General features: G+C 35.7%; 2 protein-coding genes and 1 long non-coding RNA gene across 6 annotated transcripts; 2 read left to right on the top strand and 1 right to left on the bottom strand.

The window, feature by feature from the left end:
* Positions 1–10,911: 10,911 nt before the first annotated feature.
* LOC123527587 (myeloid leukemia factor 1-like) lies at positions 10,912–29,009 on the top strand. Its single transcript, XM_045307156.2, has 6 exons — positions 10,912–11,093; positions 15,173–15,398; positions 15,623–15,751; positions 19,958–20,117; positions 23,687–23,952; positions 24,441–29,009. Exons 1-5 carry the CDS (start codon positions 11,044–11,046, stop codon positions 23,947–23,949), a joined length of 828 nt encoding a protein of 275 aa, XP_045163091.2. The 5' UTR covers positions 10,912–11,043; the 3' UTR covers positions 23,950–23,952; positions 24,441–29,009.
* Positions 29,010–56,854: 27,845 nt separating this feature from the next.
* Positions 56,855–60,911, top strand: LOC123526500 (uncharacterized). Its single transcript, XR_006681600.2, has 3 exons — positions 56,855–56,999; positions 58,678–58,900; positions 60,394–60,911. It is a non-coding gene; the product is annotated as an uncharacterized LOC123526500 (long non-coding RNA).
* A 4,101-nt stretch (positions 60,912–65,012) lies between these two features.
* Positions 65,013–126,816, bottom strand: LOC123527588 (uncharacterized). Of its 4 annotated transcripts, XM_045307157.2 has the most exons (8): positions 126,608–126,816; positions 113,709–113,945; positions 86,911–87,442; positions 85,573–85,813; positions 84,835–84,997; positions 78,620–78,757; positions 72,324–72,492; positions 65,013–71,379 (listed from the first exon to the last, which is right to left on the bottom strand). In XM_045307157.2, the coding sequence occupies exons 3-8, from the start codon at positions 87,328–87,330 to the stop codon at positions 69,523–69,525; spliced, it is 2,988 nt and encodes a 995-aa protein (XP_045163092.2). In that variant the 5' UTR covers positions 87,331–87,442; positions 113,709–113,945; positions 126,608–126,816; the 3' UTR covers positions 65,013–69,522. The 4 variants fall into 4 exon arrangements, with proteins under 4 accessions (XP_045163092.2, XP_045163093.2, XP_045163094.2 ...); XM_045307158.2 differs by lacking the exons at positions 113,709–113,945; positions 126,608–126,816 and adding an exon at positions 107,438–107,591; XM_045307159.2 differs by lacking the exons at positions 113,709–113,945; positions 126,608–126,816 and adding an exon at positions 97,601–97,712.
* Positions 126,817–144,179: the final 17,363 nt, after the last annotated feature.

The raw sequence follows: 144,179 nt of genomic DNA, 5'->3' as shown, positions 1-144,179 counted from the left end.
GGAAGCAAGGATACCATGCTTTATAGGCCCGTTTACACTATGTTGTTAACCACAACTTTTTGACACAAATGCTGTTCAAATGTACTGACAGCGAGGAAAAGGATAAAAACCCAACTTTGATTTGATAAAACCGAACTCAGTTTACATGAGGAATAGATAAAAAACTAACTTAACGAAATTGTGTGACGGATAAACACCTAACTGACTAGTATACATAGAAATGAATGAGTTGACATGTCATTGTTGATTTGTAAACATTACTTTATAAGCGGTATTGTCTTCAAACTTTGTCATTAATTTACAAGATGTTATATGTATGCCCCCTACAGTCAAATATTTTTATAATTTTAATATTATGCAAATAGCAATGTTTGGAAAAATCTGGATAAACCCTCAAACTTAGTATAAAAGTCAAAATTATTATGTTATTATATAAGAAATTATTTAATACCACCGATGTTCGAAGTTCTGTAATCCCCAACCCCCACCCCCCACTCTCTCTCTCTCTCTCTCTCACACACACACACACACACACACACACACACACTGTTTCAGAAGAATTGTGTTTGTTTCAAATCTTGTATATCGTATAGTGTAAGAGATTTTTATAGAGGTGCTAATGAAATATTTTTGATATTGTTTAAATGGGATTAGATTTATAATTAATTATTAAATATGATATTTTTCAGACGGAAAATAGGGAAGAAAAGTGTGTGTGTGTTTGGTGTGGTGGGAGGGGAGTGATGCATGGACTGACGAGACAGGGGTGTGGGTATCCTTACATTTTTCACTTGTCCACGGACACTTAAAAATCCACTTGTCCATAGTCAAATTTCATTTGCTCTGATTTGTAATATTAAACCTTCATGAAAGCGCAAATAGATTGACGATCGAGTTCTTTATGTAGGACAATGAAAAGAAAAGCATATCACAGTAACTGTGATAAAAAAAATAAGCTGTTGAAATATTTGCCTTTTAACGTTTATAAAAGTCTGAAATCGCGTAAGCAGTGTTCTGAATCTTTTGAGGTCATGCCCGAAACACTGCCCACGCAATGGTACAAGCCAGATGAATTCAGAGAAAGACTGTTAAAACGTTCCAACTTGTTTTAGTCATACTTGCGATCTCTGTGTGCTTTTGATTTTAATTTGGCTGACTACTGACTCAAATATTTCCTTTGACAGTGACTTATTGTCTCAGCAGTTGGAATTCTACTTACAAACTTGTCATAATACTTTTTTTAAGTTGTTTACATTTCTGATGTCTTTAAATGTCCTTTTAGTAATGCGTGTGTAACCCTTGTTTTCCTTTTTTAGTTTTTGTTACAGAATGCTATATGCTGATGATGCAAATATTTTTCTTCAGCTGCTTTAAGTAGTTCTTATTCTCCCTTTAACATGTATATGATTTCTTCTTTAATGTGTGGGTTTTTTTAATGCATGTTGTAAAATGTGACTCTTATTTTTGTGTAGTGTCAGCTAATCTTTTTTTTATGTTGCTTTAAATGCGCTAAATCTGTATGTGGTAAATTACTTTTTCCATTTATTTGCTAGTACCTATGTGCTATTTTGTTTTAATGCGCTGTAACATGTATGTAATAATTTGTGATTTGTTTCTTATCTACTTACAGCCAGATGCATTATTTGCTTTAATGTGCTTTAACATATTTGCATTGGGAAGGGCTGACTTCTAATGTTGCAATAACTTGTAGCTCAACCCATTTGCTTTTGTTACTTATTATGTATATGTGCTATGTATTATGTGTTCAGAAGCAATAAAATATGATTAAATCAAAAACATATTTGCATTTTATTACAGCTGTTTTACTTATGTTGAACTTATTTACATGTGTTTGTCGGAAAATAGCTGTAAGCTAGTGTTAAATCTTCTTGTATCTAAATCTTCTCTGATATTTTATCATAGTCACCGAGTTAGTGTGCGCAAGACCTAGTCAAAGAACCCGTTATCTTTATCACCTCCATACACTTGAAGCAACACACAATCTAAATGATATTTTATGTTTTCTCCTTTTATACCTGAAAAAGTATGCTTGTCCGCGGACACACAGACTGAAAAATGTACTTGTCCGCCGGCAAAAAATCACGAGTCGGATAAGTTGGACATAGGAATCCCATATCCCTGCAGGGGTGGGTAGGTGAAAGAACTTCGAGCATCAACAGTCCATAAAAAAGCACAGACGAACAGCCGTTTTCGTTTGGTTAGGTGTTTATCCATTCTAAGTTCGTATTTATCCAGCACTGTATCCTATACCAGTTAGGAATTATCCGCAAATTTAAACCCACCTCATAATCAATACAATTTTTAAGCCATAAAAATAAATTTCAAACTTTGATACTGTTAAACATTGTCAAAGAGATGTTTATGGAACTAGTACATTTAATAAGTAAGGTCTTACTGCAATTTCTGGTACTTTAAAACAGTTAGAAACATAAAACATGTTCATTTTGAAGACTTCTTTGAGTACATTTTAATGAATTCCAGCCACATAATGTGACATTTCGATTGAAATATTTAGTACACAAAACATGTTATCAATACATGATATTATGACTATCAAAAGTTTTACGATAACATTGCATACCAACATAAAAACATGAAAAAAGACAAGGAAATTAACTACATACATCGTCTTTCTGTCAGCCATGTTGGCACTGAGTTAGGGTCGCTGAACAGAGTTAGGATTATCCGGGTACATGGCGTGGGTAATCGGCTTCATCGTTAGATTTCGTTTCATTCCGTCGAATTCTCCGTAAATGGGAATAGATATGTTAAGGCAAAATATGGGTATTGATTTCATGACCGACCGGCTGGTGTATTGGTTAGGACAATTACCTCGAACTGAAAAGGACGCAGGTTCGATCCCGTGATAGGATTACTATTTTTTATGTTTCATTAAAATATATATCTTGATATAGCTCGAGTTATTTTTTTCTTTTTCGTTTAACCAAAACAAACTGGGTTTTTTTTTTCAAAATCCGCAACGGCTTAGATAACATATTAATTATCTGGTATCTTATGTACTTGCTTTTTCAATTCCTTTATTAATGATGTTCAAATAGTTTAAGGGTTGGTATTTAAACTATCCAGAAATGCACGATATTCACGAGCAAACTGAAAACTTTCCTTTATTATATATAAATGAATACACAGTGACGAAACCGATAGAGCTAGCGAGGGATAAGATTAGATTTTAAAGGTTCTATTGTCATTGTCATTGTAATTGTTGATATAAAGAAAAATAAAAAAAATATATATATATAAATTTAAAAGAAAAAAAACAAGACATAAAATATAAAGAGTATATAAAGAAATTGATACGGTAAGTATCGATTTCTTACGAATAAATCCGATATGCACCAAGTTACCTATTGATTTTAATGGTACAGCCTGTACTAAAAATATCTCAGCCAGGTCAGAAAATATGCACTATACATTAAATGATGGGACTCTACGGAACATACCTGCGTTTGATCCTTCCGTGTACCTTTTTTAAAGTGATAATTATAAGAGATTATTACTTTCGTACCTCTATGTGTGTCTTTATTTAAATGATTAATTACTACATAATTTCTCCGCCCTTTTGTTTATAAGTTAATAGGCTTGAATGGTTCCAACTGTTTGTTTGAACGTATAACCTTTTTATTCTAAGGCAGTGTATAATAGATGTGAAAGAAAATAAAATTTCAAAAGATTTACCCACAATTGACATCATCTATCAAATATGATTTTAAATATAACGAACTACAACAATTCATTAAAAATATATATTTTAAGAATTTATAAACATGCTGATCAATGACGATAACGACACTCTAATCATTTGTTATAACATAACAAATATCGGCCGATAAAATATGAGTGTGTGAATCACAAATAGCAATATAAAGAATGTAAAGAAAGTATATCACCAATTCTTACTACAATTTTTGATAAATCTCTTGCTGAAGGCAAAATCCCACTTGATTGGAAACCTGCAAATGTGTGCCCTGTTTTTAAAAAGGGAGATAAATATGATGCCATTAACTATAGACCAATTTCACTAACCTGTATCTGTTGTAAAATACTTGAACATGTTATCTCTAGCAATGTTATGTCTTTTTTTTTTTGGAAAGTAACAACATTTTATATGATTTGCAACACGGCTTCCGATCAGCACGTTCATGTGAAACTGAGCTCATTTCTTTCATCCAAAACATTAGTAAGTCTAATAACAACAATGTCCAAACAGATATTATTATAATGGATTTTGCCAAAGCATTTGACAAGGTGCCACATAAACATCTACTGTATAAATTAAAATACTATGGTATATCTTGCAATGCTTTCAACTGGATTTCTGATTTTTTGGGGGGATAGAACCCAGACAGTAGTCCTGGAAGGAGAAATGTCAAAGAAGGTGTCTGTAACCTCTGGTGTACCCCAGGGCACAGTTTTGGGTCCTATCCTCTTCTTAATCTATATCAATGATTTTGCTGATTACATAAAAACACAGTACATTAAGACATTTTGCAGATGATAGTATAATCTATAGAGAAATTAAAACCCTAAATGACTCTAAACTTCTTCAGTCAGACCTGGAAGCTGCTGGTAAATGGGAACAGGATTGGTTGATGCATTTCCATCCTGATAAATGTAACATCCTTAGTATCACACAGAAAAAGAGCCCCATCCAATTTAATTATAATTATATAGATTTGTAACAAATAGATATCACAATACTAGCTCAGTTTCTGATATGATAGAAAATTTGAATTGGCCATCATTAGAGATAAGAAGAACCAGAGCTCGTCTAGTAATGTTCTATAAAATTGTCCACCACGTTGTAGCTATTTATCCGGGAAAGAACTTACTAATACAAGCTGATTCAAGAACGCGGCATGGGCATGGTAACCTATACAGCTTTAGACATATTGGCACATCAAAAGACTCTTACAAGTACTCATTTTTCCCTAGGACAGTAGGCCAGTGGAACATGTTGCCGGCTGTCGCACACACAGCAGCTACAGTTGACTGCTTCAAAGCCCTTGTCACTGTGCCTGTCCTTATCTCTTCTCTCAATCTTTAAATACAGACCAATGAAAGTTTTATTATTGTAACATTTGAAAAGTTTTAATGTTTTGGCACATGTATAAATTTATTGTAAAAACACCATCAATTTTTAATCAGCGCCTACACATAATCTTCAGAGTTATGAAGGAGTGTAGTAATTTGAAGAAGAAGAAGAAAGAAGTATCTTGTTGTATGCGAATGCCTCCTCGACTTAATTAAGATCGATTTTTTTTATTGATTTTTTATGTATTTATTGTTCCTTCTCATGAGAAGGAACACTTATGGTGAACATGTCACACTTGACTGAGCAGGTAATGGATATAAGGGTATCATCAAAGGCATCCGAATTCCAGTAGGCGCCGCCATTTTGTACTCATGCATATTCATTACAAATATCCTCTATGCCAATGTGTATTTACGCATCTTTAAGTCATTCTTTAATTCTTTAGTGAAATACAACTACGTAAAAAACAGACCTACAAAAACTATAATTTAGTTTAAACTATCTAACTTGTAAATCTTACATGTCATATTGTAGAATCGAGATTAACTAAATGAATATTCATCATCTAAAAATAGATTCCCGCCCAAAAATATCGTCTACAATTATTCTTTTAATGATTTTTTTTTTTTTTTTTTTTTTTTTTTTTTTTTTTTTTTTTTTTTTTATTATTTTAACGTTTTAAGTATAACGATCAAAACATACTGTACTAATAAAGTTATTCGAGATTTTTTTACTTGTCTGTGAATGCTATTGACCTTACGCCAGTGTTGATTGACAGGTTCCAACTGACCAGTCAGATAACAGAACTGATAAGCCTTGTTGTTAGCCGCCATTTTGTCCGTCAAACTTAGTGCCGGACTCGCCAGTCAAAGAATATAAATACCAACGAAAAATCGTCCAAAATGGTAAAAAGGTGACGTTACGACACCTTTACATCAGACACAGGGAAGAGAGTGTAATACTAGAGCGCTTCCCTTTTCCAAATCCACTCTCAGATCTCGAATATTGTCAACGATGTATCAGGCTCTGTGGACGTCCTCAAGAATAGTTGATTTTAAAAATCTTATAAGAGTGTTTAAAAGCAAAGCAATTCGACTTAGCACTCATTGTGTTATAACGTTTTAATTATTTCATTTAAATCAGTGTAAAATTCTATGAAAATTAACTTTCTTATTTAACAAAAGTGCCTAGTATTCTTTATTCAATAGTAAAAATATTCCATCAGTCACCAGAGTAACTGGTATGTACTGATAAAACACAAGTATTTGATGTTCTATATTACTTGAATGGTAACGTGTAAATATTATGCCTTAATGTACCCGAAACATGATTTATGCATTTTTTAAGGTTTACATCAATCTCCCACTGGTGTATGTTAAGTCATACCTGGGTGATAATACAACAAATAATAAACATGATAAAAAAACTATGATTAATATAAGATTATTTTTAATGAGTCTAATCAACAATTTTCCAGGCGCTCAAAAGTTTTGACTTAGCACTCGGTGTGTGCTTTCGTTCTAAATTTCATTTTAATAGACAGCGTAAACTTCGTCTAATATTCCAGAAAAAAATAGCATATTTCGTATAAAGAAGATATGTTCTTAAACAAAAAATTATATATTCATTCTGTATACTTTATAAAGAAATTTGGTAGGCTCAAACATTGTTTTAAGCTGCGATGCGCCACCGGTATATGTCTTGAAATATGAGTATGGACTATATCATCGCCTTGGACTATATCTTATTTATTTATCATTTACACGTTTTAATTCTAATAAGAGAACTTTCTTTACTTATACTTAAAACACATCATGTCTAAGTATTAGACATTAAATGCTATGTATCTGAATAATGTTGAACAATGATATGAGCATCTTAAATTAGTTCCGGTATTTCGAAATCCGACGTTTCTTAAATGACACAAGTGACAATTTTTACATGTAAATTACCTTATTTAATTTATCTAATTATTTTGAAATAGGATTCAGAATCCACAGTCTGATTTCAACCTTAATTAATAAAAATCAATGTTCCAGTCTGCTTAATATAGTCATACCCTACATGATTTCCGGGAGATCGAAATTTGACGTTTCTATAATGAAAAAGACACGGACAATTAAAAAAAAACACCACAAAATCAACTATAATGGTTTCAGAGATTTCCGTCTTTTTTACGTGTTTTCCGCTCGCCCCCCTGTCTTGTTTAGTTTTCCTCATACTCGGGTGCAGTTCCCGGCTTTTAACAACAACGTATCGTTGTTTTTTTTGTAGAATTTATGTTTCGCTACAGAACATCCACTTATTAACGATTGTGTTTTGTCTTTTCACTTTAGAAATACGTGTGAATTGAGGTAGCGTACGCCGAAATCAACTAGAATGTCCGGCAAAATATTTCTGCCGTCGCCATTTGATTCCTTTGTTTGTCGGGCCTAGCATGAATTGTTCCCCCTGAAAACTGGTAGGCGTGGCTACAGGCTATCTGGCGTAAGGTCAATTGCACGATACGTACCGTCGCTGGATTACAACATTTCAATTACTTCCCTTGTTTTTATCTAGAACATACATGTATAATGCATTTCTTCACTTTACTGAGCTATAAATATTTCGAACTTTGTAATTTCATACCTTTTGATTAATTGTTTTGTAATTTTCAAGTTGTGAACTTTTTGTACGCACTTTTTTCAAATCCATCAGTTTGTTGGTGCAGACTTATATAAAAGCCATTTTTCTCTTGGTTTAGTCGTTCTGGAGCTGTAAGTATCCATTCATGCAATGCAATTACTGGCATATGGCAGAACTTGTTCCACTGTATTGCTAATTAAAATTTGGCAAACACACGACCAAATTCTGGCCCCGTGTTCACAAAATATTTTCCGTCTCAGCTGAGTTTGATAATGAAACTTTTTTTGTCATTTTTATCTAAAAAGCATGTTTAAAACTAAATTCTAAGTTAATAACAATTTTCAAGTGGCCATTCAGTATTGGTGGTCAGTCTCAGATGGAATTTAACCTTAAAATTTTAGTAAAATTGATACTAAAATTTCAAACTCAAACTCAGCTGAGACAGAAAAATGTTTTGTGAACACGGGGCCAGATCTGTGCCACTAGGACAGGTGTCGATATTGGTTCCCGAAATTTTGACAGAGTTATGGTATTTATTGTCCGCTGATAATGTTTAGGTAGGATCGCTCATCTAAAGATGTTTGTTTATTATTTTAAGTTAAATAAATGTTTGCGTGAAATAACTTAAAGTATTCTTAGGTGGCAGGGGAGCGGTTTCGTAGTTTGGCCCCGGTCGATTTTCTGTATAAACAGGACAGGGTAGATATAAAGGCATATCTATCTTACTGGTTATTTATCATTATTAATTCTTTAATATATCTGGGGAATGAGGAACGGTTAATGATTCTACATGGCGGGTGTTTTAAAATTCCTAGCTCCGTACTTCCGGTTGAGGCTAAAACATAAACATCAGAACAAAAAGTCGACCAGACGCTCGGCTGTTATCCATCCACTTTTTTTTCAAGTGAAAATTAGGGAAATAAAGTGGTGGTTGGGAGACACATTCCACGCCACCTGGGTATGCATCTATATTCGCACTATACATATATGCTACGAAATTGGATTTAAAAATACAAAATAGATGAATGGCAGAGTTCAAAGTGAGGCCAGGTTAGGCTAATTTTGGTCTATAAAATTTGGGTGATTTGGCCAATTTTCACTAAATCTGGCATGGAAAGCGACAGGTGCATAGGACCGGAGAGTCGTCTTTATGTAGTCTATAGTATCTGCAATAGTCCATAGTAGTTTCAAAGAAAAATAAGCAAAAACGAGATTTCTATGGATATTTCAACACTGGTACCCACACGTCAATGTGGAATTCGCAAATTTGCACTCCCCTGCCACCTTAAAGGAAAATAGACAAATTTTTAAACCACTCAAATATTGACTTTTTGCATGTATTTAAACCCATTACGGTATGAACTGTAACCTATAGTGGTTTTTATTCATTTCTGAGTACTAAATTCGGCCTAGCGAGTCCCAAAATGCCATATAATAATGAAGCTAAGGACCCCCAGCCAGTAGGATTCGTATCATAAAACGGCCAGAAGAAGAAATTAGTGCCTATATAATGACTATTCATGCCATTTTGTTTAAAAGCAACACATGTGTCTATATCTAGCAATGCCATTAAGCTATATAGTGACTGGGGTGGCCCCAAAGGCTGGATGGGTGGCCTTTAAAGGGTGTCCCGATAGGATAAGTACGGTAATCTGCATTTGTATACCAAAACTATGTTAAAAGTACATGGTTTTAACATTTGAAAGGCTTTAAAATGTAAATATCATGTGAAATTAACTTTAAAGGCAGTAAATAGTTTTTCGGGGTTACTTTGATTCAGAATGCAAATTTTGGCTGATTTTTGCGTGGAGGGGTGGGCACTTTTGTTGGCTTATTCACCGGCTATCTTGCAAGGTACGGCAACACTTTTTGTTCAGTTGATATCACTATAAGTGTCTTAGGATTCAGGACAGGTTATATTTTATTTTATTTAAACATCTTAAAAACTTAAGGTGGCAGGGGAGCGGTTTCGTAGTTTGGCCCGGTCGATTTTCTGTATAAACAGGACAGGGTAGATATAAAGGCATATCTATCTTACTGGTTATTTATCATTATTAATTCTTTAATATATCTGGGGAATGAGGAACGGTTAATGATTCTACATGGCGGGTGTTTTAAAATTCCTAGCTCCGTACTTCCGGTTGAGGCTAAAACATAAACATCAGAACAAAAAGTCGACCAGACGCTCGGCTGTTATCCATCCACTTTTTTTCAAGTGAAAATTAGGGAAATAAAGTGGTGGTTGGGAGACACATTCCACGCCACCTGGGTATGCATCTATATTCGCACTATACATATGAGCCGTGCCATGGGAAAACCAACATAGTGGGTGTGCGACCAGCATGGATCCAGACCAGCCTGCGCATCCGCGCAGTCTGGTCAGGATCCATGCTGTTCGCTAACAGTTTCTCCAATTCCAATAGGCTTTAAAAGCAAACAGCATGGAGCCTGACCAGACTGCGCGGATGCGCAGGCTGGTCTGGATCCATGCTAGTCGCACACCCACTATGTTGGTTTTCCCATGGCACGGCTCATATATGCTACGAAATTGGATTTAAAAATACAAAATAGATGAATGGCAGAGTTCAAAGTGAGGCCAGGTTAGGCTAATTTTGGTCTATAAAATTTGGGTGATTGGGCCAATTTTCACTAAATCTGGCATGGAAAGCGACAGGTGCATAGGACCGGAGAGTCGTCTTTATGTAGTCTATAGTATCTGCAATAGTCCATAGTAGTTTCAAAGAAAAATAAGCAAAAACGAGATTTCTATGGATATTTCAACACTGGTACCCACACGTCAATGTGGAATTCGCAAATTTGCACTCCCCTGCCACCTTTATAATAAATAGATAAGAATGCAGGTAAACTAGCAAAAAAACATAGTTCATAATTATTTTATTAAAGATCCCTAAAAAAGAATATTTAATATGCGCTAGACGGAACCTTTTGGTAAGCTAAATCTTGTTTTATTTCTTTATTTTCATTTTTTTTTTTATCATATTTATCTTGAAATGAAGCACAGTGTAGTTTCGTTAAAAAAAATTAAACCGTACTCCGAATACGGATTTTAAACAGTCTTTATGGATCCGCAGTCTATAATTAATGCCGTACATTAACAAAACTCCGAGCTAACTCTCGGGAGATTCCGGATGTGGTCGATTTCGTAAATTTGCCATTTCATTGGTCAGTTATGTATTCGTTTTTCTCCGTTAGTATTGACGTTTCCAGGATTTTGATTGTTTACATCTAGAATTTTCTCCAAAAGTTATAAGACAATCTTCGTCGTACTTTCTACTGACAGCATAATTTTTTATAGCAACATAGTACAACAGTAATTTTTAAAGATGTTTGGCAGGTCAATGTTTCGTGACATGGAACAGGATCCATTTTTTTCGTAAGCGTCATTGGGTGGCATTTATACCTATCTATAATGATTTATCTATATGCGCAATAAACAAATTTATGCTATCATTGCTTAACTTCTTAACGTTTTCAGTAATTTTATTTGATTCAGTATATTTACATAAAAAAAACAGAATCGATATAATTGATAATATGCTAACAGACACTGAGAACTAAATGGTAGTGTCTAATTTGACACCATCCAAGGAAATACTGAGATAATTTTTATGCCGCCGCCGCCCCCCGGCATCTACTGATCCGGTAGGTATATAGTGATCGTCCTGTCCATTCCGTAGGTTAACCAAATGGGACTGATTCGTTTCGTCTAGCACCAATTGTTGTTGTTTCAATACCCCTTACTAGAATGACTTGATACTTATGAAGATGTAACCTGTGACCATTCCTCGTCTTCAGACATCATCTGACCTCAGTTTGACATTGGTCTTGACCTCATTTTGGAATAAGGTTCCTTTATATGGGCCATCTATTGTTTATAACTTATCCGACGCATAGGTGTTTTTTATATTGTGACGATCAAACTGCGGTAGCTGCAAATGTCAGAAGTTAAAAAGCAGCCACTTGGCGAAAGTAAGTTTGTCTACCCCATTGACGTCAAACATTTGAAAGACTAAAGTACATGATGCAACTCTGATGATATTTTCATCCCTGCCGACGCTTTACATCCTATAGGTTAAATGCTGATTATGTCACGACCTGGCCATAAATTCAAATAAACGTTACTTGTATCAAAATTCCTCATTGATTTATGTAAAAAAACACCAAATAATATCCAAAATTACTTATTTTCTGGTGATTTAAACCTATGTATGTACTGTGCACAATTAACTTTTACCATGTACAGTAATTTGCCAATTAATATACAGTCAGGGGTGTAACTGTTTTAAGTTATCACATTTTATAACCCATTTGAGTTATTGCGTTCACTTTCATAACTTGTTTCAGTTATCATAAAATATTACAAAGCCCTCCTGTGCCAAATCCTTATTTTAAATGTGACTATATATATATATATATATATATAATACAATCATTTCCTGAATCCTTGGTCTTTTATCTTTCCAGCTATGCAGTAAATTTTTTTACGCAAGGCTGATAAAGTCTTACGCAAATGGTTTTAAAGCTATAAAACTCTTAACATCCCATTATGCTCATCAGGCCATGATCAAACTAAAAGAGAATTTGATTAACCACCATTTGCTACTAATTACACTTTAAAGGTCAATTTGTGAGAACAGCAAAAAGGCTCTTTTTTTAATAACTTACCTGGGTTATCCATATTTTATAACTAATACAGGTTATAAAATGCTTGAAAAAGTAACTGAAATAGGTTACATAACTTAAAACAGTTACACCCCTGACTGATATAAGTGCAAGCGATAAAACCAATAACTTTACATGACCGTGTACTGTGATTTATCCTTCATTATTTTGGTCAATGGTTTGACGTTTGGATTGCCCCGTCACAAATATAAACAGAGCAACAGATAAGCTGTGTATTTGCGTAATTACCCAATTAAAATTTGCAAAAATACCCAATGGATTTATTTTTAATGTGTATCAAAACTCAAACAAAAACCCTAAATACCCAATTCCCATCCCTATGCATGCGTATCTTTGAAATAATAAATGATTTCTCTGTGTATGACATGTTCGTATAATGTTACACTGTCTTGTCAGCTGACTAGCAGTCTCAGGCACACTTTAACAATGATGCAATCAGAGGCAATCCGACTTCTTTCATCTGTATCGATAATGTGCTCATAATAATTGTCTGTTAGCAAAATGGCGCGAAAACAGGGTAGAAAAAAATCCAGAGAAGTTAAAGCAGTCTAGAATAAATTGTAGTAACTAAGATTTTCCTTTCGGTCTGAGATGAGGAGAAGGATGTTATACGTATCTTGAATGATAATATTTCCAGTTGTGCAAGTTATTCACCTGTAAACGAAATATTGAGTGATCTACTGGACAATGTGTTATGGGCAGTAAACAAAAATTCCTATAAAACATTTAACATATTCTGGCAATTGTGTCGATAAAAAACTTTGAGTGAATGGACAATCAAGTATCCATGGCTGCTGATTAAGTGCGAGTCAGAGGGAATGAGAATGCATGGAAACCCAAAAAATGTGAACATCAGTTGGTAATATGTGTTAAAATACCCTATTGATTTTAGGCAATACCCAATTAAAACCACAATGATTGGGTAATACCCAATTCATTCTGAAAGCTTATCTGTTCAGGGCTTTTTTCCCCTATAAATCTACCTCCGGTAAAAGGAGGTAATACCAATTCAAAAAAGTATGTTTTTTTCCCAAAGTTGAATTTAAAATTCCCAGATGATTATACCTTTTAGGGTTTTGGCTGTTTTAAAATAGTTCTGCTAATTTGTAATATAATACTTTCGAACAATTACTGAAATGCAATTCATTAATATTTCACACAAAAACACATTATGGAGATTTTGGTAATTTGCAAATTGTCCCAATTAAGACAATTTCCGAGAGCATTTCCCCAATTCCACTGGTGTTGGTGGCATTCCAAATTGATGAAAAAAAGGCCTCCTGTTGCTCTGTATAAACATGCAATCTGAAAGTCAAATTATTTTGACTAAGCTGGCTGGTAACCTGATGCCTAGCCAGCTTTCTATCTGTCCAGTTACCGGACTGCTAGCAAATCCTCAGGGGATTTTCAAGCTGTCTAGTAATTGGCCAAAATCTTATTGCCTTTTTAAGCCTTTATAGTTTATTTTACAATTGATTGTATCTTGGAGTCTGAGTAGCACGGTGACAATGAAATCGGATCCAATCTTTAATTTTGTACTAAAATCAACAGAGAAAAGTTCTAAGAATTACATTAATTGCATGAGACTTGTAAACATAATTATACTGGTTCTTTGGAACAGCAGATTTTCTAGAGGTATATATGATTGTTCCTCTAATAAAAACACCTGCTTTCCTGATGATGAGTGAAATGTGTTACCCACTGATTTTAACTAAGAAGTTTGTGCCAAGTTTCAACTGTCATGACCCACAATGCATGATGTTTAGAAACTGGCAACAGTTCACAAAAAAGTCCAATGAGAGGACATAAAAGAGGACTTTTAGAATAGCTAGTGGTCTTGAAATGTACTAACTAATTTAGCTAGTAAAAAGGTTAATCATTTCATAAGTTTTGGCCAGTGAAATATTTATGAAATAGATATTATTGTTCAGCTTTACATGTAGTTATTACTTAATTTATTAATTAATATTAGTGTATCTTTCAACAAGTGAAAGTAACAACATTTCTTTCTGTATCTTATTATAAATTCTTGTAAATGGTTGAGAATCTCTCCGCCTCATTTCTATATATTATTAGTCTTGTTTTATTGTATTCCCTTTAGTTTTGAATTTTAAGTTACTGTCTGGACAAAAGAAAATGAAGCTCACAAAGGGAGTCAGTTGAAAAATAAATATTCAGGATAGAGCTATGGTTCTTTTGCTCTGCACTTCCTCTCATTGCCATCTATCACAACAATTTATTCAGTGTAGATAATTAACTTTCTGAGGCTACATGTAGATGTAATTTCTTGTCAAGACTTTCGACTCTTATCTTGGAGTCTTCCTTAGGACTAAGATGTCAAGTGATGATGGTGATGAACTAGAATAGAGGCCATAACCTCCCGCCAGTCTATCAGAAGGTTGTGTCAAGTGACCACCACCATCCCATGACATCAAAGTCCAGAGGAAGACTCAGAGATGGGAGTCGAAAGTCTCAACAAGAAATTACACCTGGTCTCAGAAAGGTAACTCTCTACACTGAATCAGCATGCCTAAGGCAGGAATCAACCTACATTTTATATTGCAATGTTTGTCAGTTGATACATTCTCTGCAGTGGTTTTAAAGTTATTATCTTGATAAAAAGTGTGACATCCTACTATTAAAGTTATTTTCTGGAGAGAAAAATGTGACAGACAGACTGCATTATTAATTATATCCCTCTTAGGGGCAAGGAATGAAAATAGTCCTGTGTTTCAGCAACATATTTTTTATGTCATTCTTTAATTTCAGTGGATTTAATGACCATATGAGACAGACTGATGAACTGTTCCGTGATCCTTTCCGTGGGATGGGGATGGGTATGTTAGAGGATGGACGAGGACAGGACAGAGGGAATAGGGGTGGGAGGAACAGGGAACCAGGAAATGAGCTCAGTCCATTTGGAGGTCCCGGGTTCAGCTTTGGAAATATGTTTGGAAATATGGACAGCATGATAAAGGACATGGATAGAGCTTTTGTACGTTTTATTCTAGTACCTGACGTGCGTTTTTTACACATGTAAATTCTAAAAGAATGTCCTTTTTGAAAATTTTCATTCTTTAATATGATAATCTTTAAATTTTATTTTGTAAAACTCTCAAACGAAATGCATTTTTTACAAGATTCAATATTTGTGGGTTTGAAAAGTTGTGAACTACAAGTACATGTATTACATTGATTCGAGAAAATATTTATTTTCAGGCTCATGCCAGTCAGAGTGGAAATGGTCAGTCTTTCCAGCAGTCCTCGTTTATGTCTTATCAGAAGTCTGGAGATGGTGCTCCAAAAGTTTACCAAGCTTCTACGGCTAACAGATCTGGACCTGGAGGGGTAAGAAGTCCTTACTTGCGGAATTTCTATAATGAACTTGTCCATCTTCCAATTTAGACAGTACTATTAACTGTTAAATTAAAAGAGGTGCTTACCAAAAAGATACTGACTGAATGGCGAACAGTGCAGACCATGATCAGACTGTACTGATGTGCAGGCTGATCTTGGTCTGCATTGATCGCAAAGGTAGAATCACTTGCCGCCACCAGACTAAGTGTCAAAGATTTTAATTTTGTTAATGGAATGAGTTGGAATGGGAAGTTTTTGTTGGGATGTAATTTTCTTGGATTGAGACAAACAGCAAATAATTGCTTCCCCATAAATACAAATGATCTTATCATGTAACAGTAATTTAGATTTTGCAAACTTGTGTGTGATGGATAAATGATTTTTAGCTCACCTGTCACAAAGTGACAAGGTGAGCTTTTGTGATTGCGCAGCGTCCGTCGTCCGTCGTCCGTCCGTCAGTCCGTGCGTGCGTGCGTGCGTAAACTTTTGCTTGTGACCACTCTAGAGGTCACATTTTTCATGGGATCTTTATGAAAGTTGGTCAGAATGTTCATCTTGATGATATCTAGGTCAAGTTCGAAACTGGGTCATGTGCGGTCAAAAACTAGGTCAGTAGGTCTAAAAATAGAAAAACCTTGTGACCTCTCTAGAGGCCATATATTTCACAAGATCTTCATGAAAATTGGTCAGAATGTTCACCTTGATGATGTCTAGGTCAAGTTTGAAACTGGGTCACGTGCCATCAAAAACTAGGTCAGTAGGTCAAATAATAGAAAAACCTTGTGACCTCTCTAAAGGCCATATTTTTCATGGGATCTTTATGAAAGTTGGTCAGAATGTTCACCTTGATGATATCTAGGTCAAGTTCGAAACTGGGTCACTTGCGATCAAAAACTAGGTCAGTAGGTCTAAAAATAGAAAAACCTTGTGACCTCTCTAGAGGCCATATATTTCACAAGATCTTCATGAAAATTAGTCAGAATGTTCAACTTGATGATATCTAGGTCAAGTTCGAAACTGGGTCATGTGCTATCAAAAACTAGGTCAGTAGGTCAAATAATAGAAAAACCTTGTGACCTCTCTAAAGGCCATATTTTTCATGGGATCTTTATGAAAGTTGGTCAGAATGTTCAACTTAATGATGTCTAGGTCAAGTTCGAAACTGGGTCATGTGCCATCAAAAACTAGGTCAGTAGGTCTAAAAATAGAAAAACCTTGTGACCTCTCTAGAGGCCATATATTTCACAAGATCTTCATGAAAATTAGTCAGAATGTTCAACTTGATGATATCTAGGTCAAGTTCGAAACTGGGTCATGTGCCTTCAAAAACTAGGTCAGTAGGTCAAATAATAGAAAAACCTTGTGACCTCTCTAAAGGCCATATTTTTCATGGGATCTGTATGAAAGTTGGTCTGAATGTTCATCTTGATGATTTCTAGGTCAGGTTCATAACTGGGTCACATGCGGTCAAAAACTAGGTCAGTAGGTCTAAAAATAGAAAAACCTTGTGACCTCTCTAGAGGCCATACTTGTGAAAGGATCTTCATAAAAATTGGTCAGAATGTTCATCTTGATGATATCTAGTTCAAGTTCGAAAGTGGGTCACATGTTGTCAAAAAGTAGGTCAGTCGGTCAAATAATGAGAAAAACCTTGTGACCTCTCTAGAGGTCATATTTTTTATGGGATCTGTATGAAAGTTGGTCTGAATGTTTATCTTGATGATATATAAGTCAGGTTTGAAACTGGGTCAACTGCGATCAAAAACTAGGTCAGTAGGTCTTAAAATAGAAAAACCTTGTGACCTCTCTAGAGGCCATACCCTTCAATGGATCTTCATGAAAATTAGTCAGAATGTTCACCTTGATGATATCTAGGTCAGTTTTGAAACTGGGTCACGTGCCTTCAAAAACTAGGTCAGTAGGTCAAATAATAAAAAAACGCTGTGACCTCTCTAGAGGCCATACTTTTCATGGGATCTGTATGAAAATTGGTCTGAATGTTCATCTTGATGATATCTAGGTCAAGTTTGAAACTGGGTCAACTGCGGTCAAAAACTAGGTCATTAGGTCTAAAATTTGAAAAATCTTTTGACCTCTCTAGAGGCCATATTTTTCAATGGATCTTCATGAAAATTGGTCAGAATTTTTATCTTGATGATATCTAGGTCAAGTTCAAAACTGGGTCACATGAGCTCAAAAACTAGGTCACTTTGTCAAATAATAGAAAAAAACGACGTCATACTCAAAACTGGGTCATGCGGGAACAGGTGAGCGATTCAGGACCATCATGGTCCTCTTGTTAAATATTTTAACTTTGAGGCTGTCTTGGTTACACAAGATTATGATGTAGGTTCATAGTAATCAAACCTGCTTATAGATTATTCTGGAAAATCAGTAGGTTGATTCTTGAAGGATACCTTCGAAAATTGACAGAAAAAAAACAAGTTACTCAAAACTTGAAATATCTATGTTATATTATTTTTAGCTCACCTGAGCCAAAGGCTCATGGTGAGCTTTTGTGAAAGCTCATTGTCCGCCGTCCGTCGTGCATCGTCCATCCTTCAACATTTCTTAAAAAAATCTTCTTGAAAACCACTAGGCAGAATTACACCAATCTTCACAGGAATGATCCTTGGGAGGCCCCCTTTCAAAACTGTTCAAAGAATTATATTCCATGCAAAACTCTGGTTGCCATGGTAACCGAAAGGAAAAACTTAACAAAAAATCTTCTTGTCCAAAACCACAGGACCTAGGGCTTTGATATCTGGTGTGTAGCATCATCTAGTGGTGTTCTACCAAAATTGTTCAAATTACCTCCCTAGGATCTAATATGGCCCCGCCCTGGGGGTCACATGGTTTATATAGACTTATTTAGGGAAAATTTTGAAAATCTTCTTGTACAAAACCAAATGGCATAGGACTTTGGTATTTGGTATGTAGCATCATCTTGTGGTCTTCTACCAAGATTATTCAAATTATCCCCCTAGGGTTAAATATGGCCCCGCCCCGGGGGTCACACTGTTTATATAGACATATATATGGAAAACCTTGAAAATCTTCTTGTACAAAAACACATGGCCTAGGGCTTTGATATTTGGTATGTGGCCTCATTTAGTGGTCCTCTACCAAGATTGTTCAAATTATCCCCCTAGGGTCAAATGTGGCCCCGCCCCAGGGGTCCCAAGTTTTACATAGACTTATATAGAAAAAAAGTTAAAAAATCTTCTTGTCTGAAACCACAACACTCAGACCCTTGATATTTGGTTTGTAGCATTGTCTTATGGCCCTCAACCAAAATTGTTCAAATTGTACCCCTTTGGTGAAGAGAGGCCCTGTCCTTGAGGTCCCAAGTTTCATGTAGACTTATATAGGAAAAAGCTTTAAAAGTCTTCTTGCCTGAAACCATACGACTTAGGCTTTTGATATTTGGTATGATGCATTGTCTAGTAGTCCTCTACCAAAATTGTTCAAATTATGCCCCTGGGGTTAAAAGAGGCCCCACCCTGTGGTCACTTAGTTATTATGCAAGTTATATAGGAAAAATACTTAAAAAATCATCTGATCCTATTTCCAAGACTGTTTAATTATAATTACCTGATGACCCCAAGTAATATGTCACTTGACTGTGACCTTGACCTACTGACCTACTTTCTTGTTTTTTAAGATACAGCCTTGAAATTTTGATGACATACACAGTTTTGCACACAAATCGTAAAACTGAATTTCATTGACCATAAATGTTTCATCAAGTGGTGATGATAGCTTGATGTGAATCTTGCCCACATTATGCTCAAATTCAAAGATGAACTATAACACATTAAGAATTGAAACTCAAAGAACTGTTACATATCGTTACAATGCATTTGCAATAATGTCTCAGCGTTGAAACAGGTAACTAGGTAGAATGTCATTTTCAACAATTGTTTATTTTCATTTCTTTACAAATAGCATTCATTTTCAAAGGGGGACAACTTTTTCAGAATATTTTAAGTATCCATTTTACGGGACAGTACGGCAGAACATGTAATGGTCAGATAGAATGATGGTACTGTAAAAATGATGTTCATTTATCAGATATTTCTGTGATTTGATTATATACTCCTAAAGCCTTAATGCCTGATATATCATTCTTTTAGATAACTGTTCATCTTTAAGTTACAAAAAAATATTCTTTAGAAATTATAACGTACTTTGTAGGTGCGTGAAACAAAGAAGGCGTTAAGAGACTCTGAGAGAGAGCTGGAGAAAATGTCCATTGGCCACCACATATATGACAAAGGACACGAAATTGAGAAAAATCGTAACACACGTTCAGGGCAGATTGAAGAAATGCAGAACTATCACAATATTGAGGAGAGTAAGTGTTATCATGCTGTTACGTAACTTGTCTGACCTCTTGATGCATTTTCACCAAACTGTTTGGGGGTTGTTGTTTTTAGCTCACCTGAGCACAAAGTGCTCACTCAGGGTGAGGTATTGTGATCGTTGTACGTCCGGCGTCTGTCCACACTTTCCTTTAAACAACATCTCCTCCTAAACCAACAGGCCAGTTTTGATGAAACTTCACAGGGATGTTCCTAGGATGGTGTTCTTTAAAAATTATTCAAAGAATTGAATTCCATGCAGAATTCTGGTTGCCATGGCAACCGAAAGGAAAAACTTTAAAAATCTTCTTCTCAAAAACCAGAAGCCCTAGAGCTTAGATATTTGGTGTGAAGCATTGCCTAGTGGACCTCTACCAAATTTATTCAAATCATGATTCCAGGGTCAAAATTGACCCCGCCCCAGGGGTCACTTGATTTTACATAGGAAAATCTTAAAAAATCTTCTTCTCAAAAACCAGAAGCCCTATAGCTTAGATATTTGACATGTAGCATTGCCTAATGGACCTCTACTAAAGTTGTTCAAATCATGACCCCGGGGTCAAAATTGACCCCTGCCCCAGGGGTCACTTGATTTTACATAGGAAAATCTTCAAAAAATTTCTTAAAATAAACCAGAAGGCCTAGAGCTTAGATATTTGACGTGTAGCATTGCCTAGTGGACCTCTACAAAATTTGTTCAAATCATGACCCCTGGGGTCAAAATTGACCCCGCCCCAGGTGTCACTTGATTTTACTTAGGAAAATCTTCAAAAATTTTCTAAAAATAAACCTGAAGGGTAGGGCTTAGATATTTCACGTGTAGCATTGCCTAGTGGACCTCTACAAAATTTGTTCAAATCATGACCCCGCCCCAGGGGTCACTTGATTTTACTTAGGAAAATCTTCAAAAATTTTCTAAAAATAAACCAGAAGGCCTAGGTCTAAAACTCTTAGATATTTGACATGTAGCATTGCCTAGTAGACTTCTACAAAATTTGTTAAAATCCTGACCCCCGGGGTCAAAACTGACCCCACCCCATGGTGTTTCTTGATTGTACAGAGAAAAATCTTCAAAATTTTCTTACAATAAACCAGAAGGCCTAGAGCTTAGATATTTGACATGTAGCATTGCCTAGTGGACCTCTACAAAATTTGTTCAAATCATGACCGCCAGGGTCAAAATTGACCCCGCCCAAGGGGTTACTTGATTATACATAGAAAAATCTTCAAAATTTTCTAAAAAAAAAAGCAGAAGGCCTAGAGCTTAGATATTTGACATGTAGCATTGCCTAGTGGACCTCTAAAAAGTTGTTAAAATCTTGCCCCCCCCCCCCCCCCAAGGGTCAAATTGACCCAGCCCCTGGGGTTACTTGATTGTACATAGGGAAATCTTCATAAATTTGCTAAAAATAAACCAGAAGGTCTAGATCAAATCATGACCCTCGGGGTAAGATTGGCCCCGCCCCAGGGGTTACTTGATTGTACATCGGAAAATCTTCCAAAAAATTTCTAAAAATCATCAGTTTGACATTTGAAACATGTAGCTCATATTACTCTGGTGAGCGATCCAGGGTCATTATGACCCTCTTGTTTAGCTCACCTGAGCACAAAGTGCTCAAGGTGAGCTTTTATGATCGCCCTGTGTCCGTTGTCAGTCGTCCATCGTCTGTCGTCAACAATATGACTTTTAGCACTCTAGAGGTCACAATTTTGGCCTAATCTTAATGAAACTTGGTCAGAATGTTACCCTCATAAAAATCTTGGACGGGTTTGATATTGGGTCATCTGGGGCCAAAAACTAGGTCATCAGGTCAAATTAAAGGAAAAGCTTGTTAACACTCTAGAGGTCACAATTTTGGCAAATCTTAATGAAACTTGGTCAGAATGTTACCCTCAATAAAATCTTGGACGAGTTCGATATTGGGTCATCTGGGGTCAAAAACTAGGTCACCAGTTCAAATCAAAGGAAAAGCTTGTTAACACTCTAGAGGTCACAATTTTGGCCCGATCTTAATGAAACTTGGCCAGAATGTTACCCTCAATATAATATTGGATGAGTTGGATATTGGGTCATCTGGGGTCAAAAACAAGGTCACCAGGTCAAATCAAAGGAAAAGCTTGTTAACACTGTAGAGGCCACATTTATAACTGTATCTTCATGAAACTTGGTCAGAATGTTACTCATGATGATCTCAAAGTCCAGTTTGAATCTAGGTCATGTAGAGTCAAAAACTAGGTCACCAGGTCAAATCAGAGGAAAAGCTAGTTAACACTCTAGAGGCCACATTCATGACCATATCTTAATGAAACTTGGTCAGAATGTTTATCTTGATTATCTATAGGTCGTGTTCAAATCTTGGTCATGTGGGGTCAGAAACTAGGTCACTGGGTCAAATCAAAGGAAAAGCTTGTTAACACTCTAGAGGCCACATTTATGACTGTATCTTTATGAAACTTATCAGAATGTTAATCTTGATGATCTTTAGGTTGTGTTCATATCTGGGTCATGTGGGGTCAAAAGCTAGGTCACTGGGTTAAATCAAAGGAAAAGCTTATTAACACTTTAGAGGCCACATTTATGACTATATCTTCATGAAACTTGGTCAGAATGTTACTCATGATGATCTTAAAGTCCATTTGAATCTGGGTCATGTAGGGTCAAAAACTAGGTCACCAGGTCAAATCAAAGGAAAAGCTAGTTAACACTCTAGAGGCCACATTTATGACCATATCTTAATGAAACTTGGTCAGAATGTTAATCTGATGATCTATAGGTCGTGTTCAAATCTGGGTCATGTGGAGTCAAAAACTAGGTCACCGGGTCAAATCAAAGGAAAAGCTTGTTAACACTGTAGAGGCCACATTTATGACTGTATCTTTATGAAACTTATTCAGAATGTTAATCTTGATGATCTGTAGGTCAAGTTCAAATCTGGGTCATATGAGGTCAAAATCTAGGTCACCAGGTCAAATCATAGGAAAAGTTAGTTAACACTTTAGAGGCGACATTTATGACCATATCTTAATGAAACTATCTTGATGATCTTTAGGTCAATAGGTCAGGTGAGCGATACAGGGCCTTCATGGCCCTCTTGATTTTTGCATTATTTTGCACTGGAAAATGTCAAATGACTTATGGTTGGTTCTTTTTCTTTTCCTATGGCTCAAGTCCAATGTAACCAATTGGACATATAACTAAATATTTGGTATGGTTAATTGAATGCATTCTGGTAGTTCCATTGCATCTTTTTGGCTCTTATTAGTTACGTCTTGAAACAACTTGATTACAAAGAGCCTCTCCTAACTTTCATATTTGAGCCGTGCCATGAGAAAACCAACATAGTGGATTTGCAACCAGCATGGATCCGGACCAGCCTGAGCATCTGGTCAGGATCCATGCTGTTCGCTTTCAAAGACTATTGGCATGACAGAAAATGTTGGTTTTCTTATGGTGCGGCTCATTGATATTGCTACAACTGACAGCTCTGGAAAATCTGTTTTCAAAAATGCAAGTTTTGTTTGCATGTTTTTAAAAACATTGTTGTTAATTTACAAATTAAAGAGGATGCAGAAACGTTCAATAGAGAATGGGAAGAAAAGACGAGAACAGCATTTCGGGGTATGGACTATGGAGAAAGGGGCCGTAGAAGGGAGCTGAGAGATGACTACCGGGAGAGACCAGCTGGGCGTAGAGGTGAAAGACGAGAGTTGAGAGATAGACACAGACATGATGACAGACGTCGTGACAAGCACCTGGCCTTGCCAGCACCAGAGTCTGAACACTGGGGACGAACAGCAGAGGGCCACAGGAGGGATAGAAGCTAAATGGTATGGTAGTGATTGGCACTATCTGATGGTATTTTAAGGTTTGAAAACCAGATAATGAGAAGAATTGAAAGAAGAATACATTATGCCCTCTTTAAAGAAGAAGGGGTAAACTGTTCAGCTCATTGCCTGTTGGTTGGTCTGTAGACCATTTGGTATCTGATCATTGACTGGAAAATTCATGGTCTCTCCATGGGACCACTTTTATTTTGGGAATCAGTAGGTCAAAGGTTACGGTCATGGTGACATTGAGATTAAAACGTTGTCAGCGTAAAGAATGCCATGAACAGTTTTATTTTTATGTTGTCAGTATTTTACCAAGCTGAAAGTGTGATATTGTTTAATATCTCGGACATTTATACAATCTGATTTCCAACCATAAAAAAAATAGAAAATTTACAAATTCATTACTATTTTATTTTGTGATTAAACCAATATTAATGAATTTGCAATATTCTAACATGAAAGTTTTGAATGTTTTCTATTTTCAGAGTCAAAAGATGAAATTTATGAAGCAGCAAAGACATTGATCTTAACATTGTGATATTGTTTCTGGACATTATGATTGATCCTAGATATATATTTTGTCATTGATTTTGGACAAGAATATTAATGTTGATTTATATGTAGAATTTTGCTTGTGTGATATGTAAATAGATTATTTTTTTGTTATTTTTACGGTCACTTAGTGATATCATTGGTCATAATAATGATGTAGCATGTAGATAAATTTAAGAAAAGCATCGTTTTGTTGTATCGGATATGGTAGCTACAGTTATCGCATGTTGTTTTATACCATGTTTATATTTCAGTTACCAATGTTGATTTTTTTATCAAAGTTTCATAATATGAGCCGTGCCATGAGAAAACCAACATAGTGTGTTTGCGACCAGCATGGATCCAGACCAGCCTGCGCATCCGCGCAGTCTGGTCAGGATCCATGCTGTTCGCTTTTAAAGCCTACTGCAATTAGAGAAACCGTTAACAAACAGTATGGATTCTGACCAGACTGCGCGGATGCGCAGGCTGGTCTGGATCCATGCTGGTCGCAAAGCCACTATGTTGGTTTTCCCATGGCACGGCTCATATTATGGAGTGATAAAGGGTGTAAGCAAATACAGGTTATATCAACATATTTTACAAGTTTGTTTGGCAGGATAAACGTCATCATCAAGCATAGAAAGCAAGATACCTTGACTTTATCATAACCAGTGTTTTGGCTGGAGGTGGCATTAGCTTACTGTAAAAGCATATATTTTCGCTGGAACAAAATTTAGCAAATTTGAAATATTTAATAGTATGTTAGTGAGGTTTTATATTTGCGGGATTGTAAAATTGTTGTCCCACTTGTTTGGATTGCGTTCTTAAAAGTTACACATCGTGAAGCTATACCTATAGACTGTATGTTTTAAATAGCTTCTGTAAAGATAGGTCACTACCTGTATGTTTTAACAGCTCTAATTACCTGTGAACTTTGACGACTCTGTACCTGTAACAAGCACGGCTTTACATGTAATCGATATTCAGGGTCAAAGATGTCAATATTTGTTTATTTAAACAGAATGCTAACATAAAAGTTATTATATTAGTTTTAAATTAAACATTTGAGCCGTGCCATGGGAAAACCAACATAGTGGCTTTGCGACCAGCATGGATCCAGACCAGCCTGTGCATCCGCGCAGTCTGGTCAGGATCCATGCTGTTTGCTAACAGTTTCTCCAATCCCAATAGGCTTTAAAAGCGAACAGCAAGGATCCTGACCAGACTGCGCGGATGCGCAGGCTGGTCTGGATCCATGCTGGCCGCAAAGCCACTGTGTTGGTTTTCTCATGGCACGGCCCATTTCTTTTCTTAGAATTATACTATCAAACAGTTGTTAGGGAATCACAAATCTTTAATGAATTTTTGTAATAATGGCTTTTTCGATTTGATATGCTGGGACAGGTTTGTGAAATGTTGATGTTTTCTTGGCTTGCATAATAATAATTAATATTCATATGAGAATTAATGTTTGCAAGGTGAGGGGCCTTGCGAATATAGCAAAATGAAAGCCTTGTGAAAATTTCTGTTTTTACAGTAGTTGATTATGACGGTGAAGTACATGTAGTGTCAAGGTTCAAGAATACGCAAGAATGCTAAATATAGCAGTCAGCTTTGTAGAATTTTGAAATTTGATTCTAGATAAATCTGCATAGCATACTATATTTTCTTACTTCTGTTAGAGATCTAATACAGGATTTTTTTACTAGTATTTATTTTCAACAATGGATTTTTAGCTCACCTGTCACAAAGTGACAAGGTGAGCTTTTGTGATCATGCGGCGTCCGTCGTCCGTGCGTCCGAAAATTCATGAAAATTAGTCAGAACATTCAACTTGATGATATCTAGGTCAAATTCCAAACTGGGTCACGTGTCCTCAAAAACTAGGTCAGTAGGTCAAATAATAGAAAAACCTTGTGACCTCTCTAAAGGCCATATTTTTCATGGGATCTGTATGAAAATTGGTCTGAATGTTCATCTTGATGATATCTAGGTCAAGTTTGAAACAGGGTCATGTGCGGTCAAAAACTAGGTCAGTAGGTCTAAAATAGAAAAACCTTGTGAACTCTCTAGAGGCCATACTTGTGAATGGATCTCCATAAAAATTGGTCAGAATGTTCATCTTGATGATATCTAGGTCAAGTTCGAAAGTGGGTCACGTGCCTTCAAAAAGTAGGTCAGTAGGTCAGATAATAAACAAAACCTTGTGACCTCTCTAGAGGCCATACTTTTCATGGGATCTGTATGAAAGTTAGTCTGAATGTTCATCTTGATGATATATAGGTCAAGTTTGAAACTGGGTCAAATGCGATCAAAAACTAGGTCAGTAGGTCTTGAAATATAAAAACCTTGTGACCTCTCTAGAGGCCATACCCTTGAATGGATCTTCATGAAAATTCGTCAGAATGTTCACCTTGATGATATCTAGATCAAATTTGAAACTGGACCACGTGCCTTAAAAAACTAGGTCAGTAGGTCAAATAATAAACAAAACCTTGTGACCTCTCTAGAGGCCATACTTTTCATGGGATCTGTATGAAAGTTGGTCTGAATGTTCATCTTGATGATATCTAGGTCAAGTTTGAAACTGTGTCAACTGCGGTCAAAAACTAGGTCAGTAGGTCTAAAATTAGAAAAATCTTTTGACCACTCTAGAGGCCATATTTTTCAATGGATCTTCATGAAAATGATCTGAATGTTCACCTTGGTGATATCTAGGTCAGTTTCGAAACTGGGTCACGTGCGGTCAAAAACTAGGCCAGTAGGTATAAAAATAGAAAAACCTTGTGACCTCTCTAGAGGCCATATTTTTCATGAGATCTTCATGAAAATTAGTGAGAATGTTCACCCTGATGATATCTAGGTAAAGTTCAAAACAGGGCCACGTACCTTCGAAAACTAGGTCACTGTGTCAGATAATAGAAAAACCTTGTGACCTCTCTAGAGACCATATTTTTCAATGGATCTTCATGAAAATTGGTCAGAATTTTTATCTTGATAATATCTAGGTCAAGTTCAAAACTGGGTCACATGAGCTCAAAAACTAGGTCACTATGTCAGATAATAGAAAAAACGACGTCATACTCAAAACTGGGTCATGTGGGAAGAGGTGAGCGATTCAGGACCATCATGGTCCTCTTGTGGTTTTTTTTTTTTTTTTTTTTTTTTTTTTTTATAAATTAATTTGATGGGCTTCAGGATTGAAATAAAACACTTGTACATTTACTGCATACAGTTATGTAGTCACTTTCACAGGAATGTCAACCAGTGTACTTATGCATAATAAGTTTGCTCTTAATGGAAAAGTACAATATGTAGGACAGGAATAGTTTAATAAAACATGCATAATATATTCTTTTATCATGTTTAAATCAAAATTTACAATGAGCTTTAAAGACATTAAACTTTCCACTTTTCATTCAATCACTGATGCATGTTTTGTTATACTATCTATATTAAGACATTTTTTAGCCCTTAGGTAGCTGATTATAATCCACCAGTGCTTTTCTCTTCCGTCCAAAAAATCTGCAAATATTAGTCCTCCACGAATATTGATAAAAAAAGTACTTGTTGCAGTGGCTAGGTCAGTAACAAGGCACTTCAGTCTTTTACAAAAATATTCAGTTTGATATGCAGTCAAATTTTTTTTACTATTTACTACTAAATTATGCTAGACAGATTTTTATTACATCATACAAGCCATACAGACTTTTATCATTGAAAACAATCTTTCATCTTTTTAGAGTTATATTAGATATATAGCCAGAACTGAAAATATATTGTAGACAATAATTGCGCATAAAGATTACAAGATTTTATCCAAAAAAAAATTTTAAGTTTGATTGATTTTGTGTTGGTTTGCAGTGTTTAGTTGTAGTACATATTCATTTTATATCATTTAGGGTGCATTTATTTTGACATTTGCATATCATCTGGGTTAGTGGAGTCTTAACAGAAATAGAAAAGAAAAAAATCCTACAACAAAAATAAATAAAACTATGCCATATATTTAATGATTTGCAGATCAAGATGGTTGAAATGCCTGAATTCGTCTTGGCCATTGTTCATCTACATTTGAAGTGCAAAAAAAATAATAAGAAAAACTCTGTTTGTCTTGTAGTTATATTGGTAGCGCCCGATACCGACATTTAGGCAGGGTAAATCTTCAATTTAGCAGTGTAGTGGCATTATTACCGGTAACAAGCATACTGCATAGCATTGTAAACAGTGTTTTTTTTTTAGTAAAAAGTGTTAATGAATAGTGGCCAAGATAGTGTTCTTACAGAGTCATATTCAGGACTCAACAAATCCACTCATCTATGAGCAAGAGAAACTTGCTATAGTACTCTTCCTGCAAAACAAGTTCGTTAAATTTTGCTTTCAAAAACTTGCTGAGCTCTGGAATTTCAAACCAAGCTTTTGACAGACAGTTATAAATTAATGGCCGATTTGTAATAATATGTAGATTGTTTTGTTTTTACTAATACTAAAGACAATAAACATTCCATCTTATTATTCAATCATTGTTGTGTATTGTGTTATACATGCTATTTATATTTACACTTTTTTAAAGCTATATAACAGCTGATTAAAATTCACTCTCCCTCCTTTCCTAAAATGTAACTTTGTTTAGCTATGTTTAGGTACTCTTGACAAGTGGTTAAGGCGCTGATTTCAAATGAGCCATGTCATGAGAAAACCAACATAGTGGGTTTGCGACCAGCATGGATCCAGACCAGCCTGCGCATCCGCGCAGTCTGGTCAGGATTCATACTGTTCGCTAACAGTTTCTCTAATTCCAATAGGCTTTGAAAGCGAACAGCATGGATCCTGACCAGACTGCGCGGATGCGCAGGCTGGTCTGGATCCATGCTGGTCGCAAACCCACTATGTTGGTTTTCTCATGGCACGGCTCATATCATTTACCCCTCCCTGCTGAGGGTTTGAAACCAGGCTTTTAGTATAGAGTTCTTTCATGTGAGGAAGCCATTCAGCTGGTTTATAGAATGTTGGTGATTCTAACTGCCTTAAGTAGTATTGTGTCTTCCTCCGCCATTAAAAGTTTAATGTTGCCCTATGACCTATAATAGTGTTTTGATGTTCAGACTGCAAATTTGTATTGTAACAGTATACAGTATGAAGTAAAGTATATGTAAGTAGATATCGATGTGAAAACAGGTTACTGATTTTTGTCAGTACCCACCCAACCCACCAAGTGCCAGACTGCCATAATGTACATATGTCAGCAAATTACTGTCGACAAATATTCTAAGATTTAACTACAGTACAGCTTTCTTTTAGACCACCCAAGGAAAGGCCATAAAGTGATATCTTATCACAATTGATCTCTTAATGCAAGTAGTCTCCGAGTAGACGTGGTCTCTCAAGAAGGTTTGACTTAGTCAAGGGAAATAACTCTGAGCAACAAAGACTGTCTTGATGGTGAAATGATTCAAGTTTGGTAAACATTTGATAAGAACTACTCAAGTTATTATGCCCCCCTTTGAAGAAGGAGGGGTCTATTGTTTTGCAGATGTCGCTCTGTCAGTCTGTATGTAGACAAAACCGTTTCTGGATAATAACTAAAGAATGCTTTGGTCTAGGATCATGAAAGTTGATAGGGAGGTTGGTCATAATCAGCTGATGAACCCTATAGATTTTGAGGTCAAAGGTCAAGGTCACAGTGACTGAACTGTAAAACGGTTTCTGGATGATAACTCAATAACCTTTGGGCCTAGGATTATGAATGTTCATAGGGAGGTTGGTCATGACCAGCAGATGACCACTATTGATTTTGAGGTCTGTAGGTTAAAGGTCAAGGTAACAGTGACCTGGAACAGTAACAGGGTTACCGGATAACACAAGAACGCTTGGGCCTAGGATCATGAAAATTGATAGGAAGGTTAGTCATGACCAGCAGATGACTCTTATTGATTTTAAGGTCAGTAGGTCAAGGTCTCAGTATCTCTGAATAGTTAAACAGTTTTCGGATGATAACTCAACGCTTTGGCCTAAGATCACTGAACTTAATAGGGAGGTTGATCATGATAAGCAGATGACCCCTACTGATTTTGAGGTCGGTAGGTAAAAGGTCAAGGTCACAGTGATCAGGAACAGTTAAATGTCAGTAGGTCAAATGTCAAGATCTCAGTGACTCTGAATAGTTAAATGGTTTCCAGACGATAACTTGGGAACGCTTGGGCCTAGGATCACGAAACTTGATAGGGGGGTGATCATGATCAACAAATTACCCCTACAGATTTTAAGGTCAGTAGGTCAAAGGCCAAGGTCACAATGGCCCAGAACTGTTGAATAGTTTCTGGATGATAATTCAAGAATGTTTAATCAAAAAAATTAATAGGGAGGTTGATCATGATCAGCAGATGATCCCTATTGATTTTGAGGTAAGTAAGTCAGAGGTCAAGGTCACACTGACCCAAAACATTAATTTTTTTGTGTTCAGTGACCAAATAATTTCTGTTCCTTGTGCAATTACTGAATGCATCAGGGGGTGGGGGAGGGAGCATTTTGTGTTCTACGAGCTCTTGTTAATTTCTCACAGTGAATGTTTGTTAATTTAAAGAACGCAAAGGCTGTAGCTCGAGGGTTACTGGGAGTATCTTACTTGTTTATAACTTGTAGCCAACACTGTCAATCTTTGCCATACTGAGTAATACAAGGGCCGTTTCTCCAGGAGGAGTTGCAGGAGTCAGTTGCTTATCGAACTTTGCTACGGTATTATGCCCATAAATATTTTATGCCCCCGGCATCTACTGATGCGGGAGGCATATAGTGAGTCTCCTGTCAGTTCGTCCGTCCGTACGAGGTTAACCAAATGGGACCGTTTCGTCTAGCATCAATACCCTTACCTAGAATGTTGATAATAATGCAGATGTAACCTGTGACCATTCCTCATCTTCAGAAATCACCTGACCTCAGTTTGACCTTGACCTTGAACATGACCTCGTTTTGGTTGCTTTGTAGCGACAAGGATGCCACCGAGGGCATCAAGCGTTTATTGAACGCAGCTCCTTGTTACCAACTTTGGCTTATGTTGGATAAGAACTGCTAAATTTATTGAGCTGACAATGTCAGTTTTCGCAATTTCGAGTAATTCAAGGGCCATATCTCCGTAGGTTTGGTAGATCAAGCTGTTTTTCGAACTTGGCAGATATATGCCCATAAACATTGGCAAAGTGTTGTGAACGTTGGATAAGAAGTACCCAAGGTAGAGAGCGGACACTTAGTTTTCGTAGTGTTTAGCAATGAAAGAGCTTTAACTCAAGTCAATGGAACAATCCTGCTGGTTATCGACAATGGCCGAGATACTATGTCCATAAGCATTGTGACCAAGTCAACAACCTTGGTCGACGATGCAAGTGATCACATAATACGTCCCGCTTCACGAACGTATAAAGAACCAGTGAACATATATTTCTGATGGCCTAAAATAGAGATACCGATACAAAAATGTGTACAAAATTTTGGTTAAAACGAGCGTTTTGGACCAGAGCGGGTATTTATCGTGAGTAATACACCTAGAAACTTCTTGCTTTTATTAAAACTTCTATTTCTACAGAAGGATATATATAATACGGGTATTATATAACTTATTCTCTACAGCTACACGGCTGCTTGAACTTTTTCCACGTTTGATTATGTTTAGAGTGTTCTATTAACTAGTACAGAGTTGTGTCCGCTGTCACTGAAACAAATGCTATATTTAACCTCTGTCTTTAAAGGTATTTAGTATAGTAGTATACATGCGTATTATGTTCAGTGTTTAGTATTTCAAAAATCTTTAAAATGTTCAGCCCTGTGTGGCGTATTTTCTACTTTTTTTTGCCTGGCTTTGACTTAATAATTTATCTCTAAACACGAAAGGGTTCCTACTATGCCCCTTTAAGACCTTAGCCTGCTGTTGGCAAGTGATTTTGCCTTTGTGACCAGTGCAGAACATCCGATGCAGGCTGCTCATGGTCTGCACTGTTCGCTCTTCAGTCAGCTAATTTTCCATGAACACCCTTTCGAATAATGAATGGTATTGCCCAAATTGAATGACAGACCAGTCTATTTTAGAAATTTGGCAGGTTAAAGGTTTAATTGGTATAAAACTTTGTTTGTTTCAGGAGAATCGGGTTTATGTCTCTATGTTATTGGGGATAAATCAGATACTATGATTATACGTCAAAAAGATACGAGTACTATACTAAGTTCTATTGCTTTTGAAAACACCACACTTTTCCATCAACTCCATTAAATACCCTGCCCATCTTTCGCGTAAAAGATTCCTCCATTTACCATCAGACTCGAGTTGATCCATCAGGGGTTCTATATGACGACACGTCTCATCGTCTTGTAAGAGATGGTAACGAGCGCTTAATACTATGTAGCCACCTGAAAAGATACACTTGTTCCATTCATTGTTTCGACCAGCAGGGCGAGGACACTAATATCAGTCTAGAGGTTAAAAGTTCGACTGGGGACACTAGTCCCAAAATTTTAGCAGAGGACTGGTTGATTACTTCACACTTTATTATGCCCCCCTTCGAAGAAGGAGGGGTATATTGTTTTGCAGATGTCGGTCGGTCTGTCTGTTGGTCGGTCGGTCTGTATGTAGACCAATCCGTTTCCGGATGATAACTCAAAAACGCTTGGGCCTAGGATCATGAAAGTTGATTGGAAGGTTGATCATCACCTGCAGATGACCCCTATTGATTTTGAGATCTGTATGTCAAAGGTCAAGGTCACAGTGACCCTGAACTGTTAAACGGTTTCCGGATGATAACTCAAGAACGCTTAGGCCTAGGATCATGAAAGTTGATAGGGAGGTTGATCATGACCTATAGATGACCCCTATAGATTTTGAGGTCTGTAGGCTAAAGGTCAAGGTCACATTGACCCAGAACAGTTAAACCCTTTCCGGACGATACCTTGAGAACGCTTGGGCCTAGGATCACTAAACTTAATAGGGAAGTTGATCATGACCAGCAGATGACCCCTGTTGATTTTGAGGTCAATAGGTCAAAGGTCAATGTCACATTGAACCAGAACAGTAGAACTTTTGTTTACAGTGAGCAAATAATTTTTGTTCCTTGTGCAATTACTGAATGCATGAAGGGTGGGGGGATTTCGTGTTCGACGAGCTCTTGTTACAATCGAAATTAGTAGCAAAAGAAATACAGGAAATATGTCAGCTAAGCAGATGACGACATGTGTTCCCAATATTTGATAACGCAGCGTCACAACGTACACGCGTTCTTTGGGTAACGCCGTGTAAGTTTCCTCGGAAATGCTCCGCTTTGATATAATGGTGCCTTTCAAGTTCCATCGAAAGAAAATCATTTGAACTGTTATTATTCTGTCGAAACATTCATGTTTCCTCAACACATGTATAATTACCTTATAATCTTTTGTTTTAAAAAAGACAAGTAGTTGGTATCATTCTGGAGACGAAAACGTTCATGTAAGTGGTACCGTTGACGTTTCCACACAAAATAGCAAAGAAACAATTTAGGTAGTGGACCCTTAAAGACACATGATAGTTTCCCTTTATTACCGATTTTTTGTCGTTATACGGAGGAGTTCAAAAGTTAGATATGAACGGGCCCATGACTTTCCGTAAAATGACAAATCACAAAATTGCATACGGAGATATGTAATTTGCCGATTACGGGGTCCCCTACCTTAATAGAATAGAAAGACAAATTTTACCATGTTTTACTATCCTTATCATTTCATGCAAAGCCTCGCATGGCACAGTCCTTTCGTTGACGAAAACGCCGCTTGCGGTAACTACATCGTATGTGTCTACAAAATAAATGGACAAAACCGTTATCTTTACAAATTAAGTTATTTTGGATTTCTTTTTTTTTTTTCAAACTTTACGTACTTTTGATAAATTGTGAAAACATAATTCCCTTACAGAAAAAATGGTCTGTGGTGAATGGATGCGGTGAATGGTCGGTAAATGATTGGTTAATAGAAAGTGAATGAAGTGGGGACCATTAACTTTTCATTAACTTTTCACATGCAAATGAGGTCTGCGGTGAATGACTGCGGTGAATGAGCTGCGAACAGTCTGCGGTGAATGAGCTGCGAACATTCTGCGGTGAATGATCTGCGAACTGTCTGCAGTGAATGAGCTGCGAAGTCTGCGGTGAATGAACTGTGAACAGTCTGCGGTGAATGAACTGCGAGCTGCATGTCTGCAAAAAGCTATAGTTTTCATCTTGTAGGGCAGAATGTCAAGCCTGCAAGCGGTCTTTCAAGTGTGATCTTGACCTTGAACCTAGGGACCTGGTTCTTGGGCTTGACACTTTGTCACATAATGGTGAACATTCATGCCAAAATACATCAAAATCCCAACATACATGAAGAAGAAATGCTCTAGACAAACTTCAATTTGACTTTTGACCTCCAACTGTGTCCTTGACCTTTGAGATAGGAACATGGGGTTTGCATATGACAAACCTTCTCATTGAGGTAAACATCATGCAAAATACAAATAAGATTGGTCCATGCATGTCAAAGTTATGGTCTGGGCAGATTCGGATGGACGCACGGACGCACGGAAGCACAATACACCAAACCGCCAAAAGTGGCGACTATATCGAGCTCAACGCAAGCAGGCTCGACAATTAGCTAGTGAATTAGCTGGAAACCTCTATACATTTACAACATTGCACAAGAAATCTAAGTCATGGAAACTGATGACAAAAATAAGTCTACATCTGTTTAGAATTACATGAATCAAATAAATAAAAAAAAATATCACATTTTACTTTTGACATAGCTTGTGTATATCATAGACAATTAAAAAGCACTTACTGTAGCTGATACTATGCTATTACCATAAATCTGCTATGCTCTGCATGGTTTAGAATTTCAAACTCTACAAACCATTTTGCCGCCAAAACGGGTGCAGGTACTTTATTCACAAATCATGAAATTCAAGTTTCTCCGGTGAATAGAAAGTGAATTAATGATACAATGTTTAAAATACCAAGTCCTGCGGTGAATAAGAAGTGAAAACTGGAGTCAGCGGTGAATAGAATGTTAAAATGAAGTTTGATTGCCAATCATTCACCGGATGCGGTGAATGAACAGCGAACTGCTGCAGTGAATAGCTCCATTAACTTTCTATTAACTTTTCATTCACCGGAGAGGGCTTGTTCTGTAATAAAATATTCTTTATTTTATCTTAGTATAGTTTATTAGTTTATTTAAGTCTCATTCATGTATAAAACAAACATTGACATTTACAGTATAAAAAGAACATTAAGACAACATATACATGACCAATCTATAAAGATTTACAGGAGACTAGAACATACACATTTTATGACTTTGCATGTGGTTTCGAAACAATATACAAATTAAAACAGGCAACCTAGAACTTTCCTGTCTCATTCATGTATAAAACCAACATTGACCATTACAATAAACAGCTCGCTCGACTTTTCAGTGCTTGACTATGAATTAGAGCTACGCCAGTAAAAAAAAAAAAAAAAAAAAAAAAAAAAGAAAAAAAAAACACACACAAAGGGGCCTAACTCTGTCAAAATTCAAATTAGAGCTATAGGGATTATTTCTCCTTGTGTATCTTGGATAGTTATTAATTATTCTGAGTTTTAAGTCATAAGCTTTGATGGTAACTAAAATAATTTGACTATATCAAAAACATTAACCAAAATTTCTAAGTTATAAAGGGGCATAATTCTCTTATATTCAAACAGAGTTATGAAGCGTACACTTCGATATTTGACAGTAAGTAAATATTTGAGCCGCGCCATGGGAAAACCAACATAGTGGCTTTGCGACCAGCATGGATCCAGACCAGCCTGTGCATCCGCGTAGTCTGGTCAGGCTCCATGCTGTTCGCTTTTAAAGCCTATTGGAATTGGAGAAACTGTTAGCGAACAGCATGGATCCTGACCAGACTGCGCGGATGCGCAGGCTGGTCTGGATCCATGCTGGTCGCAAACCCACTATGTTGGTTTTCCCATGGCACGGCTCATTTTACGTTTCAAGTCAATAGCTTTGGTGGCATAAAATAAACAGCAACACCAAAGCTGGGACGAGAGCAATAGCTCTACCGTTTCTTTGAAAAGTCGAGCTAAAAACATTAAGACAGTATATATATGACCAACCTATAAAGATTTTATAGAAGATTTGTGATTTTGCAAAGTTCTACATGTATAAACTGTATAAAGGAAATCGATCCTTTAACATTTAATATTGTAGTATTAATATCATAGAATTTCAGAAATATGGTATTTACCAAAACATTACAATTACATAGCCTGTTGTAACAAAGGGTCAGCTAAATGTTCTGTTAATTAACATGCTTCAGACGTATGCAAAGCAAATAGTCAGTAAATGGAGATGTCTTAGAATACAATGACATATTATCTTTGCGTGTTCTAACACATGATATTTGCAAAATCACATATTTGCCTAATCACTGACTGAGTACCCAGTCATGCGGTAAGTGGTATGACAGAGCCTATCACATAATAATACTATGTCGTCAAATAATGAACATTAATGTCATCTATATCGTTTTTTTAAAAAAAGTACATGACTAGCATGCGAACAGTCATCAATCTGACCGAAGTATGAGCATTTAAGGGGATGACTTCAGTCAGATTGGGACAATTATCACCTTTATATCTAAAAGACACTTCCTTCATCTTGCAACATTTAGATTATGTACGAAAGATAAGATAACATTAAAGTCTCACTTTCCATGATACATAATGTCTACTATACATTTGCATACTAAATTAGTAAAATATAGTAGTAATTAGTGTCTACATGTTCTTGTATCTATAAATGTTTTAGTATACATTTCGTTACGTCGTTTTGACGTGCGCACGATTTATGCGTGTTGACCTGGCGCGTGCGCGCGCGCCAACATGCTATAATGAAACTTGTCATTTGGCGCCCGCACCAACCTGACAAGACGAAACCAAAGCGTGACACAAGTCAAATGGTTTATCGCGCCCAGAAATTTGTACAAACCGGACAGAAGTTGCGAAATTGTCATTTGTGCAGGAAAGAAGCGTTTACCATAATGTCCAGTACTGGACAGGTATGGTGACCATGCACGGACACAGCCAATTTTCTCAGAGGGGGTCCGATCCCCTGCCCCCCCCCCCCCCCCCTCCCCCCGACCCTGGAAATTTTGAAATTTAGCACTTCATTTTTTGCATTCTGGGACAGTTTTATGGACTAACCTGTTAAATTTGGGAAAAATGATAAAATCAAGCTTTCTTGAAGGTAAAATTCTTAGTTTCTTTTAGATAAATAATATGAATTATGTCGGGGTCGTATGTAGCAGCAGCCGCGTATACTTTACATGCAGTCCTAATGTTGCCTTTTTCGAAAATCATTTTCTTTCCTTCTTGTCTTCTTTCTTTTTTTAAAGATTTTCCAGAGGGGGTCCGGACCCCCGGTAACCCCCCCCCCCCCCCCCACCCCTGGATCCGCGCATGGTGACATATCATGCTTTCTGTTTATGCAGGTAAACTTGTGTTTGGTTAAATTTCAACAGAGCACAATTGTCTCAACAGTGTACAAACTCATTACTGTTTTTTCAGGCAAGGGTGGAAAAAAAGTGGTAGAAAATGAAAGCAGTAACATTTTTGTTAAAAAAAATAAACAATGAGACAAACATTTCCAACATCTTTGGACGGTTCAAAAATCCCATGTCAAACATACGACAAGTCGAAAGATTTCCTGCGGCCAGAAGTTATACCGGCCAGAAATTGTTGATAGTAACTTATGGGCGAATAAAGTACTTGTTTTGTTTTTATCATACCATTACGCTTTAATGTAAGAAATATTACTCCATTCTACATGATTTACAAGTAGATATATGAACTATGTATTTCTTAATTCTGAAAGTTATTGTTTTGAGCAAAAATAACTATATTTCCCTTTCATGTATAACATAACTTTAAGCACAACTGGTCGCATTCCTTGACTATTGAAATACTTTACTAAAGCTTTCACAAATGTGATTCGTGCCTTCACCTGGACTTGCTTGACAACACAGGACCATAAGCTAGAAAATTGAAGAGTAATTAACATAAAAACCCTTATGCACAACAAGGTATCAATATTGATCATTGCTGAAAGTTTGAATAAATTATATGAAATAATGAATGAGGAATTCAAGTCACAAACATTTCTCTATATATCATATAGAGTGCTAGCTATATTGCAAAAACGGCGTTCCATAAATGCGATAAGCCAATCGCATATCGGTAAAAAGTCACGTGAAATCACCCAGTCCCCATATGCTATACTACTTGTTGCATTCCAATATACCTGCGGCCTTCAGGCCGCAGGTAATAAAGCCCGAAACGCGTGAAAATGTTCCGAATGTAAATCGGGTGAAGTAAGCGCTCTATGTACGCGTCTAGATTGATTAAACTGGGCGAGTCTACTTACTTATTACTTGAGGATGAAAAAAAAGCGTGTTTTTTAAATGTTGCTCTTAAACAAGGGTGGCGGTTGAACTACTAAAAGTACAACAACAGTTAATTCACAACAAATCGTACGGTATGTTTTATAATCAGTAGAAGCTAGTCGTATTTACGCTTATGAGACCTGTTTCACCCACAAGTAAAGAATTCACAGGTCCATCATGAAATATTTTCCCCAGCGCGCATATACTTGTCCTATTCAAAATGATCGCGGCCTCATCGGCCGCGATCAATAACGAAAATAGAACGCGACAGAACAAAATATTATATTCCGCGTTGCTTTTTGTCGTCTTGGCGCACGCGCTAACACGCTAAAACACCAAAACGAAATCTGTGTTAATGGTGTGCACGCTGTCACGAAACAACAAAACATTTCATTTTGTTTTGGCTTGCGCGCTAGCCACCAACACGAAACTTTTATGGATGGGACTGGCGCCAGCACGAGATATAAGTCGCGTTCTGTCGCGTTCTATGTTTCATTTTGTCATGTTGGCGCGCTTGCCAAAACGACACACACAATTTTCAAAGTGTCATATTAAATGGGAGATTTGCCGGCACACGCGCCAGAAGACACAACAGAACCAGCTGCAGAAAATGCGCTCAATTCAACGCGACATAAGGATATGTCCTAAATCAGCCAATGTAGGTATCGACTGAAAAATGTCCTACCTGCATGAAGAGACGTCGGTGTCCCTTTGATAAATTCCATAAAGTAGTTTTCGTACAGATTTTCATTCCTGGCTATTTTCAACATATCTTCGCACGGCTCCAGAGCGTCAATGTGACGGAAGCCAATGTTTTTTCAACTGGAACAGATTATGTCTATGATTACAATAAGCCAGAACTCCGTTAAGAATTAAATGTCATCAGTTCAACAAAACGAAAATGCAGCGCTACTGAAAGAATAACGGCACTAACATACGGAATCCTGTTAGGGCCATCGTAGCATTAGCTTTTCAGGGACGACACAAAGACAGAGCGAAAAAATACAACAACAACAACAAAACGTCATTCTATCGTTTCAAATGGAAGAAAATCACAAATACACGGAATCCTGGCGTGAAAATTAGAATACCGAACATATAATGTCAATAGGTTTATTATTACACCAAGATGATTAATTAAGGGGAGGTAATCAGATATACTAAATTGACAAAATTCCCTAATATTTTCAGGTAAAATATTCACTTCAGTTCAGAATTCTCTAGCAAATTTTTATCATGTCATAACATACCTTAGCGAATTGTAATGGTTAAAAAAGCATTGAAACTCCAATAAAACCCCATTGAAGTACCATTTTTTTTTCAGAGAAATCATTTAAAAACCATTTATCTGGACTGATTTCAATGACTTTTTCTCCATTACAATAGCATTTTTTTTTTGAAGAAATGGAAAACCAATGGATGAAATCAATGATCAAAGTAACACTTTACCATTTAAACACCATTGTTTTTCATTGCAGAATATACTCAATTCTTTTATATCAGATGGTCCACTGTTTTTCATTGAAAACCATTGTTTTTCCTTACAGAATTTGCTTAAGGTTTGTTCAATCAGTTTTTTCCATTGTTTTTCATAAAAACCATTATTTTACCATTTCTAAATGTAGTAACTGAATTTCATTATTTGTAAATAAAATAGCACCTGTTTTGGCGGAAAAATGACGAAATGGAGTTTAAATTCTGGCCCAGATTTAGTAAATAGCATGGTATCAGCTACAGTAAGTGTCTTTCTTTGATTCATATAATTCTAGTCAGATGCAGTCATATTTTTGTCATTGGTTTTCATGACTATTATTTTTATACATGTTTAATCAGTTCTTGATTTCCATGCTTCTTTAACACTTTGTCAAAATAATTTTTGTGCCCCCACTATGAGTGGTGGGGGCATATGATTTAAGTCTTTTCCATGCATCTGTACATCAATCCTTATGTTTGTATGTATGTCAGAAAAAAAAGTGACGCGCCTAGCTCAAACAATATTTGATATAAATTGATGAAATCTTGCATAAGTCATTAACATGATGAACTTGTGCACCTCCTATTTATACCCCAACAAAACGAAGTTTTGGGGTGGCATATAGGAGTGAGCTTGGCTGTTGGTCCGTCCGTTGTTTTTCATGGTTACCGGATGATAACTCATGAAAGGCTTGACCGATTGAAATAATTTTTGGTACACAGATGTAACATCAGAAAATACAGGTGAGGTTCAACTTTGGGGTCAGTAGGTCAAAGGTCAAGGTCACAGTAAAGCTGAACAGTTGAACGGTTTCCGGATGATAAGGCCTAGGATCATAAACTTTGGTACACAGGTGTAACTTAAAAAAATACAGGTCAAGTTAGACTTTGAGGTCAGTAGGTCAAAGGTCAAGGTCACAGTGATTCGGAACAGTTGAAGTTTCCGGATGATAACTTGAGAACGCTTGGGCCTACCATAATAAATTTTGGTACACACGTGTAACATCATAAAATACAGGTCATTTCGACTCTTACGTCAGTAGGTCAAAGGTCAGGGTCACAGTGACTCAGAACAGTTAAACGGTTTCTGGATAACTTGAGAACGCTTAGGTCTAGGATCATAAATTTTTGCACACATGTGCAACATGATAAAATACGGGTCAAGTTTGACTTTGAGGTTAATAGGTTAAAGGTCACAATAACACGAAACAGTCAAACAGTTTCCGGATGATAACTTGAGAACCCTTGGGCCTAGGATCATGAAAATTGATAGGGAGGTTGGTTGTGACCAGCAGATGACCCTTATGATATTGAGGTCAGTAGGTCACATGTCAAGGTTTCATTTATCCAGAACATTTAAACGGTTTTCGGACAACAACTTCAGAAGGCTTGGGACTACATAGGATCAGGAAACTTAAAGGGAATTCCTATAGTTTTTTATGCGCATCTTTCCGCGCAGCCTACACTTTCTATGGAAAACTGAACTGAACTCAACATTTGTTGAAACATGTTACAGACAATCTTAAATATGAGGTTTCTTGAATGAAATAACATTTTTTGATAAGTTTTATCAGTAATCAAATGTTGATACTGGTTTATGTTGTATTGACAAGTATCATGCCTGACAGATATCTTGCTATTTTTGTGGTTGTGTTTCACATCGCATTTTAGTACAAAGACAGTGTTGTTCATATAATGTAAGATAATTGACTTAGTACTGATAAGTCAGTATCACCTTTCAGATTATTTAGTATTCAATTATAGAAAGAATTAAGAATTTTTAAAACTTTTTTTAACTTCTAGCGCACATACATGTAATCAGTTTGGCCAGGTTCGCGCCACTTTCCGTCCTAACAGGTGTTGTATTCTAGCGGTCTTAACATAAAATTTAGCCTGGTGACCCATACATTTTTAGCCATTTTTATGTTCACAATACAATTATCTATACACAAGAAAAACAGGAAAAAATTCTATGAAAGAGTTTTTTCAAAATTAAAAACAAATTCTTCACTATGGGTATTTTTCATTGAAAAAAGTTCACAAAAGTAAATATGAAACAATATTTTTTTTCATTTGTACCCCTTACTGTAAGGATAGAGAATTACAAATATGACTATAATATCAAATAAGTATATAATAAAATTTGTAAAAAGAAAAAAAAACCTTATTGTGCTGTCTTGATGTATATTTGGTTGGTATTTATAAAAAAGCAGAAAATTATGAAAATGTTGAAAAATCGCTGGCAGTTTCAGCAACAGTGGGTGTGTTCAAAACAATTTTTCATAAAAACGAGCCTGGTGACCTATTGTTTTTATTTGTTCATTGTTTTCAGCACAAAATTTCATATAATATATGTGAATTTAAAAAAATTCTATGAAAGGAAAAAAACTATAGGAATTCTCTTTAATAGGGAGGTTGGTCATGACCAGCAGATGACTCGTATTGATTTTGAGTTCCAAAGGTCAAAGGTTGGAGTGACCTGGAATATTTACACCTTTTCCGGACAATAACTTGAGAACGCTAGGGCCGAGGATCATGAAACTACATAGGGAGGTTGATCATGACCAGCAGATGATCTCTATTGATTTTGAGGTCAGTAGGTCAAAGGTCAGGCAAGTTCGGCTTTGACATTGGCTTTGTTCTGTGACAAGGCCATATTGTGGTGTTGTAATTCGTCACTCCTGTGACAACTCTAGTTTTCATCTGTCTCTGCCCCCTATTTCTAGAGTTATGGCCCCTGAAATAGTCAAAAATGCACATTTTCATCTTGTGGCGCACCAAGTTCAAAAAGTATTTGATATAGAAACTTGCAAGTGTCTTTATGATATGACCTTGTGCACATCCTATTTTCCAGCTGGCACCATGCCCACCTCCCAATTTCCAGAGCTATGACCCCTGAAATAGTGAAAAATGCACATTTTCATCTTGTGATGATGCACCTACCTCAAAAAAGAATTTCATATAAACCTTGAAACCTTGCAGGAGTCTTTAACATGATATGAACTTGGGCACCTCCTATTTTTTGTGGCTCAACCACCTATTCCCAGAGTTATGGCCCCAAAAATAGTGACAAAATGCACATTTTCACCTTGTGACTCACCTAGAGTCTTTATCATAATGTAAACTTGCACATCTCCTATTTTACACATGACATCAATATCCAATTAAAAGCAATATTGCAAGATATATATCATGTACATATTTACCTAACACAAAGATTTAAGTCACTTGATAATGAATATCCACTGAAAGACAGGGTCTGTCTTAAAAGTTGCAAGGGTAGGCCACCTGTCAGAATAGTCATCTGTCCAGTGTCCCCTAATTGCCCGCCATGCAGTTGCAGTGGGAAAAATGCTGTGCAGTGCATTATTCACCATTGAATTTCATTCTAAGATATCATTAAAGTACCATTTATATTCATTGATTTACCATTGATTTTCATTAGATATCATTGAAGTACCATTTTTTTCATTGATGTACCATTTAAATACCATTTATTTTCCATAAGAATTCCTCCATTGAAAACCATTAAATATCATTGAAATTTTATTTTTTAAGGAGAGCTCATTTGCATATTTCGGCCCATTTCAATGGTAATTAAATGGTTTTTCAATGGTGTTTCGATGGTTTTTCAATGACTGCACTATAACGTATATGGTAATAACAAGAGCTGTCTGATGACAGCGCGCTCGACTATTCGAAGAATTGATTGAAGAATGGGGTCAAAATATTTCCACGGATATTCAGACAAAAGAAATAAATAGATTAGACAAACAATGTTCCTGTATTACTTTGATTTCGATAAGTCTTGCACTAAATGGCAATATATGAGCCAATTTCAAAGTCCAAAAAGGGCCATAATTCAGTCAAAATAGTTATGTACTCTTGCCTACAGATGGAAATCATAATGTTAAACAAGTGTTCAAAGTTTAAAAGCCATATGTCAAATAGTTTTGACAAAACATGGACTTGTATGAAAACAGAACCAATTTCAAAATCCAAAAAGGACCATAATTCAGCCAAAATAGATGACAGAGTTATGTTCTCTTTCCTAAAGATAGAGACTATTATACTAAACAAGTGATAAAAGTTTAAAGCCATATGTCAAACACTTTACAAAAAAATATGAACTGGTACGAAAAACTTAACCAAGATTTCTAGGTCAAAAGGGGCCATAATTCAGCAAAAATCCTTGATGGAGTTATGTACTCTTGCCTATAACTGGACATGGTGATGGTAAACAGGTGTTGAAAGTTTCAAAGCTTTATCTCAAAAGACTTTATCAAAATATGAACTGGTACGAAATATTAACCCAGATTTCTAAGTCAAAAAGGGCCATAATTCAGCCAAAATCCTTGATGGAGTTATGTGCTCTTGCCTATAACTGGACATGGTGATGGTAAACAAGTATTGAAAGTTTCAAAGCTTTAGCTCAAAAGACTTTGTCAAAATATGAACTGGTACGAAAAACTTAACCATGATTTCTAAGTCAAAAGAGGCCATAATTCAGCCAAAATCCTTGATGGAGTTATGTACTCTTGCCTATAACTGGACATAGTGATGGTAAACAGGTGTTGAAAGTTTCAAAGCTTTATCTCAAAAGACTGTCAAAATATGAACTGGTACGAAATATTAACCCAGATTTCTAAGTCAAAAAGGGCCATAATTCAGCCAAAATCCTTGATGGAGTTATGTGCTCTTGCCTATAACTGGACATGGTGATGGTAAACAAATATTGAAAGTTTCAAAGCTTTATCTCAAAAGACTTTGTCAAAATATGAACTGGTACGAAAAACTTAACCATGATTCTAAGTCAAAAGGGCCATAATTCAGCCAAAATCCTTGATTGATTATGTGCTCTTGCCTATAACTGGCATGATGATGGTAAACAAGTTTGAAAGTTTCAAAGCTTTATCTCAAAAGACTTTGTCAAAATATGAACTGGTACGAAAAACTTAACCCAAGGTGTGACGCCGACGCCGACGCCGTGGTGAGTAGGATAGCTCTACTTATTCTTCGAATAGTCGAGCTAAAAATGGTATTTCAATGGTTACTTTCCCAAAGAATAAATGGTAATTCAATGATGTTTTAATGCCATTGCATTTCGCTAAGTACATGGTCGTTATTTCAAATTAAGTTCATAATTTGATCAAGGTATTGACTAGTATTTGATTCCTTCGTTTTACTAAGGCAAACACTGGGACATACGGCTCCATAGCAACAGAAAACTCTGATACCTCCCTAGCAACGAGTCCTGTTCCCGCACCAACATCAAGTATTCGAACATTTCCATAAAGCTTCGGTTTGATATGGTTGCCAACAATTTCAGCAACCTTTTTAGGACCAGTATAACCATATTTCCCAGTTTCCTGAAAAGTTAAAGGAGAAATTTGTACAAATCTGTTGTATCTCTCAACACTTTTCATCTTTTAATCACATCAAATGCCTTTCCTTATCAAGTTCAATGGTTGTCATCGGTTTCAAAGCTCCAAAGCATCTGATCTGGAAATCAGTATAAAGATTCAGCCTTTCTATTTGATCAGTTTCAAAATTATTCTCAGGTGCTGCTTTGATCAATCTGAGCCCCTGACGTCTGTGATACGATTACGACAAAATATCAGTATCATCATTAGTGTAATGAAAAAAAATATTACTTTGTGTCTTAAAAATTTGTTCACTAAGTTTGTCATTCAACAGCCGTTTTGCTGTTTCATTAACTTCGCTCGCGTTGCCGTGTCGCATCTGAATACACGTACTAATACTAGTAGTTATATTCGAAGCAACTATAATACTTCAATATATACAACTTCGTTACACTATTATATCTATATCCCATATAAAAATGTTGTTTTTTTACTTGCACACATGTAATGCACATCTAAACTTTTCACATTCGATTTAAACCCTTGAATAACCATCAAATATAGACTTGCGGTCAAATTCTGCAGGTGCCTTTAAACAAAATTCGACACACATACCAGGTACGTTTTGTTTGAATGCTTCATAATTCTATCTGAATTTGATAATTGATATGATAGCATCTTAGCTGCATGGTCATTTTTCAGAAAGTATGGAATATCAGAACTCAACTAATTTTATGGAGAACCAATATATGATAGTTGTGTCGTAAATAGAGTTTTGTATATACTGCAAACTCTATGAAATCTAAATTTTCTGTACGAAGCTTGATATTTAGCGTGCAAATAGAAGTCAACTATTACTACTGTCGAAGAAGGCATACCCATACTACTAATGTATTGAGTAACGTATTGTCTTGCAAAGAATAAAATGACTTATCATTTCAGAATAAAATAATATTTACTTAATATAGGTATAAAACTTCAATCATTGTGATTTTATTTATATTTTATTTATTTCCTTCAGAGTATATAAGTTGACGATGTACACATGTGTGTACAAGTCTACATAAATTATCTGTCCATTATCTCTGCCAGACATTATACAATTTATGCGAAAACTTTTAATTAAGTAGAATATAATTATTAATGAGCCGTGCCATGAGAAAACCAACATAGTGGGTTTGCGACCAGCATGGATCGTGACCAGCCTGCGCATCCGCGCAGTCTGGTCAGGCTCCATGCTGTTCGCTTTTAAAGTCTATTGGAATTGGAGAAACTGTTAGCGAACAGCATGGATCCTGACCAGACTGCGCGGATGCGCAGGCTGGTCTGGATCCATGCTGGTCGCAAACCCACTATGTTGGTTTTCCCATGGCACGGCTCATTTCCTAATTTAGCGCAACGTGGAAAATCGAATGTCACGCAAGCTGTATGTTGATCGAATCCGAAACTGCATCTTGAGATGAAAATCAAGTAACAAATTGTATGTTAACCCTTATACTGGACACGATTGATTCTGCCTTTGCGACCAGTGTAAATCATGACCAGCCTGCACATCAGTGCAGTCTGATCTAGATCTGCACTGTTCGCCATTCAGTCAGTATCTTTTTGTAAGCACCCCTTTAACAGTTATCGAAATAATGGTACTGTCCAGCTTGAAAGATGGCCGAGTTCATTATAGAAATTCCGCAAGGTAAGGGTTGATCTAGCTGGACATTGCAGCATCCTATGAAAATTGTATGTCGCGAAGATGGTCGAACCAGAACAAAAGAGCCGTTTCAAGAACATATTAAAATACAAAACGGTTCATGAGCGGAATACTGAAAATGATTTTAGCGGTCTTTCATGATGAAGTCATAATAATTTGGTTTCAAACGAGTGAAGAATATCCTATTCTAAAACTATTTCGTTAATTCGGCTGGGACTAATGATTATCATACTTCTAAATATGTACCTAACCCTAACCCTGCTAAATTACTATAATGAACTTGTCCATCTTTCAATTTGGATAGTACCATTCACTGGTAAAAGAGGTGCTTACCAAAAATATTCTTACTGAACAGCGAACAGTGCAGATCTCGATCAGACTGCACGAATGATAAGGGTTAAACTTCAGTTATATGTGGATTTGTGCACTGAACATAAAAACCATACCAAATAATATAAAAACTGCGCCTTATTAATAAAGAAGTGTTCCCAAGTTTAAAAGCAATTAAATATTTCAGCCAAAGGTAAATGAATTATCGAGGGTTTTTTTCAGGAAAAAGGCCAGCTTCTGGTTTGAAAAGTCACCAGAAGCCACCATTTCTTTCTTTTTCCTCTGGAGAACCCGGAACTCCACCAGCAGGATGGCCGGGTTTGGATCCATCCCGCGCCTTTTTTTTTTTTACTTAACTTCAAAATTTGTCACGCTATTCATCTGGCTTTAAAGTAACAGTTCATTTTCAATGGTGCAAAGCTGGTGGTAGATTCATTCATTTTATTCATTCATTTTATTCATAGCATTTTTATTGCTGTTTATATAGCATAAACTTATACAAGCATAGAAACAATTAAGATAAATAATTAGTCCTGCCTCGGACGTTTGTTAGGCCAGTTACATACGGACAAGACGACCTGTGGACTGACTGACTGACTGACTGACTATTTAAGTTTAATAAGGGTCCATCCGCCGGTAAAGGCACAACATAGCTTTCGCTAATTAAGAGTACGGACCCCCGGCATGTCACCAGGTATGCCGTTAAAGATGCTTTTTGAAGCCAAATGGTGAGAATTTACCTCTACGCAATTTCCGTAGAGTATATGCCAAAGATAAGTCATTTTGATGCCGAAAGTGGGTCACTGTCGCGGCCAATGAGACCTAAATGACAGCTCCCCTATGGTAGCCAATAGACAATATACAAGAAGGTGTGGCAAGCTTCGCCCTTAAAAGGGCGGTTGAGGCCGCTGGTCCAAGGTGTCTCCCGTGGTGTTGCTGCCCCTCCCCACTCGCCCCTCACGTTGAGCGTGAAGTTTGAGCGGCTCGGGGTCTTCTCTGCATGCCGTCTAAGTACTGGCAGGTCTTCTGTCTGGTCTACATATCTGTGCCACGCAGAGTGTCCCGCGAAGATCTGTCGCAGCGTTCTGTTGTTGTCTTGCCATCTATCGCCATGCAGGAGTTCCATCATTACCACCCGAGTTGAATGGAGCCGGGTGGCCGAAGCCTTTTGTTATTAAAACAACCGAAGTTGAGTAGGTTGGCTCCCCCGGGTAGAGTTGTTGGAAATCTGTATGGCCCATCTCGTCGTCCCAACCTTTGCAGGGCCACTCCCTCCGGATTAGTCAGGACATCGACAGCTGTCTTGGCTCCACTTCTGTCGATGCCCTGTGCCTTCTCCGCGGTCATGCTAACAAAATCTTTTTATAGCTAAATTTTAGTTAAGATGTAAGTTACAGTTTTTATATGTTTTAATTCCATTGTGTGCAATATGCGGCGACGTTTGCTCACACACTTTCATGTTGTTGTTTTTTAACGGCGGACACAGGGATAGGACCTATGTCGGGATAAGCCTCTATATAGGACCCCCGTAGTTCGACTGAGTCACATTGAATTAAGAAATACTGAATGAGATTTATCTAAAATCTAAATGAGCCGCGCCAAAGAGAAAACCAACATAGTGTCTTTGCGACCAGCATGGATCCAGACCAGCCTGCGCATCTGCGCAGTCTGCTCAGGATCCATGCTGTTCGCTAACGATTTCTCTAATTACAACAGGGTCTGAAGGCGAACAGCATGGATCCTGACCAGACTGCGCGGATGCGTAGGCTGGTCTGGATCCATGCTGGTCGCAAATGCACTATGTTGGTTTTCTCATGGTGCAACTCAAATTACGTGTCTAACGTACCTCGTCGTATGTGGCAGCCCGACTTCCGTACATCTGCTGACAGTCCTCAGCGGAACTCCATAATCCGCCTAAATATTTTATAAAATCCGATCCATTTTCCTGCGACATATTTCCAGATATAACACTGTTTACAAAATGCAACAAGATGGTAAAGTCTGCCTCTTCAAAAATGATATCAATGTTTACTGACAAGCTTCCGAACTGCCGAGAGTGCTATATAACGGATGAGTAGGTAGATGGATCTTCAGTAAAATGAATTTTTATTAAGTTTTAAAAACACCTGTTGTGAGATTTAGTTTTTACGGCTGGACGGATTGACGGGATACAAACCTACAGTATGTGTTCTGAATTAAACATAGAATTGTGAACAATTCATGAATGCTGAGCGTAGGTGACGATTGTTACAATTTCAGCATGTTTTAAAAATGCACTTTTTTACCACCAATGCTCTTTAAAATTAAGATGGGCATCTACAGGAAATTGATTGTCTATAAACTGGACTGTTCTAAAGTTCTGTCAAGTTGAAGTAACATCGACATTCAAGTATATTAGGCACAAAGCTACATTCATAATCATGTACTTCTTATTTCAATGAATTCTTTAATATATTTAGCTAGATTGATCGAAACATTTTCTATTTGTAGTAATCAGTAAGTTCAATGAATTATAGCATTGAAAGCCTATCATATAACAATATTTCTTAGATTTTTCTTTTTATATCAATATAATATTAACATATTAGGATGAAATGGTATTCGTTTTCAATATCTTAAGTGCCGCGACATAAACATTATTTTTCGTTGCGAGGGGTATTCTGTTTAGGCAATATCTACCAGTTTGGATTCTAAGAGCATGGGTAGATAAGATTTGCCGTACATACTTTCATTAAATTCACTAATTCTAACATTTAAAGTTCGTTTATAAAATTTCATGTGAATACGTTTGATTTCCCTAGGTTTTGTACAGCTCGATACCTCTGAAGGCTATGACAAAATTGAGCCTATACAAGAGTAATTTTTTATATATGTATCCTAGACTTAAACTAATGTGTGTCCATTAGACACAGATGCCCAATCTTCATGCCCCACCCCCAGTCCTGTCACTGTACATGATTTCATGATTCTAGGTGAAATATTTTGCATCAAACTTTTAAAAACTTTATGTGTATTTTGCAACACAAACTTTTAAGAACTTTATGCGTACATGTATTTTGTACTGTGTGAAGGACCATAAGTCTTGCCTAATTGAGTGAAATCATAAAGGAAACCTCTGGCCTAGTTGAGTGAATTCCTAAAGAGAACACTAGGTGCACAACTTCACATGATATGAAACAATCCTCTAATGTTTTATGACTCTAGGTCAAGTACATTTTGAGATCCATTACTTTATGACTAAGTCAAGGGCCACAACTCTGGTCTTGCAAAGTGAAATAATAAAGAAAAAACTCAGGTGCACAGATTCACATGCTGGATGATATCAATAGATAGTTTCGTGAAATATTTTAAGATATAGTTATGCAACATTAACTTTTAAGCACTTTTTGTGTATTTTTCACGAAGTCAAGGACCATAACTCCAGTCTTGTTGAGTGAATACTCAAACATAACACCAGGTGCAAAACTTCACATACTGAATATTGTTGATGTTTCATGATCCTAGTTCAAATAGTTTTTGAGATATGTGCGACACAACTTTTATGCCTTTTTATGCATATTTTTGACTATGTCAAGAGACATAACTCTGTTCTGGCAGTGTGATATCTCTAACAAAACCCCATATGCACAATTTCACATGCTGAAATCCTTGTAATGTTTCATAGGGGATTTATCACCGGCGCGAAGCGCCGGGGATGAAAATCCCCGAGACGGTAACGTCCGTATATAGATATTCGTCTTTGCTGTTTGCATATACTGAGGCAATTTTTTCGATGTTTTCCGGTTCCGGTTTATGTAAAATCCGCTGACTGGTTGTCTTTATGAACATCCGAGCACCCCGAATCAGTCATAGAAACTCGTAAACCGCGCTATAAACCGCGCTAACATGATAATTTTACTTCTTTTTCGTAATGAAAACTGTACCTGCAACTGAAAAACACTTTTAAAACAGTAAGGAAGTGTAAAGACCGTCAAGTTTCTGCGTGGAGTGCAAACAAACAAAACAAAATTCTAAAAGCTAGTGCGAGAACGCTGAATGACGTCACCGGCATGGCTTCCGTAAATTTTGCAAAGTATGATATTCGCTGTAAGAGGTATGATGACACTAAATGTAAACTACAGTTTAGAGCAAAGTTTCACTTTCTTGAGCGTTGAATATTTCTTTCTAAGCGGATATATAAAAGATAAATCCCCAATGCTAGGCGGTGCCTTAATTCATATTAATACTGGGTCAAATACTTCTCCAGATACATACGACACAAACGACTTTGAAAACATGCGGTGTATGCACGTTTGGTTGCCAGACCGGAGCAGGATGTCCCAAGTCATTCGTGTTTGAAACCCTGCATGCGTACGATCACAAGCCAGTCTACCGTCTCGATGATGATCTTGTCTGTTAGATGTCTTCTAGGAACAGCGATCAGCGGCCAAAGTTATATTGTGTATGTAAGTTTTTACATCAGTAACCACTAGTGAAAATTTATTGAAACTAAATACAACTAATCACTGTGATGATCTGAAATATAATGAACAGGTTCCACAACTCTAGTTTGCTTTTTAAAAAAAGTTATTTCCCTTTCTAAAATAGCAAATTGAAAAGTTTAGATATGTACGCAGGTATCCTAGTAACCGCTATAGTTGGAATGGAGTGAAGCATGCCCTCTGTGATGTTCTTACATGCAATGTACAGTTTCATAACTCAGATTTCTTTTGCTTTGTCACAAGAGTATTCCGCTTTTTAAACTAAACAAGTTTTGATTGAACTTTTGCATGCATGCATGTTTCACTGACCGCTAGTATTAAATGAAACTTCACAACTTCACACACTTGTTCTCTCTGTAATGATCCGATATGCTGCCCGTAGGTGCCATAATTCTGTTATGCTTTGATTTGTTTTTTATAACGTTATGCTTTTATCTTGACTTAGCAATATTTGGCTTTTTTTTTGTGTTTTAACAAGAATCTCATTTAGCATTACAAGATGGGAGATTTCTATGGCTTTAACATAAGTTTAAGAAAAACTCTTTATGTTATTTAGCTTTCTTTAGCGACAAGGTGCTTTGTGGCCTCCTGACTTGGATACATGCCTCTTTTCAACGAGATGGATGTAAACAGCCGTGGAATGGTTTTCAAATTTACATAAATTAGTATATTATTTTACACAAGAAGGTCAAGATGGCCCTAGGTCGCTCACCTGTGTAACATACCATAACAGTGTAAACATGTTTTACCTAGTGATTTCAGGAGACAAATATTCTGACCAATTTTCATTAAGATTGGACCTAAAAACGTGGCCCCTTGAGTGTAAACAAGCATTTTCTTTGATTTAACCTAGTGACCTAGTGCAAACTGGAAGATTTCTTAACAAAAGCCTGTTACTAGATCGTGATTGCAGACTTACATACACACTCAGTTTATATATTTAGTCAACTTAATATCAGAATTTCTGGATTGAATTCAATATCTAATGGTAAAATATTTTAGTTATTTATGACAATGTGGTTAAAATCCGAAGCTGTCAAAGAATTTTTCCCAATCTGAGCTACAACAAATAAGAGGAACTTGAATGTGTGTTTTTTCCTTATATCATAAATACGAAAAAATCAGAATCCTTGTGTACATTTTTAACACATTTTTTTTTTTTTGGCTTTAATTTTTTGACGTTCCTTGGACATAATCATTCAAAATATTCGGCCACTTAGAGTAAAATTCTGAAAAAAAAAGAAAAAACATTGACATGAAACCTTAGCAAATATTCTCATTCTCTTTGTAAATATATGTTTTGAACGATACACAAATTAAGAATAAAACTGAGCAAAATAAAGTGTTATCTTGTTTATTTACAATAATAATGTGTAGATTTTACAGCCTTGGTAATGATCTTTAATGATTTGTGTCAAAATAATTTATTTAATTCAACAGTACTGATAAATAAGACGATTTAAAAGCGGACGAGATCTATTAAGCTGTGTGTCCTGACAAATAAATAAGTGTCATATAAAGACTAGGTCATCAGGTCATCATGTATATTTTTCATTTTTCATTTTGCCTTATTCTTGAATGATGTACTCTTTACTTTAATGAAAAATTATAAACGATATATGAGCCATGCCATGAGAAAACCAACATAGTGGGTTTGCGACCAGCAAGGATCCAGACCAGCCTGCGCATCCGCGCAGTCTGGTCAGGATCCATGCTGTTCGCTAACGGTTTCTCCAATTCCCATAGGATTTAAAAGCGAACAGCATGGATCCTGACCAGACTGCGCGGATGCGCAGGCTTGTCTGGATCCATGCTGGTCGCAAACCCACTATGTTGGTTTTCTCACGGCATGGCTCAATTATAGTATCATTGCTAGTGTAATATTTAAATAGAAATCAACAAGAAACCTTGTTACAGATTTTGCTACAATTATATCCAAGGTGAGATTACTCGCGACCAAATCAGTCGTAAGACCTGGGCGGTACTGGTCCGATCGTAAGACCTGGGCGATGTTGGTCCAATCCTGAGCGATATGCAGGTCGAAGACTGGACGGTACTGGCAGGCCCGGCTGATCCATGCTGGTCGTAACGATCTATGGAGGTTACTGGCAGCCAATTATTGTTGAGGTTTTAAAGAACCTGTTACGTGCTACAATTTACAGTGGATTATCCGGCTGGTATCGTAATGACTTGGCGGTATTGGTCCGATCGTAAGCCTGGGCGATATTGGTCCGGTCGTAAGACCTAGGCGATACTGGTCTAGTCGTAGGCTTAAACCTGTGTTGAAAGCCGGTCTCACAACTGGCTTGAGATCGTCATGAATAGTCGTGCTACTGTTGGACGACTGGAAAGTCCCATGATCAACCACGAGACCCTAATACCACTTATATTAACTCTTGTAGCACAACAATTGCACGACTGTTGAAAATCTACCCAAGATAAACTATGACCGACTGCGACCAGTTTGGCCACAGGCATGTTTCAGATTATGATCGAAAACCTAGGACTTTATTCAAGATTTTACCCATTCTCATCTATCAACGGTTCGTCATAATCACGAGATGGAACCATGGTAGACCTCTGGTATGCGAGCATGGACTTTTCCACGATTCCTTGCGATTCCCAGTAATCTGACTAAAGTTCACGATAGTGTACCCCAGGAGTGGGATCAAACTGAAGTAGCCAAGTAATGAAAAAGCACAAGGCATAAATTGATATTTACTCGGTATTTTTCTTTGTGAATGTTTGTTTATCAGTTATACGACTGTTTGTAGGCCCCATTCTTCCGACTGACCACTTTGATTAGCCCATCAATATACAAGGACATGCTATGTAATGTAGCCTGTAGCAACGCAGTCGGTCTAATGTGAATACTGACAACTTGTAATTGGTTCATAATTTTCAAATATTTGGCCATTTTTTTTTAAATAAGCCCGGATGCGTTGAACCGGGTCTACGTAAATCTGGGATTATACCGGGAATCATGACGGTGAATGCTGCGCTCAAGTTGACTTTCCGTGCTAAAATGTACTTCTATAGTCTGAGCTAATTCGTATGGAACCAGATTTACTTATTTTTGACCGTTGAATACAAAATTTCGTATATCCTTTAATTGACCAATCATAAAGAAACAGAATATTTTTTTAATTTATCCGCCAGTTTTCATCTACTGTATCAGGCAGGAGACTTTAAAAAAAATGTTTACCTCAACCGCACAATTAGTACTTATATAAAATGAGGGGACATTGATATAAAGTGAAAGAAACAGTTAACCAGAATCCTTGTTGAAAGAACATATCTAAAATACTACTTTTTATGCTTTAAATTGTATTAATTTCTTTTACCTTTCAATATTCGACTGAACTTCTTATGCACTAATGTAATCTTACAAGTGAAAATATTTTGTCCGGCGCAGGTGCTTCATTCTGATGACCGCCCGGCCAAAATATATTCTATGTTCGCCTAAATAATAGCCTTGTGCTTACAATGTAAAAATGTCTAGTTATCCCACAGACAAAATGATTCTGTCCATTTTATAAATATGAAATATCAATTAACAGTGGGCATCATCAAGAATATTTCATGTTCGTCGTCAAAATGACCTCGCGTGTGAAGAGTGCAAGTCGGGCGAAGGATTCAAACCAGCACCACCTTGTTAGCTATGTGAAAGGGGTGTAGGCCTAACATTATTTTGCGTATTTTACAAACGTATTTTGCGTAGAATTAGGTTAAGCTTTTATCACCGGTTCACCGGTTTTTTGGTTTGTGATGTCCTTCCTATCACAGAAATCACTGGCACTAGAATCGCAGATTTAGCTTTGAGTGGCATATTTTCATAAATAAATGCTATATTTTTCAGTTTATAAAGAAATATCAAAGAAATAGTGCCTTCTTATTTATTACGTCCCATCCTCTGTTCTTATATTATTTTATAAAAACACATTTCTTTGATATTTCATTATAAACTGAAAAATAAGGCAAATATGTATGAAAATAGGCCACTCAAAGCTAAATCTGCGGATCTAGTGCCAGTGACTGAAATGTCAACATTTAAGGGATGTCTATAAAGACAATGCTCTGCGAAACTTTACGACGACATATTGACAAAAGCATAATTATTGGTACACTTACAAATAAGGAACTTAGGCCATAGTCTGGGAAATGAATTTGACTTGACTTTGATAAAGAAAAATGTTTCGGATATGTAATTTGAAGCCCTATGAAAAAGAATACATTAAAATTGACATGTTTTTAAATCGTGACCATGGTGATGTCTTTCACTAATTAAGCAATAATTATTGCAATGAGCTGTCGAGTTGGACACGGTGCAAACCTTTTATCTTCGATCAAAGCCATCATACTCATGACACTTCAATAAATCGATTATTCATAAAATATAACACGTTTGTCAAAAATAATGATCACATTCTCAGTCTAATGTCGTAAAATCACGTAATGCGCAGACGCGATTTAACATGGACAAGTATAAAACGTTGGCGACAAGCGTAAAATTTCAAACCGTTGTCATCTGAAAATTGACGCGTTCGCTGTGATTTTCGGCTCTGCAGTAACTAGACAAACGTGTGCAAAGATGAACGCTAAACTTGTGTGTCTTGGACTGCTTCTGCTCGGATTATGCTTGATCGCGTCAGCGCAAGTCGGGGGATCTCGTAGAGTTCGTAAGTAAATTTCCGTTTTTTATTTATGTCATATTGTAACTAAAAGTTAAAATGAGAAAGGAAAAAAAATACACCAGGTTTTCATTAAAGTACTTTAAAGACAAAAATGTGTAACTTCAAAAATAAATATTGTGCACACCGCGAACTGCAGTAAATAGCTGCGCCAAATCATCTTTTAATTTGAAACACATCGTGTTCGCATTTTCTAAAATTTACCTTAACAAATGTCATGAAATAGAAAACAGTCTAGATAAGAAATCGAGTACAAGTTAAGCTCTCATTACTCTCGCAATTTTAATGGGATGCATTGTACTTTTTTTCTTTTTCCCCTTTTTGTAATGGAGAAAAAGAAAAAGGCTTTTAAATTTTAGTAGCATTCCCCATACGCAGATGTAGTCTGAACAGATATTTTTCAAACTTTATATGGAAAATTCAGAGAAGTAAATACAGTCTGTAAGGGTGGATTCAAAGTGGCACACCGAGCACTCGCCCAACCCCAACTCACCCCACCTCTCCTTTAAATCTGTTAAGCATGACTTTGTGTTTTCGGCATAACACAAAGTTGAAACATTAGTCATTTTTGAAAAATAAATTCGGCTCATTTCGCTCAAAAAGCATTTAATTAGTACTGTTTTTAACTGCTGAGCATCAAATTCTTGAAACCTTACAAATCTTACAGATAACATTGTGAGGAAAACTATGCTCAAAATTCATGTGCGTTAGACTGATGATATAATTGCACCCCCTCTCCCACCCCGTGCCCCTAGAAAATGTGTACATCTTAATTTGGTGTTCTCACAATTTTTTATTATTATTTTATGAAAAATCAATTACATCCACTACTTTCGACACAGATAATGATATAATAATAGAAAAGTAAATTCAGGTAGAAATTGATAAAGTTAAATGCTAGTAGATGGATTTCAAAATCTTCTTTACATGTATCTGAAGAAAACTACAAAGTTTACAATAAAACCTTGTATTTTTATTCAGAAATGAATAGAATAGAAACGACAATTCGTTGTAAACTTCAAAATTTGATACCAAATGACATTTGTGCATAGAACTGGCCTGTTAGTGTCTTGACCCTGTATGTATATGGTTTTATGACCATTTATAATTATATACATAAAGATTAATATTTTCCGTCAATTTAATGAGAAATGAAAAGAGGTTAATCTCAGTGTCAACTAAACTTATAAATGTGTTTCTGTTATGCACGTCCGGGGCATGACTTGTAAATAAATCATTTCAGCGTACAATTACGAGACTGTGGTAGTTTTTTAAGAATAGTTTAAACCGTGGTTTCTAATTCTTGTAGCACACTCATGTGCTCGCGGTTTTTTCTTTCTTGTTTTGAAAGTTTTGTTTTGATCTGGCTTTTAGAAACATACGATCAAGTATTTTTCACGTACACTATAATATAAACGAGAGGCATTGTGGTAAAGAGGACCATTCGTTCAGGATGGGGCCTTTAATGAGAAATTATTGCTTATCGCTTTCAAAATTTTGTTTTTAAAATATAGAAGATATAAGATATGTTTTCTTTAAAATAAGATACCTAACGTTTTGAACAAACCATAGACTTTCAAAAAGAAGTAGGCATATTTTGTCACAATAACTGTCAAAACCATATAAAGGGTACTAGCGTATGTAATAAATTCAAATCTAATTACAGGTTTGATGTACGGAGACTATGACTGCTCATGCAGCTATTACTGTCCTAGTTTCGGTATCAAAGGAGGTCACTGCTACGATAACGACTACTGGGGGTGGGGCAGACACACCCCACAGTACTGCTGTGTGCCCTCATACATCGATTACGACAGCCCAGATATGTCTGACAACGGTTTCAGGTCTTTCGGTCGCAGAAAGTGAACAAAACATAAATAATTTAGAAGGTAAATAGATTTTTTTCCCTTAAAGACCCACCACAGAATAACTATATTCTTTTGTTTTTCCATGATATATGATATGCGTAAAATGAGTTATCTAGTTACAAACTGACAGTGGCATATATTAAGCCAAGACAATGTGTTTCATGTCTAACTTTCTACCGGATTAATGTACGATAGTTATTTATTTATTCTTTTAAAACTATACTGAAAAAAAGATTGATTGGATAAAGTTGAGAAAACACATTATTTCCGGAAGGGCCTAAATTGTCCATCTGTCATCTTGTATTACGGTTTATTATACATGTATTATCGGAATGATTTCATGAAGTTTAATTATGTGGTTGTGGGGAGGGGGTTGGGGGCAGGGAGAGTGTGTCACTAGGATGTGATGGGTCTTTAATATTGCGTCCGCTAACGTTAAGTCACTTCCACACAGTGCACATATTTTATTGACGGGTAGCGGGCGTGGTCATTAGTTCTGTAACAAAAGTGTCAACTGTATAAACTATCATGATTTAAATTAACTGTCTGACAGTGATCGACCACTGAACTAACAGTGATTGACAACAACAGTAATCATGTACAGACTGACAGTATTTGAACGGTATGCTAATTAGTAAGGCATCATAAATGAGCCGCCTGTCACGGCGACTGTTTTAGGGTAGCATGAGTGAATAGGGGTAGACTGTTACACTGCGCATGTCCGTTTTTCAGCGATAGTGTGAAATTTATTATTATGCTTTTCTGAAAAAAAACCCGGAAAAGTACACTTCAAACAAATCGAGATAATTTGAAATACTATTTAGGCAAATATTATTGTGAACCAGAAAAAAATGCCATTGTACATGTTATACCCTATCCCTAGGTGTACATTGAGTTCTCAAAGTGTGACTAAGAGTACGGTATAGCATGTGCAATGTCATTTCCTTCCTGCTCTGGTACCAGTGGTTTATAGAAATAGATGTTTTCTCAAACCTTGAAATTCTTGTGCAAATAATGCATTTCATCACCAGTCATAGGGCAAATTTGTATATGTAGGATTTAAAGGTCCAATACTAAGGAAAGTGAACATTTTAATTTTTTTTGAAAAGCACAGAAACTATTTCATTTTATTGGAAAATGAAAGTTGGTATGTAGAAATTCGAAATAAATCGCAGTATATGTACAATTATTTTTCTATGAAGTATGAAGAAAGTTAAAAAGACCGGGGGGGGGGGGGGGTCATTCTGTCGATTCATTGAAATTTCAACATAATACACATACATTTCTTTGAGTTCCAAAGACCTTCTGTAAATTTTGACCTGCCAATCTTCATTATTTAGTGTCTTGCAGAAGTCTATGCACTGGCTATGAAAAAAATTGCCAACTCACTTTCCCTTAGTAATGGACCTTTAAATACTAGTAGATTATACTGGCACCATTAAAACAAAAATTTCGGCGTCACAGATCACTTTATATGTATATTGTTATTTCATTTGTTTAATTTTTATTTTCAGACTTGACACACTCACCAACCAGCAGCCGACGAATGTAAACTAAAATTCACAACCATCAATATGAAGAATTGGACATAATGGCCTATAATCACTGACTTTGTGATGTTTAAACATTTCGAGTATATTTTGTTCATTGTTTTCATTGTATGATATTTTTTATGACACAGCGGCACCTTCACACTCTTTCATCTCAGGTATCTCCATGTGCCTTTACAATATAAATGTATAATTATGTACTTAGGCAAAAACAAATCTTTATTTTCCTTCATACTTTAAAAGCACCTTTTCACGTTCTTTTAAAGCTCACTTGGTTTAATTAACGACAGTGTCGGGCGGCAGGATGTTCGCTTTTCATCGCAGACCAGTAGTTCAGCAATTAACATGTGTGGTTTTAGCAATTATTTATTGATTTATTGTTGTTATCATAATAATTAACATTATAATTGTTAACTTAATAATTAAAAAAAAAAAGACTGTTGAATGTAATCATGTTTTAATAAACGTATTTATTACATTGATATTTTAGTTGGTTTTGTCTTTTGATGTTTTCTACAGTACATGCATTTAGATAATAAAATTTTGGTCATGCATTTCCAAAATAATATTATTGAAACTAGTTTCACCATCCATTGATTAGAAGAAGTGAAATAGGTGAACTTTGTATCCTCGAAATCATTTTGTATGTATATGAACAAGTCAAAGCAAAACATACAGTAGGGGAAACTCTCCGTTCGGAAAGTCGACCTACCTCCTGACAGGGACATGAACGTTCAAAAAGGTTTCCTCCTAATAACTTGAGAACCACTCGACCTAGAACTTAACTCTTGAAAGCATTATCGTGCTTATGAAATAGATGATATCTATCGTTTTTGAGGTGAATAGGTCAAATGTCACAGGGACCTGAACATTGAAAACAATTTCCTCTATAAGGCGAGAACCACTTTACCAAGAACCAACAAACTTGATAGTATGATGGTTCTTATGAGGTAGATTACTCCTCTTGTTTTGGGGGTCATTAAGTCAAAGATCAAGGTCACAGGGACCTGAACTTTGAAATGCTTCCATTCAAAAACTTGAGAACCACTTGACCCAGTATCTTTAAACTTGATAGCATGATTGGGCTTATGAAGTTGATGACCACTATAGTTTTGGGCTTTAGTAGGTCAAAGGTCAAGGTCATAGTGATCCCGGGACTGAGAATGGAACAGGGATCATTCGGGACATACATGATTTACAAACAGCTTTTTTTCCAGTTAATTTAGGCAAGAAGGTAAATGAACAATTGTTTTTTTTTCTAGCAAAGTGGAGGTGGGCAGGACAGGGGAGAGGGGTGGGGTGCAATGTGAATTGTTAAAGTCTGCATCAACACCCGCCTATGTTACAAGTTTCAAAGCAATACCTTTAATAATTTTTATGTTATGCCTTGGACCAGATATATGATGGGTTTGATCTTAGAGCTCAGTTTGTGACCTTGATCTTTGACCTAAAGACCCGATTCGTGTGCACCTACCTACAAGCAATGTTTGAAGTAAATACCTTGCATGGTTATTTAGGTATGCTCCAGACACCAGATAGTCCAATTTTGACCTTTTAGCTCAATTTGTGACCTTAACCTTTTGACCTACAGAGCCTGTTCAAATGCTCTGCACATCATCTTATTGCTATCTACATATATGCCAAGTTTTAATTCAATACCTTTAATGGTTATAAAGTTATGCTCTGGGCATGAATTATGAAGGACAGTTATTTTTTTTATTTAGGTTTAACGGCGCACCAACACAGTATAGTTATATGGCGCCAAACAGGACTACAAATTTTGGTTTCACATCTCATTTACATCGAAATAAAAACATGAGGTATGGAATCAAAATTTGCATACCTGCTGGAATCACAGTTACAGCAAAACCAAGTGTTAAGACCCTTTTAGTCGCCTATTACGATCATGCAAGGGTAAGGCAGTGGTTCCTATTCTTTTCATACATAGATCGTCCCAGAACCACATGAAGGACAGACGTACAGGTGATCACATAATAAGAGCTCCGCCAAGTGGGGCAATATAAGCCCGAAGTGTTTCATCAGAGGATGGGAGCAAAATTTAAAGAACTTGACTGTTGAAGCCCGAAGGACAGGAACAATAAAGGGAAGAAATTCCTAAAAAAATGCTAAGTCCACAAAAAATCCTTACCAGGTACAGGTATGTCAAAATACACCTAAAAATTGGAGGTACCATCCATGTTGTACCACAGAAAAGTGGTCTCCATTTTTCCCTACGGCCAATAATAAAAAGTTTCAAAATAAGCTATTTATAGTAACATAAAAGGGAAGTAATTAAAAAAAAACAAGAGCTGTCAGTTGACAGTGCGCTCGACTATTCTCTGTGCTTGATAGTATAATATAAGCTATGAGTAAAACTTTAACATTCCAATAAGCATATTCTAAGTCGAAAAGGGGCCATAATTCAGTCAAAATGTTTGATAGAGTTGTCTGCTCCAGTTTGTAGAATGGGGTCATGATGGTAAACAAGTATGCAAAATATGAAAGCAATATCTCAATGGACTTTGAAAATATTTGGGGTGGTACGCAAACTTTGTGTGACGCTAACGCTCATGCTAATGCCGGCGCCGGGGCGAGTAGGATAGCTCCCCTATTCTTTGAATAGTCGAGCTAAAAAAGGGATCTGCCAAATAAAAACAAGAGCACTGCAATGCAGAGCAATATAAACAAAGCAGTCATATATGACCTTTGATCCCTAAGTGTGATCTTGACCTTGAAGCGAGACATCCGAAATATGCCCTCTGCACGTCGTCTCGGTGTGGTGAACATTTGTGCCAAGTTTCTTTGAAATCCTTCAAGCAGTTCAGGAGTTACAGAGCGGACACGAAACAAACTGATATGACCTTTGACCCTTAAGTGTGACCTTGACCTTGAAGTGAGACATACAAAACTTGCGCTCTGCATGTAATCTCAGTGTGGTGAACATTTGTGTAAAATTTCTTTGAAATCCTTCAAGGGGTTCAAGAGTTACAGAGCGGACACAAAATTGCTAACGGACGGACTGGTGGACACCAGGAGTATAACATAATACGCCCTTTTGGGCATATAATAATCACATTTTTTGGGGTGAGCTATAATGATCGCTCATCGTCCGGCGTCCGTCCGTCCACACTTTCCTTTAAACAACATCTCCTCCTAAACCACCAGGCCAATTTTGATGAAACTTCACAGGGATGTTCCATGGATGGTCCTCTTTAAAAAATATTCAAAGAATTGAATTCCATACTGAACTCTGGTTGCCATGGCAACTGAAAGGAAAAACTTTAAAAATCTTCTTCTCAAAAACCAGAAGCCCTAGAGCTTAGATATTTGGTGTGAAGCATTGCCTAGCGGACCTCTACCAAGTTTGTTCAAATCATGACCCCGGGGTCAAAATTGACCCCGCCCCAGGGGTCACTTAATTTTACATAGGAAAATCTTAAAAAATCTTCTTCTCAAACAACAGAAGCCCTAGAGCTTAGATATTTGACATGTAGCATTGCCTAATGGACCTTTACTAAAGTTGTTCAAATCATGACCCCGCTCAGGGGTCACTTGATTTTACATAGGAAAATCTTCAAAAATTGTCTAAAAATAAACCAGAAGGCCTAGAGCTTAGATATTTGACATGCAGCATTGCCTAGTGGACCTTTACAAAATTTGTTCAAATCATGACCCCCCCCCCCCTCCAGGGTCAAAATTGACAGGATTACATCAAAAATTTTCTAAAAATAAACCAGAATGCCTAGATCTTAGATATTTGACATGTAGCATTGCCTAGTAGACTTCTACAAATATGGTTCAAATCATGACCCCCATGGGGTTTTTTGATTGTACATAGAAAAATCTTCAAAATTTTCTAAGAATAAACCAGAACGCCTAGAGCTTAGATATTTGACGTATAGCATTGCCTAGTTGACCTCTACAAAATTTGTTCAAATCATCAAAATTGACCCCGCCGCAGAGGGGTCACTTGATTTTACATAGGAAAATCTTCAAAAATTGTCTAAAAATAAACCAGAAGGTCTAGAGCTTAGATATTTGACATGTAGCATTGCCTAGTGGACCTCTACAAACTTTGTTCAAATCATGACCCCCGGGGTCAAAATTGACATGTGGCATTGCCTAGTAGACTTCTACAAAATTTGTTCAAATCATGACCCCCAGGGTCAAATTGACCCAGCCTCATGGGGTTACTTGATTGTACATAGAAAAATCTTCAAAATTTTCTAAAAAAAAACCAGAAGGCCTAGAGCTTAGATATTTGACCTGTAGCATTGCCTAGTGGACCTCTACAAAAGTTGTTCAAATCTTGACCCCCAGGGTCAAATTGACACAGCCCCAGGGGTTACTTGATTGTACATCGGAAAATCTTCCAAAGAATTTCTAAAAATCATCAGTTTGACATTTGAAACATGTAGCTCATATTACTCTGGTGAGCGATCCAGGGTCATCATGACCCTCTTGTTTTATTATGCCGTATGGGAAATTCCAAATGTTAACTTTTCAGTGTTTTTAAACACAAAGAAGGCCAGCTTTTTTGTGTGTTTATGCCATATAGGAAAGTCCAAAGAAAAGAACAAACATTTTCAGTTTCATTCATTTACTGATTGTCAGGGGTCATACACAAAACTATCATATTGTTAAAGTTTTACATGTAACTGACTTAAACCATTAACATCCTTTTAACAAACATCTAACACAATGACTTTGATAAAATGACAATGTTAAAACATAATTTTACTGTAACAACACTTTCATAAAAGTTTACAAACTGAACTTATCTGTAACATAGTTTCTGATTTTTTCAGTCCTTTTTATTTCATCAGATCTTTGACTCTTTCCTTTGGTCATCTCAGGGCTGTAGTGAGAGGCTAAACTGGTCTGTTGAAAATGAAAAAGGGGCATTAGTTAGAGGTTCTTAGGGCAGTTTGATGTCAGCACTTGTGTGGGTTAGAGTGCTACATCACAGTGTGGGGTCCAGGAAAAATCTATAATATGTCACGAAAAAATGCATTCTGGTGTGTAGACTTTTGCATTACTGTAAATATTGTTTGAGAAAAATCATCCAAGGCAGTATACCGAGGCAAATAAGGCAGAAAAATTGACCGACGCAACAGCCTATCATTCTATGTCAGCTTATAAAGTTTCCTCCTGTGAAGCAGCTTTAAGCCCTTTGGAAGGACTAGGATATCTCCCATAACTTTTAAAATGAAAATCATATTCTCCTATTTCTAACTATTTTGTAAGTGCTGCCATACTAAAAATTATAAACAAGCTGTTATAAAGGCTACTCAGAATGTATATTTTTGTTGTATGTGATGCCAACTCAAAAATAAAATCTTATTTTTACCCAAATATCATTCTGTGCAAAAGTGAATTTACTTGGCAAAAAATATTTTTGATTTAATAATCAAGCTCTGTCATCAAGTATAGTAGTACATTACTTCCTTTGGCTGAGAAAAAATTGTAAACAAATGGTTACAGTTGATCACCACACCAAATGTCTATAATTTTAGCCAGTAAAAGGGCAAATAAAGCCAAGTATATTCTCTACATGTGAAAAAAATATGTGTGTAAAGAATTATAAATGCCTGATATATTCCTTCAAAACTGTATTTAAGACAGATTAGTTTGCACAGACTGTATCAAATAACATGATTAAGACAGTTCAGTTTGCACCAACTATAACAAATTAACAATGACAATGACTATAACATATATAATGCTGGGTAAAATGTCCAATTTGCTGCCTTTTTTTGCACCACATATTACAACAGCTGTTTTCCATGTGGCTTACAAGACAGCAGGTAACCATGGTGAAATTTTAAGTTATATACATACTTGTAACTGGGAATGATACAGCTGGGTTTTCCTCTAAATCTATGTTAAAGTGAGATAAAAAGCTTTTTAGAAGCATTTACAAGGTTGCAGCTGTAATAAGTTTTTTTACGTACAGTTATGTGCCAAAATTAAAGTTTTTAAAAGAAATACCTTCCATGAATTTTTCCATTTACATAAAACATTCTTGTATGTGCAACTCTAAAAAATTGCAGTTAAAATACATTTTCAACTTTTATAAAATAGTCTTACCTCAAAAGTATTGTAATATGTTGTCGTTTTGAATAAAAACTGTTAATACCTTATGAAATATAATAATTAATTTATAAAATACACTAATTCCAGATTCAGGCTTTCAAAATGTTATATTTTTGTTTGATTACAGTCATACCAATACAACTGAGGTCATATGCCGACATTTCCAGCTGTAGGTGGTAGAGGGATACCCCAGGTGCATCTCAAGGCATTTTTGAATGAGCGGGTGCCAGGATAGAATCACCAAAGTTAACCTTTCTTAAGCCAGAGGATGGCTTTTTCACCAGAAGAATTCTAATCCAAAACAAGGTTTCAAACCTATGTAAATGAGTCAAGTGATTCGAAGTAAGCGACCTTACCACCTGGTCACTGAGTCCCCAGTTTTCAAATGAGGACCAACAAATTTTGCTCCAATTTATCATTGACACCAATGAAATGTCATAAATTTCAAAATTTGCTTGCACATTACAAAAAATGTTAATAAATATACTCAGATTATGCACACAGAGTTTACAAAATATGAGAAATGCCATAAAATGATGTCCATGAAAAAGTTTATTTTGCTAACTTTAGTTTGGCACATAACTGTAGAAACTGACATTTACATGAAACAATAATGTACACTTTTATTGCTATTTTTAATGCAAGTGCTTAAAAGCTATACAAAATAAACAAGGTACGGAGTGTCATTATTTTAACAAAAAAAGATCCCAAAATTATTCTCTTGTTACAAATGAAAAAATATATTGGATTTTGAATATCGCCCTATGACATAAATGGATAAAAAAAAATAAGTAAATAATGTTTTGCAATTTTAGACTGAAACAGAATAAGTGGAAAAAAAAAAAACACCACAAATATACAATTACTATGATTCTTTCATAACAATATTTTCATTGAGTGAAACCTGTGCTAGGACCACATGTGAACAAAATCCATCTACTGGTACCTCTAATGAAAAATGGCACTATTTCAGATTCAAATGTATGCAGTGTGTTGCAGAAAGAAGTAAGAAATTAACTTTTTGACTTTCCCAAATTGTTTTCCTTCTAAACAAATTTGACTTCATTTTGAAACAAAGTTAATAACTATTTTCTAACACAATTTTTTTTCACAATATTTTCATGAAAATTTTAAAGAAAAAGTGCCAAAACCATGTAATACAACAAAAGTGTATAAATTTTGTGTAACACAAAGTTATGCACAGTTCAGACATCTTTTAGTGTTGTTTCTTGCTAATCATTATCATTTTCAAACTGCATTTTTTAATTTCACTGATATACAAAATTTAATCTACATGAACAATTCCAAAATTTTTAAATCAGTTTATGATAAATTAAAATCAAAAGACATAAATGCCTTGTGAGTCACCTACAAGCAGGTTGATCTACTCTAGAATCCAGATGAGTTGACCTTCAGGGCTAAGCCAACTGGACAACTTAATTTTCATTATTCATTGCAGCAACATATTTTATGTTTAAATTTGAAATTGAACATTTAAAATGTCTATTTCTTCTTAAGATAACTGGAAGATATCTTGGTGCAATATTCATATATTTTTCAGTTCTTATATGAATTCAAATTTCTTGATAAATGATGGACCTAAACGAAAGGTTCTTCGCCATTTTTTTACCTCCAACAGCAAGCCATCTAAGTAAATATTCTAAAAGTTCCAGTATTCTTAACAAGACACATATTTGAGCCATGCCATGAGAAAACCAACGTAGTGGCTTTGCGACCAGCATGGATCCAGACCATCCTGCGCATCCGTGCAGTCTGGTCAGGATCCCTGCTGTTCGCTAACAGTTTCTCTAATTTCAAAAGGCTTTGAAAGCGAACAGCATGGATCCTGGCCAGATTGCGCGGATACGCAGGCTGGTCTGGATCCATGCTGGTCGCAAACCCACTATGTTGGTTTTCTCACGGCTCGACTCATTTAAGGTTTTCCCCTATTCAATTAAAATATCACTATAGTGATTATAAACCAAATTTAACAACATTAAAACACTTCATAAACTTGACAAAAATGTCTATATTCAATTCAAGATGACAGAATCACTTTAAAGAAAACAATAAATAATTTAAAATGTAACAATATAAAATAACAATACAACTAGTGTATAAACTGTATTATTCCTACACATTTTGGAATATTCCAAACTAGTCTTATGGAACCATTTATTGGGAGGAAATTGGAATATTCCAAATTTTTTTCTCACTGAACCATTTACTTGAGGAAATTGGAATATTCCAAAATACTTTTTTTTTGAACATTCCAAAATACACTTTACAGAACCACATATTACAGGAATTAGGTGTGAAATAAAACATTTCATGTAGAATCCACCTAATCCATACACAGTTACAAACCCTGACATGTTTTTGGAATATTCCAGATTATTCTTAATGGACCCATCTTTTGAAGGAATTTGTGGTAAACTGACATTTTAAACTAACATATTTAGAATTTCCCTACAATCTGATTTTGGAATATTCCAAAAAATATTCTATTGCAAGAACATGGGGTGGGTAGGATTGATCATTTTCAAAAATACTAGTATGATATAATCATAATGCTGTCAGAAACAAAATCTTTAAACATATACACCAATGATTCTACTACAACACTCACATAAAAACTGTGATTTTATTCTATCATTCAATTATTTTCACTGTCGGATTACACAAATTATTCAAATAAAAATTATTTATCCATGATTTTTCACATTCAAATTACAGAAACTATTCATACAACAATTATTGTCTATGACATAAGCAACAATGTTTTGTTTTTTTGGGGGTCTTTTTTTTTTTTCAAGAGGAAAAAAATGCTTCAAATTCTGTTAGAATACATGCTATACAAGCCTGTGGCTCAGGTGAGCTTAAAGTGAATAAGAAAATGATATTTATGATCTAGCAAGCAAAGACATTATCAAATCAAATTATCAGCAGAAAAAATTGTTTTTCAAACAAAATATAAAATTCTACTGAAATGCTGCTTCACGTTTCCAAGGAAACAGTATTTTCTGTGGTTTTCAGATTAACTGCACCATGGGTATTTGCATTACCCGGCAAGGATGACATCACCGACGTATTCTGATTCTGAACACTTCCTGTGCTACTGTGAATGTCCCCGTTCACTAATTTAGTGACCTTTGACCTCTGTGGGTCAGACTCAAGGTCAAAAGGCCTTTTGTTTATCTCTGTACCATTTGGACTGCTTCCATTCTGACTGTGCACACTTTTACTACTGTCGGAGTCATCAGAACAATTTGCACACCCACCTTTAACAATGGTTTGCTCAGTATCTGTGCTTTTCTTAACAACATTCACTAATTCATTTTCATTCCGAATGATCCACTTATTCTTTCCCACTGCAACTATTTCTAACTCCTTATCAAATAAATACAGCATTTCCTGTGTGTACGGTGCTTTTGAAGTACTTGCTGATTGTGACGTCTGCTTCACAGGCTCCTTGTTGGTGGGAGACTGTGACACTGAAATGGCAGGTTCCGCTACTGTTACGATTTTTACATTATGAGCTGTAACTTCTGGTACCAATTTGTTTGCAGACGGAATTTTTTCTTCTAATTGCTTTTTTACTACAGGCTTTTCTGATGCCACCAAAGCTGCCTCGGTTATTACTTTATTTGTTAAGTTAGGTGACGCCTCTCTAACGTTTGATAAATCTAATGGAGATCCAGAACTACGGCTGTCATTGGATGCTGGACTATGTCCAAGTGGACGCTGCATTTGCCAAGACGGAGACATGAAACCTAAAACCGTTCCAGGGATGGCAGACTGAACAGTAGTGGGAAAACGTGGAACTGCTACAGTAGGTGGAGATGCTGATAAAGGCCCAGATGAAGAATTCATAGTGCCCAGTCCTCTATCTGGTAGATTATAATTATAAAGTCCTGCATTTCTTTTATCAAGAGTTGTTACAGGAATATTGAATGCTGGGTGCGGTATTTTTGATGTTCCTCTATGCGACCTTTTCCTTTCATGACCAGCTGTAGGCTGAGCAACAGCTGTGAGCGGAGAGCCAACAGAAACAGGGTTTCCAATGATATGAGAAACATTTGGCTGTGGAACAATTAACTCCCCTGACTGAGACTTCCTTTGTTTTGGAGAGTTAGCTCCCTTGCCAGCTGCAATTCCTGCTCCATTTCCCCTTCCTGTTGGAATTGTAGGAGAGATACTTTCCTTCGTGCTCATAATTCCAGTACCAGCTGGGTTACTTCCCTTGTCAATAACAATTCCAGATTTTGTTAACAGTTCTGAATTCTGTTTCATTGCAGTAAATTCAGGTGCTTTTTTCACTTCATTCTCCATTTTTGTAGTAGACACGGTGTCACTAATCTTATTCTCTTCACGATTTAAATTAATAACCTGTGAACTGATTAAATTAGAAATAACTGACTGCAATGTGGGCGGCACTTTTCCGTCTCCTTTCAACTCCTCTTTATCCCTATCAAACACTTCGTCACTGTCACTATTTGATGATGATTTCTGAACAGGGACAGCTTCTGCTTTCTTTTCTAACAAAAGTCCGTTATCAGGATGTGCGATCAGTGTCGCCCTCCCTTCTTCCATCTGCAGAACAACAGTTTCTCCAATATTTATATCTGGTACAGAGTCTGGCGAATGAATTTGTAACATAGCCTGCGACAGAGGAGATTTCGCTCTCAAAGTGTTCTCATCACTTTGACTATCTCTCGACACTGCAGTAGGCAAAGATGTCGATACAGATGACTGCACTGATACTAGTTTCTGAACACCTTCGCTGTCCAACATGCGCTGGATTGCTTCATCCAACTGATTTTGTCGATGATAGTGGGGCAAATTGTCCAAATTCTGAAAATAAAGGCAACCACTAATGAGAATATAGCTTCTACCCCTTTCAAATTGCACAATTTATTCTCCTAACACTGCCCTATCTTCCTTAACTACCGCTAAAACTCTTCAGTCATTTTGTATTTGAATTATAATAGTGTCTTGGTGATTCAGGGCACTTTCATTTTCTTTTCCATCCAGGGTTGAAAGTTCTTCTTCTAATTTGATAACTTTTGCACTTGGTGGTGTTAATATCTGTCAAAATGAAACAAAAACATTTTTGTCAGTTTTTTTCTTTCCATACTTATTCATTTTGACAGATAAGTATGAAATTTACAAAGGGGAGTAATAAAGATACAAAGAATTCATATTTTTAATTGGGTTACTTCCCCTACAACATACTTTGGGGAATATTGTGGTTAAATAAACCTTATTGAATATTATTCTGCTGTTATGTTATAGGCCTAATTAAGGCCTAGTTATTGTGACTTACATGGGCTCATCACCATTTTTTAAAACTATTTCAGCAATGTACTGGTGGTCAGTAACCTTAGTAATGCATGGATTCAGTACCCAACAAATAACTGACGAAGTCCGTACAGGGACCAGATACAGGACAAATGATTTCGGACATGTTTACTTCTGTTAAACCATTACAGGGAACGTCTGCCTTGACTAAGAATTGAACTCACAACTTCTAGATCCATAGTCCCTTGTTCTAACAGCAGAGCTAAGTGGATTAAGATTTATAAAGAAACGATGCAAAATTTGTGACTGTATGAAACCATAAACCTGTTTATTTTTAGTCTGAAAAATTATCTTCCTTTATTGTAATTATCAAAATCACCTTGATGTAACTGACACTACTTTAAGTAAGCACATCCTTGAAGGTATTTTTAAAAGCATGAACTAAGATAAAACTGACATGCTACACGAAATACGATAATAATTTTTGAAATACAGACCTCTTCCTGGTCACTCGTTGATACTGAATATGTTGGCAAGGTCAAGTTGTCGAGACTTGTTGCGCTGTCGAGGCTTCGTCGCTGCAGAATGGCTTTGTCTCGGATAATACGATTTATTGAACTAATACTGGGAATATTTTTCTCATTGCAGATCCCCTCTTCTAATAGCCTGAAAATATAGAATCGTATTTGAGCCGCGTCATGAATAAATGGTTTTTGCGACCAGCACGGATTCAGACCAGCCTGTTCATCTGCTTACAGTTTCTCTAATTGCAATAGGCTTTGGAGGTGGGGGTTGTGGGGTGTGGGTGTAGTTTTAAATGTCTCACTTGCACAATTATAGTTCCAATGGTGCCTTTCCAGCTTTTGATGCGGAGGTAAACCCCAGGCCCTCCGCCTGGCATTATTTCATCATGGACAAACACCTGGGTAGAACCACTGACTTTCAATAAGCCAGCTGGATGGCTTCCTCACAAGACACCCTTAGAGAGGGTCTGAACCCACAGTGGTGAGATGGCAAAGGCTTAAAGTCAGAGGCTTCCTATTTGAAATTAAACTTGTATTCTTATTATAGTCTGATTCTGTAGTCAACCAGTCCTATAAATTGATAATTCATCTGTGACAGGTATACTGGCTGATTTTTGAAACAATTCCAAACACCCCTTTATGCAGATAATCAATTTGACAATAACATTACTGACCTGAAAATCGAACTACTCTCGGGTATCAAACTTTTCAAGCTATCAATTCCTTCAATTCTGTTGTTATGATGCATACACAAAAACAAATCTTTGTCCTATTCTAAAAATATATTAATATTTCCCCTGAATTTTTTTTTCTTCCTGCTTCATAATTTTCCTTAATAATACCTATGGTTGTAACGGTTTTAACAACAGTCATTTGATCTAACTTAGTTCTTTAACTGAAATTTGGTACAACCAAGACTTCATTATGCAAGAGTTTCCCCAAACCTTCCCTGCATGAAACCTTAGTAGACTGGCCCTCTGAACTTTACCACATGAGACACTAGCTAGTGGACTTATTCCCGAAACTGTTCCCACATGAAACACAGCAGACTGATCCAGGGTTTCAGAAATATGTATGACCAGTCTACTTGAGTTTCATGTGGGGGAAGTTCGGGGAACCATTCCAGTTGTGTTTCATGATGTGAAAGCTTTGGTAGTAAACTTTTCCTACATGAAGCACAGGTAAACTGACCACACATATTTCTTTGAAGGGTCAATAACAAACCCAATGATTAATAGTAGATACTCAAATTTAATTGTACATAACATAATTGAGCCATGCCATGGGAAAACCAACATAGTGTTTTTGCGACCAGCATGGATCCAGACCAGCCTGCACATCCACGCAGTCTGGTCAGGATCCATGCTGTTCGCTTTTAAAGCTTACTGCAATTAGAGAAACCGTTAGCGAACAGCATGGATCCTGACCAGACTGCGCGAATGCGCAGGCTGGTCTGGATCCATGCTGGTCGCAAAGCCACTATGTTGGTTTTCTCGTGGCACGGCTCATAAAACAAACATTTATCATCCTGAAACCTAATAGTATACATCTATTATTTTATCACTAATATTTCTTGACTGTTTGTAATTCCAAGAAAAATGGAAAGATGAGAGATAGAAACTGACATTTATTGTTTAAAAATAACAATGATCTACATGCATGACATGCAAAGTTATGACACAGAAAAACAAACACTGAATATGTATTTGTAAAAGTGGTTGCAACAAGCCTTTTCCCCCCAATTCTTTGAAGTATTTAAATTTATATATAACAATTATCCATTAAGTGGTGAAAATTAACAGCATTCTGCCATTTATTAATATGTTTCAACAAGAGCTGTCAGTGGACAGCACACTCGACTATTCTCAGTGCTTGATAGTATAATATAAGCAATGAGTAAAACTTTAACATTACAATAAGCATATTCTGAGTCAAAAAGGGGCCATAATTAAGTCAAAATGCTGGATAGAGTTGCCTCCTCCTTTTTACAGACTGGGGTCATGATGGTAAAAAAGTATGCAAAATATTGAAAGCAATATCTCAATGGACTTTGAAAATATTTGAGGTGGTACGCAAACTTTAACATTTATTCTAAGTCGAAAAGGGGCCATAATTCAATCAAAATGCTGGATAGAGTTGCCTCCTCCTTTTTACAGATTGGGGTCATGATGGTAAACAAGTATGCAAAATATGAAAGCAATATCTCAATGGACTTTGAAAATATTTGGGGTGGTACACAAACTTTAACATTTATTCTAAGTCAAAAAGGGGCCATAATTCAGTTAAAATGCTTGATAGAGTTGCCTCCTCCTTTTTACAGACTGGGGTCATGATGGTAAACAAGTATGCAAAATATGAAAGCAATATCTCAATGACTTTGAAAATATTTGGGGTGGTACGCAAACTTTAACATTTGTGTGACGCTCACGCTCGCGCTAATGCTAACACTCACGCCGGGGAGAGTAGGATAGCTTCCCTATTCTGCGAATAGTCGAGCTAAAAAATAAGTTCAAACAATTTGAACTGCATTAGTCATTTTTTTTTAGTTTAAACTCAATAATTTCTTTGATTACTTAATAGACAGTAGTATGGGTAATCTCTGTGACTAGGATTTATTTTGCAATTTCATGGTTTGCAGCCACATTTCGGGTGTCACAAATTCATGACATGTGTCTTTCACAAACATTTTGAATTTGCAAGTTGCATTATCAATTTATGTAGTAACCCTTATCATGCTAAACAGGATTTATTCTGCCTTTGCAACCAGTGTAGATCATGATCTGCACTCTTCGCCATTCGATCAGTATAATTTTTGTAAGCACCCCTTTTAACAGTTAATGTTACTGTCCAAATTTGAAAGTTCATTTAAGAAATTTAGCAGGGTAAGGGTTAAGCATATTATGACTGCTCAAGACTAATTAAAAATCTTAACAAAAAATGAGCGGCACCATGAGAAAACCAACATAGTGGCTCTGCTACCAGCATGGATCCAGACCAGCTTGCACATCTGCACAGTCTGGTCAGGATCCATGCCGTTCGCTAACAGTTTCTCTAAATGCAATAGGTTTTTAAAGCAAACAGCATGGATCCTGACCAGACTGCGTGGATGTGCAGGCTGGTCTGAATCCATGCTGGTTGCAAAGCCACTATGTTGGTTTTCTCATGACAAGGCTCAAATCAATTTGGGAAGTTGGTTGACTGACTGCTTAAGGCAAGTGGCTGTTTAATACAGGGACCACTAAGGCAGGTGCAACTGTAAAATAATTTTATGAATACATGTACATCTTCTGTAAAAGTATGGTCCTATGCACCAGCTCCAATAAAACATGTTGTAACCATGTATCATTCATTATCAAAATAATAACCTGTCTGTCATAATAATTATGCACTGAACCGCAAAGCAATATTATGCACGAATAGCAATATAGTAATACTATATAGTTTTTTTTTTTTTCTTTTCCTTTTTTCATCCTGTAGAAAATATTGATCACAGCAGTCTTATAATTTAAAATTTGCCCACAAAGAAGTTGAGCAAAGAACAGACATGTTTCAAGAAAAAAAACAATTTGTTGCATTGATTCTCTTTTTTCAAAAACTTATTGTAAGTTTATAATGTAAACGGCAAACTCCATTAATAACGAAAATACAGAGCAATCTCTCCTGCAAACACCACAGGGAAAACAAAAATAAGTTTGTTGTGTAGAGGTTTGTTGTGTTTGTTGTGTAGAGGTTTGTTGTGTAGAGGTTTGTTGTGTAGAGGTTGTAAAGCAGTTGTTACTCTGAAGAGGGTAATTTACTAAAACTTGTCTATAATAGGAAAGAAAATACGTGCCATTGCAGAAAGGTGTCTATTCTATACAGGGGTCATAACGAAAAGTTGTACTGTGAATTACCACCAGGAAAACAGCTATTGTCTTGTGGTTAAGTTTGGACGCTCAAACTGGAGGTTGCAGACTGGCTGCCCTTATTTTGTTACAACTGCCCCCCACCACCCCACCCTCCTCATCAGAACATGCATATTTTTTCCATGAAGCAGACTCATGTTAAAACACATTAAGCTATTTTTGAAAATACAATACCTCAGTACATAAGTACTACATTTTCTTTTTAAATTTGGACTTTTAAAAATAGGTAATATTTACGATAACTATTTACCATTACCCAATACGAAAATCACCTAAAAAAATCTCAATGTTACATACTTTTATTAAATGAAGCGTTCTTTTAATAGATAATATATTGTACAGGGGTAATGATAAAAAGCTCTTAAAAAATCATTTTTTCAAATAAAAAAATATAAACATCTTTTCTATATTAATGATGCATATCCTAGTCCCATTTTAGGTGATTTCGACATAAAACGCCTGACAAATTAAGACTCTCAACTTTTCCATTTGATTTCTAATCTAGATTTTATCCTTTATTTTTAGTGACAAGGGTATCATACCCTACCTGTTGAAACTCTTGTGTGAAAATTGCTCTGGTTACCATTAAATGAATAAATAAATTGTCAAATTTAAGCGCATAATCTTGATGGATTAGAAAAAGTTTGTTTATAACACGGGTGAGAAAAATGTGTCTGACACATGAATAAACAGTTTTGACAGCTAAACATTGCAAGGGTATGTTCACTGAACACAGCCTGGGCACAGACCGCCACCACAGAGCATTTTATCCTTAAATAATACAGACCGATATTCGGCCGCTTCCCAATTGAAAACAAGGTTACTTTTTCGCAACTGTCACAGAGAAATTTCTAAAAATGTAAAAAAAAAAATTAAACAAGAGCTGTCTCCATAGGATGACACATGCCCCGGATGGCACTTTGAATGAATAGTTACGGCCGATGTTAGAGTTTAGGACCTTTGACCTACGGAGCTGGGTCTTGCGCGCGACATGTCGTCTTACTGTGTCACACATTCATGCGTAGTTATTTTAAAATCCATGCATGAATGACAAAGATATGGACCGGACACGCCCATCAATGCACTATCATGAAAAATGACCTTTAACGTCTAAGTGTGACCTTGACCTTTGAGCTACAGACCTGGGTCTTGTGCACGACACGTCGTCTTACTGTGGTACACATTCATGCCAAGTTATTTGAAAATCCATCCATGGATGACAAAGATATGGACCGGACACGCCCATCAATGCACTATCCTTTAATGTCTAAGTGTGACCTTGACCTTTGAGCTACGGACCTGGGTCTTGTGGGGCGACACGTCGTCTTACTGTGGTACACATTCATGCCAAGTTATTTGAAAATCCATCCATGGATGACAAAGATATGGACCGGACACGCCATCAATGCGACTATCCTTAAGACAAGTGTGACCTTGACCTTTGAGCTACAGACCTGGGTCTTGCGCGCGACATGTCGTCTTACTGTGGTACACATTCATGCCAAGTTATTTGAAAATCCATCCATCGATGACAAAGATATGGACCGGACACGCCCATCAATGCACTATCCTTTAATGTCTAAGTGTGACCTTGACCTTTGAGCTACGGACCTGGGTCTTGCGCGCGACACGGCGTTTTACTGTGGTACACATTCATACCAAGTTATTTGAAAATCCATCCATCGATGACAAAGATATGGACCGGACACGAAAATTGCGGACAGACTGACAGACCGACAGACTGACAGACCGAAGGACGGACAGACGGTTCAAAAACTATATGCCTCCCTTTGGGGGCATAAAAATTCTTAGGTTTTTGCATTTATATTCCACAAGACTAAAGAGAATCCCAGATTTGAAAATGATTTTAGGACATGATATGGAAATATTTCACAAATTCACACATGCATTTTTGTTATTATATTCAATCTTAGTATAGAAAAATACCATTGCTAGTTTAAGGGGGCATGAGAGGTGTTGCATATTTCATTACCTCTCATGAACAACCTCAATCAAACCGAGTCTGCTATTATTTTGCTTGGCTGCATTCTTTGCTTCCACAGGATCTTTTCACAGATTTTATCAACTTGCTATTTATTTGTGGCGTTTTTAGGACACTGGTTTTTACTGTGGGTTATCTCGATAACTGACTAAAAGCTGTCACTTCCTGTTTAATGAACACACAGAACATTTTTTCCGTCGCCTGCCGGCTCTTCGGCTATTTTGTTGTTGTGTGGTGGTGTTGTTTTACTCATGAATATTAATGAAGAACTACCGAACATTAATTCAGTCCTTCTGATGGTGTCCATTTTCCATCTACCACACAAAACTACCTTAAAGCATGTAACAACCAAACATACTTACTTTTGCCTTATCTCCCATGCAAACATTTGAGGGTTCTGTGCCTTGTAGAATCTGACCTTGGCAACAACATCGGCAGTGGTGACCTTTGGCTTGCTTCCACCAATCTGACCCGGATTAATACTTCCAGTCTTGCGATACCTGAAATAATAATATATATTTATAAAAAATCTAAACCTGAAAGAAAAATGAACTTCACTTAAAGTATATATTTTGCTCAAACATCATAACTGAAAAAAAAAAATGAACTATTACTACTATTACTACTCAGTCTATCAAAAAACATGAAATAAACCTGTTTCAGAGTAATACCTGTATGTGTGTTTGGTTAGAAATACTATACACTTAATAAATAGAATAAAATTACTCTGACAAATGCAGCTCTAAATTCACAGATTATCATATACTTAGCCAAGTAAATACACCAGATGACGACTATCTACAATTAGATAGTATTTAATGAACAAATACTTTTGTGAAAGATATGCATAGTATATCTTTAAAACAAGAGGGCCATGAAGGCCCTGTATCGCTCACCTGACCTATTGACCTAAAGATCATCAAGATTAACATTCTGACCAAGTTTCATTAAGATATGGTCATAAATGTGGCCTCTAAAGTGTTAACAAGCTTTTCCTTTGATTTGACCTTGTGACTTAGTTTTTGATCCTACATGACCCAGATTCAAACTGGACCTTAAGATCAATAAGATTAACATTCTGACCAAGTTCCATGAAGATGCAGTCATAAATGTGGCCTCTAGAGTGTTAACAAGCTTTTCTTTAGATCTGACCTAGTGACCTAGTTTTTGATCCCATCTGACCCAGATTTGAACCTGACCTATAGATCATCAAGATTAACATTCTGACCAAGTTTCATGAAGAAACAGTCTTAAATCTGGCCTCTACAGTGTTAACAAGCTTTTCCTTTGATTTGACCTGGTGACCTAGTTTTTGACCCCGATTGACCCAATATCAAACTCATCCAAGATTTTATTTAGGGTAACATTCTGACCAAGTTTCATTAAGATTGAGCCAAAATTGTGACCTCTAGTGTTAACAAGCTTTTCCTTTGATCTGACCTGGTGACCCTAGTTTTAAACCCCAGATGACCCAATATTGAACTTGTCCAAGATTTTATTGAGGGTAACATTCTGACCAAGTTTCATTAAGACTGGGCCAAAATTGTGACCTCTAGAGTGTTAACAAGCTTTTCCTTTGATTTGACCTGGTGACATAGTTTTTGACCCCAGATGACCCAATATGTTATTGAGGATAACATTCTGACCAACTTTCATTAAGTTTGGGCCAAAATTGTGACCTCTAGAGTGTTAACAGTCAAACTGTTGACGACGGACGACGGACACAGGGCGATCACAAAAGCTTACCTTTGAGCACTTCGTGCTCAGGTGAGCTAAAAACAATTTTCAAAGGGACATAACTCCAAACCAGCTATACAGATTCATCATTTGCAGAAGTTGTTGAGGTCCCTACACAGTGACAAACAAAGAAATAACTTACTTAATACATCATCTACAATACCACATGTTCTACAATACTACATATTCTACAATACCACATATTCTACAATACTACATATTCTACAATACCACATACTCTACAATACCCCTTAATCTGCAACACCATATATCTTACAACACTGCATCATCTACAATACCAAGTTGCTACAATACCACATATTCTATAATACCACATATTCTACAATCAGATGCATTATTAGCCAAGAAATATAAAACTGGTTATAGAAACATCACTAATCTGTGGTTTTTTTTAGTTTTCTTTTGTTTTTTGTGTGTAAGATTAATATTCCGAAAGAGCAGAGAAAATATACAGCAATTTTTCAAACACATTTTATTATTATAATTGACATACAAATATTGCTGAAAAAAAAATCAAAACTGATTAAAAAACAATATGTTTGTTTTTTTATTGATAAGCAGAGCTGGTTATTAATCGGCAGTCAACTTAATGCATATCTCCTAGCTACAGTTGGACACATTCAATCAATCTTTGGAGAGTCTAATTCCCTTCGCCAACCATAACTATCAATTAAACTCTTTACGCTCAGTAAAGCTGAACTACTTTAGAACAAGCATATCAGCGTAATTAATCATGTTTCGCACAAAAAACCAGTCATGCGTTAAATGCCAAAAACCTCGTACACAATACATTAAACGTGGATACTTGAGCCCCAGCCAACTGATCGCTCACCGTAACCGGCAATTAATTCCATTATACACGAACTCCACTGAAGTGCATGTTTGTCGCTAAGTTATTTGAGAACCGATCCAGATTTCAAAAAGATTGTTATCACTACCGTGTCTCTAGAACGTAGGTATTTATGTTCCGCATACAACAAATGAGTTTCAAATTTTTACTGCACTACCTCTCGGATTACGCTTGTCCTCAATTCCCTTTCCGCTAAAATGACTACGATTTCCAGCTCACTTGTACCATTTAAACAATTTAGTAAATCAACTGAAAAAAAAAGCATCGGTTTATTTCTCCGCATCAATGTCCGATTTTTTTCTTCTTAAACAAACATACAACCGTCAAGTTTAAAATTTTGAGATTTAAAGAAGTCCATTTTCATTATCATTAATTAAAAAAAAAAAAGCAAGTAATTTTCTAAATGACTTCATACCTTGCTTTTCAAAGTGCTCTGTTTTTCATCCAATATGGAACACAAAGGCCGAACAAAAAGTCTTATCCAACGAATTCTATTGACAACCAATGAACCTTTTCAAACATCAAACAACGCAATGCTAACGACTGTAGCTTATATTTGTCCATATTCAGTAGTGCGAAAAATAACTTAAACCTTGCGCATAAAGGATTTTTATCAATGCAAATGCATTCATTTACTTGCTTTAGCTGAATTCATTTATCACATTTTGTGCAATTTTAGATCATAAAATATCTTAATATAATGTGCACCTTATAAATATGAATGATTAGAGTAATTGTGCCAACTATAGATAATCCCTATAACCATATTGTTAATATGATTTTACATGATGTATATCCAACCCTATAACCTTGTGTGAAACCGCATTTAAATACTAGTATTTAAAGATTTGAGTACCAGATTTTCGTATGACTGAATGAAAATGATGATATTATTATACCAAACAAAACAGAAGAAAAACAGGCTATTTAAATTTTTTGCTTCTTCCCTGAAAAGTTGCAAGGCTGAGTTGGAAGGGGGGGGGGGGGGTGTGTGGAGTGGGAGTGGGGATGGGGGATAGAGCAAGACAGAACGTAAAATCTAACAAATATATTATAAAACATCTAGAAAAGAACTTCGACATGTACTGTCACGCACTGTAATTTAAACTTGTCTCACTTAATTAACAGATTCAGATAAGCATAACGTACCGCCTAAGGGCACAATGAATAGTTGTAATCAAGGGAGATCACCCATGCGAAGAAATTAACATGGGTCAATGTCAATGTTGTTACATTCTGTCATTAATATTTTTCCTTGTACGAGGTAATAAACCAAATGCAGACAACATTATTTATCACTAATTACCATGCAGTAATATTATTTTTGCATTTTCTCCTCTGGGTAAGTAAGAAAATAATTAATTTTATCTCTACTCCCCATTTTAAAATCATAATTAGTCCTATCACATACTCTCCACAATAGAAGTTATAATTGTTCCTGGAGAAAATGATCTAAACAATCCAAAAGTTGAACTTTTTCTACGTCATACACAGTTTAAAATGAAGTGTATGCACATATCTGATTTGAGTCAAAATATTCTTGTGATTCAAGTCTTTAACTCTTAGCCTGCTAAATTTCTAAAGTGGACTGGTCCATCATTCAATTCGGGCAATACCATTTATTATTCAAAGGAGTGTTCAATGAAAATTTACTGACTGAACAGCGAACAGTGCAGACCATGATCAGACTGCTCAGATGTGCAGGCTGATATTGGTCTGCACTGGTCGCAAAGGCAGAATGACTTGCTGCCAGCAGGGTAAAGGTTAATATCCACCAGCTCCATAATAGTCCTATATAATCCATCTTAGAAAATGTTTGTTCTGGGTTTAGTGCTGTTTTTCAACTGTATTTCAGTCATGTAACTGCGGGCAGTTAACCTAACCCGTGTTCCTGGATTCTGTACAGGTACTAACCTTTTATCTGCAAGTAACTATCAACTTTCCCACATGATTCAGAGGTGGAGGATGAAATGACTCCTGACACTATGTCTATTATCAAACTGTTCCAGAGAACATACACCTTGCCCAAGAATCGAACATATAACTCTGTGCTCTCCCTACTGAGCTGAGTGGGCTGACCGTAGGAAACACAGCTCTAATGGCCATTTTTTTTGCAGCCTTGAACCAAGATAAAAAGGGTCTGCTACAGGATGAAGTTTGGTGAAAATCCATCAAGTGAAATAAATTTAAAATTGTTTTTTTTACTGTTTTTAAACTTTGATATTGCCTTTGTACAGTAGAGAAAAATGGGGTTACAAAATGTGTAGTGTCTGCCTCAGAATATAAATTTCAAATTTTAAGGCATATTATGTAAATTTTTTGCTTTTTTATTTTCAATCTTAAAAACAAATTTCATTTTCCCATGAGTCTGAATATTTCCATCATTTAATGCTTAAGTACACACTCATTCAACCATAGTATGCAAATATATTTAATTGTTAAAGTCGTTTTTCAACTAAACTCGAAACTTAACACATTAAAGCATATTTATGCTTATGCAACTCAGATTTACCACTACATTTATTATCATCATGTGATCGTTGCGGTCTAAGCACTTTGTAAGGTAAATAACCGTATCTTTCATAATATAAATCACTTTGTGTAAAATCCTTTTCAATTTCATGGAAATCAAAAAAGCTATTTCATGGATTTTGACCTATCAAAATAAAATGTGGGAATTTCACCAGTCTACTGGGATTAATTTTCACTAATTCACTCATCCATGAAAAAATTAGTGCCCCATGAAAAGGAATGATTTCACAGTAAAAGAATAAAAATTTCAAAGTCTTCGTTTTAGAACTTAGTATCTTGAATTCTGTGCCACTGACTCACTCAGATTTAAAGCAAAGGTACTCAACTCAAGATTTATGTTTTTATTTTAAGGCGTTCCTCCTTGGCAGAAGTGGTCTGACATTGTGAGTAAAACTGGATGTTATCTTTGTTTTGCCATTTTCAACAGTATCTTGCATTAATATGTCACAGTTGCCTTCCAGTCTGACCCAGAGGAGGCCCTGAGTCATACTTAGTAACAATTCCAGTAGGAGTAATCTACTGCTTTCCAATCATAATAATATACTTTTTCCCCAATCATGGAATCCTACTATATGCATTCCCAATCACTTTAACCTACAACAATCCTATTTACAGTAATCAACTATTCTCTAAATCACAGACCTGCTGCTTTCCCAATCATGGTAACAAAGTGCTTTCACAATCATAATTATCTACTGCTCTTCCAATCATAGTTACTGTAACATACTGCTCCCCAAATCGTGACAATTTACTGCTCTTCTCGTCATGGTAGTCATCTGCTCTCCAAATCACTGTCATCCATTGCTCTCCCTATCATGATAATCCTCTACTCTTCTAATTAAAGTGACCTCCCGCTTTCCCAATCATGGTAACCTACTGCTCTCCCAATGCTGATTATTTATTGCTCTTCTCATCATGATAATATATTGCTCTCCAAATAATGATAATTTACTTCTCTCCAAAACATAGTAATCTATTGTTCTTTCAACATGGTAACCAACTGTTCTCCCACTGCTCTCTAAAATCATGATAATCTAATCTACAGCTTAACCATGCATGATAATTTACTGCTTCTCCAATCACGGTATTGACTCCTCCCCCAATCATAGTAATCTAATGCTTTCCAAATAATAATAACCTACTGCTTTCCCAATCACTGAAACCTACTGCTTCAACCAATCATTACCTTTAGCCTGCTACAGCGAATTTACAACCTTTGCAAAACAGCTTGGAAACAATCATACGCGATTAACGGCGTTGATTCAGGCTTCCAAGCTGTTTGCTACTCTACAATAATTATCTTCCAATTTTGACAATGAATGAAACTTTACAATTTTAGCAGATGACAATTTATCTAGCATGCTAAGGGTTAAATATCCTGCTCTACCAATCAAGCAAGTGTAACATGCTCCATAATAAGACAAACAAACAACCAACCTGTTCAGAATCTTGCTGACACAGCCATGGGAGACTTGCAGCTGTCTACTGATTTCACACGGTCTGATCCCCTGTAGAGCCAGTTGCAGTATTTGGACCCGAAGGTGGTCAGGTAGCGGGCGACCATTGGTAAACTCCCTACCATACTGGTTTACATTTCTTGCTGTGAATAAAATTAAAATACCAACTGAATATAACTTTTTTTTTTTCTACACTTTTTGACTGAGAACTTAAATATAAACTTAAATTATTCAACATTGAAACAATGGCATGCATATTCATATGGCAGAACCTTCTATTTCTGAGTGACAGACAGACAGACAAACGAGATGAACAGGTTTAGCATCTTTTTCAGTTATGCAAACAACAGTGCCTACTTGCAGAAGTGAGCACAATGTACAATTTATAGTGCTGCCTCATTGGAATATCACACCACTGACACATGACATGATAACACATTATACAGACACCCAGAACTATCTTCTTAATACTGAGCAACAAGCGGGGAAGCTACTTGTACCATTTTTCACATTTTCGGTATGATGTGGTCAGAGAGCAAACCCACGGCCTCCTGCACTTAGTGGGTACTCTACCACTAGGCTACTAAAGTGATCTTTTAATGACTTTAGACAACAGTATTTCCCTATAATTCACCAAAGCAAAATGGGTGCTTACATGTATATTACAACCTTAACTGGAAACAAATATAGCAAAGCAAGTTCAAAATAATCCTTTTACCATTTTCTATTTCAGCTTTTTTCTTTGCATCTGTTTCACTTGTTCCCTCTTCAATAACTATGGGAACCGTTACTGGAGAAAAAGTTTGAATATTGTCACCATTGGAAACTGTCACTGTTGACCCCTCAGCTTTTTTTATCTCCGCAGGAACAACTGTAGTTTTTACCTGACCTTCAGTCTCTTTAGAAAGGTCAAGGACGCTGACAACTTGCGGCTGCTGCTGCTGTTGTTGTTGTTGTTGCTACAGTGACAAGAAAAACAGAACATTTCAAATCAACAGGTAAATCTATACCGAGACTAGGACAATCTTGAATTACATAAGACATCATTTTTCTAAACAGGTCAGTGTAGAACCAAACATCCCCCTTGCGCCACCATGTAAAGGACATTTGATGGTTCTACCCAGGTGCCTGTCCAAGCCTGACCAATGCGGCCATTGTGTCTAAATTATGTCACATTATGTAGAGTGCCTTAAACTTAGCATGCTAGTAATTCTGCATTTGAGTTAAATGTCAGAATTTCACTAAAAAATTCTTAAGTTTTCAATTTTACCTTAAACTTCTAATGTATAAATATTGTCAGAGTAAGCAAACACATGTGACCTAATAATACTGCGATTTAATCGGCTCTGATCTGGTTCCAAGCTGTTTGCAAAGGCTGTTAAATTCACCTGCAGCAGGCTAAGGGTTAAAACATAACAAAGACTTGTAATTCTGGCAATTTGAGTTAAATATTTGCAGACAATTTATACAACAACAAAAAATTCCTTAGCCAGTTTTTAATTTTAAACCTTAAACTTCTAATGATATCCAACAGAGTGTGTTTCAGCATTGGTAAAATGAACAAACATCATGTTGCCACCTAATAAAATACATGCTTCACTAGACACAGTCTAAATTTCTTATTACATGGAAAAATACCTATTTCACAATCTACAGAAAATATTAGTGTATGCCAAGTACTGCCATAAAAGAGAGCATTTTTTTGCTGGTAGATATGGTTGAAAGACAGTGTACTGTTTTGTATTTTAATTTCAATGAAGGCACAACAGTTACAACATCCTAACTCACTTTGTAGAGAAAATAATTATATGCGTTCCAGACCCATCTGACGTTTTTTTTTGCTGTAGAAATTTTTCATCACTGAACTAGTCATTCAATCATTGAGTCCTATGTTTATATCCTTTTAAATCGAAATTCAACTATTGTTAACTTGGCTTAAGACATACAGGTAACCAATGGATCAAACGTACGACCTCTTAATATTGCGAGCTATCTACTTGTACAGAACAATCTAGAAGGGTTCATAATAATTATATATAATATGTTTAACACATACCTGTATCATAGACTGTTGAAGATGTAGAAAGTTGATGTACTGTTGTTGTAGCAACAACTGATAATTTGCAGTCATAGGGGCTACAAACTGTGTTCCTGAAACAGCTGTCCCTGTAACTAACGGTGTTGCTATGGTAACTGTCCCACCATCATCAGATGTCAAGGTCACTGGCTGCAGAATCTGTGGAGCTTCTCCTACTGCTATTGTGGTTACAGCTGGACTAGAGGTATTTACCGGTGCTTCAACCGAAGATTCAGCTGCTGAAAGTGGCGTTAAAGTCTTTGCCTCACCATCACTTTCCTTGTCCTCGCAGTTATCTCCCACTGGAATACTCTTCACTGCGGAGGGAAGTTCTATAGTGATAATGTCTTCCTGTTCCTCCTTGACAGACACAGAGGGTTTTACAATAACATCAGTCATTTTGAATCTATGTCGAGGGCTAGGTTCTAGAGATTCCAACACTTCATACAGGAGTCTGTGCAAATGGATGGTCACATTATTCCTCAAAGTAAATCATCTCAAGATGTTGTTCCTGAAAACAGAAAAGAAAACCATCCATATTTACAAAATTAGCATATATCAAAAAGCTGTTTTTATAATAGGAAAAAAAAAATCATACAGATGTTCATTTGCTTTTTTATTTAAAATACCGGTACATTTGTCATTAAATGCTTAAAAAAAATGAGTCGTGCCATGGGAAAACCAACATAGCGGCTTTGCGACCAGCAAGGATCTGCACTGCGCAACGGTGTCTCGTCAGTGACCATGCTTTTGGCGAACAGCTTCCTATGACATGGCTGAACGCAGCAGGATTGCCCGCTGGCATGGTCTGGATCCATGCTGGTCGCAAACCACTATGTTGGTTTTCTCGTGACATGGCTCAAATAATTTCACTAATTTACCTTAACTGCTTCAAATGGTCAAAAACTTGTGAGAAAAAAATCTCTTTCACTCTGATCTATAAGTAGTTAAGAATCCTTCTAAAAATGCTTTGTAACCTTCTCTCTATAATTTCCAAGAAAGGAAGTTTGTATTTTTAAAAATCTTAAAACTTTTTTGTATTTACAAGAAAATTACATTATTTTAATGTAAAGAAATAAATACAATACGGCTGATGTGACAAAATAAATTAATCAATTTTTTTTGCAGTTACGAAATAATTTTACACAGCTGATTGCTTCATTAACCAATACAACCACATTTATCTCTTAAATCCAACAATAGCCAATCAAATTTAATTATAAAAAAATTATCAAGATATCACATAAAACCTTATAAAGGCATTTAAGTATGACAATTTTACCTAACATTTATATTTAAACATGTAAATATGGACACTTCAGATTGCAATTTAGCTTGGAGCACTTAACGAGATAATTAACTGTCTTGTGTTTAATATGAATCTTCTCGGTCACGGAGCATTCGTGCTTAAACACCGTGACAAACCTTGTAAATATTGAATTTTACCACAGGGCAATAATATACAGTCAAAATCCACCAAGTCCGTACATGTATTTTTACCAAATGATGTGGCTTATAATGTTATTCAATTTGCCAGTGGATGCTTTGTTAAGAATTTTTTTATTGGTTTACAAGTAAATATTAACCATCCACAATATAACTCAACTTTTGACATGGCTAAAAAAATTTTTAATCAGTATCCCTGCCTAAGATTAGCTTTAAACATTGATTTTTGTGGCCTTAGTAGATCAGGTTTACATCTATCCTTTCGACCAAGTTTAAGGTTTCGATGGAGGCCTTGAGAAACAAAAATCAAACAACACCAAATCATAGAAAGAAAGAGTTGTTTGACATGAAAATTGAACAGCATGTAAAACATGTATATTACTTTACGAAACAAGTGTCAGTATACTGATATAAACATTGAATTCCGGAAAAGGGCTGCCTAAAGGGGCTCCACTTCCGGACAGTTAAACGCCTTTAAAAACTCACCATTTTCAAAGAACAGTTACACATGTTTGTTTTGATGCATTTGCAATAGCGTGCGAGTGGTGAAATTTCACGTAACAAGGTGGAACATAGTTTTCAGCAATTGTTTATCATTTTTTCTTTACAAATGGCATTCATTTTCAAAGGGAGACAACTTTTTCTCAAAGATTACTTAAAATAATTGGAAAAAGTTGTTTCCCTTTGAAAATGAATGCCATTTGTACTTAAAATAATCAGGAACAGTTGTAAAAATTAAGGGAATTATAATTAGATAATTATTGGATATACAGCCTATAATGGGTGCTATATAAATCTGGTATAATAATACAGAAAAGTATGACAAGATTTTTTTAATGCTTTCTACCAAGTATTTAACCACTTTAGCAAGGAGAGATTACTTATATATATATATATATATATATATTGATAATGTATAATACTTTTTCATTTAAGGGGCCAAAACTCTTAACAAAACTTACAAGACCACAAATAGGTTGAAATATGCAAAATGCAAAAACTTAAGATTTCTAAAAATCTGAGTCAAACAAGGCATTTCAAGGAAAGAGCAGATACAACACAAAAGTCAGCGAGGTAGTTTTGTGAAATGTATTTCTAAAACAAATCTGGAATCTTAGAACCAGTCTAAAAGAAACAAATCATGTTTATATCCATGAAATTGTCATTTAGATATTATATGTCATAAACAGGACTATCATGTCACTGTCTTTAATTTAACAGTCCTTGTCAGTTATGCCATAAATGATAATGCTGGCACTACTTTATTCTATCATGTCATTATAACATCTGATTACTGTCTACCTGATCTCTCATGTTATTACTCTTACCTAATCCTGGTCTATCATGTCATTACCATCAATTATATTATCCTTAATCTGTCATGTTATTACTCTTATCTATCATGTCTTTACCATGTTATCCATTCTGTCATTACTATCATCTATGATGGCATTTGCTAAAATGATCATGTCATTATCCTTCTGTAATGTCCCTAATTATTCTGTTCTTCAGTTGTCTGACCTATCTTGTCCTCAAAAATCATGTCATAAATCAAACATTTACTAAGTTATGTCATTATCTGTAATTCAAATATGAGCCGCGCCATGAGAAAACCAACATAGTTGCTTTGCGACCAGCATGGATACCGCACAGTCTGCTCAGGATCCATGCTGTTCGCTAACAGTTTCTCCAATTCCAATAGGCTTTAAAAGCGAACAGCATGGAGCCTGACCAGACTGCGCGGATGCGCAGGCTGGTCTGGATCCATGCTGGTCGCACACCCACTATGTTGGTTTTCTCATGGCACGGCCCATATCATTATTCTGAAATCCACTAGCATAACTTATTATAATGACCTCAAAATTACACAGATATTTACCAGCATACCTAATTACCAAGAATGTTATCCTGTATCTGATATTCAACTACATAAAAAATGTATATAATCTTTATCAAAAACTCAAAACTATCCCCCGATTTTATATTTACTAGCAAAACCTGAATATCAAGATCTACATCTGACATTCAACTATGTAATCTCTGTGCAGCACTCAAAATGACCTCTAATCTGACATTTAATCAAATCTGACTTTTAACAGCATACCAAGTTATCAAATTTTCAAAGTCATTATGCATCTGAAATTAAAATTTATAATGCTTATCTGGCACTCAAAACTAACCCTTATCTGACATTTTTTACATAATTATCTCATTATCAAATTTTCCAAATTCTGACATTTTTCACACACCTTTTTAATCAGAACTTAAAATTATCACAGTATCATCTGACATTTACTAGCATACAAAATGAAACCTTTATCAAGAACTCAAAATATGTTAAATCTCAAATTAACTAGCACGTCATCTCAATTTCCAGAACTCAAAATTATGCTAAATCTCACATTTACCAGGGCATCTTAATTGTCCTAAACTTAAAATTTTCCTAAATCTGACATTTATTAGGATATCCTATTCAATCCCGATCTGATATTCATTACCATTTGCTGATCAATCCTGTTATTATCATAATGAAATATAACATAATTTCATTGATGCCTGTATCATGGGGTAGTTAGACCCAATAGCACAATATCAATTAACCTTAACCCATACATTTCCTTCTAATCTGATGAGGACATTTAACATTCACATCAATATTCACTTTATCAAACACTTTAAATCTATGAGCAAATTTACGAAGTAATAAATCGGCACAAATCTTTTTACCTTTAATATAAAAACCGTTGTCACTTCCTGTATTGATAGCGCAATTATTGAAATCATATATCTGTGACCAACTTGATGTCTAACGACCATAAAAGTTGAATCAATAATGTAACCTATAGAAGAAAATCTATCAGCTGTGACAATATATTTCAGTCTTACACTTGAATGGCTTGCAGACTTTAATGTAAATGTAACGTAATACTTTAACTGGCGGGCATAAAAAATATACATGGCTTTAACAGGCACGCATAAAAAACAACAAAGATTTTTTTTTATACACTACAAAGAATTTCTTCTAAAAATTATTTATCATCACATCCTAATATTTTTTTTTTTTATGATACACACTTTAAATGCACAATTTACATGAAAGTTCAAACCAGAATAAAAACTTTCCCAGTTCGCACTACAAAACAAAAGCACTGAATAACTGAACTTAAATACATTTAAGTACATCATCTGTGACCGAGTTAAATTTAAATTTACAAAATATAATAATTATGTCATGACTTCTTGAAGCGACAGTCTACCATATATAGTTTTAACTGATATTCCATTACAATAGTTTTGTGCCTTGGTGAAGATTTAAGTTTTTAAAGAAAGTCATCGGAAAATTTGATTCTAATGCAACTAATCCATTAGACTGCATGAGATTACATATAAAAATATATCATGTCATGAGATATGGCATTCATAGCATGAGATTATGGCATCCACAGCATGAGATATGGAGTGTCTTAGCCATGAGATATTGCATTTATAGCATGAGATATGGCATCAATATCATGAGATATGGAGTGTCTATAGGCCATGAGATATGGCATCCATGTCATGAGATATGGGGTGTCTTAGCCATGAGATATGGCATTTATAGCATGAGATATGGAATCCATGCCATGAGATATGGCATTTATAGCATGAGATATGGCATTCATGTCATGAGATATGAAGTGTCTTAGCCATGAGATATGGCATTTATAGCATGAGATATGGAATCCATGCCATGCGATAATGAAGTGTCTTAGCCATGAGATATGGCATTTATAGCATGAGATATGAAATCAATGCCATGAGATAATAGGGTGTCTTAGCCATGAGATATGGCATTTACAGTATGAGATATGGAATCCATGCCATGAGATAATGAAGTGTCTTAGCCATGAGATATGGCATTTACAGCATGAGATATGGAATCCATGCCATGCGATAATGAAGGTGTCTTAGCCATGAGATATGGCATTTATAGCATGAGATATGAAATCAATGCCATGAGATATGGCATTAATAGCATGAGATACAGAATTGATGCCATAAGATATGGAGTGTCTCAGCCATGAGATATGGCATTTATAGCATGAGATATGGAATCAATGCCATGAGATATGGAGTGTCTCAGCCATGAGATATGGCATTTATAGCATGAGATATGGCATCCATGTCATGAGATATGATATCTAAGGCATAAGACATGGCATTCATGCAATATGAGATATTGCATCTATTGCATGAGATATGGCATCTGTGCTATGAGATATGTCATCGATGGCATAAGATATGGCATGAACTGCATTGTATATCACACATTGGTTAAAGGTGGTCTATCAGATTATGGTCGAATTTGTCACCTTAAGAGCTAAAGACTTGAAACCAGGATTTTGTTCTCCTTAATGGATCTAATTTAAAGACAATTTGTTCAGTATATCTGATCTATGAGCCTGTTTTTGTTAAATAAAGCATGAAAACATGAAAAGTTAGCATCATATACCATCATACATTAAATTTTATAAGTCTGTTTTACATAAGGATATATTATTCCAAGTAACATATAAGAATATACAAAAAAAAAAAAAAAAAAAAAAATGTTTTTACAAATCTGCCAAAAAACAATGCAATTTCAAAAATTTAGTGAAACTTATGAATATTTTATAGGCTACAGCTCACTAAATTCAACAAAATTTTACCTATTATGTAAGAGTACTTCTAATACAACCAAACTAAACTGACCAACTGAGACATTGATGCAAATTAAAATTTTACCTTTATACAATGTTATATCCCCAAATTAGACTGCATGATCACAAGATATGATGCAAATCAATCCCACATTTATGCATTTGCATCATACTTTTCCCCTTTATGAGGTAAAATTTTATGCACAGTAATTTAATAACATGAAACATTAAAGGTGTTTATCGCATTCATAAATTTTGTATGAGATGTATTTTAGTCACAATACGGCTTGTTTCAAATGATAAAATATTATTATTATCAAATTATACTTTTACCGATTTCTGTTAAATTTTGATATTACCTCCCTTTAAGAATAATACTCAGAAATCAGTTTTATTCCTTTTGAGTTCACCAAATGTTTAGGTTCAACAGTTACTATGTTCTGTTCATCTGCCACAAGTATAACAGACACATTTTGTATACGCTTCTTACTTTAAAATTTGCTTTGACTTAATCAATCTCGACAGATAAAAAGGGAGGTAATAAACATGTAAAATATTCGTTTCTTTTTAAAGCTGTGCTAAAAAAATTTTTTTTCTTGCAAATCTGTGAAAACTGTAAGTTAGGTGACCTTTTAAGAATTCCTAAAATTCTTAAAACAAACTATGTACAATAGTTTACAATTATGTTCAATATTAAAAGGTAACCAAATAAAGAAAGTCAGGATCATAAAATACTTTCTACTGATAATCTAAAACAATGAATTCTCTTCATTCTACTGATTCACTCGAAAAAGATTCAAAGAAATCAGTGACATGTCATTCAGCAAGTTTCATAACTGATTTATTTAAAATCTCAACCAAAATTTAATTGAAAACCTTTAACTAATAATGATATGCATGATGAATCTCAATGCATTTGAACATGTTCCAGTTACTTACTCAGAAACTTTGAACTTGATAAATTAATTCAAATTGTTCGTTTCACTGCACAAATGCACAGCAAAATTTTTTAAAGACCCGCCACAACCCAGAGACCTACTTCCCCACCTCCTCGATCTCCCCAAAAATAAACTTCAAACAAGAGGGCCAAGATGGCCCTAGGTCGCTCACCTAAGAAACACACAATAACAGTGCAAAACATTTTGACCTAGTGATTTCATGAAATCAAATATTCTGACCAATTTTATAAGATTGGACCAAAAAACGTCTACTCGCGATAAAAACAAGCATTTCTTAATATGACCTAGTTTATGAACCTTAGATGACCCCATGTGCAAACTCGACCTAGATTTTATCAAGGCATCTAGACCAAAATTCATGATGATCAATTGAAAAATACAGTACTCTTCACATACAACACAGTTTTCTTTGATTATGACAAGTGATCTAGTTTTGACCTCAGATGACCCTATTCAAATTCGACCTAGATTTCAATTAAGGCAACCATCCTGACCAAATTCATGAGATCAATTGAAACTACATCTCTATTGCATACACAATGTTTTTCTTCGATATTGACCTAGTGACCTATTTGTTGACCCCAGATGACCCATGATTCGAACTCGGCCTAGATCTATTCAAGTAATCATTCTGGCTAAATTTCATAAATCATTGAAAAACAGCCTCTATCGATACAAAGGTTTTTCCTTAATTTGACTAGTGACCTAGTTTTTGTACCAGATGACCCATTTTCGAAATCGGCCTAGATTTCATCAGGTAATCACTGACCAAAATTCATGAAGATCAATTGAAAAATACCGCCTCATTGCATACACAAGGTTTTTCTTTGATTTGACCTATGACCTACGTTTTTGATCCGAGATGACCCATTTTCGAACTCGGCCAAATATTCATCAGGCAATCATTCTGACCAATATTCATGAAGATCAATTGAAAATACAGCCTATCGCATACACAAGGTTTTCTTTGATTTACCTAGTGACCTAGTTTTTTACACGAATTGACCAAATATTCGAACTCGGCCTAGATTTCATCAAGCAATCATTCTGACCAATATGCATGAAGATCAATTGAAAAATACAGCCTCATGCTATACAAAGGTTTTACTTGATTTGACCAGTGACCTAGTTTTTGAGCCGAGATGACCCATTTTCGAACTCGGCCTAGATTCATCAAGGTTATCATTCTGACCAATATTCATGAAGATTAATTGAAAATACCGCCTCTATCGCATACACAAGGTTTTTCTTTGATTTGACCTAGTGACCTAGTTTTTGACCCGAGATGACCCATTTTCGAACTCGGCCTAGATTTCATCAAGGCAATCATTCTGACCAATATTCATGAAGATCAATTGAAAAATACAGCCTCTATCGCATACACAAGGTTTTTCTTTGATTTGACCTAGTGACCTAGTTTTTGACCCGAGATGACCCATTTTCGAACTCGGCCTAGATTCATCAAGGTTATCATTCTGACCAATATTCATGAAGATTAATTGAAAAAATACAGCCTCTATCGCATACACAAGGTTTTTCTTTGATTTGACCTAGTGACCTAGTTTTTGACCCGAGATGACCCATTTTCGAACTCGGCCTAGATTTCATCAAGGTTATCATTCTGACCAATATTCATGAAGATTAATTGAAAAATACAGCCTCTATCGCATACACAAGCTAAATGTTGACAGACGACAGACGACAGACGACAGACGACAGACGACGGACGACAGACGCCGGACATCGAGCGATCAGAAAAACTCACCTGAGCATTGCTCAGGTGAGCTAAAAAATCATTCCGATAATACAGGTATAACACAACTATACTTAGTACAAAATGACAGGTGGAAAATTTAGGCATTTCCTGAATTAATGTGTTTTCATGACTTCATCTGCAAACTTATTTAGCCAATCTCTTTTAAAAATAGTTTAAAAAACATAGATAAATAACTTTAAACATAACAAGAAGCTGCGTTCAATAAACGCTTGATGCCCCCGGTGGCATCCTTGTCGATACAAAGCAACCTAAGTCCAAAACGAGGTCAAGGTCGAGGTCAAACTGAAGTCAGGTGATGTTTGAAGATATGGAATGGTTACAGGTTACATCTGCATTAGTATCAAGTCATTCTAGTAAGGGGTATTGATGCTAGAGGAAACGGTCCCATTTGGTTAACCAAGAGATGGCCAATACAAAGCAACCTAAGTCCAAAACAAGGTCAAGGTCAAACTGAGGTCAGGTGATGTCTGAAGATGAGGAATGGTCACAGGTTACATCTGCATTAGTATCAAGTCATTCTAGTAAGGGGTATTGATGCTAGAGGAAACGGTCCCATTTGGTTAACCTCGTATGGACGGACTGATGGACGGAGGTCGGATGGACAGGACAATCACCATATGCCTCCCGATTCAGTAGATGCCGGGGGCATAAAAATTAACTATCTTACACTGATGAACTAAACTGATAGATAGATAGATCGATATCTACCTATATGCCACTATAAGATGATATTAAATTTTGTATTATGCAAATCATGTATAATTATGATCATGGAAACACAAAAGAATACAGTAATTCTGTGGTGGGTCTTTAACAGCTATGTTTTTCATCAAATTAAGCTTTCTTGCATGTCCTGTGCATTACAAAATTTGTGGAAAATACTTTGAATCTTCCTTTATTGAAGATTACTTTGTGCATTTATGAAGGACTGCTTCTTAAGCATTTGAAATTTAAATACAAGCAAAGTATGCGTCAAACTAGTGATCAGTGAGTTAACTACTAGTCAAATTTTCATTGATTCAGGCATGTATGTGTCTAAGTAAAGTGAAAACTCAATAACTTGGTTTATTAATAAACAATATCTGTCAATACCACAATAATGAAAAAGGTAATATTTACCAGTGATAGCGATCTTATCTTTATATATTATAAGAATTCTTATAAAATCAGTCAAATGAATTTATCTGTTCATGCAGTAACCCTTACCCTGCTGAATTTCTATAATGAACTTGTCCATCTTTTAATTTGGACAGTACCAATAACTATCAAAAGGGGTGCATACCAAAAAGATGCTGACTGAATGGCGAACAGTGCAGATCATGATCAGACTGCATGGATGTGCAGGCTGAGCATGATCTACACTGGTCGTAAAGGCAGAATCAATCGTGTCCAGCATAATGAGGGTTAACATACTGTGAAAACATTAATATCGTGGGGGACTAATTTTCATGGACTTCGTGGTTGAGACAATCCACGAAATTTAATCCCAACGAACAAGTAAAATTCCCATTCATTGTATGTCTGAAAGTTGAAATCCATGAATTTATATCCCCACGAAATTGCTATTTGGAACAAAACCAAGAAATTTCATGTCCACGAAATTAAATGATTTGACAGTATCAGGATAAAATGAAGCTTTAGTATTTCCACCTATTCTAGACTCATGTGGCTTTAAAACTGAAGATACAAACTTACACATTTCCTAACAGATTCTCTAAGTTTGTTAACTGCACGATTCATATAAAAAATTAATTCTGTATAAAAAGTATATAATTAACAGAAATATAATTCTTAAGATGTCATCAAACCTTTGCTATATTCCATAAACATTTCAAAATATTTTATTTTCTGTTCACTCGACTACAACTGACAAGCATAATTCATGAAAAACTGAAGGATCCACGAAATTACACAGCGGAAATAAATACCTAAGAAAAACTACAATTCAAGTCAGCGAAGCATGCCAGAGATAGCGCGTAATTTCATTGTGGCCAAACCATGAATAATATATCTGTTATGCGATAGGGGCTTCACTGAACCATATTGTATAAAACAGTCTATGTTAGAATGTGAAATATATGCATTTATATTATTTTACATAGGTTGTCTACTCCAAATCGAAATTTATACAAGTTTCAGTCTTTTAAGTCTTGCATGTTTGTACCAAATTTCATTAATGTAAAGGGAAACACTTTAGTCTTGTAAGTCTGGCTACAGCAGATATCCTGTTCTATATCAATATCTAAACATGACTGGCTGTGTAATTATCATGATACCAGCCGCATCATGAGAAAACGAACATAGTGTGTTTGCGACAAGCATGGATCCAGACCAGCCTGCGTCAGGATCCATGCTATTTGCTAATGGTTTCTCTAATTGCAATAGGCTTTTAAACCGAACAGCATGGATCCTGACCAGACTGCAAGGATGCGCAGGCTGGTCTGGATCCATGCTGGTTGCAAGCGCACTATGTTGGTTTTCTCATGGTGTGGCTCATACTAGTATAATACTGTATCTGTCACTCTATAATATGCCCATAATGTATTCTCACAAGCCCAGCCAAAATTTTATGCCATTGCCTGTTGAAAGGCAGTGACACATAGTGTTCCTTAATGTACTTGTTTGGTTTTTCTTTCCTATTTTTTTTTTCTTTTTTTAAAAATACTGTTACTTTACACAAACATTCTGCAGGGTTTTGTTTTGGAAAGCTGCTCAATTTCTAAAATGGACTGGTCCGTCATTCAATTTGGGCAGTACCACTTATTATTTACAGGGATCATCCTAGGTCAAAATTTTAGGGAGAAGTGACTTCTTCTCCACAGAATTTAGGGAGAAATCGAAGAATTTAGGGAGAAGATTTATAAACAGTAATTATTTAAGGAAATTGAATATTTTATTATTACATTCATGAATTTCTAAATAAAGTACAAACTGAGCTATGCAAAAGTCGCCTTTAAATTTTTATCCGAAATTTACACGTCCGAAAATTGTAAATTGATCAGGTGCGCGTTCGAAACGCCGTGAAAATTTTCATTCATATTCCGTTTCTCGTGCTTTAATAATGCCCGATTCTTGCATCAACTTGTTCAGATTTATACATTTAATTGATTTATTTACTAATCTTTTCGAAAATAATACCAAACTTGTAGATATTGGCGATCTTTTTATAATACAGTACTTTGTCCGGCAGTTCAGACGACCGCGGAATCGCTTTTTATCCACAGCGCACGGGCAATTAATTTACAGAAATTTGGCCGTATTTGAAGTAATTTTTGAAGTGATTTTTAATAAAATCAAGAAATAATATACAACTGCTGCATAAGATCATGTACTCGTTACGTTTATCGGCTTTTTTATGTGTGTTTTTGGGCCATATATGGCTCTTTACCCGCCAATTGAAAATGTTCAAAATGGCGGCGGCTTACAATATTATTGTAAACAACAGTGGGATATTAACACTACAATTGGCTGAAGTTTGACAGGCATGTAGGCGGGGCTGACCACGGATTTATTGGTCATTTAACCTAGAATATGCATCAAGTTTTACAACTTTAAGTAAACAAATTACAACACTCTGAAAAACTCGGCGATTCTGATTTCGCCCGGAGGCGATAATTAGGCGAAGTGGCCTACTTTACAGCGACGATATCGCTCAAATCGCCTTGTAGGATGATCCCTGATTTACAGGGATGTTCACCAAAAATTTACTGACTGAATGTGCAAGCTGATCATACTGACTGAATGGCAAACAGTGCCAACCATCCATGCTGGCTGATCTTGGTCTGCACTGGTCTCTGTGCAGGCTGAACATGGTCTGCACTGGTCTTTGTGCAGGCTGATCATGGTCTGCACTGGACGCAAAGGCAAAATCACTTGCCACCAGCAGGCTAAAGGTTAATGTATAGGAGTATCCTATCAAAAAACAGAAATATTTGGCAAACAAACAAAATCTTTACAAACAATCTACTTGTCCATTACAGATTCAGTTCCCTTACAACAGTTGGATACTTGAAATATTCACAAAAAGTTGCCTCCCTTTAAAACTTAATGCCTTTTGTAAAGAAATAATGACAACAGAAGTTCAACCTGGTAATGTAAAATTTCAGCAATGGGACAGTAATGTGAAATTTCAGCACTGGGACATTATTGCAAAGGCATTAAAATGGAGATATGTAACACTTATATGAAAATGATGAGTTTTTCAAAGGTGTGAATGGAAGTTTAAAACCTTTACCCTGCTAAATTTCTAAAATGAACTGGTCCATCATTCAATTTGGGAGAAACCATTTATTATCCGAAGGGCTGTTCACTGAAAATTTACTGACTGAATAGCGAACAGTGCAGACCATGATCAGACTGCATGGATGTACAGGCTGATCTTGGTCTGCATTGGTTGCAAAGGCAGAAATACTTGCCGCCAGCGTGCTATATATTAAGGTTAAGCTGCTATAAAAATGTAATTTTCTTTGTCTACCTTTTTTTTTTCAATCTTGTCTTTTCAATGAAACTAATGACTGGAATGGAATTTCACTTGTTCCAAGATATAAGCAAGTCTGGAGGTGGGTCTAAACAAGGCAACTTACCATTGGTCAAATTTTAAGATTTTGCTCAGCCAATCAAATGTGATGTTAAATTTCACAATTGTTTGGTCAAAAAATGGAAATATTGGCAGAAATTTTATCAAAGCCTCAGGAAATTAATAATGATTTTCGCAGTTTTTTTTTTTTTTATTTCCTTTAATGTGAAACCAAGTCTAACACTGATAGAATTGGGTTAACGTTTATCCATTCAACAAAGACTCAGTTGACACAATGTCTATACATGCACCATTAAATTTAATTGCTACTGGGGATACGGTCTAAAGATCTCGTTATAAATTTCTTATGAATAAAATATATATAAAGTGCTTTGAAATAGTTTTGAATTAAACTTTTCTTCATAAACTTTTAATAAAATACATGACAAGATGGCTGTTAAATGTCAATGCTATGACACTATGACACAATCACAAATATATAAAGGAATGTTGACGGGGTGGGGTGATTTTTTCAGTTGTAACCATATAATATTCTCCTAAAACTGTTATTTGGACAAATCACATAGAAAAAAAGGTAAAGTTACAAATTACATGAAAAAGTGCCATCAGCATCACAAAATAAAAAGCAATAATATTTTTCCAATTTTTTTCTTACTCCATTAATTTATATATGAGTAACTTTTCATTTGTAGACTGAAGATGTATTCAAAATAATGAAAGATTTTTACTAAGTTTGCTTCTCTGAAGCCAATGAACATTAATGATTTCACTGTATATAAGTAACAGATATATTCACATTGGACCAACGAACAAACCAGAACAAGCAGATGCAGCGGTCCAGTGGTAACACTGTCAGACTACCAAACTAGGGGCCTTGAGTTTGAGCCCCCGCTCCAGCAACACAGGGATAAAAGACCAGTGTATGGTTGCTTTACACACTTAAAAGAACCCAAGGGAAGCTTCTGGAATTTGGGCATCCTCTGTATCTTGCACTTTCTTCCTACTTACATTGAACAGTCTTGGTTACTAAGTAACCCATATGGGTTACTGATGATGATTATAAATAAACTTACAACAAACCAGACTTGGCTTACCACCACAAGGTGTAATAATTACTAACCTCTGTGTGGTTGCAAGTGCACTGTGTCACATTTAGAGATGGAAAGGATACAGTGTGTTTGCTGTGTGTATCTGTTGTGGTAGAGTGTGTGTGTCTGCTGTACTGGAGGAGACGTAGGGCCGGTTATATAACGGTGATGAACTATTAATTAATTAATTATGATTATCATAAAAATATTCATAACATAAAAGCTTTACTTTCATAAATAAATTTCTTTACTATCATAAAAATTTTTACTAGCATAAAATAATTACATTACTTCCGTAAAAAAATTACTAGCTTGATGCTATCGAAGCTTAACTTTTTCAAATGTTTATAACATGCAAATATGAGTCAGTTTTCAATGAACGGCAATAAAACGTATCGGAAACATCAAACTATAATCATAATTGCTAGGGTCATATGAAACACATTAGGTTGATTTAATCTCGCCCGGATGAGGCGAATTACAAGCTCAGGATCGCTCATGATCGCTTACAAAATATTTAGTGGTTGCAGTTCAGTGGTTCTGAAAAACTCCACGGTGCTTCATCTGAACAAGTTAAACAGCGGAACAATGTCACACTGTGGGCATTAAGTGTATTTGCATTGTTACGGTAAATAAAAGCTTGACGGCAAATGAAAAGATAATCAACGAGGCATTGCGAAAATCGTTAGGACAAACGTCCTGTTTCATTACTTTAGAATTCACCCATACAATGACAACTTGTTCAAGACTTTCGCCTTTGACCCCCGTCTTTGTTCGTAACATTACCTGGGAATTAGACGTTAAAAAATTTGTTAGCTGATTTTGACAAAGAGGTACCCAAAAGATAGGGTTCAAGTCATGCAAACAATAAAGTCGCTGTGCATAAATACCCATATTTTCTAATTACAAGGAAGAAATCCTGTGCAAACGTGAACAAAACAATTTCAAGATCGAGCAATTTTTGGAAAAACATTTAGTACAGTTTACTGGTTTCAAGTACACCTTTTTATACAAATGAACTGTTTTTGGTAAATGTTTATAACATTCTCTTTGCATTTTTAAGGGACATAATGCATCTTTACCAATATCTGGTACAATACAAGGTTAATACACGCTCTGGTGGCTTGTTCTACACCACTGATACATGTGGGGAAGTAGCTAGTTACATGTGGGGAACATGTCAGTATTAGTCAGGAATCCAAAAATACATGGTTAACTGATCGCAGAATGTCTTCTTGAAATGCTGGAATGGTTAACTGATCACAGTATATCTTTTAGAATATAAGATTCTTTCACTGGTTGTAGGTGCAGATGGGAATATCCAGCCTCGAGGGTAACTGTTTAGGTAACGAGGCTCCCTGCTGAGTTACCGCCTAAACAGTTACCCGAGAGCCGGATATTTCCATCTGCACCTACAACCAGTGATAGAATCTTTTTCTTGCATACCTATTTCAAGAAATAATAATAAAAGTAAAATCAATCGAACGGCTTGCTTTTTAGAACTATTTCTTATGGCAGTGTATTTAAACAAAGCGCGGGAAACCAATGTCCGTAAACAGGAAAGACGTCATGACGTTTCAAAACAAATAACAATGTTTAGTTCCAGTTTTGTTTTATCAGTTGCATCGTAACGTTATGAATTTTTGATAAAATAACATGGTTTGAATCGAGAAATATACTACCAGGAACCAATAGGAACTGTCAAGGTATTGAATTTTTATTCCATTTTTTGAATAAAATATGATTATATTACTACATAAATCTTCTTTCGTAATGCGTCATTTACAGCATGAGAGTCCTCTTACACTCTGGGGTGTAAGATGGATTTTTCCAGCACCGGTAAAGATACCGGAAATCCCCGTCTGGTATGCAAGAAACACTTGTAAGGTTAACCGATCACAGTATATCTTTTAGAAACACTTGTACGGTTAACTGATCACAGTATATCTTTTTGAAATGCTGGTACTGTTGACTCATCTGTCAGAAATGCTGATTAACTGATCGCAGCATTACTTTTAGAAACACTGGTATGGTTAACTTATCCCAGTATATATTTTAGAAATACTGGTACAGTTAACTGATCACAGAATATCTTTTAGAAATGCTGGTAAGGTTATCTGATTTCAGTATATATTTTAGAAAATTACTGCTGTCACAGTTAACTGATTGCGGTATGTATTTTAGAAATGCTGGTACAGTTAACTGATCACAGTATACCATTTGGAAATACTGTTACATTTAATTTATAATATTGCTGTTTATCTTTTAGAAATGCTGGGAAAGTTAACTAATTGCAATATATCTTTTAGAAATGCTGGTACAGGGCTCGCGCTGGCATTCGCCAATTGAGCCATTGGCTCAAGAAAACGAAAATTGGCTCAAGAAAATTCCGATTGGCGAAAATCGTCAAAAAGTATGACTTTTGACTTTTGGGGAAAACCTACATACTAAAAATAGACCAAATTGGTAGTTTTCGACCTCGCTTTGAAATATCGCGTGACTGATTTTCCAATACATTGCCGAAGGCGCTCCAGCGAGAGATAATTGTTGGGCACAGTCTACTTGATTGTGTATTTTTAGAAGCGGGTCATGGTCGCAGTTTGTCAGCTGTGTGGCAATTAAAAGGATGACACCTTCGTCAATTGACTATGATTGCGGATAATCGTTAAACAAACAGCGGTCGAATGTAATGAAGATCACAGGCGGCGCCTTTCAAGTGATTATCAAGTAGTTTGATTTGTACAGGGTCGGTAAACAAAATCAAAGGAACCGTTGGTGGTTGTCTCTAAATAATTTCGGTAATTGACTTTATTTGTCATAATGATAATCGGTAATTTATTGGTGAGCATTGTCGAGTAAATTATTGAAGTTATATATACTGATGTTCCTTACTTATTTCATTTCTGCTTGAAATTGAAAAACATGGCATCAAAACGTAAAATTGACTCTGGCATTTATCCCCCTGCTAAAAAATCAAAAACAGAAAGATCTTTTTTGGATAGTTGGAAATCTGGCAATGCTTGGTTAACGTTTGATTCTGAAACTAAATGCATGTACTGCAACCTTTGTAAGAAGCACAGTAAATCAAATACATTCACTTCTGGGTGCCCAGTCATGAAGAAAGATGCTGTTACCATGCTACAAGCACAGGAGCCTGAAATTCTATCTATAATGCTCCAAAATGGCTAAATATAAAAATGACCCCTCCTATATATATAAAAATATAGGAGGGGTCATTTTTATATTTAGCCATTTTGGAGCATTATAGATAGAATTTCAGGCTCTTGTGCTACAAGCAAAGGTATTGTTAATAGTTTATTAAGAGTTTTGTACATGTAGTTACAATTGCTCAAGTTGGAAGTCTCTTGTTTAAAAGACCAAATTTAAAGTTATGATGTTTTTTTTAACAAAGTAAATGTGTTAGCTATAACTACATGTATGTATGTTGCACTTCAGTCAAAAAAGTTTTCATCCCGCAAACAGCCCCGCGCCCCGCCCCACAACCGCGACATCCAATTGGCTCAAAGAAAATCTGACCCAGAGCAGGCCCTGCTGGTACGATTAACTTATCAAAGTTTATTTTTTAGAAATGCTGGTACAGTTAACTGATTGCAATATATCTTTTAGAAATGCTTAACTGATCGCAGTTTATCTTTTAGAAATGCTCGTACAGTTAACTGATTGCAATACATCTTTTACAAATCGAGAACGACATGAAGAAGATCTTTTAGAAATGCTGGTACAGTTAACTGATTGCAGTATACCTTTCAGAAATACTGGTACAGTTAACCAATCACAGTGTATCTTTTAGAAATACTGGTTACAGTTAACTGATCACAGTATATCTTTTAGAAATACTAGTATGGTTAACTGATCACAGTATACCTTTTAGAAATACTGGTAAAGTAAATTGATCTTTTAACATTACTGGTATGGTTAACTGATCGCAGTATATCTTTTAGAAATACTGGTACGGTTAATTGATCACAGATTATCTTTTAGAAATGCCAGTATGGTTAACTGATCACAATATACCTATTAGAAAAACTGCTACAGTAAACTGATCTTTTGGAAATGCTGGTATGGTTAAATGATCAGAAATACTGATACAGTTAACTGATCGCAGTATATCTTTTAGAAATACTGGTACAATTAACTGATCACAGTATATCTTTTAGAAATGCTAGTATGGTTAACTGATCATAGTATACCTTTTAGAAATGCTGGTATGTTTAACTGATCAGAAATACTGATACAGTTAATACTGGTACAATTAACTGATCACAGTACATCTTTTAGAAATGCTAGTATGGTTAACTGATCACAGTATATCTTTTAGAAATGCTGGTATGAATAAATAATCGCTGCAGTTTATCTTTTAGAAATGCAGGTACAGTTAACTAATTGCAATACATCTTTTAGAAATGCTGGTATAGTTAAATGATCGCAGTTATAATGTTCGCTTTCAAAACCTATTGCAATAAGAGAAACTGTTAGCGAACAGCATGGATCCTGACTAGACTGTGTGGATGCGCAGGCTGGTCTGGATCCATGCTATGTTGGTTTTCCGATGGCGTGGCTCAATTATATGACTGAAATACTGCTGTTAGATCAACCAGACTTATAAACAATAGAAATAAAGATTTATTTTAATATCTTTTTTCAATTTTCAGTAGTTTAAAGAAGCTGCTGGTCAAAATTTTATGCACCCTTAACCTGAAATACAAAAGAGAAAAAAAGGCACCCTACAAGCTAAAAATAAAATTGTTCATGGATTTACAGGAAACACAACTTGAATGATCAAATAAATAACAAAAAAAAGTTGTATAACAGGGAATAGTAGTTGTGACAATAAAATACAGAAATCCTACACGATTGACAGTTTTTTCGCCTGGTCACAGGTGGCTGTACTGTTCATTAGCAGCAGCATCTGTCACCATGGCAACCAAATGACAATGGCTATTCAGTTACCGTGACAACAGGTCTCCAGCTGGTCACACTTAGCACCATGACTGACACATTTCATCACCTCTGAGCAAACTTATCATAACTAAATCTATTATACAATGTAAATAGTAGATGGAAATATAACAAATCAGGCCCCCATTTCACGAAAATACTTTAAGTTTGTGAAGTGACTTAAGCATGTTAATTTGCTTATGGAATGTTAAAAGTTAAGTAAATTAGCGTACTTAAGTCAATTAACATTTTACGTATCTCTTGAAATTGGGGCCAGATTTCAATATAAAAAAACTCACTACTTATAGGTTCAAGTATGATATTTTGGAATCAAAAATCATTTTCATATACTCAAAAGTAATGTCAAAATGCAACTATGCAGAAATAATGTCATATATGCCTCAATAATGTCAAATTCAACATCTAAAAGGGTTATACTCAGAAATAATGTCAAAATTCAACATCTAAAAGTATTGTATTAAGAAATAATGCCTTTGGAAATAATGCCAAAATTCAACATCTCAAAGTCACTTTGTGTTTTATTCAGAAATACTGTCAAATTTCAACATATCAAAGGGAGGTTATCAAAAATAAATAACAGTCTGATGGTGCCTCAACTAATCAGTTACTGGAAACTCTTGGCACTTCAGTGAGGAGAAAATAGTTTTGATTTTGTATTAATCATGATGCAAAAGTTGTGTCATAAATTAAGATGGTTGAAAATATTATTGATTTATGTAAAATAAATTACAGATATACAATCAGTAAAATCAACCAAATCTATAGATACAAACAATTGTAATACAAACCCTATGTAAACAGAAAGTAGAATTTTATTTTTTTTTTTAAATATTTTTTCCTTGTATAATATTTCATTTTTATTGCCATTAATGCTTTATGTGAAAAAATATAGCACCATAATTTGTATGTTATACTTCAGTTAACATTCCTTCATCTGGAAAAATATACACTCCAAATATAAAAAAAATGAATAAAAAGAATATTGAACATAATAAAATCAACAAGCATTCTACTCCTTAAAATTAAAATATTATGCTTACCTCAGTACTGTAAAGTTAACAGTCTCACCATAAACTAAATAAAAACACTTATTAAAACCTTTAGTTTTCCGCCTGCCTACATACTACATTGATATCAAGCGTGAAATGAGAACCGTAGATAAGTCAGCTTAGTGTAAAATTGCCTGGCTGATTATTGACCAAAATGTCACGCTTAACGGCTCTAAATAAATACTGTGATAAGCGGCATAAAGCCTTAACTAAAAGGACAGGATTAGATTGCTTAGTACTTTTGTACACATGCCATGCCCCTTATCAGCGGAACATTTGTTAACGCATAACAAGTTTATGTGAACTGTATACATACAAGGGAGATAGATGAATATTGCACAGCAAGCTGCTTAGTTACATGCTGGGTAACTGGGCCATAAAATCAACAATTAATAGAGATACATGTGCAGGAGACAACAGGCTTATTTGCATAACCTGCAAACAGCTTCAGTACCATGGTACTTATGGCTGATAATACAAAACTTTTTTTTTATTCTGTTCTACTCTATTCCATTCTATTTTATTCATTCTGTTCTGTTTTTAGTACCATGGTATTTATGGTACTAATAATACAAAACTCTGTCTTGCTTTTCCAGTTCCATTCCATTCTATTTTCCATTACATTCCATTCCATTCTGTTCTATTCTGTTAAGTTCTATTCTTTTTATTCTGTTGTATTCTATTGTTTTTTTTTTAAATATCAATACTAATATATTTTCCTTATATTTTATTGTACATGTCCAGGTTTGATTTCAAATATAAAAAAGTTTCCAGGATTATTGGACCTTATCCTCTTAATGAGCCCCCATTAACTTGTCATCAAATATACCCCATTGTTTATATTCATTGGCAGAAACATTAGACAAAGAGAGCCATGTTGATTAGGTTAGACATCATTAGTTGCTGGCTTGAGATTGTGCCATAATGCAGAACTATTTACAGTCAATGAGCCATAAAATTGATTTCTGCTAATGATACTCCTTGTATTTGTTTTATAATGTCCTGGGCATATATATACAGCAATCAAATATGTATGACACTGATTTTGTACAAGCTGTATCTGACAATTATACAAGTTTTGTCAACTGACAGAATCACTGTTGCCTGACAATAATATATGAAGTTGTCAACTTAGATTCCTATTATACAACAATTGGTCGGCTCGATTCATAACACACCGGGCTCTCCCGACCACATAGTCAGTACAGTGAAATGTGCACAACTGAAACAAGAGCAAGTCAGGTGAAATAGGTGTATCTCCCAAACCACATGGTCAGTACAGTGAAATGTGCACAACTGAAACAAGAGCAAGTCAGGTGAAATAGGTGTCTCTCCCGACCACATGGTCAGTACAGTGAAATGTGCACAACTGAAACAAGAGCAAGTCAGGTGAAATAGGTGTCTCTCCCGACCACATGGTCAGTACAGTGAAATGTGCACAACTGAAACAAGAGCAAGTCAGGTGAAATAGGTGTCTCGAGCAAAATCAAGCCCATCTAATAATTCATGTGGACATTGATGACTCAAAAAGCCGGTCACACAAGGCTGACAATCACACATTACTTCTTGAATCAGAGTGCAAATGTAGCTGACAATCACACATTACTTCTTGAATCAGAATGCAAATGTGGCTGATAATCATACATTACTTCTTGAATCAGAATGCAAATGTGGCTGAAAATCACACATTACTTCTTGAGTCAGAACGCAAATGTAGCTGACAATCACACATTACCTCTTGAATCAGAGTGCAAATGTAGCTGGCAAATCAGATTGCAAATGACCCTGATAATCACACATTACTTCTTGAATCAGAAAGCAAATGTGGCTGATAATCACACATTACTTCATGAGTCAGAACGCAAATGTAGCTGACAATTACACATTACCTCATGAATCAGAGCGCAAATGTAGCTGGCAAATCAGATTGCAAATTACCCTGACAATCACACATTACTTCTTGAATCAGAAAGCAAATGTGGCTGACAATCACACATTACTTCTTGAATCAGTGCAAATGTAGCTGACAATCACACATTACTTCTTGAGTCAGAATGCAAATGTAGCTAACAATCACACATTACTTCTTGAATCAGAATGCAAATGTGGCTGATATTCACACATTACTTCTTGAATAAGAACGCAAATGTACCTGACAATCACACATTACTTCCTGAATCAGAACACAAATGTAGCTGATAATCACTCATTACTTCTTGAATCAGAATGTAAATTTAGCTGACAATCATACATTTCTTGCTGTCTCAGAGAGCATAATTATGTGACTGACAATCATACATTACTTGTTGACTCATAAACTCTTATTTGTAATGATCATACTTTTAATTTAGACAGCACCTATGACAGCTATGAAGCTGACAATATTGCATTATCTGTTGACAACTATGATGCTGACAATACTGGAATGGGCTGTTGGCTGCTATATGCTGACAATCAAGCATGAGCTGTTGACTGCTATGATGCCGACGATTAAGCAAGTCCTGTTGGCTGCTATGGTACTAGCAATCAAGCATGAGCTGTTGACTTTTATATGCTGACAATTAAGCATTAGCTGTTGACTGCTATGCTGGCAATTAAGCATGTTATGTTGGCTGCTATGGTGCTGACAATTAAACATGAGCTGTTGGCTGCTATATGCTGTCAATTAAGCACAACATGTTGGTGGCTATGGAATCATGCAGCCAACTTTTGTTTTGACTGTTATGGAGCTGACAATTAAGCATGAGCTGCTGGCTGCTATAATGCTGTCAATTAAGCACAACATGTTGGTGGCTATGGAATCATGCAGCCAACTTTTGTTTTGACTGTTATGGAGCTGACAATTAAGCATGAGCTGCTGGCTGCTATAATGCTGTCAATTAAGCACAACATGTTGGTGGCTATGGAATCATGCAGCCAACTTTTGTTTTGACTGTTATGGTGCTGACAATTAAGCATGAGCTGTTGGCTGCTATGAAGCTGACAACAGTTTACTATGCATGTCCTGTTGGTTGCTATGGAGCTGACAAGAATGCATGTCCTGTTGGTTGCTACAGAGCTGACAATTTTTAAAGCATGACAATTGTTGACAATTAAACATGATCTTCTGGCACCTATGGTGCTGACAATTAAGCATGAGCTGTTGATGGCTATGGCACTAATGGTGAATTATGCAGCCAACTGTTGACTGCTATAGTGCTGACAACCAAGCATGAGCTGTTGACTGCTATGGCTCCAACAGTCAAATTTGAATCAGAAAAGTTGAAAATCAAAGTTGGACCAGGAACACAATTTAGAATGATTTATTGATGTACATGTCAGAACATTTCGCAAAAGTGATTTTAATAAAGGTTTATATTATTCTCGCATGATAACATTTACAACAGGATATAATCGATATCCATAAAGCATGGCGACACAAGCATGCATGAATAAATCAAACAATTTTCTACTTGAATTGAATAGACGTAGACATTTCTTTAAAGCAGTATGTCCCTATATTGAAGGTTTTAAACCTGATACTGAGGAAGTGCTTGTTTATGCATAATGCTTGGGCACCATTTTTCAAAATATCCATTCTAGTGTTCCAGGATTCCTGTAATACCAGCAATAACCCTTCCTCATTAGTAAGTGACTACTTCCCCACAAGACTTTGATGTGGATGCCAAAATCAGATGTGGAGAGCAAATGATCTTAGAGAAACTCAGTCACTAGATAATCATCAATAATCTGCGATTTGAACAAACAGCCTTACTATGGTCATCTTTAAAAGAAACTATTGAGCTAATTAGGTGCTTTTCTTGCATAAGACAATAAGTGGGCTCGATTGTGTACCCAAAAAGTGACATGGACGCTGATGCTGATGAATGAACGAGTGTAACAGCTCTACCTGTTCTTTAAATAGCCTAACTTAAATAAAAATTATTTGTCTGTAGACTGACATTTTTTACTGTTTATGAAATTTGATATTTTGACGTAAATTACATAGAAATACTGCTTTAAACACTAATTCAGACGTTTTCTGTACCCCTGTTGTTCTCTTCTCCCATTTTAAATATGTGCATATGAATAGTAGAATACAGTGTCCTACCAATATCAAGTAAAAAGCTGATAAGGAAATAATATGCAAACAATGACTGTATTTAAGTGTTTTCGATTTTGGATATTTTTCCATGATTATCAATATGAAACATTGAACAATTTTGTAGTTATCTTTACATCATGCCCACATGGGATACATATTTTAATGCTGAATTGTGTATTACAGCTATTAAGTGAACACAACTTTTCCTCCCCCCACCCATATAAAATTTAATTTTGGAACTTAAAACCTCAATCAATAATATGGGACTTACTCCATGTTTTAAGTTGTTTTTTTGTTTGTTTTTTTTTTGGTTCCAAAATACAGAATTCCTAATTTTGTCACAGAATCCATCTCCCTTTGAAAGAAACCCTCTCATACACTGCAATTCTTTCCCACTAAAAGCATCTCACTCTGAACAGAAACCCCCTTCTAATTTGAAGTATCTCACTTTGACACAGAAACCTTCATACTCTGACACAAAAACCGCTTTCCCATTAAAACTATCTCACTATGACACAACCATCTCCTTCCCATTAAAAGTATCTCACTCTGACACAGAAACCACTTTCCCATTAAAAGTATTTAACTATGATACATAAGCCATCTAATATTAAAAGTATCTCAAACCCTCTGACACATAAACCTTTTTCCCATTAAAAGTATTTCACTATGACACAACCATCTCCTTCCCATTAAATGTATCTCACTCTGACACAGAAACCTCTTTCCCATTAAAAGTATCTCACTATGACACAACCATCAGTTTCTCATTCCCATTAATAATATCTTACTCTGACACAGAAACCTCCTTCCCATTGAAAGTATCTCAATATGACACAGGAACTTCCTTGATTAAAATATCACAATCTGACACAAAAACTCCCTTCTCATTAAAAGTATCTCTCTATGATATAAAAACTTTTTCATTAGAATAAACACACTCTGACAGAGAATTTTTCTATTAAAAGTGTCTCACTATGACACAGAAACCATCAAATTGAAAGGTATCTCACTCTAACATAGAAACGTGCTACTTATTGTAAGTATCTTATTGTGACACAGAAACCTCTTTCTTATTAAAACTAACTCAACCTGACACAGAAACCTTCTTATAACATCTCATTCTTACACAGAAGCCTCCTTCCCATTAAAAACATTCCACTGACACAGAAACCTCCTCCATATTAAAAGATATCTCAATCTGACACAGAAACCATACTCCAAATTAAATTATCACCCTCTGATATAGAAACCACCTTCCCATTAAAAGGACCTCATTCTAACATAGAAACTTCCTTCCAATTAAAAGTACCTCACTCTGACACAGAAACCACCTTCCCATTAAAAGTACCTCATTCTAACACTGAATTTCCTTACGACACAGAAACCACCTTCCCATTAAAAGTAGTACCTTATTCTCAAACAGAAACTCCCGGTTCCCATTGAAAAAAGTCCCTTATGACACAGAAAATTATTCATATTAAAAGAATCACCCTCTGACACAGAAACCTCCTCCGTATTAAATGCATCTCAATCTGACATGGAAACCACTTCCCATTAAAAGTATCTCACTATAACACAGAAACCTCCTTATAGCTGACACAGAAATGTCCTTCCCATTAAAAGAATTCCCCTCTGACACCAAAAAAACTAGACCCCTCTAAGAAAGAATTCACCTTTCTGACACAGGCACCTCCATCCTCATCTTGACATAGAACCTTCATTATGATTAAAAGTATGAATGTATCCTACCTCTGACACAGAAACAACACCTTCCCATTAAAAGTACCTCTATGTAACATAACATAATACGGTAACAAAGCTTAGAAACAACACTTTCCCATTTAAAGTACCTCTATTTAACATAACATAATATGGTAACAAAGCTTAGAAACAACACTTTCCCATTTAAAGTACCTCTATGTAACATAACATAATATGGTAACAAAGCTTTTAAAATTAATTTTTAAAAATTGTCATTTACACACTAAAAAATGAAGCAAGTAAATTGAACTACTTTAAGTTCAGCTTAAGTTAATAATATACATTTTACATACATAATTATTATACATGAGAAAACCGCTAATTAATATTCATGTATGTTGCATGATAAAAAAATAAATAAGAATAAAAACGAAACTCTATAAATTTCAAATGTTAAAAGTCTTAAGGACTTACCAAAAAAAGTTTTTCCTCCTTAAAGAAATGCAGCGATGCGTAGATTTCTGCCACAGAATCAATAGCTTGTTGAGAGAGCGGAGTGGATCTATAATTCAAGCATAACAACTATAATATGCCTCAATAGTTTTCTCTTATCACTTGAATGACTCCAGCTGTGTTACCGTTAGCTATCAATATCCTGAGGCCGCTCAGGGGGAAATGCATACTTCACGAGGTTATCAAGGGGAAGTAACCCTGAAATGTATAAGATTCATCATTTTTTTTTATAAAAATAGTAGCATATTTTGTGTAGGCTTTTTAAAAAGAACTCTACTTTTATAACAATTTTCTATACAAGAGAATGGCACAGAAAATTTATCTCTACATCTTTATGTGCCAACTTTGTAATTCGTGACTTCAGAGCAAGGTTAACCTATAGAACAACTATAATCATGCAAGAGTTGTCTTTCTTTTTTAAACTGACATGTAAGTTGACAGTTTCAGAGTATGACATATTGTATTGCTAAGTATCACATTTTTACAGGTACTAAATCAATTTATTTACAATTTATTCTGTATGGAAAGTACTTTCATTTACAATTAACTTTTGAAAGGAAAGTGCTTTTTAAATTTCATTAACACATTATAAACACCACAAAAAAACTTGAAATGGACTTGAAACAAGAGCTGTCACAGGAGACAGCGCGCTCGACTATTTTGATGCTGGATGGTGAAACTGGGCACATCTGAGGAAACTGGAACTGTCATTGGAGTGTGGTGGATGCAGATATTGCACAATATCTTGAGTCTGTGTCAAAAATATTAAGTAATAAGAGAGGTAAAGATAAAGTTTATCAAAACACTTTATAAGTATAATTCTAAGAAAAAAGGGGGCATAATTTATAAAATATTGGTGAAAGAGTTATGCACCTTGTGTCATATGATGTTGGTGATGATGTGGAACAACTACTTCAAGTCTTAATCAAATGCATTTCTTTATAAATGAGATATAGTGAAAATGCATCAAAATTAACCTTAAATTCTGAGTAAAAGGGGGCATAAGTGATGTGGGTGATGATGTTGAACAATTATTTTAAGTCTGAATCAAATCCATTCAGTAATAACAGAGATAGATTGAAAGTGCACCAAAACATTAACCAGAAATTTTAAGTAAAAAGGGGGAATGATTCATAAAAATTAGAGCCAGAGTTATGCACCTTGTGTCATATGATGTGGGTGATGATGTTGAACAATTATGACAAGTTTGAATCAAATCCATTCAGTAAAAACACAGATAGAGCGAAAGTGCATCAAAACTTTAACCTGAAATTCTAAGTAAAAAGGGGGAATAATTCATGAAAAATTGGTGCCAGAGTTATGCACCTTGTGTCAAATGATGTGGATGATGATGTTGAACAACTGTTCTAAATAGGAATCAAATCCATTCAATACATACAGAGACAGAGTGAAAGTGCATCAAAACCTTAACCGGAAATCTAAGTAAAAAGGGGGAATAATTCATGAAAAATTGGTGCCAGACTCATGGCCGTTACGTCAGATGATGTGGGTGATGATGAACAATTATTTTAAGTTTGAATGAACATGATAAAAAACCATATAGTTATAACAGAGATAGAATGAAAGTGCATCAAAACTTTAAGGGTGATAAATCATGAAATAATGGTGCCAGAGTTATGGCCCTTATGTCAGATGATTTGGGTGATGATGAGGAATAACTATGTTAAGTTTGAATGAAATCCATCAAGTAATTACATAGATAAGAAGAAAAAAAGAGAAAGTGTTAAAAAAACTTGAACCAAGGTGGGGACGCAGAAAGATGCCGATGCCAGGTTGAGTAGGATGGCTCTCCTTATACTTTGTATAGCTGAGCTAAAAAACAAATACATGTTCGCAAACAATTCATTCTTCTGTGAGCCATGATAATAGTAATATTATCATAAATAAATAGAGGTATTTCCCTTAATATTCCATTTTTTTTAAAATAGTTTTAAACATTTTTTACCTATTTTATTCTTCTCTGTGTCAGTTAAAAATATTTCATTCTACAATTATATTTCACTTAAAATACAATCATGTAAGAAAGTTTAAGTTCTAATTTTGAAACTTCAGAGAATTTCTTACATATCTGAGACATGCCATATCAATCTATTTCCAAGACAAGCAATCTAACTATCTAAGATTATGAAAACCTAGCAGCTTCATGAGCAATTTAATCACCTTAATTTCAAACAACCTCCACTTTTCATGACAAGAACCTTAAGCCTGATTGAGCAAAAATAAGTAGAAAATGCACAAGATAAAAAGTATGCCTTCAGTTTCAAAAGTGAATGTGTTTTTCTCATTAAGTCATTTAATCAAGCCATTATTTCATGCTCATCTATCAGTTACGGTCAGTGCACGATTTGTACATAAATCTTACATCTGCAAAAATCTGATTAGACATCAACTTTATCCAGCCTTGAAAAACCAGTGCTTATCAAAGTCTCCGAAAATCCATACATTCACCAGAGCTTGAAAGCAAACTCGTTCTAGCGAGAATTTGAAATGAGGAAAATACTGTTATCGTACATATGGCGAATAAATTTATGCATGGCAGCGAAACATTTATTCAACGATCTAACGGAAAAACATCTTACCTAACGGCACATAGCGAGATGATGCATGACTGCCGAACAGTCAGAATGCGTGCGAAATGAATCAAGATTTGCGACTTATGTTTTTGCCTACATCAGATAAACTAAAATAAAGCTTCAGACTGCCAGCCAAGTGTTTCAGCCAGTAATCCGTGAAGTTTCATACTGATTGTGATAAATTATTCCAACATATTGTGTTATGGACAGACACATCCATCTTGACTGTGGCATATTTAAATCCTATAGTTGGAACTTGATTTGTACAAAGAACCACAAACTTTGTAGAGACCGTACCATAGCTCTTCGCATACTTTGATTTTTCAAACTAAAGTGATTTTTACAAGTGCACCGGTTACGATAAAAATGTAAACAACGGACTCTGTCTATGAAACTTTGAAATGAATGAATGACAGTCGATCTTAGTCATAATACTGATTGACAGTGAATGCTAATGACTCCATGTGTTGCAGAAAGGTATTTAGTTTGTAACTGTAATTTCCCATTAATTGAAATTCTCTCAAAACTGGTAAAATAATTATTTATATTTGGACAAATCTTATCGTCTTTGTCGTTCGGCAGCTGCAAAAAGGGTAAATATAAAATATTCAGTGTAAGTAATATTTCACTGGTACTGCCAGTTAGTAAGTTCATACTCTGAACAACACGTCAGAGAAATTTGGGCAGATTTGACCAATTATTACGTTGGCAGCATTAGATTATATTTTTTCTTTACACAAAAAATGCCGTTAGGTAACAAAGCGAATACGCCGATAATCCGGAGTTCACCGATTATTGTTCCAGTTCACGCAATGTAATCCAGCAATTAAACTGCATAGCTATTAGCTACTGCTGTTATAGGAAAGTGGTAGAGTGTCTGCCTTAGGGGTGAGAGGTCCTGGGTTCGAGTCCCAGTTAGAGCTTAACTATTTAGATTCTGCTAAAGCATAGTTTTTCTGTTAATAGACTGTTCCAGATGTTCTAAATTTTTAGCACACAGTATCATGGATCAGTATTTAGCAATCCAGATCAAAGTTGAATGTTAAATCAAATGCACCCAATTAGAAAATATTGACTATATTATGTCCCTTTGATGTTTATGCTCTCCATGTTCAAGAAGAGTTACATGTCCTTGATCACAAAATTTTCGTTATCATGAAAATATTAAATGCTCATAACTCCGCACTTCTGGTTAAAATATTGTCTATATTTCTGTTTTTGAGAAATATATGGACATTTGTCTTCATTTCAAAGCTTTTTAACTTCAAACCTATGATTTGAAAAACTTAGGTACTATCTCTACACAAAGCTAGTTGTATCAAATTTGGTACAAAGTTCTCACAATTTATATTCATTGTGTTTCACTCCAAATAATCCTATAATTATAATTAATCAGACCAACAAAATTTCCAATAATTATATAAATTCACAAATTTCACAAACAAAAAATAATTAAGTTTTATTCGTAAGAATTTTAAATGAATCATAATACATTATTATTATATTTGACCAAAAATGCTACTTTTCATTCTTAATGTCAAACATTTTCATGACTGTCTTGTGGATATTGTAAGATTTCAGTTCTGTCCATTATCTTATTTCCTAATGCTATTGATGTTTGATGAGTCTTTCTATAAATCTGATATTAGAGGTGCTATAGTTTTATATAATATGAGCTGTGCCATGGAAAAACCAACATAGTGGGTTTGCAAACAGTATGAATCAAGACCAGCCTGCTCATCCGCGCAGTCTGGTCAGGATCCATGCTGTTCACTAACAGTTTCTCTAAATGCAATAGGCTTTGAAAGCGAACAGCATGGATCCTGACCAGACTGCATGGATGCGCCGGCTGGTCTGAATCCATGCTGGTCGCAAACCCACTATGTTGATTTTCTCATGGCGTGGCTCAATTATTATAAAGAGTATCAATCAGTTAACTTTAGTGAAGAAAAGTGAGCAACTTTGGTAATATGTCACTCACCTGAATACCTTAATATGTTTTATACGACCCCCAAATAAATGATGGGGGAGGTGGTGGAAGCTTCAAGCGCCAAGTGCTGATTGATATCTTATTCAGTAGAGAAAATGGACAAAATATTCAATGCTTACAAGGTACTAAGATACCAGCTTACATAAAAAAAAACTTAACCAACAACCACTAAGTTCAAAAAGGGGCTTAATTTTGTTAAAAAGCATAACAGAGTTATTGAACCTGTGCAATGTAAGTCAGTTTCTGACAGTGAATAAATGTGACTGTGTAGTTTCAATCCCACAAGCTGCCACTGATATGCAAGCTTATATTAAAAGAACTTAACCAAACCAGCTAGGATGTCAACGTCGATGCATGGGTGAGTCCAATAGCTCTACTTATTCTTTGAATGGTCAAGCTAAAAATATGTCACACACATACATTATTTCCTGGTGATCAATTATGTATGTAGTTTCATTGCCAAGAATCCCTTTGACAATGTGGAAAAAAATCACAAACTTTTCACAGAAAGGGTATGGGGGGCCTCAGGGTCCTCCTCTTTTGTTCATCCTAGACAAAACTTAGGTAACACATATCTACACTTCTTAATACTTTTAAAAATGTGAAAGAAGTTTGCTACACAAACATTTCGCAGGGAAGCCAGGGACTGGAGGCTCAGGCCTCAAATTGTTTCCAGATGACTGACCAACAAACCAGCCAACCAACCAACCTTACACCTTTTGTTTTCAGGGATATAAAAACTCATCTAGCTTTTACAGCAGTATCTACAATAACTAACACCCGGGTCTTGAATTAAAACCCCTTTTTATTATATCGTACAAATCTAATTCTTTGGAAGCAATCCAGACACCGACCTGTATCTGGCAACGGGTCTCAAAATTCAAATCTCGCTGGGCCTACGCTTGATTAGTTTGACTGGAAACAGTCATAACTATGCAGCGCAGCGTAAACAAATAAAAATGAATAAAACAAAACAAAACAAACAGCAGTATCCTTCAGATATTTACTGCAATCAAGTCGAATATATAATACAAGGATGCTAGTGAATATATATTTTTTCAGTATTTTTCATAACTTCTACTTTTTCGCTACTACTCTCTCTGTAAAATTCCAGCTGGTCATCATCTGTCTACAATGGTTGCAAGGAAAAGGGGCATAACTGTTCAAAATTTGAATAGCTTCAAAGTTAAGCAATGATTACCTCCCCCTAGCTACACATTATGATAGTCTCATTCTGATTACCCTTCAGTTAGCCAATCAGAAGCCAAAGTAGAAGTTTAAAGAATTTATATATTTAGCCTGGGTTTTTCATGTTTACAATTCTTTAATATGATGACCACATCATGACTGCACCCTTGTGTTTTGAGAGGAATCGCATGTCAGGGTACAGACTTGGTCCGGTAAGGTTTCAGGCAGCCGGTTAGCTCAGTTGGTGTGTGTGTGTGTGTTCGGGTTTAACGTCTTTTTCAACAATTTTTCAGTCATATAAACGACGGTGTCTACTTGTAGCAGTGAGCACAATGCCCAACTTCATAGTGCTGCCTCACTGGAATATCACGCTGTAGACACGTAGCATGATACCCCACCCAGTCACATTATACTGACACCGGTCTGACCAGTCCTAGCACTATCCCCTTAATGCTGAGCGCCAAGCGAGGAAGCTGCTAGTACCATTTTTTACGCCTTTGGTATGACGTGGCGGGGAACTGAACCCACGACCTCCCTCACTCGAAGCGGACGCTCTACCACTAGGTTACCAGGCCTAGATCCCAGGTTAGAGCCCCGGACTGACTGCACATTTTTCTCATCTCTTGACATTCGATGCTATTTTGATGGTTCAGCCAAATGCTTGTTGAAACAAGTCATCTGACTGATTCAAATAAAAATAGATTTGCGAAAATAAAAGTAGCAATATCAGAAACCCAAATATACAGAAAGATGAATGTGAATGGGTCATCCTCAGATCTTCATTTAGAAGAACAAGTACTTTAGTCAGATTGTGATGTTACCAGTATTACCCGATAGTGGCAATCAATTTGAATAAAAAGAAAAAAAAAAAAAAAGTCAAGACAATGTCAGTAACCAACATCTAAATTCAATTTATGAAAAAATACTTTTTTTAAAGACCAAAATGAACCTTTACGAGAACAATAATATAGTAGCAAATTATACCTCAGTTAATATCAATGAACTTCCTTCACACTATGTAAAAGGCATTTAATAAATCAGGAAGGAATAGTGAATTCATGAGAAAAATGGTAAGTTTTTCAATTACCTACTATTTGCTGGCTCTAACTTTAAGTTAGAACTCTTGTGGAAGAGGTCTCTTCACTGTTAAGAGGAGACCACTGTAAAGGTGACAGAGGTATCTTCACTGTGAAGGGGAGACCACTGTAAAGGTGACAGAGGTATCTTCACTGTTAAGGGGAGACCACTGTAAAGGTGACAGAGGTATCTTCACTGTTAAGGGGAGACCACTGTAAAGGTGACAGAGGTCTCTTCACTGTTGGTCCGGTAAGGTAAGGGGAGACTACTGTAAAGGCGATAGAGGTCTCTTCACTGTTAAGGGGAGACCACTGTAAATGTGACTGACAGGTCTATTCACTGTGAAGGGGAGACCACTGTAAAGGTGACAGAGGTATCTTCACTGTTAAGGGGAGACCACTGTAAAGGTGACAGAGGTCTATTCACTGTTAAGGGGAGACCGCTGCAATGGAGACAGTGGTGCTGCAGACCATAAAATGTGTTCTAACATCAGAATTCCTGCTCAATTTCTAAAATTTTATGGTCTATCATTCAATATGGACAGTCCTACTTATTATTAAAAGCGGTTTTCACTGACAATCAACAATCTTTTAAGGTAAAATCACTTGCTACCAGCAGGCTAAACACATCTGGAAATGCTTTAAAGAATATGATGAAACCAGACTCAACTGGTTTCTTATTGCCCAATGCATATAAAGCCTAGTGGAAAATAAATATCACATCTTGTTATGATACGGAAGTTGTTGCAATAATAATAATACCAATATTGTCAAAAACCTGTCTTAAGCAGTCAGTCAAGGGAAAGACCAAAACAGACCTTTTAAGACAGGTTGTTGCTTAATACAGGTAAATATGCTCTGAAAATATAGAAATGGGATATAGCAAATGTAGCTGCTTTTGACAAGTGGCTGCTTAACAGAGGTGACCACTAAGTCTTACACAGGTTTGAGGGTATATCAATATATTTTTGTAGCACAATTATTCCAAATAGAAACATGTTCATTTCATTTTGTGAGCATGACATTTCGTGGTTTTTCCATTAGCCATCATCATGCTGGACACAATAAATTGATTCTGCCTTTGCAGAGATTTATTTTATTAACTTTATTTAATAACTTTGCATGGACACAATTGATTCTGCCTTTGCGAACAGAGCAGATCATGATCAGCCTGCACATCCATGCAGTCTGATCATGATCTGCACTGTTCGCCATTCAGTCAGTATATTTTTTGGTAAACAGTAACAGTTAATGGTACTGTCCAAATTGAAAGAGATGGACAAGTTCATTACAGAAATTTAGCAGGGTAAGCTGTTCCATGGAACTAAGAGAGACAAAAAGAATTTGAATTTTATTTTGTGCATTATGATTTACTTTCATGAAATGCTCAAAAATTAGTTCACCCCCCACCCTGCTCTCCCCTCCCCATTTACTGCATATCATTATAACACTTTACTTTCATTAATGCATAAAATGTCTCTGCTGAACTATTCACAACCCGGCTTTCTGTTCAAAACTACTGTATGTTGCAAATTTTCAAATAATTTCTTCAAAGTAGAAATTAAAATGTACGGCATGAAAATTGATCGTGACTGTGCCCTAGGTGAATCTAGCAAATATATTCAATGTAGTGTGACATATGTTAAAATTACATCTGCTCCAATATTGACATTATACAATAAGTAAAAACACAGTATTTAAAGACATAAAAATCAAATTTTCAAACTTACATCTGACGTTATTCCATTGAAAATGATAAAGCATTAACTACTATCAAAAAAAAAAACGTTACAATTTTGTCCTGAAATTCACTGCAGCATGTTAAAATCATATTGAACTATCTAAAAGAAAACCATGTCAGGTACACCTGAGACAGATTCTAAGTAATTACCTGTCGACAAACCTTTCTGTTGCCACGGTAACCGCTCAAACTTCTGCAATTATCAATTTTCTCAGATAAATTGTTCCACACAGTAGGTTTTCCTGCTGAATGCATGGCTGATATTTAGTGACAAAATCAATGAAGCAGAATGGCAGGGCTGTGTGTGCTACAATGGAGCAGGTTAGGAGATACCTGCTAAATGCTCACAGGGCTGTGTGTGTTATAATGGAGCAGGTTAGGAGATCTACCTGCTAAATGCTCACAGGGTTGTGTGTGTTATAATGGAGCAGGTTAGGAGATCTACCTGCTAAATGCTCACAGGGCTGTGTGTGCTATAATGGAGCAGGTTAGGAGATACCTGCTAAATGCTCACAGGGCTGTGTGTGCTATAATGGAGCAGGTTAGGAGATACCTGCTAAATGCTCACAGGGCTGTGTGTGCTATAATGGAGCAGGTTAGGAGATACCTGCTAAATGCTCACAGGGCTGTGTGCGCTATAATGGAGCAGGTTAGGAGATCATACCTGCTAAATGCTCACAGGGCTGTGTGTGCTATAATGGAGCAGGTTAGGAGATACCTGCTAAATGCTCACAGGAGAGCACTGTGATTTTACCTCAATCACTGAGAACCTGTTGCTTATGCTATAATACATTGTTTAGTAAATGAGCGGGTGAGGAGATGTGTGGAAACTTGCTCTCAGGAGTGTATACTGTTCTAAGAAAGACACTTATGTTATTAATTATAATAATATATCATCATCAATAGACTGGCATCAGTCCTCAGAATCCATCAAAAAAAATATCTCTACTATAAAATCTTTTTTAATAGCACTTTCTTGAAAAATTTACAATATCTCTTATCTCTGACTCTATTAAAGAAGAAAATAACATTATTACAGATTATTTGATATCAACAGACTTTGCAAGTCTACATCATCATCGTCATCATTATTATTATACCAATGACCCAAAATAGCTGTAACAGTTTTATTCAATGGCTGTGCAATGATTTCTGCAAGTTTATCTCAGATCCATTGGAAACTATTAGAGGAATTATCTGGAAAAGATTGCAGTAGTATAATTCATTTTGTAAAATTTCAAAGGGCTATAACTCTTAAAGTAGGCATGGAAGACATAATTATATTTTTAAAATATGTGCAAATTCTGTAAATTTGAAAAACTGTAGAGAATTTTTCCCAAAAAGTCATATCAGTATTGGCCACTATACTTCATTTTGCAATAACCAAACATTTTGTGCAGAAGGTACTAACTGTTACAACGCTTTTAAAAATTATTGCAGAAAATTTTGTATTTTTACCTTTTATTTTCACCCACTTCATAAGTTTTCAGTGCCAAACATGGTGGAAATAATTAGCATGTTGGAAAATTTCACCAAAACTGCAGGCAAGTAGCGTTAACCTTTAGCCTGCTAGCAGCAAGTGATTCTGCCTTTGTGACCAGTGCAGACCAATATCAGCCTGGACAGACATGGTCTGCACTGTTCGCTATTCAGTCAGTATATTTTCAGTGAACATCCTTTTGAATAATAAGTGTTAAGCCCAAAGTGAATGATCGACTAGTCCATAGGGTAAAAAGCAATTTTAAGTAGTTATTGGTCTCAGCCTGTTATTAATACTTCTATGTGACACAACTGATATGTCAGCCATTCCATTTGTCATCTAGATGACTGCTCTGTATCAATAATTGCTTACCATAAAAAGTCTTTTATTAAATTTTCACAAAGAACATACACCCCACCTGGAGATCAAACTCAAGACCCCCCAGCCACCCCCATCTGTGCTTTCCCTATTGATCTAAGCCATCAGACTCTGAAGAGTTTATGTCAACATAATGTACAAAATATGGATGTTTGTTTTGCACAAATTCTCATAAATGGGAAAAATTTAGTACAAGTTCTTGCACAAGTGTTTCAGTAAGTGATGCAACAAAATACACAAATATTGCTTTGACATACAGCTGTCAATTGTGAGAACATATGAGCCGTGCCATGGGAAAACCAACATAGTGGCTTTGCGACCAGCATGGATCCAGACCAGCCTGCGCATCCGCGCAGTCTGGTCAGGATCCATGCTGTTCGCTTTCAAAGCCTATTGCAATTAGAGAATCTGTTAGCAAACAGCATGGATCCTGACCAGAATGCGCGAATGCGCAGGCTGGTCTGGATCCATGCTGGTTGCATAGCCACTATGTTGGTTATCTCATGGCGTGGCTCATATTGCACTGAATAACTCTTAAATATAGCCATGATCTATAATTGAAATAACAGTTTCTGTAAACTGTAAAGTTAAATATGGCATTGACCTATATTTGAATACTGTGAAATTATTTGATTTAGTTGGCACAAAATTTTGTGCATTGGGCCAAAACAACTATTTTTGAACTTTACTTGTTCATTGCGACTTGGATTGACTTAATCAAAGAGTTGATGGAAATAAAACTTCCACGAATTTTGATGATTTAACAGTAATAGTAAATATGACCTTGACCTATATCTGATACAGCAGTAAATATGACCTTGACATATATTTGAAATAGAAGTAAATATGGCATTGGCTTATATTTAAAATAGCTGTAAGCTATATAGGTAAATATGGCATTGACCTATATGAAATAGCTGTAAGCTATAATGGTAACTATATGAATGGTAAATATGGCATTGACCTATATGAAAATGCTATAAGATGGCATTGACTTATATTTGAAACAGCTGTTAGTTGAGAAAGTAAACATAATCAATACATGAAAACTGTGACTGTGCGTTTTATGTGTGAACACTGATGACAAGTAGATTTAGAATCTCTGCATGTGTTACCATGACTACTGTACTGATTGTTTTGCTGACTTTTGTGCTTAAGTTGTGAAGGAAGATGTCGTGTGCCCCTTTAAACATGGGTAGAACCACCAGCCCAGCTCCTGCAAGCTAGGAATGCATCACAAGACCCAATTAACCTTTGAACCAAAAAAATACTACAGGAAGGTCACTTAGGTCAGTCACCATGACTACTCAGCCAAGAAATAGCTGTTTGCCGAGTAGTAAAATTATTGCTGGTGTTTAGAAATACAAGTACGGTAACTTCTGACATTTAAAGGGCCAAAATGAAAAGGTAAAACAATATCCCCTGCCTGTAGACTGGCTCCCGTCCCTTTGTTTGTTCTGTCATATTTCTCAGATATAAATTTTCTTCATTAACGTACAGTGGAAGCAACTCCAGCAGGTTGTTTCAATATTGACATTTTAATTGCCCCTGGCCACATAGCCAGGCTACCCTGCCCTAACCACCTACCCAAAATATCTCTAGCCCCATATACTTTGTATCTGGAGTTACCTAAATGAAATAAATAAGTTAGAATAGAGAATTTACTGTAAAGTAAGTAGATGAATTATTTCAAAATGATCTGACAGCTTAATGAACCAAATATAAACTTTTGGGGTATAATCCCTCATAATAACTATAAGGATCACTAGGCAACCTTCATAAATCTTGCAAAAATTTGTTTATATGTCACTATTTTCAACGGCATATTATTACCAGATGCATAGTACTGTTACTTTTATGCAGAAACGCAAGTTATTTTTCATTTTCGTTACATTTTGTGTTGCGTATCAAATTAGTTCTTTACCTCATTTTAATGTTTGCTTTGTGGATTATCCAAGTATAACACAGTTATTGAAACTGAAACCACTTTGTCAGAGATAGCTACAATTTTGTTTACCTTCCAAAAAGCGTGAAATTGTTCCTCATTGAATTCTAAAAAACAAAAACAACTTTTTTACTAAGGTGCTCCTGATTCTGTTATTTTATGCTAGAGATATACCATAGGCCAGCCGAAAATTGTTCAAAAATGCTATTCATTTAAAGGCCACTTAAAACATATGCTTGGAATTTCTAGTGGGGATGCACCAGGCCCTCACCCTTCTGGAACTGCCTATGCAGCAAAATATATATGTTAAGTATCAACACATCTACTTAAGACAAGTATTACTTAATACTAATGGCATATTATATGTACATGTATATCAATTATTATCATTTATTATTATTTAATATTTTGACACAGTTTTATCGGTGACAGAGTAAATACAGCAAAATATATTTTGCAAAAACATACCTATTTATACCGCAAGCAAAATTCCATATAATCCTGTTACGATTTGGTTTCTTCAGCACTGATTCTATTAACCAGATATTCATGTAATCAACATAGGACCAGTCTATGTCAGTGAAGTGTAGAGAGAAATTCTGTGAACCAGTCAAATCCAATCACCGTGGTAACCCATGCAGAAGCTGGCTGCTATGGTTTCTGCCAAATCTTAACGCCTGAAGAAATATTGTAATCTCTGGTTACTGGGCTGTATTTTGCAGTTTCTTTAACTAACAAGGTTGTTTTTAGTTTTTTTTAAAACGTGCCATAAAAACACACTTCAAACACCAATGTTCAATCATTACCTAAAGAACAAACAAGAAATGCATGGACAGTGCACATGCTATAAGACTTTTCTGTCATTAGCATAGGTAGAGCTACTGCACTCGCCTGCTTGTTGGTTTGTTGGCACCCGCACCCTGATTTTGTTCAGTTGTTTAAAATCTAAGCCGGTATCTCAGTACACATGTACTCACAAGTGGAAATTTATTGCCTAAGTTCACGAGGAAGCACTGGGGTTGAGTAGAGACTGACTCTATACTCGATAACCCGCTTGAACTGTATAAGTTAGTACACCAATCGAACCTTCCGTGTTGGAGAGCTGTACTCCTCAAACTCTGCTAAGAGGCAGGATTTACTGGTTCCTTACTTTTCATCACAGTGCACAGTGTCCAGGGGGAAAAACAGTTTTACAAATTTCCAGGGTCCAGTTTCTGATAGGTCAGTTACTTTACCGGTGGGAGTAATATAATTAATGTATCATTTACACAATAGCCTACCCTTCCCTAGAACTTTGAGGTGAACTCAGCCATTGAAACTTCCAACTTGTTCACTTGTTAACTCTATCTAGTATTATTTCAACATTTAAACAATGCCTCTGCTGGTATCTTAGTAACCACTTGAATCGGAACTTCACACTTTTTCACAGTCATAATCTGGCTTTAATAACTGTATCCTGCGTTTTTTACTGGGTTACGCCCATTTTTAGACCTAATAATTTTTGGTAAAGTTTTTGTATGTTAGCTGCTGGTTTTTCACAAAGTTATGCCATTTTTTCAACTTTTATTTTATTTTGCAAGTAAATGACCGATTACCCTAAAATTTTCTTTCAACAGTAGATAATACACAAGTTGACAAATTTATAATATTTCACATTTTCAGTATGAAATAACAGCATTACCACAACTAAGAACCTCAATAGTATTGTGTATTTATAAAGCGTGCATTTCTATTACCAGCCCTTTTCTCTATCTGTATAGCCTGGCTTCCGTGAATCCCAAAATAACATAGACTTTGGCCTCCACCTAGACCTTCGAAAACTCCAATGACCTCAATTTCACCAATGACATAGCCCAACCTGTTCACCACCACCTAGATAGTCAAGGCAAGACAGAAGGATCATGGCACCACAGACACACAGATCAATTTCAACAATACCAAACTCATGAAAAGACCAATACAAGATCTGACCAAGCAGTCACTACCAACAATAACTTCAATAGGATAACTATTAATTTCCATGCTAAATTTCTATAATGAACTTGTCCATCTTTCAGTTTGTACAGCGCCATTGACTGTTAAAAGGAGTGCTTACCAGGGGTGCTAAACAGAAAAATACTGTCTGAACGGTGAACAGTGCAAATCTTGACCAGGCTGCACAGATGCTGGTTGCAAAGGCAGAATCCATTGTGAATGTGGGACAGCATTTTAATAATTATTCAACAATATATCAAAATTGTTGCTTACTTAAACACACATGCTAACAACCATTGGGAATTTTAGCCCTTAGCCTGCTAAATTTTCAAAATGAACTTGTTCGTCATTCAATTTAGGCAGTACCACTTATTCAAAGTGGTGTTCACTGAAATTTACTGACTGAATAGTGAACAGTGCAGCCCATGATCAGACTGTATGGACATACAGGCTGATCTTGGTCTGCACTGGTCGCAAAGGCAAAATCAATTGCCGCCAGCAGGCTAAAGGTTAAGTTTAGAATTGGGAAATAAATATATCTCTTTGCTTTGGGACTGCCTCCTTTCAACGGAGGTAGCTATACAGAGCAAAACAGCTAGCCCTGTAATATCAAGATTCCTACACTAAGCTTAAGTGATGATAGTTACCTATCTGAGACTTTTTGTTGAGCTTTGCCTAGCTTTCGGCTCCATCTCCGAACCTTCATCAGGGCCGACTGATGTCACGTGACAATCGATGATCACGTGACAGGACCTTCCTATACGCCGGAGGGATGTCATAGCCTGTATTTTCGTTCAACAATGGGGGCCCCCTCCATGATACAGGCTATGACCTCCCTGATGAAGGTTCCAAAATGGAGCCGAAAGCTAGGTAAAGCTCAACAAAAAGTCTCAGATAGGTAACCATCATCACTTATCTACAAATGGCCGAGACAGGAATCAACCTACATTCCTAATACACTAAGCGTGTTACTGATGATTTTGAGACCTGCAGATTGTATTAACCCTTATCATGCTGGACACAATAATTATTGGTTCTGCCTTAGGGACCATTGTAAATCATGATCAGCCTGCACATTCATGCAGTCTGATCATGATCTGCACTGTCCACCATTCAGTTAGTATTTTTTTGTATGTTTCCCTTTTAACAGTTAATGGTACCGTCCAAACTGAAAGGTGGACAAGTTCATTATAGAAATTTAGCAGGGTAAGGGTTATTATTTTTAGTAAGACTTTTAAAAATACAGCCACTATTATTATCAGTTGAAAAAAAAGTCAAAAATTTGAAAACAGCAAAAAAGAACACAAAAAATACAAGTTGAATTTAACTCAAGAAATTTTTGTAACAATATAAAATTACGCCCAAATGATTACCATACATGTGTTCTTGAATACTCTTTCAATTCATCAACTAAATATTACACTAATTATTTAAACAAAATAATTACATTTCTTAAACCAGTACATAATGAAACGGTCCCATTTGCAGCCTCAGATCAGTGTCATTTTCATGCCATCTTGAAGTGCGGGCAGAGAATTTCTCTTAAAACAAAAAATAATCAGTTTTACCAGAAAGTTAACGGCAGCCTGCTTATTTGTCGACTCACTGATCTGTGAGAACAGTGACACAGTACTGAATTAAAGAAGCCCCGACTTAAAACGTTGCCTGATAATTGAAGTAAGCGATGCGGACAAACACAAAGCACTGTAATCAGCGTGCTACATCGAGCAGGAAGTCCTCATTAACTGACGTCTAGGCAATGAAAATAAGTACTATGGTTTCATTTCATGTAAATTCAAGTTTTGTTTCCTAAGTTGTGAAATGTTTTATAATTTTGATTCAGAACAAAACTGTTCCTGGAATTTTAGTCATATTAGAAAATTACCTGTCAAAATGCTGGTATAACAAAACAAAACAAGCTCTACTGACCTTTTACCAGTACCCTTATCATGCTGGACACGATTGATTCTGCCTTTGTGACCAGTGTAGATCATGATCAGCCTGCACATCCATGCAGTCTGATCATGATCTTCACTGTTTGCCATTCAGTCTATATACTTTTGGTAAGCACCCCTTTTAACAGTTAATGGTACTGTCTAAATTGAAAGATGGACATGTTGCAAGCTCATTATAGAAATTTAGCAGGGTAAGAGTTAAAAGCCAAGTGTGTTCATCAGACACTCATATCAACACCATCTCTTACCCTCCCCCCCCCAACCCCCATCCTCCCCTCTAACCCCACCTCCAAACAAAATGTTCAATTAACAATTTAACCACTGTTAACATCACCTCAATAAACATCTCTTAAGACAAGATACTTTCTTGATAAAATTCTTAGTACAATACCCTCTCCAAAGCAACAACCTCCTTACAACAAGCAACAAGTTTAGTCTTCATCGCTGTGTTAACTTCTAAGAGGATGAACTGTATCTTGATAACAGACCTTCTGTACTGCTTGGTTCCTATTTTCTTTTCTTTCTTTTTTTCATAACTGTCAGAGATTTTTTTTTACCAGGCCCTGTGATTTGGGGAAAAAATCTAAAAATTATGCAAAAAATATCTTCTAAGCTAGTATTCTTGTGTAACTTCCACATAAAATACCTCCATATATAATGCACATAGTTTTCCTCTACATCAAATAACTCCTAAATAATCCAAATACTTTCCCTCTACATCAAATACCTAGCTAAATAATCCAAATATTTTCTTTCAAATTTATCTGTCAACATCTACATTTTCTGTAAAACAAACAAGTTTCAGACTCCCCGGCTATCCTGTTTTTAAGAAGTTGCAACTTTCACAAAAGAAAATAAAGGATTTTTATATAAAATGCAGAATTGTCAGCAGACAATGGAGATTTCCTGCAAACAAGAGGGCCAGGATGGCCCTATATATCGCTCACCAGAGTTAATCTGGCCTACTGACCTTGTTTTTTAGCCCACACAAGCCAGTTTCGAATTTAACCTAGAGATCATTAAGACAAACATTCTGACCAAGTTTCATAAAGATTGAGTCACAACTGTCACCTTAGGAGTGTTCACAAACTTTGCCTTTGATTTGACCATGTGACCTAGTTTTTGACCCTAAATGACCCAGATTAAAACTTGAACTAGAGATCATCAAGACAAACAACCTGCCCAAATTTCATAAAGATTTGGTCAAAACTGTGGTCTCTAGAGTGTTCACAAGCTTTTCCTTTGATTTGCCTGGGTGACCTAGTTTTTGACCCCACATGACCCAGATTCAATCTTGACCTACAGATAATCAAGACAAACATTCTGACTAATTCTAATGAGTTTCAAACTTAAACTGTGGTCTCTAGAGTGTTGATAAAATTTTCCTTTTATCTGGCTTAGTGACCTAGTTTTTGACCCCACATGACCCAGTTTCAAATCTGACCTAGAAATCATTAAGACAAACATTTTGACCCAGTTTCAAAAAGATTGAGTAACAACTGTGGCCTCTAAAGTATTCACAAGCGTTTCCTTTTATTTGACCGGGTGACCTAGTTTTTGACCCCATACGACCCAGATTCGAACTTGACCTAGAAATCATCAGGACAAACATTCTGACAAAGTTTCATAAAGATTGAGACACAAATGTGGCCTCTAGAGTATTCATAGTTTTTAACACATCATGACCCAGTTTCAAACTTGACCTAGAGATCATCAAGACAAACACTCTCACCAAGTTTCATAAAGATTGGATCACAAATGTGGCCTCTAGAGTGTTCACAAGCTTTTCCTTTGATCTGGCCTACTGACCTAGTTTTTGACCCAACATGACCCAGTTTCGAACTTGACCTAGAGATCATCAAGTCTAACATCCTGACCAAGTTTCATAAAGACTGGGTCACAAATGTGGCCTCTACAGTGTTCACAAGGCAAATGTTGACGGACGACGCACTGACGCACGCCGGACAATGACCGGTCACAATAGCTCACCTTGTGCACTTTTTGCTCTGGTGAGCTAAAAAAACCCATCTGAGCCACACCACGAGAAAACCAATATAGTGCATTTGTGACCAGCATGGATCCAGACAAGTCTGCGCATCCACGCAGTCTGGTCAGTATTCATGCTGTTCGCTTTCAAAGCCTATTGCAATTAGAGAAACTGTTTGCCAACAGCATGGATCCTGACCAGACTGCGCGAATGCTGGTCACAAAGCCACTATGTTGGTTTTCTCATGGCGCGGCTTATATTCTATTTGCTTGTTGGGTAATATGATGAATTTCTAGCTTTATTTTAAATTGAGGAGGAACGTCATCACACTCCATGCCATCGGAAGCCTTCATAAATATTATTGCCAGTAGAGTTATCCCCCTTACCTTCCCCGGGTAGAGCCAATGGCTCCCACACATGAAAGAGTCTTTACCCCATCTACAGGTGGGAGGCAACTCAAATAAAGTCAGTTAAACGTAAACCAGCTGAACAAAGAGATTCATTAGAAATGAATTAGAAATGAATTTCAACAAATCTGTCACCAATAGAAAAAAAACTGAAGGTATAAGTATGTCTTCTGCATTTCCCACATGGGTTACCAGTAGAAAATTAATATAAGTGTCAAATTAAAAATGGCGATCGGATAATTTAATAAATATGTTAGCAGAAGTTACAGAACTCATGTATTAAATACTTGAAATATATGAGTCAATTATGAAGTTAAAGTCATTTGTGACACCTTGTTTGAATACATTTTTATAATAAGTTATTTTTAAACAAAATCTGATTTCTTATCCTACTGAATACACAAGACTAAAAAAATTTGAGTGTTGCAAACAAAAAGTCATTGTACATCGTAAGTATTACTGGTATATCATACTGTCAAACACAATATTATAGCACTGAAAATGTATACAACATATCATGGATGAAGATAGTAATTCTTGATATTGTGTTAGAATCAACATAATATTATCTGAAATGATAATTTTCTCCTGGATAAAACAAGGAATTACAAAAGCTCACTTGAGTTACTAGTTTCACAGCAACCTTAACAGCTGCATAGACGCATGTTCAAGTTCTTTTACAGTTCGACTGTCAGGAAAGCACTCTCATGAAGCACTAATTAGCGGAGAATCTGAGCCATTCGCGGATCAATAAGGACAAAAGTGCCACGAGGCAGTGATGCCAGCTTTCCAATTTGGAATTACATGAAGCGTGATTTGTGGGCAGTCATGCCGAAACACTGAAATTGACTGAACACAGTCGATAAAATCAGCGAGCATTTTGGTTTCAACTTTCAAAAAAAAAATTCATTCTCAGTGAATCGTTAGCAGGGGAACTGCATTAGTTTTATAGTCCTTTATGCTTTTATCTATGTCCTGAATGGTTTTCACACGATATTTGACACTGAGTGCCATAATGATTATCAATAACCCCGTGAGTTTTATTCCGGTTTTAAACTGTGTATACATCCTTTAATTATCAAACGCTTAAGAACTAGGAAAATTTTAAATGTTTTTCAATATCTGAGTGATTTCTTAAAAGAGACAAAGTTTCCAAATTACTTCAATTGAGAAAATACTTCAGAATCTATTCTCTTGTCTGAAGATAATAGATCTAGCATTATACTTATTACATGCACTAATATACTTTAGACCTAAAAAGAATGTTGTTTGTTTCTGGTAACATGCCAAAAAGTAGGGTAGGTAGTAGGAAAATTGTTTTTTGGGGGAATTTTTTTTACACTGAAGAAAGAGCAATTCAAAGTGAAAAGTATTATCAAAAAGCGAAAAGTCTGACTGATTTATTTCCCAACCCCATAGAACCATTTAGGGTTGCGGCAAATTTTTAGGGTAGATTGAGATACCAAAAACATTTTTTTTTTTCGGCCTTAGTAAAATTGACATGCATGTATTATGTTTATGATCCACGCAACCAAAATTGTATTGTTCGTCTTCAAAAGATCAAGTAAGTTCAGTTCCTTAAGTGTTTCTCTTATTTATCAAATTGATACATTAAGTACTTAATGTCTTCCTTAATTGTTTTTATAAATAGTATAAGAGACTATTATTAATTTTTCTAAGTTTTTTATTGATTATATGATATATCTGCAGTTTCAGTCACTAAAACAAGGTTAATAAAAGAATAGTTTGCTTGTGCCTGAGACTAAGGCCAACCTTGAAAAAATCCTTGTGTGTCCTCCTGCAACCCATTAAAGGCTGGATTAGTAAGTCTGGAACATTTCTTTTTTTTTTTTTTTTTTTTTGCTACATTTTTCTTGTGTTAAAGCATTTCCATTTGACAAATATAATTATATAATTTGTGTGGAATGAAATCAATCTGTACTTCCTAGTACATTTATAAAACCAATGCATCTGTAATCAGTATCGTTAGTATTAAAACCGATGTTTAGAATTATAACCATGTATCCTATGAAACAATATTACGTCCATACTTGTAAGTAGAAGCAATTTTTGTCAGTAAGCAGCAGGACGGGAAACAAAGAATATCTTATTTTAGGCCTGACATATTACAATTTTCTTCCCGTTTTAAAGAATAAAGCTACCGGTACTTTGACATATTTGGCTAACGAATGTGTACTTTAACATTGTATTAAGCAACAAGGAAATATAATTATGTCAGCTGTAAAAAAGAAAGATTCAGCAATAATTTTTATAATGCTTTCCTTTAATAGTTAATAAGCATCTGAGTCAAAAATTTTGGAGATTTTGTTCATAAAGCAAATTTTACCATAGTAAGCCTATTTTTTCATTTCTAGTGTCTAAAATAACTTATCTCCTTAAAAAAAATTTTTTTCTAGTGTTTAACATACAGTATCTTGTAAAGTTTCAAAGGGCCATATAATGAGGCATTCCTCATAAGCTCTAGATTTCAAGGGAGAAAAATCATTAAGTTGGAGTAATACAGTATATCAGAGTTACCTCCTGTCAATAGCAGCATTCGCTGAGTTATCTTCCCAAATGATTTTACAGGTGTCGCTACGAGCGAATAGGTCCTATCATGCGGTGTACTCTCGGCTTTTATCATAGTGTTAAACTCTTTCCTTAAAAAAGTAATTAAAGTATTTAAAAAAAATAATTCCAATCATGAAATTTATCAATATCATCTATTAGGATAGCTGTTTCTAATGCTTTTAGCATCAAATTTACGGCTTTGTAAAATTTTCGTCATTTCAAAATGTTGGCTAGTAACATATAACTAAAATTTTTGTTGTAGCATTAATTTAAGCGAGTCACATTTCCGTTTAGTTTATAAGCAAAAAGGGGCTAGCTAATGTAGCTAGTTGAAAATGTTGCTAAATTTTAACCCTCAGTGGAAGCTTTGTTTCAAATAGACACATGGTTACAACTGGATACATTAAGCTTGCATAATATTTCCTATCCACTGGCTGCATACTGATTGTTATCATAAAAATGTGCATGTCATGTGTCCTGTTAACACTAGGGGGTTCAAGAATATGTCATTGAAGCAGACTTAACACTTCTGCTCACACTTAGGTGTTAAATACCGGTCAGTCTGATGTTAATGTAATGTGTATAATAAGTTTTCTTAATACTTTTAACAATTTGAAATAATGTCTAATAGGTTTCTTAATTATTTTTATTTTCAAAGCTTTACAAATCTGTGGTCTGTGTTTTTAAAATCGTAAGGGCGTTTTTATTAAATGTAAAGATCTTTATTTTCATTTATGTGGGCAAGTTGCTTTGAATTTTAATTGACTGAAAATTAAAGAGGGAGCACCATAGAATTATGTCAACTTGTCAATAGGGATCATTTATGCCTCTTGGATGATATTTTCATGAAATATATGAGAAACAGCTATAATAATTAATTGGGCTGATGGAAAATTGAAGGGACATCTTATCACAAGGGCATACATTCTGACATTTTACAGTAATTATTATTATAATTTCTATATTATTCAAGACCTCATTGCATTAAGCTGTGTATACAGATCTTCCCGATTAAGTTGTAACTTTAGGAATATATACTCTCTATATTGATTCTTATTTTAAGAATATAGTCTGAATACTTGCACAATGATGAAAGGATTTTCCAAGGAGGGCATTTCAGTATTGAAAATCACAATTAAAAAAAAAACAACAACATAAGAATCATACAGTCCATAAAAAAACTGACACACAGAAAATGTTTAGAACAGTCCTTACAGCTGGTCTCATAGTTTTCAAGGCATAGAATAAAGCTCTTTCCTCAATTGCTCAAGGGATAAACAGCTGAATTTTGATGACATTATCGGATACTTTCCAAATCTACTAATATAGTTTGAAGTGACAGCGACTGAATAATGATGTAAATAATGTAAACAAACATTTCTAGGACCTATTCGCATGTAGCGCCATCTATACACGCACCTGTTTAATCAGGGGAATTAACTGACCGATATCGCCCATTCTCTGCACAAATTAATAATTTGTTAATATATTATGAATGACTATGTTACTGCAGGCCTTTTTTTCATCAATTTGGGAATGCCACCGACACCGGTGGAATTGGGAAAATGCGCTGGGACAATTTGCAAATTACCAAAATCTACATAAATGTGTTTTTGTGTGAAATATTAATGAATTACATTTCAGTAATTGTTCAACAGTATTATAATTTACCTAAATATACATACAAATCAGCAAAACTATCTATCTTAAAACAGCAAAAACCCTAAAAGGTATAATCATTTGGGAAATTTAAATTCAACTTTGGAAAAAAAACATACTTTTTTGCATTGGGATTACCTCCTTTTACAGGAGGTAGATTTATAACTGGGTCCATTTCTCGGGGAAATTAGCTATTATTAAACAAGTGGTAGAGTTATAATATTCTTTTATTCCATTCTAAATAATAATATTATTTCACTTTCCAATAATTCCAATTGATCAATTCATAGTACATAATAATTTATTATTCTCAAAGTTTCCAGAGTATTTCTTGCCTAAAATATTAGAATATCAGTTTTGACTAATTTTGACTTTCCTGTGCCTCAAACAAAAACCTAAATCTAACTCAAACTCCAAACTGACTTCTTTCAACTTTCCCTCCAAACTCTGCAACATTTTCATTCACGCCCACTTCATACTTCAACCAATCACATCACACATACATCATATTTCAACCAATCATATCACACATGCATACATTAAAACCTGACCAGTACTTGTCTACTCCAGTGGCTTATTACTTTCTGAGTGATACTAATTAACACTTACTAATTATATTATTACCATATCAAATTCTGTCTGGAATATCTTTTGAAGTAGCAGACCAAATCAGATGCAAGTATGTTTAGCTATAATTATTTCTAGATAAGTAATAAACTGTAGAAAGGTTAGGGCACTCTGATAAAATAATGACTTAATGTTATTTTAATGACTTTCATAATAAAAAATATATCTTAAATATAGAACTGGTCACAGATTTATAGCGGAAAAAAAGCCCTGTACTGTTTATTTATTTTTCACTTGGATACTAACATGATTTTCACATAATTTCACCTTTGATTGATTGATGAAATAACAGAAAAATCATGTTTTAAAAATAGGTAGCAATGGACCTGGAGAACGTTTATCAACACGTAAACCTACAATGATTTTGTTTTGCTCGTTACTTACCACTTATTTTTCAGTAGGATAGGAATTTCAATATCTATTATTCACTTAGAGTTAGACAATGACAATTTAATTGCTTGATTATCATCCCTGTCTGGCCCCTATTTTTCATGCTGCCAAGAACCATTCAGATTTTTCTTAATGTTACTTAGTTTTCATTCTAAATTTGTTTTGTTGTGTCTGGGTACTCCGGGAAATGAAAATGTTCATTTTTTTAAATTTGCAGTATTTTGTCATTTTGACAGCTTCACTTTCACTTTCATTTTGCAATTTTTGCATTTTTTTAAAACGTACATGGTTTGCCACACTTTCAACTCCCGGAGTACCTGGAGAAATAAATTAGATACACAAAAATCACAAATGTAATGACAAAATACTTTTGAAAAAGAAGCTTGATGTAATATCTTCTACAAAACAGAAGGTGAACAGTCAAACTACATGTGATATATAGGACAAAATGTGTTGTTTAATAGGGTAAAATCTGTCTTGAAAGTTTCTTCTACTTATTTTGAACAGTTTGGTATATTCTTTTTGATAAAGCAAGGCCTTTGAGGTATAAAAAAAAAAACTAAACGGGAGGTTTCAAAAGAACCTTAAAATTACACATTCAATATGCCTCCAACCCTAGCAAGAGCTAATTACAAATTAAATACTCACAAAATTAGAATGTGTCTGGAGGACACAGGCTGTGCCCCACTGGTACATTTGTCACAAATAAGGGCCTATAATTCAAATGTTTGCAGTTTTAAGGAGATATAGCCTCAACAGACATTTTATATTAGGATTCATTATTCTAGGCCACATATATATACTTTTTGAGCTATGAGCATCATAAAGAAAAAACTCACTATTTTGGCTATTTCAAGGGCTGTAACTCTGTAATTAGCTTTAAAATCTCAAGAAGAATGCCAAGTGTGCAGGGTCACATCATGATAAAGACTCATACAAGGTTTCATGAATTTACAGTGAACTCGCCTATTCCGAACCAGTCTATTAATTGACTCATTTCCGAGCTTTTTGGCAGCCGTCACGCATACGTCAAGAAAAACCGCAAGCCATGTTTTAGTTTTATATCTAATGCATTAAACTAATTACTCATTGCTGGTAAATGTTCAAGTTATTCATTTTTTCCAATGTGGAAATCTGACGAATGTAAACAGATTCAAGAATGCTTGTGATCTAGTTTTTTTTAACAAAATGAAACGAAAGGGAGGTACAAGAAGGAAATTATACGCTTTTTCCAGTCGTATACGCCACATTAAAAACAACTTGACCATTGAGATGCCTAAAGAGGAAATATAGATGGCATACATTGTGCCTATTCCAAATCACACATCTCAGTTCTGTTCTGCTGCATGTTGTTTAAAGATTGCAGAAAAAATGTTGTTTCAATGTGTTCAAAATATTAATTTATGTTATCATTTTTACCTATGGCCAGATGTTTTAAGGTATTTTTATACAATGAGTCTGTTTTATTCATAAGATTGACGAAGGACAAGACAGCCAACATGACTGTTTTAAAACAGAGAAGGATGTCATGCCTATCGTTTTAGTCATTTAATTGGCCTTAAATGCGATTATTTCTATTCCTAACATAAAATCATTTCAGTTTTCGATTCAAGATGGTAGTTCTATGTTGTTGTGGATATTAATAGGAAAACCATTTCTGTTCATTTGTGGTGATTCGGAATAGGCGAGTATGACCCGGATTATGCACAGTTCCAGTGTGATCAATTACAGAAATCTGTTACAAACAGTAATTTGTTTCAAATTTCTTTTCATGCTATTTTGATCGCGACATATTTGTCCAGCATTTAAGATGAAATTTATATTTTAAATGTAAACTTGATGAAGTAAAACGATAAAAAATTAAAAACTGGTTCGGAAAGGGTAATTTTGCTGTACATCAAATACTTTTTGTGCTAGGCATGTCACAACCTGAAAATATGCATTTTTACTATTTTAGGGGCCACAACTCTGGAAATATGGGGGAGGAACCAGACGAAAAATAGGAGGTGCACAAGTTTATATCATGATAAAGACTCATGCAAGTTTCATCAATTTACATGAAATATTTTTTGAGCTAGGCACCGCATGTAACAATTAAGGTGAAAATGTGCATTTTTGACTATTTCAGGGGGCGGAACCAGACTAACAAGAACTGTCCGTAAGACAGCCAGCCTTTGGAGTTTCCATTTTTTCTATTTTAAATGATAGCTGTATGTACTTGCATGCAAAACTTTAACCAAGGTGTGACACCGACGCCAGGGTGAGTAGAATAGCTAGACTATTCTTCGAATAGTCGAGCTAAAAATAGTTGGTGCGCAAGTTCATAATACATAATATATCATGTGAGTATGACATGGCAAGACTCGTGCAAGGTTTCATCGTTTTATATGGCATGAGTGTCTCTAAAAAATGTGCATTTTTACTATTGCCACTACTGTAAGTTAGAGATGACATTTAGACATTTAGATAAATGCAGTTCAAAGAATTTTCATATAAACAAATATATTTGTGTCAAAACAGAAAGACTACCTTTGCCCTGTTGCAGATTTTCCACGTAGCAAATGGCGTACTGTATATAAAGGGAAGTTACTTTGACTATGCAGCGATTGGGCCTATGCAAGGCAGTGATTACTGCCCTTAGCAATACTTAATTCGCAAATTATTATTTTGTGTTGTGTGTGTGTGTGGAAATCATTGCATTCAAGCTTGACATGTTCATTTTTTCTCTAATTCTCAAGGTTACTAGAGATAGCAGTACCAATTTTTATGTACCAGCTGTAAATGGTTTTACAACTTCAACTTTTTATTATAATAGATCTAGTATTTTAGACTGGAACCAATTACCACAAAGTATTCATAACACAAATAGTAAATATGCTTTTAAAAAGAAATTTAAACAAGAGGGCCATAATGGCCCTATATCGCTCACCTGAGTACCATTGCTTTAACCAAAAACAAAAAGATATAATTCTTACAAGGTAAGATATATCAAAATATACCTAAAAATTGGAGGTACCATCCATGTTGTACCACAGAAAAGTGGTCTCAGTTTTTCCCTTCGGCCAATAATAAAAAAGTTACTAAATAAGCTATTTATAGTAACACAAGAGGGCCATGATGGCCCTATATCGCTCACCTGTTACCATTGCACTTGAGGACAAGAAGGTCCTCAGAAAAAATATCTTAGTCCAAAGGACAGGAACAACAAAGCAAAGAAATTTAACCAAAAAGAAAAAAAAATTCTTACAAGGTATAGATATGTCAAAAAACACCTAAAAATTGGAGGTACCATCCATGTTGTACCACAGAGAAGTGGTCTCGGTTTTTCCCTACGGCCAATAATAAAAAAGCTACTAAAATAAGCTATTTATAGTAATGTAAAAGGGAAGTAATTAAAAAAATATATTGTAAGTGAACAAAAGAAGGATCTGCCAAATAAATCTGTTGACATAAATGAAGTTTCAGATCAGTATCTTCATTAGTTATGGAGATATACCCATTTTAATTTGAAATAAAGGCAGGTAATTTGAAATAAAATCAGTTCACAGTTATCTACCCTGATTGTCTCAGTCCAACTAATAACAATAATGAAATTTCAAATAAGTCCTATAAGTACTTACTGATATAAATCCATTTTGATTACAATCAGGGGAGGTAATCACATATAAAATAACTCTGGAATACGATTGGATTTGATTTGTCATGGAATCCAAGATTTATTGTTGTTGAAGATATTTTGGAAGTTTGTATCAAATAAACCATAAATGAAGTCTCTATATGGCTGCAAAAGCCAAAATAGCCAATTTTGGACCTTGAAGGGGCCATAACTCTGGAACCCATGATGGAATCTGGCCAGTTGAAGAGAGGAAGCAAGATCTTGTGGTGATACAAGTTGTGTGCAACTTTGGTTAAAATCAAATCATAAATGAAGCTGCTATTCAAGTTGTGTGCAACTTTGGTTAAAATCAAATCATAAATGAAGCTGCTATTGTGCAGACAAGGTCAAAATAGCTAATTTTGGCCCTTTCAGGGGCCATAACTCTGGAACCCATTAAGGGATTTGGCTGGTTCAAGAAAGGAACCGAGATCTTATGGTGACACAAGTTTTGTGCAAGTTTGATTAAATTCAAATCATAAATGAAGCTGCTATTGTGCAGACAAGGTCAAAATAGCTAATTCTGGCCCTTTCAGGGGCCATCACTCTGGAACCCATAATGGAATCTCGCCAGTTCAAGAAAGGAACCAAGATCTTATGGTGATACAAGTTGTGTGCAGGTTTGGTTAAAATGAAATTATAAATGAAGCTGCTATTGTGCAGACAAGGTCAAAATAGCTAATTTTGGCCTTTTCAGGGGCCATCACTCTGGAACCCATAATGGAATCTGGCAAGTTCAAGAAAGGAACCAAGATCTTATGGTGATACAAGTTGTGTGCAAGTTTGATTAAATTCAAATCATAAATAAAGCTGCTATTGTGCAGACAAGGTCAAAATAGCTAATTCTGGCCCTTTCAGGGGCCATCACTCTGGAACCCATAATGGAATCTCGCCAGTTCAAGAAAGGAACCAAGATCTTATGGTGATACAAGTTGTGTGCAAGTTTGGTTAAAATAAAATCATAAATGAAGCTGCAATTGTGCAGACAAGGTCAAAATATCTTATTTTGGTCCTTTCAGGGGCCATAACTCTGGAACCCATAATGGGATCTGGCCAGGTAAGAAAGGAACCGTGATCTTATGGTGATACAAGTTGTGTGCAAGTTTGGTTAAAATAAAATCATAATATAAATTATTTCCTTAAAATAATTTCATTTATTCCTCGAGACTTAAAATGTTTGTTAGTTGCTAAGGATTCGGGATTAATCGGCCTTTATTATTCAGTTGAACTGGTTCTCGTTTTATTAATACAGTACTGATGTGCATGTTCAGCGAGCCGAGAACACAGCCAGTTGTTCGATATAAAAGCAAAAAGCCCGTGCAGATTTCTCACATTGCGTCTGAAAGGGCGAATAGACCGTTATTATACACTGACTGACAGAATCTACAGTTCTTCTACATGTCGTTCAGTAAAGATAAACTTAAAGTAATCTTAAATTGAGATGCCGCATGAACGTGTTAGACCTAAACGACAAGGCCGGGAAAGGAAGGACGAAGGTCACAGGCAAAATGTAAGAGCAAAATCGTCAACAACAGGAATATCACCATAGGACGAGAGGAGAGAAACAAAAGGCCGGCCAGGAACGAGGTGCGGAATCAGATACCTCCACATGACCTTGGAGCACGAGGGACCGGTAATTGTGCAAACGATATCGAGAAGGAAGAAACAGACAGTTACAAGATAATGCTGGTGCATGTATTAATAATATTATTGATTTTTAAGTATTTTTACATGGTTCGGGTATTTCACAAGACTATGTCATGTTTAGAGGTAAAATTTCAAGGAGGGTGTGGCGGTGTAAGTGTATAGGTCATCTATACTAGGCTCGTCTGTATGGTCAGCATGTCTAATATTGAACAAAAAGTTACAGTCTGTGGGAAGATGCGCAAATTAAATCATACCTTCTGTTAGTCTTACCAGTGTCTTATTGGCGGCACATCTGCTTTCCTCCCTTGAACAGATTTTCAGAGACGAATATATCAATTTGGCATTATTGCCGGTCAAAGGGGGCATTTAGTTATCAAAACGTTTTTTGTAAGAAAGACATTTTAGACTGTCTACCGACGGTCAGGCTGAAAACACTCGGGCAGAATTATTCTATATGCAGTGGTCGTAAGCGTTCATTATTTATGCGGCGACATATCTAACCAATCAGTGATAAAGTTCAGAAAAATTAATGCTTTGTTACATGTACAAGTTTTAGCATGGCGTGTGCTCGGTGGGCAGTTTCAGTTGCGTCGGGTGATATCGCCCGCATCCTGGTCTTAAAACATAACAGACTTGTGGTGGCGATGTGTGCAGGTTAATGACGCAGCGGAAACGGTTCGGGCGAGTACACGTCACTGCATGTGCAATTACTTCATTAATATTCAAATTTTCCATAAAAAAGCACATACTTCGCTCCACATTCGGGAGTGTCCTGCAGTCAGTATAACTTTTCAGTGAAGTATCAAAACCCACATCTCGGGATAATTTGCAAGTAGAACATTTCAGAGACATTTTAGGGGTCAAGATTGGGGTCGCGCCCGGAGATGAAGTTCAAATGAAATTTCGTCTCAGAGCTCCAAAAAAAAAAAAGAAATATCGATATAGTTAACTTAGCAAATTCACCGGTCAAAGTAGACTATATCGACCCAAAATAACAGCTGTTAAATTTCTAAAATAGGTCAAGATCTAGGTCAAGGGACTTGTCATCAAAAAAACGCAAAACGCATACCGTCTAGTACGTTTAATAGTCTTCTCTGCTAACACAAACACTGGACTGATACAGAAAGTTTTTATTTTGATACAACACTTCCTTTTGAGGAATGGATAA

This window comes from Mercenaria mercenaria, chromosome 14 (assembly GCF_021730395.1).
Source record: "Mercenaria mercenaria strain notata chromosome 14, MADL_Memer_1, whole genome shotgun sequence".
NCBI classification, from domain to species: domain Eukaryota; kingdom Metazoa; phylum Mollusca; class Bivalvia; order Venerida; family Veneridae; genus Mercenaria; species Mercenaria mercenaria.
This window is presented reverse-complemented; position numbering and strand designations above follow the sequence as displayed.

Bases quoted from the DNA above. Each gene is read 5' to 3' on its own strand.
- LOC123527587 (XM_045307156.2), top strand. From the start codon at position 11,044: ATGTTTGGCAGGTCAATGTTTCGTGACATGGAACAGGATCCATTTTTT. The intron at 15,399-15,622 runs GTACGTTTTATT...ATTTATTTTCAG, and splicing joins AGGACATGGATAGAGCTTTT to GCTCATGCCAGTCAGAGTGG. The intron at 20,118-23,686 runs GTAAGTGTTATC...TACAAATTAAAG, and splicing joins CTATCACAATATTGAGGAGA to AGGATGCAGAAACGTTCAAT.
- LOC123527588 (XM_045307157.2), bottom strand. From the start codon at position 87,330: ATGACTGATGTTATTGTAAAACCCTCTGTGTCTGTCAAGGAGGAACAG. The intron at 84,998-85,572 runs GTAAAAGGATTA...TTTTATTCACAG, and splicing joins AAAAGCTGAAATAGAAAATG to CAAGAAATGTAAACCAGTAT. The intron at 72,493-78,619 runs GTAAGTATGTTT...CTATATTTTCAG, and splicing joins GCATGGGAGATAAGGCAAAA to GCTATTAGAAGAGGGGATCT.